Below are 144,179 nucleotides of genomic sequence, written 5' to 3' on the forward strand. Positions count from 1 at the left end.
GTTCAAGGTTAGATTTTGAGAGTTACTGGCAGTGCATGACATCGAGTGCAGTGCGAAAGATCGAAATGCAAATCACATTATCTAGTTTCATATTGATATACTGTAGAAAGAGTAAATGATTCAAGAGTTTAAAGGTGTTAATATTCAGACACCTTAGGGGACACATTAAATTTTCCCAGAGATCCTGACAATCCAAGGTTAATTATATAGTATAATTATTAATAATACAACTCTAAGATAAATTTCAATGACAGCAAGACATGCAAAATTAGATTATAATCCTACAGTTCCAAACTGATTATAACATTAGGCCTAAAAGGTTAACTAAGAAAAGAAGGAACACATTTCAACACTGCTTGATTGTCAAGGGCACTATTTGAAAGAAGAAGAAATGTACTGGAGAAATCTATTAGCAATATTTAAGTGGACAGAACTTAACTTGCATTAGACAAATATATTTTAAACATATATTCTACTATGTATAAATAGAAATAACAAACAGAGGCTACAGCAAATGTGAAAAGATGTGCTCACCCTGCAGTCTTGCACCACTGTCTTTGAAGAAGAGTTGTATTGTGTAAAGAAGGCTGTATGGGGACCAAATTCAGAACTTCAAAATACACAAAGAATTCACCGTCAGTCTTAATGTATTAACCTGGACCAGGTCCGTCCTAATGCATGGTCACGCTGGGCAGGTGCCCGGGGGTCCCACGAACATAGGGCCCCCATGCTAATCTATGTATGTTGTGACTTGCTGAGTGGTTGTGTAGGTGGGAGCCACAGTGCTCTGCTTTGCCTGGGGGCCTATAACGCTGTTAAGACGGCCTTGACCAGGACTATAGCTCATGTTAGCATGAACTACTGTATATTGGCCATGAAATTAATCATAATGTATGAATTGATGGTTTTTTTTCCCTAAAACTATTCCTTCCACTATACCGTTTCCCACCATCCACTACTAGATGTATGCACACCGTTATCCCTGAGTTTAGTTGTCTTCAGTGAACAGCAGATAACTATAGAGCGTCACTATTTGAACAGCATTTGTGGTGGTGTGAAAAGCTGAATATGATGTATTTGGACATGAAACACGTGAAGAAGAAAATAATTTATCCCGTGAGAATACTGACAGTGATTAGAAAAATAGGCAAGTTTCAATTTAGAGTTTTGCTAAACTGGCACTAAAATTGGTTTCCCTGGTGATTTTGCAAAAACGCAAAACTCAATAAAAAGACTTTTGATTGGTTTAAGAGGTTTTTGGGGTGGAAAAGAAAGGATAATGATTCCTAAAGCCTTGTTCGTACTTCCATTTTTACCTGTGTTCTTTTCTGCAGATGTATAACGCAGGTAGACCATTATACACTTGTCAAATTTATTTATTTCTCTTGAGCACATCACTGAGGAGGAGTGCAGTGTGCTTTTAAAAAACGTGACATGCTGCATATTCTCTTCAGGGAGGCATACCAAGGTGTTCCATAGTCCACATTACTTTATTGTCTCCACAGGAAAATCTCACTAAATGGGAATACACCCACCTCCCATTTTTTGATTCAGGCAGAAGATATGCATTCTCCTACGGCCACGGAGATTTTAATTTCTTTTTTGGCTCTAATGTATCTTTAGGTTTGTGACTGCCAAGATTGTCACCAAAACTGACAAAGTGGGACACATATGGCAGCTCAACAAAATATCCTCATTAGAGTCCTTTATTTAAATACTTAATGCCAGACAGATATATATGCAGAATTAATGCATGTAAACACTTCCACACAGGAACTAAACATCTTTCTTCTTGTGTCAAATGGCATGAATTTTGCAGAAAGCTGAATACAATTTATTTTGTGTATTTTGTAGCAAAGCAAAACACTGTGAATTGTTTCGCCCATTACTAATAGTGACAGTTCTTCAGAAATGGGCAGTGACTACATAAAAGACTAGTTCTACTGATAGCGAAGCATACAAGTGTAATGATTTTGCTCGAAAAGTAAACTAAGGCACCACTTCTGAATGCGGGTGGTGTGATGGCACTGCTGGTTAACTTGTCATTTACTGGGATCTCCAGGGCACCCCATAGATATATCAGATCATACAGATGACTCCTTGCAGGATTTTATTCTGTTTATAAGTGATGAAACGTTAGATGTACACTACAAGTCAACAGTTTTAGAACACCTCAGTTTTTCTTCAGATTTACTCAGTTGAAATAAGGAGAAATCAGAAATCTTAGTGATTGGCAAAAATTGATATAATGAGGGTATTAGAAATAAACTTGATCCATTAGGCTTAAAACTCAAGACGGAGATAAAGAATATTGGGGTAATTATTGACTCTGACCTAAATTTTAAATCACATATTAATCAGATTACTAGGACAGCATTTTTTCAGTTAAGGAATATAGCAAAAATCAGACCTCTTATCATTTTGCAAGATGCTGAAAAATTAGTTCACACTTTTGTTTTCAGATGGTTAGATTACTGTAACGCACTCCTTTCAGGACCACCCAAAAAAGACAACAAATTGATTACGAGTGCAGAATGCAGCTGCTAGAATCTTAACTAGGAAAAGAAAATCCGAGCAGATCTCTTCTGGTGTGATGTTACTATATTGGTTACCTGTGCCATTTAGAATTGACTTTAAAACACTGCTTATGGTTTAGAAATCCTTCAATAATCTGTTCCATCGTATATTTCAGAATGTCTTTCACCTTACACTCTAAATCATAACCTTAGATCTTCAAATGAGTGTCTGCTTAGAATTTCAAGAGCTAAACTTAAAAGTGGTGAGGCAGGCCTTCTGCTGTTATGCATCTAAAATCTGGAATAGCTTACCGGTTGAAATTTGCCAGGCTAATATGGTGGAGCACTTTAAAAAACTGCTAAAAACACATTATTTTAACAAGGATTTCTCATAGCTTCATTTTTGTATAATCCTGATACTCTGTATATGATTTATTTTATTTTTCATAGCTCCGTAGTAACCCCTACTTTCTCTGCTGTTCTTTTTCCATTTTTCTGTGGTCACAATCTGCACCACCACTACCACCACCTGATCAAAGCACCTTTATGTCCCTCCATTGATGGATTGAAGGCCAGATGTCCACATGACCATCATCATCTAATTCTTCCACGTGAAGCTTGAAAACCATGAGGACTGATTGAGATCATTGAATCATTAGGTAGAATACCTAGTGGGGGCTGGGTGGTCTCATGGCCTCAGAATCCCTGCAGATTTTCTTTTTTTTCTCCAGCCTTCTGGAGTTTTCTTTTTGTTTATTCTGTCCTCCCTGGTCATCAGACCTTACTTTATTCTTTGTTAATTAGTATTGCCTAATTGTATTTTTATATATTTATTCTTTCTTCATCTTGTAAAACACTTTGAGATACATTGTTTGTATGAAGACGTGATATATAATAATACATGTTGTTGTTGTTATTATTTAGGTTAGCAAAAACTGAAAAAAAGGAAATTTCAGAATATTAAAAATGGACCTTCTTCAGTGAACAACTAATAGGTTACAACCAACAAATTTTCTGCAGCAATTCAAATAAATTAAGCCTTGCAAGCTGAAGCAAACAATTTGCACAGTTGTTCCAGCTTCTGTTGATTACTTAAAACGGTAGTTTAAGTTTAGGGTACACTGATCACACGTCATAAAGCTGTGATACTACATTAATGTTGTTCCTATGTACTGTATATCATTCACATTGATTTATAAATGTCTTTTTTTTTAGGCTCTTCGGTAATGCCCTGATGGCGAGGTTTAATATGAAGGGGAAGGGGAAAAAGGGCAAGAAACCTTTGGAGAACACAAAGGTTTATAGAGCAATACAAGGTAAGCCCATATTTCATGTTGGCTAAGGGAAGAGCCCTTGCCAACCTGTAATAATTTGATTTATAACTTGATTTCCGCCTAATGTCTACTAGCTGTGACTATCTTTAACATTTGCAGACATGGTTTTGTATTAATCCAGTATTGGTAGTGGATGCGTAGGCAACCTATTTTTGCTTTCAAATATGGGGACTTGGTGTATGACTGCAGATTACCTTCATAATTCTAATCACTTGTCTTTTTCTACTCGTGCAGATGGAGTCATGAAATTTGACCCGGCAGCCACCGAGGGATGTGTGCTTCAGAGCATTTAAAGCATGCACCACAAAGATGTGGAGGTCGAGTGGACACACTCATCTCTCAACTCTCATCGATCATGACTGATTAACTTTTTAATTTTTTTTTTGTATTCAATATGGTGGATGGAATTAATAAAAATGGAAAGAAATGTGTGATGAGTGAATTGTGATTTTTTTTCTTATTTGAATAAGAATATGATGACTGGAAATGCATACAAATTGCATACAAAAGTGTAAAGCATTTCCAGTTCAAATCGGCTGATGAGCCAAACAAAGCTACAGGAAAATAAACTGGTACAGTAAACAGGTCCTCCACCTTCTGGAACTACAGTATGCCACCTTCTGAAATGGAACTACAGTGTACAGAGCATAGAAACAGTAGACCTGTAAAAACAATGTCTTAAATGAGTTTAAATATGTTTAAATTTTATGTCGAGATAACATTTTTATTAGAATTAGCATAACATGCTATGCTAATTCTAATCCAAACGTCCACATTTGGACCTCACAACGACCTCGTTTCGACTAGAATTAGTCCTTATGTGGAGGTCCTGGGGACATCAATACTTGACGTTCGGAAGACGTGGAAAAAAAGACGTCATCTGGCGTCACTATCTGCACCTTCAGAGGACCAAAATGGTACGTGCAAAAATGACGTAGAAAAGACGTCGCTTCAACGTGTCTCTGCGCAGTGGGTAGAACGAGGAATGATTAATTACAATTAGACCTTTTATCTTTGTTTTTTCAAGACTTTTGTTTCTTGTTTTGGCTGTTTGTAGTTATTTTTGACATTTATTGCAACCCACACCTTTTTTTTGACTCTTCTTTTGTTTAAGCCCCACTTGTCCATCATCTCCTGGTCGTAAGCCTTTTTTGTGCACTTTAGAGCTAGCCACAGGTCACCCTTGTTATAATATGTCCTACCCATAGCTAAACTTTGGTGCTCAAATGTTGATCTTTGATGGCTCATGAGACTTTAAAGACATTATCTTTTATGTTTCAATTAAGAATCAACTTTTTAAAATTCCTTAGGAAACATGACTGGACAAAAAAGGAGACGTGAGATACAACGTAGGGAAAAGGAGTCAAATTTGAAGAGCATGTTAGGTTTTCTAGTCTTGTTTTCATCTCTTTCAATACTTCATATTTTTTATTTATTTATTGAGTGATGCTTTTATCCATGGTGGCAACCAGTTCAAATTCTTTTGTTTTTCCATTTGGCGCATAAGCAGATGAAGTGACTTGCTCACTATGGTGTCAGTAGTGGGATTTGAACCCATAACTTCAGAGTTTGAAGTCCAAAGTCTTTAACCACTGTGCCACAGTGCCTGCCTGTTCTTTCAGAATGAGTATGATCTAATTGGACCACAGCAATATAAATCAGAGCAGCTAATATTATTATTCAGAAGCAAGTTCTATACTCTTGTAATCGTAGTAACGTGTTTTATTACCACAAACTACTGTCCAAACATGTCACCATATATTACTGAGCACACAATGCAAATACTTTCAAAGTGCAAAAACAATCTCAAGACATTACTTGGAAAATCTGAGCCTATTGTGTGACTTTGGTGAGATCTCTGCTGAAACTCAAGAGGAGACACTTGTGAGAATACCGGAGTGTTTTGTCTCAGGAGAAAAATCTGAGAAGCATGAGACGAAAGAACATGTCTCCATCTTATTTGTTTCTGATCTCTTTGTTGTCTAGGAGACACCAAAAAAATGATGCAGGGAAGGGGATTTGGGAACACACGCTGATTTTACAGCACGTTGCCGCACCCACCACATGACGAACCACCCGAGAGTAAGGAGAATTTTTATTTTATCTTCCCATATGTAGCTACATCATTACCCCTAACTTACACAGACTGTAATGGCTGTTCTTTGAATAAGAATCCAAAAGACGGTAGATTCAATAGTATACTGTCACACTTAATAGTAACATCCTGCAATTCAATGCTGTTCAATACCAAGTCTGTGTAGTATTAATGTTTGTTTATGTATGTATTTTTGTCTATTATGTGGTTTTTATTCATGAGCATGCTGCTCTTTTCACATTTTGCTTTTAAATTAAAAAATCAATTTTCAATAACACTAGTTTTCTTTATTTATGCAGTGCCATTTTGAATATCACCAGGCCTTGTTCACCGTGCAGATGACAGAATGGACTCAAACGGCTGCAATTGCATTTTACATTATCCCTCAAGGAATTTAAAAACCGTTTTGGCTTCACTTGTCTGCATAAAAAAAAAAAACTTCAGTCAAAGATTTGATTTGAGGGTCCTGAATCCAAATCTGGAGACAATTGCTTCATCATATCCAGCTTTTGTGAGATGAATGCTTAAAATAAATAAAAAAACCCAAAATTTTAGCAAAACATTTTTTACTTAGACTTATGTGTAATCTTTTTAGTTAGCCAATAAAAGGTATCATTTTGCTTGATTTCATAATGGCTAACACCCTAGTATTACTTAGACTTAAAAATTTCAAATATAATTGTTTAAAATGCAATTATTACTTAGAAAAAGTAGTCACTTTTATTGTTTTTCTTTTATAATCCTTCGAGGGTGTTTCATGGTGGAATGACCATCAGATGTCTGTTAACTACAATATTCAGTCTAACGTCTCTATATCTGAGTGATGTCCTGCCTGGGATCCACTGTCAAGTTTATCAGAGGCTGCTCCGTTGTTCTCGAGGAAACAATCCAACTGCGTTTATGAAATGGATTTTTAAAGACGTGTTGAATCCAAGTGCTAGGCAGGAAGAGAGAAGTTCCTCAGATAGTTTCTCATGGTTTTCTATCTTTGCTTTCTCAAGAACATTGTGGCACACACTTGTTTTTTTTTTAATAATTGAAGGCTGTATATTATTTTATCATTTACTTACCTATTACCAGGCCGAAATAGTGGATGGATCAACTCATCCTTGCATAATCATGAAGAAACCATTGCAAAACTAGCTTTCTCTTTTCTGTGTAATACAAAGTTATCTTTCTGACTTTGTAAATATAAATTCCTGGATATTTTCAAAATATAACAAAAAAATGCAGATTGAGAGCAAAAGTGTTTCCACCTCAACAAACATTAAGATTGAAGAAGATTGACGCTTTTGGGCACAAAATATACTTGAAATAATAATCTGAGCATAAAAAATACCTGTGCCATAAGACATACATTTTTTTTAATTGACATCGATTTTTTTTTTAAATATTAAAAAAAATAAATAAAAAATAATTTTTCAAAGGTATGTTTTCCACGTAATCTGATGTCTGACGGAAATGTTTTTGGGGGGTTTCAAAAATGGATTTGACATGCTAAAACCTATAAAGTAACTTAACTTCCTTTCCAAGTAGATGCTCATGTTAGGATTTTATGTTTTGATGATGACCCTCTTCTGGATCAGTTTTGTTTCTTGATTCTGGCTATTTAGTCTTGTTTTACTCTTGCTTGTCTGTTCACCACTGTTCTCAGTAATCCCCTGGTTGCTTTTGTGCTTACAGCATTCGTCTGCCCTTTTCATGTCATAACAGTACAGGATTGGACGGAGGACATCTACTGCGAAAAGGCTTTGTGATGATGTCTGTAGTTTCACTGCCAAAATTGCACAGCTACATTTACGTAGATCCTAGCATTGATATGATGCATAACACAACACAAACAAAAAATCAACAGTTCAGTTCAAAACTTCGGTGAAATTCAAAACAGAAACAGTTCACACAAAATGAACAGAAAAATACCATATTGTATTTGTCTGTTACATCAGAATGAAACCAAGCTGGCATAGGTGAGCCATTTGCCTTTAAAATTGCAGGAGATCAGGTATAGTCTTCTGTTATCTGTTTGAGTATTTTAGGTATCAACGCAAAATCATACCTTTTATCTTAAGGCAATGTCACATTATGCAAATTCGAGTGTTTGGGTATGTTACACTAATCGATGGCAGATGCTGATCTCGTAGCTGGACCAAATCAAATTTAGTGACTCTTCTGCTAACCTTCCGGCACATTCTTTCTTGCACTTTTGTCTGACAGCCAACAGCGTCCTGCCCAACTGAGCTGGATGTTGTAAGAAGGATTTGCATAGCAGGGCAAGTTCAGCTGCAATTTCTGCACTTCTTTATCTTTTTTCCATTTTATTGGAAAATGTAGAAAATTAATCAGATGAGCTTATCTTCTGCTCGTGAGCTTGACAACACCTGCCTACTGTATCCCTCATTATATGCATTGTACTTCTGGATGAGCATTCATTGGTTGTCTGCTCTCATGATCACAAGCCTGATCCTATGACTAAAGACAAGATTTTGTTGGGGAGAGTCACGTACTAATACCAGAGTCGCTCAGCATGTCAGACTACACAGCTGGTTTTTAGGGAGTGGGCCGCCAACTGCCTCTGACTTGCTAAGTTTATGTAAATGAAGGCAACACCTGAAAATCTTCATCTAATGTAATATGGTCCTAAGCTAAACCAACACTGTCTAAAGTTAACACTAACAGTGACTCAAACAGCATCACTGACATAAATTTAAACATTTCAAACAGCATCCAAAACAGTAAATCAGATGTAGAAAGATGAAAAGTAGTGCTCCAAAACTACAGATTACAATACTCTAAACTGGGTAGGGGCCTGAACCAATCAGCAATGAGGTCTGTGTAACCACTGTTATCTTCTTCAGTGGGGTTGTACCATGACAAATCACCACAAAGTTTTTAGAAATGTAACCATCGAATTTTAGATTTTGATTGAAATTGCTGTAGTAGTGAATTCCACTATATTATTATCATTTTTTAAAAACCCTTCCTATACAGCAGACACCGAACATTTTTAAGCAATGTGGACAAAAACTGCTCTTGGCCCCCCTCCCCAGGATTAGGGGCCCTGAAGCTTAAGCTTCATTTGTTTTATAGTAGATCTGCCCCGGGTAGATGTGTGTATTTTAAATGCTGGTTATGATTTTAAAGCATCTTAACTCTGTTTTAAAAATCTTGTATTGCTGAATGGACGATTTTGATGATTGTAATGTTTAAGCTTAAAATATATATATATATATATATTAACAAAAATATGAAATAAGTGCTGTGTTACATCATGATAACGTAACATTAAAACAAAACACTGTGAGCAGACATTAAAAGGAGCAAACAATAACTTGACCAAGCAGACACAATGAGGAGACTTTCTGAGTTGAGATATACTAAAGACCGCAAAAGGAACTGAATTGAGTGGCATTCTGGGTAATTTCAAAGAGTGTGAGGAGGTCCAAGTATGGAAGTAACAGGCAGCTTAACATAGATTGAAAGGCACTATAGATAGATAGATAGATAGACTGCGGTGAGCTGGTGACCTGCCCAGGGTTTGTTTCCTGCCTTGCGCCCTGTGTTGGCTGGGATTGGCTCCAGCAGACCCGTGTACATTGGATTTAGCAGGTTGGATAATAGATGGATGGATAGATAGATATGAAAGACACTATATGATAGATAGATAGATCGATAGATAGATAGATATGAAAGGCACTATGATAGATAGATAGATAGATAGATAGATAGATAGATAGATAGATAGATAGATAGATAGATAGATAGATAGATAGATAGATAGATAGACTGCGGTGAGCTGGTGACCTGCCCAGGGTTTGTTTCCTGCCTTGCGCCCTGTGTTGGCTGGGATTGGTTGGATAATAGATGGATGGATAGATAGATATGAAAGACACTATATGATAGATAGATAGATAGATAGATAGATAGATAGATAGATAGATAGATAGATAGATAGATAGATAGATAGATAGATAGATAGATAGATCCCAAGGGAATTCCAAAAAGACTACCTCACTAAAAGTCTCTTTTTGTCTTAGATGAATTGGGCACAGTGGAGGAAATATTGGTTCTGTTTTCTATGTTTCATTACCTATACTGCTATTTCTACTTTTGAAAATTGTGATTAGATGTAATGTAAAAATGATTAACTATTAAACAATTTTTACATTTTTCCATGTTTTAATGATATTTCTATATTTCACAGTGAACATAGACAGGCACTCTTTGGTTTGTTCCTCAGAACATGTGGTCTATTCTTCTCGGCTACTTCACAGAATCTGCTGTAAAAAATGAACAAATTGTGTTAAACCTTCCTGCCTTAAATATTTTTTTTCCCATTTCGGAAGGCCTTTCTTTACATTCAGCATCATCTCAAATTTTTATTTCATATTTATTTCAATGTCACATTATTTGCAGGCCAAAGAAAAGGCTTTCACATCAGCTTCAACAGATTGTGTTTTGTTGGTTAGCTTTGTTCCTGTCAGCTTTCTCATTTCAGATTGAACGTTACAACACCAAGAGCCATGTCAGTGCTCATATTCTGTCAAGGTTGGCATTTTTTTTATATATAATTCTGACAAGGCTGACAACTGTGCTCTGACTGACTTGTTTAACAAAGCACAAATTGAGTACTTGTTAAAATTCAGAAGAAATACTCTGACCACTGCTTTTAACATCGAATGTAAGAAAGCAAAAATGAGGTTATTGAAGGAGACATCTTTGGAATCATTTCCTCTGTATGAGTCCAGGAGATATAAGTCATAACATAACATTTTCAAACCTGAATAATCCAATTCAGGGTCAGGAGGGGCGACTGCAGCCTACCCTGGCAGCACTGGGTGAAAGGCAAGAAAGAGCTCTGGGCAAGGAGCCAGTCTATCACAGGGCTTAGTGTCACACTTAGCCAGACTGGGGGCAATTTGAAACTGCCAATTAATGTAAAATGCATGTGTTTAAGGATCTGGGATAAAAATGGAATACCTGAAGGAAAACCCATTGCAGACAATGGGAGAATTTGAAATTACCACGTGGACAACATCCAGATGCAGGGTTTGAATCCATGAAGGGGGGTCCATGATGCAGCAGCACTACACTATGCTGCTGTGAATAAATAAATTCTTATCTATATTTTTTTTAAACTGAAACAATATGAAGGAAAAGGCAAAAGATGAAAGAAAGATTAAAAAAAAAACAACAAAGACCTAATTCTGATGTATTCCTTTGTGTGGGTTATTACTTACCCTTAATTTGGCCATTTGCCCTTTGTTGGATAGTTGTCAAGTAAAACATAAAAATTAACACAATTTGAATACAATTGTTGTAATTATGAATATCCATCCATTCATTATCCAACACACTATCTACAGGGTCATGGGGGTCTGCTGGAGCCAATCCCAGGGTGCAAGGCAGGAAACAAACCCCGGGCAGGGCACCATCCCACCTCAGGGCACACACACCCACACACCAAGCACACACTAGGGACAATTTAGGATCACCAATTCACCTAACCTACATGTCTTTGGTCTCTGGGAGGAAACCAGAGCACCCGCAGGAAACCCCCGCAGACACGGGGAGAACATGCAAACTCCACGCAGGGAGGACCCGGGAAGCAAACCAGGGTCTCCCAACAGCGCTACCGCTGCGCCACCATGCTGCCCTAATTATCCATCCATGAATCCATAATCCAACCCGCTATATCCTAACTACATAATATTAACAAAATACACAATTTATTCATGTATACAATATTGTTCTTAATTAATTTAACCTGAAAATATTTAGTCAATCTAATATTTGAAAAAAATATGTAAAGAAAACAACAATGCATATTTATTGACTTACTGTACATATAATTCTTCTAGTTTTTGTCACTTCTTAGTGTTTTTTGATTAGTGGTCCATTGATTGCACACTTTTCCTGGGGCCTCATGTATAACGCCGTGCGTAGAACTCGCACTATAACATGGCGTAAGCACAAAAGCCGAAATGTGCTTGCACACAGAAAAATCCAGATGCTGGAATCTGTGCGTACTCCATCTTCCACGTTCTTCCGTTACATAAATCCCGATCATCGTGAAAACTAACGCTCGTGCACGCGCATTATGTAACGCCCCAACTCCCCCCAGAATTACGCCTATTTGAATATGCAAATCAATATAAATCGCCCTTAAGCGCAGCCTTCTGTGAAAAGACAATGGGAAAAGCACGGGGGAAAATATAAGAATTTCAGCGAATACCAAGTGGAGGCAAATGAAAAACATACTATTTGTTCAAATAAACCGTGGTATAATCAACAAAAGGAAGTTGATCGAGTGACATAGCGTGCTGGAGAAACTTGAAAGCTCACATTCACAAAATCGCACAGTGCCGGAAATAAAAAAGAAGTCACATATCAAAGTCGCCGTGAAAAGGCGAGTCGTAAGCCCACCGCCTGAGTGTCATATGAAAGCTTACTAGGGTACAGACAAAAAAAATAGGCACACAGTGGGAAAAAAGCACGAAATGTCAACTTCAATCTCAAAATTTCCACTTTAATCATGTAGTTTATTTTGTCATTAAAGTAGAACATCATAAACGTTATCTTAAAATCTTTTTCATTAACCAGTTTCTCAAATCACATCGTATTTAAAGTAGCACGTTAATTGCTTTGTTTTGTATTTGATCTTCTATGTGCCTATGTGTGTGAATCACTACTTGCTTCTTAAACCGGCTCTCTTCCTCCGACTGGACACAGAATCCATTATATTCGTGATATTACAGCTCTCTGAATAACTAAAATACTGAGATGTATACGTGATATCATTTTCATGAGGATAGGAGTTGTTAAACATGGGTTTCATGGCGCAGTGATTGTGTGCAACCTTCGATGAAATTATTTATTGCAGCAGTACTCATAGGCAGCTCTAGGCAGAGAAAGAATCGGTGGCCCCTTCGCCCGCCAATGTCAATATGGTATCTTATGCACGGTGGATGGCCACGTCCGTTGCGGACACTGCATAGCCGCCTCGATCTCATGACACAAGCGTTTAACTTTTGTCGAAATTTGCCGCTGCATTTTTAACTTTGTCATTATTTTCTCTTTCTGTTTTATATTGAATATATATTGGCATGGCTGCCCCTGCAGTCCTTGCTTTTCTTTCTCCAAGTAACCGATCACCACACAATCAACTCTCTAATAGATGTTAAGCCATCTGTAAGCTTAGAGCGCTGATTCTTCAAAACGTTTAAGGAACATTGAAATATCTTCGTAGTACATGTTTAATTATTCTATCCTTCACGCCAGTCCTAGTGAAGAATATGGATTATTTAAATGAAGTTAAAGTTTTACCTGTATAATATAATAAACATATTTTGCTGCATTTCATCTTAAAAATGATATCCTCATCATATGTAAATACGCACTTTATAAAGTGGCGACGGTTGTACAATATTATAACTGTAGTACAAGTTTACAGTGAGGCAGTTGTACTTATAAGTACAAACAGTTCTACAAGGAGCAATTGATTGAGTGTGTTTAAAGTTCTTGAGATGAAACTGTTTCTGAACCGCGAGGTCCGTACAGGAAAGGCTTTGAAACGTTTTGCAGTGGCTGAGACAGCGTGTGCTTGATACTGTATACCGATATTTCTCTTTCCTATCAGCTGCTGCTGTGATTCACACTCAGATACAGTGATATAAATACTCCAAGTGGTGCAGTGAGAGTAATATGGAAAAAGATGATCCGCTGTGGCAACCCTAACGGGAGCAGCTGAAAGAAGAAGAAGAAGGTGCAGTGAGAGTAACAACGCTAAAGCAGTTATGGTATTTGGAATACTATGGCTATTCCCTGGACCATTATATTGTTACAAGTTAATCATAATCAGATACATTACACTAATAAACAATATGCGGTTAGTTTCAGTGTATTTATAAATCCGCGTCAGGAAAATAAGGAATAACCACACAGGAACAGTAGCACTGCTTTGACGCTGGGTGCCGCCAGTCTGCAAAACCGAGCGGAGAACTTGCGTACGACAAGGTATGAGGTACCGTGGAAAAGTGCGTGACTTTACGCCAAGTGTAGGTTTTATACATCGTGATTTGAACGTGGAAAATTTCTTGCGCAACATTTCTGTGTGTACGCACTGTTTATACATGAGGCCCCAGGTGTGTCCCAATGTATCATCCAGCAGTAGTCCACCATTTCCCCAGTATTCCTATTACCTTCCTTTCCATGTTCCTGATATTTGCCACCCAGTTCCATAACCTTTCAGTAACTGGTACATTGTTTCACAATTTCTTTACAATTAGGATCTTCATTGTACCATCAAAGTTTGCATCATAACTCAGTTTTCTAATATCAGGGCCAGCAAAAATGCCCCCTTTCAATTTAGCCTCAGACGATCCAAGAAAGATTTGGCACAAATACATAACACAGGCTCCATCTTTTGATAAACCAAGCTTAACATGAAGCAGTGGCAGCAGCACTTTATCTGGATAATCCAGGCTGGGTCTGACGATGTTTTTGGCTCCAAGCTGTAGCTTATTCTAACTGGACATTCCTTCTAAACCCAAAGTTAATTCTTCGCTCTGCGGAATTGTGTATGCCATGACAGCCGATCCAATAAGATACGCAGATATTTCGTAATATATTTGGATATTATCATTGAATAAAATAACTGTTTTCCATTATACATAGATTTTAATATTAGAAAATATTACATTCAAACAAAATCGTTAAAATAAAATATTGATGTTAAACTAATTAAAGTTCAAACTCATTTCACGCAGCTAAAAAAATGTGTTTTGTAAAAAAAAATGTTACGTGATGGAGAAAATGTTTTTTTTTAAATTTAGTACAGAAAAATCTATAAGAATCACATAAAATAGTCAAATCATTTTTTAATGTAGATTTGTGAATTGCACTTTTTAGAGTCACAACCACACTGCTTCATATTTACAGTACACCACCTGAATCCACAAAGTTCTGAAGGGAAGGTGAAAAGGCTACTAGGGTGAGAATATCTGCCACCCGTCTATTCTGCAACAAGCTTAGCTTGGAAAATGCAAGTGGACTTGGGAAAGAAACTTATCTTTCCACAAGAGCTCAGAAACCAAAGCACAAAAACCATCCTGGTGGTTAAACTCATGGTGTCCTGGGAGGTCAGATTAGCCACATTCCTCAAAAAGAGATTTGGGAGTTGATCGGTGAAGTTCTTGTCAAATGAAGGCACACATCATTATTCGCCATCGAAGCTGGCTGCAGTGGATTCCCTGACATCAGTGCACTATTTCTAACAGAAGGTCGGTTTGAAACCTAAACAGCTGAAGGAAGCCAACAGAGAGATTGTAACAGCAGCTAAGACCAGCTCAAGATGGTTATAATTGACAAGAGCTGGTAGTTGAAACCCTCCTGCAAGTGAAAGCTAACTTCGTCTTAACCACCTTACTCAAACAAGGTGTTAAGGGGTAAGAAGCTAGGGATACTGAGGAACCTGCTGAGGATCTAGAAGGGTTTCCAAATCTTGAAGTGCTATCTAAAGTAGCTACTGCAGTTTGTGCTTGTAGCACAATTTAAGCGTTTTTCATTTTTTATTTACTTTATGCTGCATTGCTGTTTCTACAAGAGGCCCATTCAGGCATAAGCTACCAGCCTAAATGCACGGCTCCACTGCAATTTCCATAGCTTGGACTGAATACTGAGGTTCTGTTAGCCGACAGGAGTACCTGTCAGACATATTAAAGAGGTCAACAAGATATTGATTGTCTAGTAACGGATGGCATTATAACAGCACTGACCAGTTGCATCAACTTGGGTATGCACAAGGCAGGAACACACCTTGAATGAAGCGAGTGGCCTGCGGAGCCTACTGTCGCTCCATCCAATTAACGGCCCTTCAAAGTGATGCAATGTCACAGTGTCCAAAGTTAATTGCTCATTATGCTACTGGGGTAGGACTCCCACCTTCTTTAACCTTGCATTGTCATAAGATGGTTTGTTAAATGTTAAAACGTTTTAAACATAAAGTACTGAAGTTGTAACTTTTGATAGCATTACAGAAAAGGGGCAATTGTGACGTGTATTCAGTGCTTCTGTTTGGGTTATTACCACTCAGGAAAGTGTATGAATCAAAATGTGAATAAAGAAGATAGCTCTTCGAAAGAAATTCTTCAATAACGTTTTAGAATTACTATACACAAAATACAGTGCAAAATATTTTATTATAATAAACAGTGAATTTTGTACAAAATATAGCATATTAATGTTTGAGACACAAGATCATATTTATGCAATAAGATATTCACTTGTGCTAACATACATTGGCTTCAGTGGTAATTACTAACAAATTACTATCAAATAAATGCTTAATTATGCAGTCACCATTCTAAAGCGTTACCAAAACTTTTACAGTATTTAAATCATAATTTGTAAATGAACCTTTGTGATTTACAAATGTACAAACACACATAAGCTTTATGTTTTAATAATCATATTCATTGAGCTAACATATTAACAGACTACTTGAACCGAGGAAAATTACAACACAGGGAGATATTTTATGTGAAATTTCACTCACACATCATTTGTTAAAAGATGCGTAAATGTGTGTATATTGTATGCAGATAGAGCAGGTAGGAGGTATAGAATAGGAGACAATCAGATGATAAATTAACATCTTGAAAAGCGTTTTTAGTCCCTTAAGTATCGCACTACTGTTCAATGTAGTAAATGTCAGTCATATTACTTTCTGAAAATGCATATGCTGATTTGTCAATTAATCTATCCTCTCCACCCTTATAGTTGAGAATCGTAATCAGTCAATTTTAATCAAGGTATGTGCTGAAAAAAATATTTTGATTATTTCATGTGATTTGTGTATATATTTTTTGGGCATTGAATTCAATAATGAAAGCCATTTTCCTCCATCATGTAACATCCATCCATCCATTATCCAACCCGCTATATCCTAACTACAGGGTCATGGGGGTCTACTGGAGCCAATCCCAGCCAACACAGGGCGCAAGGCAGGAAACAAACCCTGGGCAGGGCGCCAGCCCACTACAGATCATGTAACATTTTTTCACAAAACACATTTTTTTTTAATTATAATTTGAAGGTTTATTTTTTTAATACCTATTGCTCATTTCTATCATTTGAAAGAAACCTATAAGAACTTTGAAAATCTTTTTTTAAAAAAATGAACTACAGTGAGTAGCATTGGGTACCTGAATATTCTATGCATCTTAATAGGTCAGCAGTCAGGGCATACAAAGACTACGTTGACATTACAAAGCCTCACTGTTCAATTCTGATTGGATTTGCCTCTTTTGATGGTCCACATTCTTAACTCCAAATGACCTGTATCTAACTGTAACGTGAATGCATCTTTCCTTCAAAACAGAATGCATCCACACATTGATACATTTGTGCAAGAGTCTGCATCACTAACAAGAAAAACCTTCACATTTGTGAAACGACTCAAGGTATAAATACCGACAAAAACTGACGCGCTGGTAGCTAGCATCACATTTTGCTCTGGAGGAGAGCAAGGAGGTCGTCAGCAGTGCATGATTACGCAGAGCAGGAGAAGAAAAGGCAGATTTATGCTTCTGCTGTTTTTGCAGCTCTTACTGGCCCTGCTACACCAAGAGATGTGTGGGTACAAGAAAGAAGCCTGCAATGGTGGGATTGTCACTGTTGTCATAGCTGTAGTTCTCCTCCATTGTTTTGCCATGTTGCTGGTGCTGGCTGATGACAACAGCACTCATCCCATAAGCACAGGCAAGAAAACCACATGAATTTTGAACTAACCATTCTCGTTCATGTAGCAGTGCCACAAATTCATCTAGAACCACATGTGAAAGTGACTGAAATCTGATTTGAAAAGACTAAAAAACATCAGATTTGTGTCACATGAAGGGAAAAAAATTGGATTTGAGTGACTTCAGCCTGGTAGTGTGAACGTGGCCAAAATTATATGAATGGGACACCAGAGCAAAGAACTAACATTGGGTTCAGAAGGAATAGACAGCTAAAAACATAATCAGACCTAACTTGGTGGATCCAGATAAAGTGTTGACACCACAGCTTGAAGCAGTCTGTCAAAACCCTATAAAAAAGATGGAGCCTGTTTTATGTTTTCATGCCAGACATTTTTGAGCTTGTCTGAGTGTAAATTAAGTAAAGAGCAATTTTTGCTGTTTGTTGGTGCAATGAAGAACTTGGAACAAGAGCCTTGGATGTCATTCAAAGAAGTAATTCCTAAGTCATTAGGTAACAATAATGATTGAAATTATAAAGAAACTGTGAGATAAATTAGTAATTTTAAGGAATTGGGTTGCAATATGAGTCTGAAAGTTCACTTTTTAGATTTGCAAGTGAAAGTTTTCCCTGAAAATCTTAGAGCAGTAAGTGAGGAGCAGAGAGACGGACTCCATCACGATATCAAGGACATGGAAAGAAGGTTATCAGGGACGTTGGGATTTCAGTATGATGGCAGACTACTGCTGGATGATTCATTGAGACTGTCTTGGCCTCCACACAGACTGTGTGCTTTGACAGGCAGATAAACACCTTTCTTTATCCGAAACTCTGTAGACCATTGTTTCTTTGTCTACAGGTTTACTGGAATTAAAAGGGTGAAACTAAAACAGAAAAAAGATACAAAGCTCTAAGTGGCTTTATATTAAACAACAAAGGTATCGTTCAAATGTAAATTAATGTCATTATGCACATATTATTAATAAACTTCTAAAGGAGTTACTTCTGTCTGCAAATATGTATAGAAGCAAAGGTAACTTTAAAGTTAAGTAATAGTTAAGGACAATGCTATCACAAGCATGACGATCAGGGTGGATGACAGTGGACCGCGACTGGTGCACTTCCTTGCACATCAACAGCAGCCTTCCTGATTCTAAGCTAACTTCCCTATTATCTCACATGACAGGAAGTAAGGGGGAGGCAGGGAAAATACCAGATATACCCACTAGATGGAGCTAAACTGCAATAAATGAACAGGTTTAATAAATTGTAACAGAACAGGGACACACCAGAAAAAGTGGACAAGCGATGAGCCACCAAACAACGTTTTCAGTCAAAAAAAAAAAAAGAAGTAAAAAAATCTACTTTAAGTTACATTATACAGTATGTAAGTCGATTAAAATATATTGTCATTTTTTTACATTTATGTTTAAACACATTAGATTGACTAAATATTTTCATGCTTAATTGATTTAGAACAATATTATATGAATAGGTAAATTGTGTGATTTGTTAAATTTTAATTAAATTTCTTTTCAGTTTTGCACTTAAATTCGACACATGTAAATACTGTAATTATATTTTTATTGTGTTTATGAATGCAAGCGAAAATAACAATTCCCAATGAAAACAATTTTTATGAGCTTAATTTTGGAGAATTACAGTTGTTCTTAAACATACAGTAGTTACCAACTGGTCTTACTTTCCTTTATTTTACTACTATTAGAGATCTTGTCGTAGAAAGACCATGAAATCTTAGATTATGCTGTTTGTACTAACAAATGTCTTATGTATTTTATATACATTAAATAATATTTATACAGTATGTTCAGATTGACGTGTAATTGTGAATCCTAGGGACACCGTGAAGTCAACTCCAAACCAACAATAAGAGGGAAATCGAGGAAAAAAAGACAAATATGTGTTAATTAATCATACAAGGGTAAATGAAGTAGAGGGGGCAACAAAGAAGCAAACCATAACACACTTTGAAAAGAGTGAATGGAGTCAGCAAATCTAATCTCTTTCGAGAGGCAATTCCCCAAAGGCAGGGTTGCAGTAGAGCTAATGGCACTGCCACCCACAGAGCACAGGTCAATTTGTTTCCCAGCCTCAAATCACCTCTGGAGTCAGGAAACTTCCGTAGAACTCCTGGGGCCACCTCAGAGGAACTACCTTAGTGGCGCCATGTGTCCCAGCCCAGTCTGTTATCCAATTATATATTACTAGCCCAGGATCTTAGAAACTATGTATTCTGGCACTTCAATCAATCAATCAATCGCATCGGTTGTGCATTAGCGGCTTAAGTGAAGTTCTCTTTTCTCTGCAGTTTCGTTTTGCCAACGTGATCACCTCTGTTGTCTGTCAGTGGCTAAGCAGTTTTCTCTCTCCTCGGAGGTTTCGTTTTGCTGATGTGCCTGCCTTGCTTGTGTATTAGTGGCTAAGCGAGTTTCTCCGTTGTTGGCAGTTTCACTTTGGCAACAGAGTCGATCTCTTTGAGCCTCATGTTGTACCGTCGCACTTCCGGACCGGATAGACAGACACACACACTTCCACGCATAGACGTTGATATATAAGATAAGATAAGTGCTGGAGGCCCAATCACCTAAAACAGAATACTATGCATGGATCCAGTATGCCTTATTCCTGGAATAACTTCTTCTAAGGCACTATCAGTTATTTATTATACTGGGAGCCCCACCAGGACATGTTAATACTGACATTCATTTCAGGAGGTGTCCAGCACATTGTAATAACAGCCCTGACCAGTCTAGTTCTATGGCACAAATAGATAGATACAGTAGCACTTAATTAGTTGCAAAGGGGAAATTTTGCTTTTTACGTAAGCTCAATAAACAAATATTATTATATTGTGACAAAAAAATGCTCAAGCTGATTGAAAAGAATGAAAACTTCTGACATGGCTAAAGATAATAAGAGTAGTCACAGTCACAGTTAGTCACTATGAAGGCATATTGCTGTAGTTATAAAGGAGCTCCATTATGCTTTTGTTGAAACACTTCTGTTGAATAATCCAAAGGCAAAAAGTTGTCAATGCTAGTGTGTCAGAGAGGCATAAAGATGATATACAGCATATGCTGAATATTTTGTCTTTTACATGTTTTTTAAATATATGAACACTTCAGAGACATCTTGCTGGCTTGTCAAATGGTAATTGCACCCCAAATCGAGGATTGGTATTGTCACTTAATGCCTCTTCTCTTTTTCTGCCTACAGATCCGGCGAGTGAAAGAACATTGGTGTCTGTGGTCACTTCCGGGTACCTGTCACCTAAGCCCGCCTGTTCCACCTCTGCCACCTTATAACTATCTCAACTGCCATCTTACCTCAGTCTTGTCTTGGATTTTCTATCTGAAAAGACGATCTCTAGATGATTTTTGCCAGTAAGCAGATACTTTTTATACATTTATCTTTGCTTCATTTATAACAGAGAACACAATGCAGAATAGAAATAAATGAAACCAAATTGAATATAAATATAATAGCACAGTGGATAGCATTGCTATCTCAACTCTAGGGACCCAGTGACTTTTTCTATCAAATGTCCACATTTTCTCCATGCGTGGAAGAAGGATTAGGTTAAACTCTAGAGCAAGTGAATGAGGGTGGATATGTTATTGTGTCCCTGTAACTTTCCTCCTACACCCATTAATCCTCCATATTAGATTCACTCTCATCTCTAAACTGGCCTGTGTAATTTACTGGCATGGATTCTGACTCCCTTTACTCTGAGGTGAGCTGAACAGGCTTTGAAAATGGATGGATGGAAGGAAACTGCACTACTCTAGTGAAACCATAGAAATGCCAATTTTGAAACTAATTATTTTTCATTTTATTTTCTTTGCTTTATAAATGTTGAAGAAACAAGCTTAAAAATATTACACACTCAAAAGAAACTCAATATGACAAGTATCAATTGTCGGGGAGCAGCTGTGAAAGTTGCAATAGTGCTTAAAATTTCCTTAATTGGCTTAATTGGCACTTGTCCCTAGAAGATGACAGTTAGGCCATTTAAGGTCATGTTAACAAATTCACAGCTGCACACTAACACAACTGAAAAGCACAATATGAATATTTATTATCGCACTTATTTTAGAAACTGCTATAATGAAGAACGGAGGCAAACAGCTTTCAACAAGAACAGTATTGGTCAGTGAAAAATCTTAGCAAAGCATATGAAAGAGAAAAATTGACAACAATGGAGTTTTGGTTTGTTTGGTATTGTAAGAGCCAATCCTAAAATAAAAAAGAGAATAAAATGATAATTCCATTTTATTTCTGAGTGGCTTGTTTTGCGATTTTCCTCTCACTTTCCTGAGACCTACTTATTGCATTTATTCTCTCTAAGCTCATTTACTGTGTGTATTTTTTTTTTTTGTTTTGCTTTTATTTGTTTTTTTAATTAATTATTATTTTTTTTAATCTTAAGTCTCCAAAATGTTTTGAAGATTTGGCTCAGAATGGGGACTGGTCTCCTGCAAAAAACAGAGGCTGGCACAGCTATTAGAGAAACAGCATTTCTGTGATATTTGAGTCAGTGTTTCTCTCCTGGCTTAAGTTTAAATTTCTTTTTATGTATTTTTTTGTTCAATTGTGATCCGTGATCAGTTATATTATTATCATTATCTATTTATTTGTCTAATTAAATATTTTTGTTATGTGCATAACTGAGTTCTCTGATGTTCTTGGTATTTTGTGTATGGGTCACCAAGATGGGAGGCAAGACACATTACTCATGTCACATAATCCACATGTCAAGTATCACGTTCTATGCTCAAAATGAGCAAAAGGCATGAACTTGTGGCTAAAATATTTATAAAACGATACACCCAGAAAAAATAGCAGATATTTATAATCAGGAAATGCAAGTCACATGGGATTCAGTTTTTGAATTGAAGTTAAGAGTTTTGACCAATGAGTTCCTCTTCAAATCCTCTGAGACCTCAGGGGCCAGTCATTTGCAGAATATTATAGTGCTGAGCAAGAAGCTCCTTAAAACTTTGTTTAATTACAATTAAAAATAGATTATTCTGTAACTATGGACAACAGTATTTTGATGAATGAGACATGGAGGATGATTAGATGGGCTTAAATTTTGGCAGAAATGCCTATACTGTCAATAAAAATTCTGTCCAAAACAAGAATTGTCATTTCTGTTTCACCCCCATTTTTGCTAAGATACCCCTGTGTTAAATGTCCCTAATTTTATTACAGATTTTGTAAACTGTAACTTAAATAAAACTTTTATGATTTATAATGTCAAAAGGGGTGACAGTTCTCAAAACAAAAGTCAGATCTGCACTTCAGCAAAGGTCTTCAACAAACCACTCAATAGCAACCTAGCTCGAACTCAAGAGGCAGGCTGCAGCCCAAAAATGGGGTAAAGGCTTTCTAATTAAAATATTCACAAATGAGACAGGAAAAATGAAAAAAAAATTGGTCTATAAAAACTAAGGAAGAAGTTATTTTAAATTTTCAAAGATGTATTCAAAAAGGCTAAAAAAGTTTGGGCTGGAGTTGTTTAGGACTAATCTTCTCCTTCTTCTTCTTTCGGCTGCTCCCGTTAGAGGTTGCCACAGAGGATCATCTTTTTCCATCCCTTCCTGTCCTCTGCATCTTGCTCTGTAGTTTAGGACTAATAACATGTTGAAATGACAAGATGATGTTAAACATGTCAGGCAATGTTCTGGTATATAAGGAGCCTCTAAAAAAAGGTCAAGTGCTTCGAGAGCACAAATGGGTCAAGGCTCACCAATTTGCCAAGAGATGTGTCAGCGAATAATCCAGCACTTCAACCCTTAACTACTCACCCCATTTCTCATCTCATAAGTACAATGGTGTGAAAAACTATTTGCCCCCTTCCTGATTTCTTATTCTTTTGCATGTTTGTCACACAAAATGTTTCTGATCATCAAACACAATTAACCATTAGTCAAATATAACACAAGTAAACACAAAATGCAGTTTTTAAATGATGGTTTTTATTATTTAGGGAGAAAAAAAAATCCAAAACTACATGGCCCTGTGTGAATTAGTAATTGCCCCCTGAACCTAATAACTGGTTGGGCCTCCCTTAGCAGCAATAACTGCAATCAAGCGTTTGCGATAACTTGCAATGAGTCTTTTACAGCGCTCTGGAGGAATTTTGGCCCACTCATCTCTGCAGAATTGTTGTAATTCAGCTTTATTTGAGGGTTTTCTAGCATGAACCGCCTTTTTAAGGTCATGCCATAGCATCTCAATTGGATTCAGGTCAGGACTTTGACTAGGCCACTCCAAAGTCTTCATTTTGTTTTTCTTCAGCCATTCAGAGGTGGATTTGCTGGTGTGTTTTGGGTCATTGTCCTGTTGCAGCACCCAAGATCGCTTTAGCTTGAGTTGACGAACAGATGGCCGGACATTCTCCTTCAGGATTTTTTGGTAGACAGTAGAATTCATGGTTCCATCTATCACAGCAAGCCTTCCAGGTCCTGAAGCAGCAAAACAACCCCAGACCATCACACTACCACCACCATATTTTACTGTTGGTATGATGTTCTTTTTCTGAAATGCTGTGTTCCTTTTACGCCAGATGTAACGGGACATTTGCCTTCCAAAAAGTTCAACTTTTGTCTCATCAGTCCACAAGGTATTTTCCCAAAAGTCTTGGCAATCATTGAGATGTTTCTTAGCAAAATTGAGACGAGCCCTAATGTTCTTTTGCTTAACAATGGATTGCGTCTTGGAAATCTGCCATGCAGGCCGTTTTGCCCAGTCTCTTTCTTATGGTGGAGTCGTAAACACTGACCTTAATTGAGGCAAGTGAGGCCTGCAGTTCTTTAGACATTGTCCTGGGGTCTTTTGTGACCTCTCGGATGAGTCGTCTCTGCGCTCTTGGGGTAATTTTGGTCCAGCGGCCACTCCTGGGAAGGTTCACCACTGTTCCATGTTTTTGCCATTTGTGGATAATGGCTCTCACTGTGGTTCGCTGGAGTCCCATAGCTTTAGAAATGGCTTTACAACCTTTACCAGACTGATAGATCTGAATTACTTCTGTTCTCATTTGTTCCTGAATTTCTTTGGATCTTGGCATGATGTCTAGCTTTTGAGGTGCTTTTGGTCTACTTCTCTGTGTCAGGCAGCTCCTATTTAAGTGATTTCTTGATTGAAACAGGTGTGGCAGTAATCAGGAAATTGAACTCAGGTGTGATACACCACAGTTAGGTTATTTTTAACAAGGGGGCAACTACTTTTTCACACAGCGCCATGTAGGTTTGGATTTTTTCTCCCTAAATAACAAAAACCATCATTTAAAAACTGCATTTTGTGTTTACTTGTGTTATATTTGACTAATGGTTAAATGTGTTTGGTGATCAGAAACATTTTGTGTGACAAACATGCAAAAGAATAAGAAATCAGGAAGGGGGAAAATAGTTTTTCACACCACTGTATTTGTGTGGTGTACTTTATGCACCAGTGTTTAACTGGCTATTTATAGGCATGCTGTGAGGTTTTAATATAAAATATTGCAATAATTTTGAATTGTACATGTTTTTAATGTAATTTAATACCATATTACTGAATAGTATGACACAGTCTAGGAGTATCTGAAAATAAACCTGATCCACTTCTCCAGTCACACTTTCATCCACTGCAGTATTTGCAAAGGTATCACATTTCACTTCAGTTGTTGAATGGTCTTTGTAGACAATGTCATTGCAAATAGAACATCTCATTGTTGTCATACATGCATAAGTACTCACAGTGTGCCAAATGCACCATATGGAACTTGCGACTGTGCATCCACTTATAAAACCAGCTGGGGACACACTGGAGGGAAACCACTGTGTGATATGGTACTTGTAGTACATCAATACAATACAATACAATACAGTTTATTTTTGTATAGCCCAAAATCACACAAGAAGTGCTGCAATGGGCTTTAACAGGCCCTGCCTCTTGATAACCCCCCAGCCTTGACTCTCTAAGAAGATGAGGAAAAACTCCCAAAAAAAACCCTTGTAGGGAAAAAATGGAAGAAACCTTGGGAAAGGCAGTTCAAAGAGAGACCCCTTTCTAGGTAGGTTGGGCGTGCAATGGGTGTCAAAAAGAAGGGGGTCAATACAATACAATACAATACAATACACAGAATAGAACAAATCCACAATACGGTATAAAAATAAAAGTTTTACAAGTATGGACCAGAATTTAACATTACAGTGATCCCTCCTTTATCGCAGGGGTTGCATTCCAGAACCCCCCGCGAAAGGTGAAAATCCGTAAAGTAAAAACCATATGTTCATAGGGTTGTTTTTATATATTTTAAGCCCTTATAAACTCTCCCACACTCTTACAAACATTTCCCGCACAGTTATACAGCATAAACCCATCTTTGCAATTATGTATGTAAACACACTGTTTATATACAGTAAAACCTAAATATTATTTTAAAGATATTGAGCATCTCCGATATCACATATGTTATAGCCATTACAATAAACAGATTGTTTTGGAGCCATAACGAAGGGCTTGACTATGCACAAACATAAACACAAAAGAGCTCTTTACACAGCGAAACACGTTGATGCTGAATGAGCAAGATGAGACTTCCTGGTTAATGCAGTGCAATCGAATTCACCGCTCCGTTGCTGAGCCAATCAGCACACAGGAACATAGCTGCGTGCTCTGATTGGGTAGCTTCTCAGCTATCCGCCAATAGCGTCCCTTGTATGAAATAAACTGGGCAAACCAACTGAGGAAGCATGTATCAGAAGAAAAAGACTCATTGTCCACAGAAACCCGCGAACCAGCGAAAAATCCGTGTTATATATTTAGATATGCTTACATATAAAATCCGCGATAGAGTAAAGCCGCAAAAGTCGAAGCGCGATATAGCAAGGGATTACTGTAGATGATATCACACAATATGATTTGGATTTGTTTAGAGTCCTGGAGACCTCAGCCATCAACCTGCCTCTCCCATTTGGCCATTCCACAGCTGAAACATTGCTTGGCCAGCCAATCCAATGAGTGGACCCCTCTACCCCATGATTCCTGTGATCCTCCATCAGGGATGACTTAACCTTAGGCAGTTAAAACAACTTGGCAGGTGGGCCATGGCACCAAGTGCCACATTTGAGTACTGAGAAGAGAAACAGAATAGGTGAGGGTTAGTAACAAATGATAACTATCATGTTACTTGTGTTTTAGTGCTAATGACTAACAACAGAGATGCAGTCTGCACAGTTAATCAGCAACTCTAGTCAGGATATGCTAAACTGAAGTAGCGAGTCTTCAGCTGGGATTTAAAAGCTGAGACCAAAGGGGCATCTCTTATAGTAGCAGGTAGACTATTCCACAGTTTAGGGGCCCTTTAACTAAAAGCTAGACCTCCCACTCTTATTTTATTAATCCTTGGAATCATAAGCAGACCGGCATCTTGAGATCTTAATGTGCGCCCTGGTTTGTAAGTCATGATAAGTTCAGACAAGTAAGCCAGACCATGGCAATTTAATGCTTTATATGTTAAAAGGAGGATTTTGAAATCTGCCCTAAACTTAACCGGGAGCCAGTGTAAGGATTTAAGAACTGGAGTTATATGTTCGTGTTTTCTTGTTCTTGTAATAATTCTTGCAGCAGCATTTTGGATTAACTGGAGGCTGTACAAAGAACAGTTTGAACATCCAGTGAACGCCGCAAAATCCAGTTTATTTAAGATTTAATTAAGAAAGCTCCTTAATTTCCCAACATTTTCAAGATGGAAGAAACATGATTTGGACAACTTTGTAATATGCTCTTTAAATGACAAGCTAGAGACAAAGATAACTCATAGATTGGGGGCTGATTCAAATGAATGATGATTCCAACTGCTGTGATCAGCGTCATTCCCTCCAACAATTAACATCTCTGTTTTATCTGTGTTTAAAGACAAGTAGTTCTCACCCATCCACTCCTTTAATTCACTAACACAACTAATTAAAGACAACATCGGATAAACTTCCTTTGATCTAAATGAAAGGAATAACTGGGTGTCAACTGCATATGAGTGAAAATTAACATGATGTTGCCTAATGATAGAACCCAGTGGAAGCATGTAAATTGAGAATAGTAAAGGTCCCAGTACTGAGCCCTGTGGGACACCATATCTCACTTCTGTGTATAATGATGGAGTACTGTCAGCACATTTCTGTACATATTGGAATTGATTTGATAAATAAGAACTAAACCAAGCGAGCACAGTGCCTGTAAGCCCAACATCATTTTCTAGCATGTGCAGTAAAATAGAATGGTCAATGGTGTCAAATGCTGCACTTAAGTCTAACAACATAATTACAGTGAAGTTTCCTTCATCAGAGGATATCAGAATGTCGTTTACAACCTGCATTAGTTCTGTACTATGACCAGTGCGGAAACCAGACTGGAATTTCTCAAATAAATTGTAATGCGTATGGTGTGACTGACGACTACTTTTTCTAGTACAGTAATCCCTCGCTATATCGCGCTTCGACTTTCACGGTTTCACTCTATCGCGGATTTTTAATTTAAGCACATCTAAATATATATCACAGATTTTTCGCTGGTTCGCGGATTTCTGCAGACAATGGGTCTTTTAATTTATGCTACACGCTTCCTCAGTTTGTTTGACCTGTTGATTTCATACAAGGGACGCTATTGGCGGATGGCTTAGAAGCTACCCAATCAGAGCATGTATTACATATTAACTAAAACTCCTCAATGCTATAAGATATGCATCCCGCGCGGAGCTTGATTGTTTGCTTGTCTCTGCCTCTCTCTCACCCTCTCTGACATTCTCTGCCTGACGGAGGGGCTGTTTGCTTAAAAGATACTGACGCTCCTCTAAAAAATGCCGCTTTATTGCGGTGCTCGGCATATTTAAAAGCACAAAAGTACACATATTGATTTTTTGATTGTTGCTTTAATCTCGCTCTCTCTCTCTGACGTTCTCTGCGCCTGACAGAGGAGATGTGAGCAGAGGGGTTGTTTGCACAGAGGCTGTTTGCTTAGAAGATACTGACGCTCCTCTAAAAGCGGCAAACTTAAAAGCACACGTATTGATTTTTTGATTGTTTGCTTTTCTTTGCAAGCGCTCTCTCTCTCTATCTCTCTCTCTCTCTCTCTCTCTCTCCCTCTGAAATTCTCTGCTCCTGAAGAGAAGAAGATCTATTTGCATTATTTTAATTGTGAGAAAGAACTGTCATCTCTGTCTTGTCATGGAGTACAGTTTAAACTTTTGACTAAGGGTGTTATTTCATGTCTAGAGGGCTCTAATAATGTTAACAGTGTGGGAGAGTTTATAAGGGCTTAAAATATATAAAAATAACTACACAAACATATGGTTTCTACTTCGCGGATTTTCGTCTATCGCGGGGGGTTCTGGAACGCAACCCCCGCGATCGAAGAGGGATTACTGTATTTTAGAGAGAAACAGTAAATTTGAAATAGGCCTATAATTATTTAGTATTTGTGGGTTTATGTCTGACTTTTTAAGTATTGATTTAATGACTGACACTTTTAGTGCATCAGGTACTGTGCCATGCAATAATGAACTATTGATAATGTTTAGAATAGGCTGCAAGAACATCCATTGCACTTTTACTAGTTTTGTTGGCACTGATCTAGGGAACAAGTAATGGGTTTCATTTTAGAAATTAAAATTAAGACTTCCTGCTTGCTTACAGGATTAAAATTACTAAAGTGCTGAATGCAATGTGAGGCAGGGTCTGCTAAGCTAGTATTTGGTTTGTACTGTGATGCTGAGATCTGGGATCTTATATTTTTAATTTTCTCATTGAAGAAGTTCATAAAGTCTGTACTGCTAATATCTGTTGGTATTTTGCACTGTTGATCTGAATTCCATTTGTTAATTTAGCCACTGTTCTAAAAGTACCCTAGGATTTTTATTATTGCTATCTATTAATGTAGAATAGTATTCTGAGCGAGCTTTAAAGAGGGCTTTTTATATTTTTAACACTCTCTGTCCATGCAATTTGAAAGACATGTAGCTTTGTTGTTCTCCATCTGCGCTCCAGTTTTCGACACTCTAATTTAAGAGCTTGAGTATTTTCATTAAACCAGGGAGAGTTTCTATGTGCTTTGATCACTTTTGTTTTAAGGGGAGCCACTGTGTCCAGAGCATCTCTCAAGGTCACATTATAATGTGATATTAGCTGATCTAAATTGTTTTACGTTTACATTTGATGTTAACTGATCTAAATGGTTTTCCACAATTACACTCGACTTACTCAAGGTATCTATAAATTTTGAAGCAGAATTACAATCTAGATGTCGCACTGTCTTTGTTTTAATCTGAGAGTGCGTTGGCATGGGCAGAACTAAATCAAATGTAATTAAGAAGTGATCGGAAATAACTTCATTTAATGGAGTAATATTTAAATTTTGAATTTCAACTTTGTAAGTTATAATTAAATCTAATGTGTGGTTATGATTATGAGTTGGACCTTTGACAATCTGACAAAATCCTACTGAATTTAACAAATAAGTAAAACATTTGCTAAAAGTGTCAGTTTCCACATCAATGTGTACATTAAAATCCCCATCAGAACTATGTGATCATAATTTATAGCCAAATCAGATAGAAGGTTGCTAAATTCAGTCATGAACAATGAATATGGCCCTGGTGGTCTGTAGACTAGCACTATAATTGTGTTGGAATCTGTTTTAATATTTAAAATGAATGCCTCAAAGGATGTAAAGTTGCCTAAATTTTTAGGGTGATTTGCATTTTGTTACAATGAATTATTCCAAGGCCTCCCCTCGACCAGAATCTCTAGACTTATGAAGGAACGAGTATCCATCTGGTGATGCCTCAGCTAGGGGAACAGTGTCATATTTACTAAGCCAGGTTTCAGTGAGAAGACACAGATCAGATTTTGTACTTAATATATATCATTTACCAAAACAGCTTTAGTGCCAAGAGAGCGAATGTTCAATAAACAGCATTTAAAACTGCATGGTTCTTTCTGAACTGCTGATATATTTTTTGTTTTAATTTGAATTAAATTTCTATTACAGATGCCCCTGGTGGAGGTCTGGTTTTATCCCTTGGTCTAATTATACACCTTATTTTTTGGTTTTAATTTAAGGTTTGTATCAAGACTAAATTTACTGGATGCCCCACAACAGGGATTATGGGTAACAGCTTCAGGAAAATAACAGGTGGGATAAACAACAGCCTGTGATTTAAGATCACATGACTGCGGCCTGGATGGTGCTCTAATCAGTCAACCAGGCAGTTTTGCTGCCATATTTTGGGATAATACATAAGATCCCCTCCAGTTAGGATGAAGACCATCTCTTTTGAAAAATCCAGGCCTTTCCCAAATATCATCCCAATTGTTCACAAACACTATGCTTTTATTTGCACACCAGGTTTCTAGCCAGCAGTGAAGGGAATGCAATCTGCTATAAATCACATCCCCTCGATATAATCTTGGTAAGGGGCCAGATACAACTAAATTCCAACATTTTCTTTTAGCTGTGGTGCATAGAGAGATGAAGTTCCTCTTTAATACCTCAGATTGCTGTCAATAAATATCATTAGTGCCGACATGCAGCAATAAGGTAGATACTTAATCGTCAGCGGCACGGTCCAATGCGGCCTCTATGTCAGAAATTTTGGCCCCTGCGAGGCATTTGACATTAACTCCTAGTTTAACATAGTTTGGAATTCTAACATGCCGTACTATGGAATCGCCAATTATGAGCACTTTCTTTTTCTCAGTTTTCACAGGCACACTGCGGAGTGCTGAGAATCTGTTCTGGGTCCGAATTAGTGACCTGGGTGCCGAAGGACTAAATTTTGTCTTCTTAGACCTCCATCTTTGTATTACCCACTCGCTCTGTGGCTGAATTGGTGCTGCTGACTTCGGCCATGCACTGACTACAGTGGGACCTGGAGAGACTGAAGCCGAATCAGAAGTAGCCGAATTGTCTAGACAAACCGAGTTGATCCAATTTTCAGTTTGCCTAATTGCTATCAGGTTAATAACACAGTCTCCAATTCATGTATTTTCCCCGACCAGCTCTAACTTAACTAAACACTTTTGACAGGTGAAGCTGTCTACACTGGAAAACCTGAACTGTACATGCTGCAGAACACACATACCCTATAAACATATAAACATGCCCTCAACGGGCAGAGAGCAGATAGAACTTACGTTTAGCACTGATATCATCTTCTATGTTTTTGTAGTAACTTCAGTTATTGTAGTAACTTTGATGCTTTGGCATTTTCCATATTCAGCTGAATCACTAAGAGACCAGCGGCTTTAAGTTTCCACCACCCACTGAGCGATTGACTTTGATTTCTCACTGCCAGTTATTTCACTTGGTTTGCTGTCGGCTTTACTTCAGTTGAACTTACTTGGGTGTTTGCGAAGGGCTACGTGCCTGTAGGAGACGCCACTGCTCCAAAGAGGTGTGGCCTGAAAGAGAGAAAGAGAGGATAGATGGTGGACACTACTGGTAGGTTCAAGTGAAAGGAGGTTTGGTGTACAAAATACACCAGAGCGAGAAGTTAAGAGTTAAGAATAAAAGTTCACCAAAAGAGAACTCAAAGGAAGTTTGACCATTTCACCCTCTACGGTGCAAAATATAATTAAAAGAGTGAAATTTTCGTGCTTAAATGGCCAGGCTGAAAACTGCTTCTGTATATGTGTGATCTTTGATCCCTCAGATATCATTATTTTAAAAACCATCGTGAGCTTGTATAGCAGGGATCCCCAACTTCAGTTCTGGAGGATCCCAGTGGCTGCAGGTTTTCATTCTAACCCTTTTCTTAATTAGTGAGCTATTTTTGCTGCTAATTAACTTCTTTTGAATTAATTTTAATTGACTAGCTCTTGAACACTCAGACCCCTTAATTCAGGATTTCTCAACCTTTAAGTATTTGCGACCTGAGTTTTCATAACAGTTTTAATCGCACCCCCCCCCCTAACTTTTTTTCAATCTGTTCTTTTATAATTAATGATATACTGTATCATAGGTGCATATTTTATTATACCTACTTAACTTTTATCGACATTTATCTAACTCTATATGTATTTTTCTATTATCAGAATGCAGTTTAAGTTATTTTGCTTTGGTTTCAATAGATGTATTTTTTCATATTTTTGATACTTGTTTTATTTTTTTCAAATCTTTTTGTTACTTCGCACCCCTCTAGGGGGGCCCGCCCCACAGGTTGAGAACCACTGCCTTAATTGTTTCTTTTTCCTTAATTAGCTGCCAAACAATGGTGAGATACAAAATGAGCCAAAACATGACTAGCAAACTGTGTCGATCATACAATATCTGAAAATAATGAAAGGTGAAGGTTTCAGGAATGCTGATCTTCTCAGGTCCCCAAAATATTTTAACAGTGTTCTTAGAAAAGAGAAAATCAACAATTTTGGAAATGTATGCCATTGCACAATGAGAGCTGCAACAAGCCATGGAATTAAAGAACGGGTTTATTTAACAACAAGAATCAGAAAAATTGGTTGGAGTTTCAGGCCCTGACTTAGTTCTGCTGGCTCACTCACTTCATATTTCATTTCTGTTTGGGTGCCGTTTAAGGAAAGAAATGAAGCAATTCAGAAGAACGGTGAAGACATTCAGGGGAAGAAATTCTAAAAAGCAAGTCAATTAAAGTTAATTCAAAAGAAGTTAATTAGCAGAAAAAACAGGTCACTAATTAAGAAAAGGGTTAGAATGAAAACCTGCAGTCACTAGGGCCCTCCAGTACCAGAGCTGTAGACCCATGCTGTAAAGAATATCATGATATGGGGCTTTTAATACTTTGGTAAATGTTTTTCAATCAAATCCAGTTGCTGTTGCATCCACAGATGCAAGTTAAGACTTTACTATGCGAAGCAGAAGCCATACATCAACACCGACCAGAAGCACCATTGGCTCCATCTCATCTGAGATGAAAAGTGACACAATGGAATTGTGTTTTGTGGTGTGGTGCAATGAGTTAACATTTCAAATAGTTTTTTGGAAAAAAACAGCCATTGTGTTCTCCTGGCCAATCAGCATCAGTATCAGGACCAAAAGCCAGCATCTTTCATGGTACCATAATGACACTGCCCATGGCCTAAGTAACTTCCACATCTCTGAGGGTACCATTAATGCAGAAAGATATGTCCAAATTTTAGAGTAACAAATGATGCCATATTTCTCAGGTACATCCCTGAATTTTCCATCAGGACAATAGCAAAAATACATTCTTCCGGGATTACAAGTGCATGGCTGTGTAGTGAATTGGCCTGCCCGCAGTCCTGACCTGGGAATGTGTGACAATGAAGACCCCGTGCATCTGCATCATAGATGAATGGGGCAAAATTCTGCTTGCTAAACTTAACCAAAGGGTGTCTTCAGTGCTCAAACCCGAGAGTGTTATTAAAAGAAATAGCGATGGTACACAGCACTCGACCGAGCATGTCGCAGTCATCAGATTTGACATAAGTGGATATTTTCAAAAACAATGCAGTTGATAAGGGTAAAACATTAAGTAATGTGTTGTAGTCTTTACAATATAGTACGGTGTGAATTTACAAATCGCTCCTTTCTGTTTGTATTTTTTCCATACTTTCCCAACTTTTTTGGAATTGAAGTTCTATTTGAAAAAGTACCCACATGTGGCACCTGTCCTAGTTTTATGTTGATTGCCCTGACACAAGGAAGAAATTTTAATTTTAAATGATGGCTTCAAGTTCAGATTTCATTTCAAAGCGCCTAAAGAATGTAATGCAAATTGTTCAAATAAAAATATTATGCAAATTAGTAGCAATGAATGTTTGAATGCATATAAGTTGTTCAGGAAACTCATAAAATAAATGAAACCCTTGAGTAAATGAGGGCTATACATTTTATTGAAAGGAGTTACATCTACACAGGTGTAGTAATTGAAATAATTAAGCGATTAACATTCCGTCATGCTTAAGGTCATGTATTGAAATGCTGAGAAGATGCTTTTGCTCGTTATGGCAGTGACTTTTAACTTTTTATTTTTTAATAAACTAAATTTCATTACAAAACACAATCTAATAAAAATTAGAATAAATTAATATGTCCCATAGAAAATCCATCAAACTCAACACTTAAAACTTACCTAAAAAAAAAAAAAAACTGAACACATCCTTACAAACAGAATTTGACTTTTTTTTTCTTAATTTCATGTACACTCACAGAGTAAATTATTTGGACCACTATACTAATAATAGGTGGCGCCTCATTCTGCTCTCAAATCAGCCTCCGATCTTCAAGGTATGGATTCTACAAGATGCTGGAAACATTCCTTTGACATTCTGGTCCATGCTAACTTGATTGCATCACAGCAGTTTCTGCAGATTTGTCAGCTGCACCTTCACGTTCCCGAAAGTGGAACTAATAAGCAACGCTATTGATTTAAAGCAAAGCATAATCAAAAATATGATTTAAAAAATGATATTCAAAAGCCAACAACATGAATAAATCAAAGGAAATGAGACTTGTTCCATAAGGAAAACTGCTCAGTGAGTTGTATTAGCAGTAGCATGACTTTAATTTATTGTAAAAGATGTTTTGCTGCAAAATTTGTTTTACTTTTGGTCAGGCCGGCCGCTTGTGTTAGTTAATACTCAAGTTAGCTTTACAGATCATTATTGCAACCCCGATTTCAGAAAAGCTGTAAAAGCATGGAAAATGCTAAAAAAAAGCAAAAATGAGTGGTTTGTAAATGTATTCATTTGTACTGAAATAAAAACAGTATAAAGACAAGGCACTTTATGCTTTGCCTCATCAACTGGATTGTTATTTGAAGACATATATTCATTTGTAAATTGATGGCTGTACAACACCTTCCAAAAAAGTTGAGAAGGAGTAGTTTAGGACTAATAACAATATGAAATAACAAGTAGAAGTAACAAGGTGATGTTAAAAACATGAGGAAATCGTGATCTAGTATATGATGAGGTTGTATTGTATTCAGATCCAGTGGCTGAACATTGAACCTATCGTCATGTTGATGAAACCAGTTTGAGATGACTTTTGTTTTTAGACAGTGCATTATCTTGCTGGAAGTAGCCATCAGAAGATCCATACATTGTCACCCTGACGGGATGTATATAGTCAGCAACAACATTCAAATAAGCTGTGGCCACCCACAAGGAACACAGTCATATTTTAAAGAACAGTCTCCTTATATAATACGCTACTGAGAATGTCCGTTTGTCTGTCCAGGATTTTAAATCACATGTAGCTCGCAAACCGTTTGAACTATTGACCTGAAATTTGGTATACATATACTACGTGACATCTACTGTTCGTTTTCAGGGTGATGATTGACCTCCAAGGTTATTCCTCTTTTTATTTTTTATTTTATTATAGGATCAACTCTCTGCAGCATCCAGGAGGGCGGCCTTGCACCGCATGTGTATGGCCGACGTTCTCATCCCTACCACCTTCGCCGTCACTTCCCCTACCTCTTCATATCTTAAATCATTCTTGAGGCAGATGGAAGACTTAAGTGTCAGCTTAAGTGAAAAATTAAGGAAAACGTACTAAGTAATTGCAACATGAACACTGACTTAATCACGAAAAGATGCCAACAGAAGAAGAGAAGAAGTAGGTCGCCTGGGTGGAGAAAAGAAGAGCTGCTCAGGAAGCAGCAAGCGCATTAACTTCTGAGCAAACAAATGCTAAACATACAGAGAAAGAGGATGCTCAAGTCAAGTGTATTCACTGTGCCATTACTGGTACATAACAATACTCATAATAGAAAATGAGCCACATAAATCAAAAAGAACAATAATATGCATGTATTTAGACTGATATACGGCAGACACATTAAAAATGAACCACACCAAACTTCAATTCCCAGCCTGCATTTTTTAGGACTGGGGATGGTCCCTTAACTGTGACGGATGGGTGGCCCCACTTCTTGGGGAATCCACCCACAAAATACACGAAACATAAGAAAACTGTAAAACAAACATAAGTTCTACATTAAAACTAAACTGAATAAAATGATCAGATAATACATAATTAGATAAATAATAAATGGACTGAACAATATTATGCAAAATAATTGAAAACAATGAACAATAATGAAAACTGAAAATAGAAGACAAAAAGAAGCAGGGGGCAATCCTGGATTGAGCATAACAACCAGAGTGTAAATAATTGTCCCATGTGTAAAACAGCACTCACCTGTACACATACACTCCTGCTAGAGCACTGCAAACATTGTGTGACTATCCTGAAATTATAATACTGTAAATAAGTCCAAAGTAAATAAAATCCAAAATAAATTAAATAACTCTAAAGACTAACCATTATTCATAGACAGATTTTGCTTGCTTCTGTTCTAAATTAATAAACACAAAGTCGAGAAACTCCCGTGAAACATCATTACCACTGCATCGTGCTGCTTCATTGGGCCTACATCTGTTCGATAGTGCAGCTGCAGTTCATTTGCATTTGGGCTACAGTTTACTTGCAAGGTAAAACCAGACAGAGTATTTTATACAGGTCTGAACTGGGTCTAACTGGAAGAATGTCACAGTTATTGTATAGGAAAAAAGGATGCTGCACCTGTTAAAATGTCTGCTAGCGCCTGCAGTGGGTTTAACAAAAATATTCATTAGTTATGTAATTAGGATGCAATGGTTGTCATTAGTTACATTTATGAAGTGACTTAAGTATTTGTAAACATTGTGACATGTGAGTCCCTGTCTTGCTCCCCAAAACATGAGGCTGAGTCTCAGTACTTTAGCAAAACCAACTTTTTCAGCTTGAAACAGGAACAGCATGGTTATTTATTGCAGCGGGATCTGCCACTCTCTTATACACAGACACCGCAGTCAGGCAGGGTCATGACCAGGTTAGTGGCCAAGTAATATTGTTTCCAGCATGTTGGTAACCACCCATACAATCAGATCGAGACTCACACTATGGATCCTATGAATGTAATTACTCCGATCTGCAGGCTGTCAAATAAACGAACCACATGCCGTGGAGCAGCGTAAAGGGACTTCGTCTCTGATGTCCGAGGTTCGATTCCCATGAGGGGTGCAGTGGAGTGTGTACGCCTGATGAGCCCAAATAAGGGCGAAACACGTGTCGTGTACACTTTGCATTATTTTTTTTATTTATTTGAAAAGCACTTTAAAAACAACATCAAGGCCGACCAAAGTGCTGTACAATAAAAAAAAGAAAACCCAACATATCAGACACACAAAACCAAACGGTAAATGAAACAGAAACACATAAGAATGGAAAAGATTCTTAATAAAAAGTACACAGATAGCCAACATATCATACTGGGTTGAAAGCCAGAGAGTAAAAATGTGTTTTTAGATAGGATTTAAAGACAGCTAGTGAAAGAGCCTGCCTAACGTGCAACAGCAAATCGTTCCAGAGTTTTTGGGGCTGCAACTGAAAAAGCTCGATCACCTCGGAGTTTGCATCGTGCCTTGGGAACACGTGAAAGCATCTGGTCTGCTGACCTGAGAGAGCGAGACGGTACGTAAGGGTGCAGCAGTTCCGACAAGTAAAGTGGGGCACCACCATTAAAAGATTTAAAAACAAATGCAAGGATCTTAAAATGGATTCGAAAATGAACTGGAAGCCAGTGAAGGGAAGCCAAAATCGGGGTAACATGCTCATGCTTTCTTGTGCCTGTTAAGAATTGAGGAGCAGCGTTTTGCACTAGCAATGGAGGAATGGAGGCCTGGCTAATTCCAAAAAGAAGCACATTGCAGTAATCTAGATGAGATGTTATAAGCATGTATCACTGTTTCAAGGTTGCGTTTAGACAAAACAGACTTGATTTTTGACAGCCACCTCAACACTCACCACTGCGTTCACATGGCTATCAAGTTTTAAAGTGGAATCCATTTTCACACCTAAATTTGTGATCATGGATTTCTCAAATTGGGCTACAGGGGGACCCTGTGTTATAGGGTCTAAATAGCATGACTTCTGTCTTGTTCTCATTACAATTTAGAAAATTTAATGCCATCCAACTCCTTATGTTAATAAGGCAATCAAGCAGGGGCTGGCTAGAACATGGACCTTGGCGCTTCAGAGGGAAATAAACCGGACAGTCATCTGCATAAAGATTAAAGGAAATATCATGTTATTTGACAGTAAACCATGTAACATTCTATAATCTTCCTTGCATAACCCATTGAAGATGGCCGCTAATAGCGCTACTGTGATTGGCTTGGATTTGCTTTGGTGGCGAGCTGCTTCCCAAAATACAGTGATCGCACTTAGGGACGCTGTTCGATGTGTCATCCCATTGGAGGGAGTCCCAAAAGAGTTTAGAAACCGAACAACATACAACAACAACAATTTATTTATTATTTAGCCCAAAATCACACAAGGAATTCCTCAATGGACTTTAACAGGCCGTGTTTTTTAACAGTTCCCCCAGCCTTGACTCTCTAAGCAGATAAAAAAACGTCTCATTAATAACCCATGAAGGGAAAGAAAAATGGAAGAAATCTTGGGAAAGGCAATTCAGAGAGAGACCCCTTGCAAGTTTGCTGGACATGTAATGGATGTCTACAAATGGGGTAAATACAATACACAAAACAAAAACACAAGTAATTCTCTTCACGGACCTTGATGGCCAATCTGTCACAGCCACCTCAGACTTACAACACAACAGTACAAACTACTTTGTTCTTGCCCCTCCTTAACAAGTGTAGGCACAGAGCGCAGTGACAACTCTAAAGGCAAAATGTAAGGATAGATGATACCACCCACTAAGTACAGAAGTAGCACAATTTAGGATACAGATTAATTAAAATAAATCAAAAACAAAGTAGAAAATAATTAACACAAATGAAAAAGAACAACATCCATTAGCTAATTGTACAGTCACGGCCAGATTTTAAAAAGGAGTCAGACGAGCCAGATGCAGTCAGAGTCCTGGAGACCTCAGCCAACAAGCCGCCTACCCCCATTGGCCATTCTAGAGCTGAGTCAGTGCTGGGCCATCCAATCAGATGAAAGAATGATAGGAATAGCAATATAAGCAAAGTAAAAATGCTGCTATATTTCGAACCAACTTCTTCCATTGCAGGATTTGGAGGCCTGGCAGAATCAGATCACCGATTAATCTTTGCAAAGTGGAAGAAAACTCATGTGAACGCAGGGAGAGTGTGAACATTTTGGCCAGAAACCAATCATAACTGAATGGGGAAATATGAAATAGAGTGCTGTCATTGTGCCACCATCCCACTAATTTATTTTTTTAAATTTTTTTTAATTTATTTATCTATTTTAAGTTTATTACGCACAAATCGAAATCCGAACAACACAAACTCTACCACTGGATCTGGAGACAGCCTCTAATGCAAGCTGACCTGATGTTATTTCAGAAAGAGGAAATTAAACGTAACGGCTGCCTCAGCGTTGTATAATTATATGTAATGCAAGTGCTTGTTAGCACTCTCAACTTGGGCTAAATATAAAACCTAACTCTTTGTAATTTCATTCTGTGCTTTTGTGCAGCTGCAGTGCCATAATGAATTCACTTTTTTTTTAAAAATTTGGTAAACACAAATATGCCCTAGGCCTTCAGAGTTAGCAGTTCATATATTTTTCAGGGTAAAAAAAATTCAAATTAGACTGCAGTCTTTTTGAAATCAGATATTTTTCTGACATGTGTGCAGGTAACCTTTGAGAAATGTATAAGCCAATATTAAATTATTACAAGTATTGTTTTGGATATGGAGAACTTGATACTTTCATCAATATAATAACCACAGTTGTCTTTGAAATGTTTCTAAATTTGAATCTTCTGTATCTGTGTGCATGTGAAACTGGAGCCTTTTTTCTAAAAATATGTGTAATCAGCATTCAAAATCCAAAATACTCAAGAAGACACAATTTATCTGAAGAAGGTACAAACCTGTAGTACTGCACATCACCCAGCTTATTTTTCTACCAATCAGCATGAGGTGAAGTCCAGAAGAAGACCTTTTTAAGTGGCTGTGGTACAAATATTTGACAGTGTCAATCACTACTTGACCATTAGTGGAATATTTGACAATAAAATAAGAAATGTGTTTCCACCTAAAGACAACTTCAGTGTTCAATGTTGACACTACTGGTAGCAAATGTCAGAGTGGCAAGTTCAGTTTGTTCACAGATAAAAATAACACTAGAAAATGAAGATTTTTGCTACTGGGAGTATAACATATGTTTTATATAATAAATTGAGCTTGCCAATTCCAGGCGGCACGGTGGTGCGGTGAGTAGCACTGCTGCCTCACAGTTAGGAGACCTGGGTTCGCTTCCTGGGTCCTCCCTGCGTGGAGTTTGTATGTTCTCCCCACGTCTGCATGGGTTTCCTCCCACAGTCCAAAGACATGCAGGTTAGGTGCATTGGCGATTCTAAATTGTCCCTAGTCTGTGTTGTGTGTGTATGTGCGCACCCTGTGGTGGGCTAGCGCTCTGCCCGGGGTTTGTTTCCTGCCTTGCGCCCTATGTTGGCTGGGATTGACCCTGTAGTTAAGATATAGCGGGTTGGATAATGGATGGATGGATGCCAATTCCAAATCTTAATGTAGAGTTTGTCCCTTGTGTCATTCAATATTTTTACATGCATACACAAAACCAGGATAGATAGACAGAACTTAGATCTTTAAATAAATAAATACATAATTATATAGACAAATACATAGAGATACACACACAGCATGGTCTGAACACACACCAAAATGACTAACAACAACGAAACGAAAAAAGAAAAAGGTTGTCATTGCCCACAGTGAGACATTATGCAAATGCATTGCTGTTGGTATAAAGGAGCCCCTGTCACATTTCTTGACACACTTCTGTTGAATTATTTGTTGACTGAAAGTCCTCAGTGTTAGTGTGTCAGAGAGAGGTGGTGCAGCATTGTTCATTATGGCACTCAGTTTTATTTTAATTCTCTCCAGGGGGTCCAGAATGTGTCCCATAAATGAGTGTGCCATTTTAATTATCTTGTTGAGTCGGTGGACCTCTTTTGGAGTGACGGTACAAGCCCAGCACACCAGAATATCGCACTGGCCATCATTACAGGAATTCAGTCTCCATAGATAAAAGCCCTTTCTTATATAGTTCTTCAGTGTTATGGGACTAGTCCAGCCTGTCATTGATGTGGACCCCCAAGTAGTTATAGGCGTGTACCACCTCAACATCCACTCCCTGAATAGTGACTGGACATAGAGGCTGTTTGGTGTGGCAAATGTCAATAAGCAGTTTCTTAGTTTTGCTAATGTTAAGATGCAAAGGACTGGCATACTGGTATACGTGCTTCTTACCTTACACCCAGTACTGCTGGGATAATAATAACACAGGCATATTGTACTTCAACATAAAAGCTATTGCATTTGTTTACTAGTTACTTTAGAAATGAATCATGCCACATGACGCATGTTATTTTAATGTGTCACCACCAACACTGCTGCCGACATTGAGCTGCTGAACTAGAGCTGTACGTTCAGCTCACCAACCTACATTTATTGATTTCTGAAATACTGACAACGATAATTTCAACAAGGAAGAAGAATAATTTGATCACCTGAGCATTTGTCTCAAGAAATTTATCTTGCGGACATTTCTATCGGTGGCTGCTGAAAGAGTGTGCCAAGTGAACAGAGTGCAGACTACAAAATCCTCAAGTGTAAACCCAGGTAAAGGATTACATGGTCATATAAACATGTGATTCATGAAGAAATCTGTTAAACTGGTTTCTCAGAGATCAATAAACTGGTTTCTCTAACCAGAACATAAGTGTTTACATGAGATTTTGGAAACCAGGATTCTATGAATAACTGGGTTATTAAAGTGCATGTAAACGCACTGAATGTATAACTGGAGAAAGGCCTGCCACTGTGTCCAGACACATGTGGGCACATCACTAAGCTAATGTCAGCAGCAATTATATAAGAAGAGAAGGACTGAGGAAATGGCTTGAGCTTGCTAAGGTTACACTGGTCAGTGTTTCTGTTTAAAACTTAAAATGAATAGGTACAGCTCTGTTATCCATCCTGGCAATTTCGGTTACAATTGTGGTAAATTTACTCTGCTTGATCAGTGCAAGAACATGGCGAAGACAGTGCACAATTGCTTACAAGTTATTATTTCGGATGTTAAATTGGAGATCATGAAAAAATTTTGCATGTTGTTCATTTTTGTTATTGGAACCAAAATCCAAGAACTGTTGCGTGAAACCACATTCAAAGCAAAACTCAAACCACTTGAACTTGCCGCTCAGGATGCATTTGTGCTGGTAGTGCAAAACATTTCCTGGGAACCAGTAAGGCTGTAAGCTATTCTGAATTAGTAAACAATATGCTGTCAGCTGGCAGATGTCACAGAAAATGCGTCCCTTACATTGGCATCTGGGTCTTTTTTCCAAAACCTTTGGGTGATGTTGAACATGGAGAAAACTTCAATTAAGATATCTTATTATGGAAACAAGATATCAAGGGCACTTCAACTCCAACATGATGGGTGACCACTGCTAATTTTTGCAATGAGCAACTATGACCATTCACAAGCACAAAAGGAAGTATTTAAAGTAATATGTTGAGCTTAAGATGACATTTTGAAACAAGTATTTTCATTTCAGTTTATTCTGTTTTGCTTTTATGAATACATCAGCATGGTGTCACACAGTTGTGGAGCAGAACTTAGTTCAGCATTATGCACAATTTAATTTTTGCACACTGTAGTCATCAGAGGAAATGATAGTCTGACAAATGAAGAATTTTTTGAGGTGCCAACCAGGCCGTCCCCATTTATTTTCAGTCTCTAACAAAACAAATGCACAATGGTGTTAAAGGAAATGAAAAAAAAAATCACCATGTAAAGTATGTGGCTACTGTTGTCTGGTTTAGCAGTATTCACAAAGCTCCTTAGCGCAGGTTGCAGCTCAGTTGTGCACAACGATCCCCAAACAGATGCATTGTAAATATTTTTTCTTTGAACTTTCCTCATACTGTTTTTTTTTTGCTGTTTTTGTTTTCTATGGTTTTCAGTAATACCTTTTGCTTATTGCTCGTCAACATTTGAAAAACGTCCATTGGAATTTTACTTATTCCTACAGAAATGGCAGACACGAAAAAATGATATAGTTCATATTAGAAAAAAATAACTTTACATTTTTGCATCTCTCGATTCCGGCAAAAAGAAAAAAGATGTTGCCAGTGAATTCAGAATTTCAATATCGACACTGTCAAATTTCTTGAAAGACCAAGAAAAAAAAGAAGAAAAATCTTGGGTTGCAAACATTTATGTGGTTCAGTGATGTTCATTCAAGAAACATTCCCATTAATGCGGCACTCATTCAAGAAAATGTGAGGTTTGTAAACTTTCTTGGTACCTCCCCCAACTGGACAACATGCCAAAGAGCATCCCGAAGTGCGATTACCGCATCTGTAAAAGACTGTTCATCGATTATCGGTGCAACAGCAGGTTCAATGCTCTGCTGCGGCTCACCACCGAAGCAAACAGAAAAAATGTTGATGGGTTATTCAAGGAACGTTATAATGCAGGGAACAGTATTACTTGGCCACCAACCTGGCCACGACCCTGCCTGACTGCTGTGTCTGTGTATAGGAGAGTGGCAGATCACGCTACAATAAATAAGTGTGCCGTTCCTGTTTCAAACTGAATAAAGCTGGTTTTGCTAAAGTACTGAGACTAAGCCTCGTGTTTTGGGGTGCAAGACAGGGACTTATAGCGTGACCCTGATCTTTTATGATTTGCTTCTGTGACACTTCACTGCGGCGCTGTGATCCTATTGTTGCCCTGCCCCGGCAACGGACAAACGATCTTTCACAGACACATCAATCGCACTTTGGGACGGACTTCGGCATGTCGCCCCATTGGGTGGTGGGGATCCCAAAAGAGTTCAGAGACCTCACAATATGAAAAAGAAGAAAAGGATGATTCGGCTTTTGATGCTGCCCACAACATGCTTCTACATTTATATAATGTTCACATTGAATTCCTCCCACCCAATTGCAGGCAGTGTTTCAGCCATTGGATTTGGGCATCGTTTGCACCTTGAAAGTGTATTATTGCAAGGAAATGCTGAGAAAAATTCTCGTCAGCATAATTTGTAGACAGGAGGAGATTAAAATTGACGTAAAAGAAGCTACTGAAATGATTGCAAACTCCTGGATGCAAGTTAAAGAAAGCACCATAGTGACAAATAGAGAATCTGATTACTACGAAATATTTTACCTGTATATCTCTTCTTATATAATACGCTACCGTGGCTGTCCAGGATTTGAAATCACCTGTAGCTCACAAACCATTTCACCTATTGACCTGAAATTTGGTAAACATATACTACATGACCTCTACTATACTCTTTCGGGGTGATGATTTTTATTACTCTTTTTATTTTTATTTTATTGTAGAATCAACTCACGCCATGCATATGGGCACTGCCACTTTCCCAACCTCTTCATATCTTATAAGTAGCAAGCACATCAACCTCTGAGCAAATGAATGCTAAACATACAGAGAAAGAGGATCAAAACTATGAATGCTCAAGTCAAGTGTATTCACTACACATTATTGTGCAGTACGCCGTTATTGGTATATATATATATATATATATATATATATATATATATATATATATATATATATATATATATATATATGTGAGCTGGAGGGCTGATTGCACCCCAAATAGAGACAGACGCCCCTGGGAACTCACAAACCCTGAAACACTGACTACCCTCACATTGCTCCTTATCCTTGCACTATAACGCTGTAATACAAGCCTCAAGCGTACTCCGCCGACTTATAAGCCTTAGCAGCGCCTGTCAGTTTTGGGAATTGATTGTTTGCTTTTATCTCTCTCTGCTCCTAGCGGAACTGTCATCTCTGACTTGTCATGGAGCACGTTTAAGCTCATGTATTTGCGGTGTTTGAATAAAAATCCTTCTTGTTTCTACGACCTCCTGTGTCTCTGTGCAAATCTGTGTCCCCAGCGTGACAAGTGGTACCAGGAGTGGTTGCACAGATGGATGCCGCCGAAGACATTTCAGAGTTCTAAAACTTATGCACTTAAAGACTGGAAACTAAACATAGATGACCCAATCCGTGCGCAAATTCAAGATTTGATACATAAAGTGCACTGCTGGTTTAAAGGAGACGTGATGGAAACAGTTGTCGTGAATATATTACTGGCATACCTGAAGTTCTTTGAGATGAATTTCTACGTCATGATATTAAATCATTAACGATTATGTCAAGACGATTAGAGGGTTCACAGTCCGCTTGGAGAAAGCTGCAGGACCTAAAAATCTAATGGGGTCAGGTAGGATCCCGGGAAATCCAGTCGTAGATGAGACCCCTGTTTCTGGGGAGACAGCGGCAACAGCGGGTCGAGGAAACCGTGGACACTACAGAGCACGTCGACGTGGACATCGCAGAGGATATTTCGGAAACGGAGCCAACTGTAGATGTTTCCGGTGTGATCAACTCGGCCATTTGGCAAGAGAATGTCGCTTCTCTCCAGCTCATTCAATGGAGATTAGACTGGCCGAGATTTGTTGCTCAACTATTACATATCCGGATGGAAAAGATGGCTTGTTGATCCCGGTGACATTGGGGGGCAGAGAAATCTCAGCATTGTTAGACTCGGGAAGTGACCTTTGTATTGTGAGACGAGACTGTCTTAATGAACAATGCCTTAGGAACTGTGAGACTGTAAAAATACGCTGTGTACATGGTGATGTTAAAGATTATCAGACTTTACTTCTTCCTTTAACTTATAGGGGGCGCCACTTTAAGGTTTGGTCTGCCGTTTCAGACTCGTGCCCTTGGCCATTACTCATAGGACGGAGAAATGCCCTTTTTCCGAAACTGATTAATAAATGTAAGGGACCAGTAGTCCAGTCCACTAATGAACTTAGTGGGGGAAAGAAGAAGAAAACCAAGACGAAGAACTGGTAGCGGCTGGGGAAAATCTAGAGCCCAACTTAGATATTGAACCTAATCTCTCCAGCGAGACGGAGGAGGTCACCCCCGACAATCTTCCAGAATGGGCTGGTCCTTCTACATCTTCCCAGATTGCAAACGTCTCAGATTTTGTGCGTTTGCAGCATACTGATAGCTCATTAGAATATGCATTTAAACAGGCTCGCTCTGCTAATGACTCTTATTACCAAGAGCGTAATTCTGGGGGTGTGAAAACCCCACACTTTATAGAAAAGGACGGTTGCCTTTTCAGAGTGATCTCAGATCATTTGGAGGTGGAATTTATTGAACAACTGGTGGTACCTGAAGCACATAGGGAAACTGTTTTGCATCTGGCACATTCACACATCTTGGGGGGACACCTCGGTGCCGACAAAACTAGAGACCGGTTATCAAAACGATTTTATTGGCTTAATATCGGAAAAGATGTTGAACGATTTTGTACTTCATGTCCAGACTGCCAGATCGTCTCTGCTTATAAGCCTCCTCGGGCTCTCCTTTGTCCTATGCCCATATTGGAAGTTCCCTTTCAGCGTGTGGGATTAGATATTGTGGGACCTTTACCTAAGACTAAGGATGGGTACCAATATTTGCTGGTGTTGGTTGATTATGCGACACGATATCCAGAAATGATTGCGCTAAAAAGGCCAACTCTTCGACTGTAGCCAAAGCACTATGTGAAACTTTTACTCGTATTGGTATCCCTAGAGAAATCTTAACTGATCAAGGCACACCTTTCACTTCTCGCGTGGTGAAACAATTGTGTGACAGCTTTGCTATTAAGAAATTGAGTACTACTGTTTACCATCCTCAAACGAATGGTTTAACCGGCGATTTAACAAAACATTGAAACAGATGATCAGGCGAGTTGCTCATAATGATCCCACAACATGGAACACTGTCCTACCTTTTGTTTTGTGCGCGTGCGAGAATCACCACAGGCGTCCACTGGCTTGAGTCCCTTCGAGTTGTTATTCGCAGGCGGCGAGGCATCCTGGATGTGGTACGTGAGGAATGGATAGGAAACGAGAGAGCAGCTCAAGGTCGAAGCTTTGCAGATCGACTAATTTCGTTGCAAGACAGAATTTCTATGCTTTCCTCTATTGCTGTGGAACACCAACAACGAGAACAGGAAACTCAGAAGCGTCTTTACGATAGGCGCAGCAAGCTCCGTGAGTTCAAACCTGGCGATCGTGTTTTGGTACTGGTTCCCTCGGATCCACACAAATTCTTAGCTAAATGGCAGGGGCCCCCCCTTATTTAGGAGCGTATGAGTCCGTAAATTACAAGGTTAGAATACCAGGCCGGCGCAAACCATTCCAGATTTTACACATTAACCTCTTGAAGGAATGGCACGACCGACAAGAGGTTAACACTTCCTTGGCTGCTGTTTCTCAGACCGATGTTACCATTGGTAACGATCTTACTGACACGCAAAAGACAGAACTGTTATCTTTGATAGAACGGAACACTGATGTCTTTTCAGATTTACCAGGCAAGACTAACATTACAAAACATAAAATTACCACTGAACCTGATGTTCGTACAGATGCGGCCGTTCGGATACGGAAGCGCGAAATATTGTGCGAAGAGGTAAAAAAGATGCTGACACTGGGTGTAATTCGTGAAAGTAGAAGTGACTGGTGCAGCCCAGTCGTATTAGTCCCAAAGCAAGACGGTTCGGTTCTGTATCGATTTCAGGCGCTTGAATAAGGTCTCTAAATTCGATGCTTATCCCATGCCCGTGTCGATGAACTGTTGGAAAAACTGGGTCAGGCGAGCTATATCTCCACGCTAGATCTCACGAAAGGCTATTGGCAGGTGCCTTTAGAGGCTAGCAGTTGTGAGAAAATGGCATTTGCGACTCCTGACGGACTCTATGAATTTACAAGACTCCCATTTGGTCTTCACGGGGCACCTCTAACTTTTCAGCGTATGATGGATCAGATCCTACGTCCTCATTCTGAATATTCCGGGGCATACCTTGACGATGTTTTGATTTTTAGCAATGATTGGAAAACACACTTAGAGCAGCTTCAAGCCGTTCTTGAAAGCTTGAGACAGGCTGGCCTTACTGCTAACCCTAAGAAATGTAAACTAGGCATGTCCGAGACTCATTACTTAGGCTATTCTATGGGCAAGGGTTTACTTAGACCACAGTTAAGGAAAATAGAAGAAATGCTTGTTTACCCGAGACCTGAGACACAGAAACAAGTACGCCCTTTTCTGGGGTTCGCTGGTTACTACAGAAAATTCATTCCAAATTTTGCACATAGAGCTGCTCCTCTTACAGAACTTACTAGAGGCAGAAAAACCCGACCTATCTTGTGGACAGAAAATTGCGAACGTTCTTTCAACGATTTAAAAAAAGCATTGTCTTGCAAACAGACGCAAGTGCATTTGGTGTGGGCGCAGTCCTGTCACAAATTTTTGATGGAGAAGAACATCCAATCACATATTTGAGTAGGAAATTACTTCCTAGGGAATGCAATTATTCTACAATTGAGAAAGAATGCTTGGCAATTAGGTGGGCTGTGGAAGCTTCGCTATTACTTGTGGGGACGAAACTTCACTTTGGTAACTGATCATGCTCCACTTCAGTGGTTGTACCGACAGAAAGATACAAACTCTCGTCTAATGAGATGGTTTCTGGGTTTACAACCTTACAGTTTCACAGTATAGCACCGACCAGGTTCTGAACACGTCAACGCAGACGTATTATCCCGACTACATGAACTTGGTACAGAGAGTCACTTGATTCACAGGAATGTGAATAAAGCTGAAGGGGAGGGTGTGAGCTGGAGGGCTGATCACACCCCAAATAGATACAGACGCCCCTGGGAAAACCACAAACCCTGAAACACTGACTACCCTCACATTGCTCCTTATCATTGTACTATAACGCGTAATACAAGCCTCGCGCTGTACTCTGCCGACTTATAAGCCTTGCGCAGCGCCTGTCAGTTTTGGAATTCATTGTTTGCTTTTATCTCTCTCTGCTCCTAGCAGAACTGTCATCTCTGACTTGTCATGGAGCACGTTTAAGCTCATGTGTTTGCAGTGTTTGAATAAAAAATCCTTCTTGTTTCTACGACCTCCTGTGTCTCTGTGCAAATCTGTGACCCAAGCGTGACTATATATATATTGTAGAAAGCCAGGACCCGGGCACAAACAGACAGACACCGTATGTCCAAAACACACACATTTTTATTAAACAATGTCCTGCTCACAACACAGTGCTCCAACACAGTACTCAGTTCTTCTCTTCCTCTCCTCTACGCCTTTCTTCCCAAGCTTCGTTCTCCTCCTCCTGACTCTGGCTTAGGAATGGAGTGAGATGGCCTCCTTTATAGTGCACCAGGTATCCCTTGATTTACATCTGGCAGCACTTCTGGGTGTGGCAGAAGTGCTGCATGTCCAGACTCTGGAGCTGTCCAGGTGCCCCCTGGCAGTGGCCATGGACATCCACCGGGTTGAGCTTCTAAGCTCCAATTCCGTGGCCCCAATGTTAACCAAGGGGGCTGCCCTCTCATGTCCTGGGGGAGGTATACCTCGTAGCATGCCCATTACACCGGTCTTCTCTCTCAGGATTCCTGGCCGTCAATCACAATAAATATATGTATATATACATATATACTGTATATATATATATATATATAGCACAGTACTGTATATATATATATATACAGTAATCCCTCCTCGATCACGGGGGTTGCGTTCCAGAACTCTCCACGATAGGTAAAAATCTGTGAAGTAGAAACCATATGTTTGTATGGTTATTTTTATATATTTTAAGCCCTTATAAACTCTCCCACACTGTTAACAATATTAGAGCCCTCTAGACATGAAATAACACCCTTTAGTCAAAAGTTTAAACTGTGCTCCATGACAAGACAGAGTTGACAATTCTTCCTCACGATTAAAAGAATGCAAACATATCTTCCTCTTCAAAGAATGCGTGTCAGGAGCAGAGAATGTCAAACAGAGAGAGAGAGAGTGAGAGAAAAGCAAACAATCAAAAAATCAATACGTGCTTTTGGGCTTTTAAGTATGCCGGAGCACCGCGATAAAGCGGCATTTTTTTGAGGAGCATCCATATCCTCTAGGCAAACAGCCTCTGTGCAAACAGCCCCTCTGCTCACACCCCCTCCGTCAGGCAGAGAGAGTGAGAGAGACAGAGAAAAGCAAACAATCAAGCACCGCGGGAAGCATATCGTATATCATTGAGGAGTTTTATTTAATACGTAATACATGCTCTGATTGGGTAGCTTCTAAGCCATCCGCCAATAGTGTCCCTTGTATGAAATCAACTGGAAAAACAAACTGAGGAAGCTTGTACCATAAAATAAAAGACCCATTGTCCGCAGAAATCCGTGAACCAGCGAAAAATCCGGGATATATATTTAGATATGCTTACATTTAAAATCCGCAATGGAGTGAAGCCGTGAAAGTCGAAGCGCGATATAGCGAGACATCACTGTATATATATATGTATGCATGTACACTTTACTTATTTGACTGATGCCTTTATACAAGGTGACTTACAACATTTATTATACAATTGGTTCCATTTATTTGTTTCCAGTTGGAGCACAGGCAGGTCAAGGGATTTGCTCATGGTCACAAAGTATCAGTAGCATGATTTGAACCCACAGCCTTGGGGTTTGAAGTCCAAAGATGCAACCACTATATCATATTGCCTGCTTATTTTGTACACATATAATTTCTCCTTGGAAGAATGAAATCACTAACAAGCTATATATCATAATTAAATACCAAGTTTCATTATCTGCCAGGCCTGGCTTCTAATTACAAAACTGGTTAGAATGAAAACCTGCAGCCACTGCAGACCTTAAGGACCAGAGTTGAGTACCCCCGCTTTTACACTTTTAAGCCTCCTCCACTGTGCTAAATGAGTTGTAAACAGCAAAATGTTAAACTCAACTAAATTGTCTCCAGTAAACGGCAGTCTAAACTAGCAGAAGAGCTACCTGGATAATGCCTCTTTGAAAACTCTTCTGCAACGTCCCTTGTTTGGCACTGGGCATTGCAACATTGCCATGTTTTTCAGATTTGCTTTTTTTGATGTTTTTTCCACTTTTTTCTGTTGGTCAGATGTGTGCTTTTTCAATGTTTAAATAGGTTACTCGTATTGCCATTGTGCTGCGCCTTCTTCTAACTTTGCATCAGGCTGTATTTTTTTCCATCTGGGAAAAGTATCACTATACAATGCTATACTTTTGGTCAGCCATTGTTGTACACAATTTTGCGAGGGCCAAGGGTTTATGGGATTCTGGTATGTGTGAGCATGAAGTTTGGCAGTACTGTACATTGTGTGTCTTAGCAAGACCTTACAGTATCTTACAGAACAAAATTTGCAATCGATATTTTTTTAATGGTACTCATAGCCAGATGGTACAGTTTGAGAATCAAAGTATTGATTAATGTGGTATTGATCTGCCCATCCTTACTAAATGTGCATGCATTGATTTTAGAGAATGTGAAAGAGTGTGCACAGCAGCTCAACTGGCACAGAAATGTCATCGGAAAATCACTTTGTGTCCGTGATGGCCACTCAGCCTTGCTGTGGTTATTGGTATGTTACACTCTTTAACAAATATTTTATTTGTCTTACATAGCAGGGAGCAACTAACAGGTGCACCACAGCAAAACCTTAATGCCTATAGCAGGAGTCTCCAGCGCCAGTCCTGTGGCTGCAGGTGTTCATTCTAACCCTTTTCTCAATAAGTGACTGTTTTTTGCTGCCAATTGACTTTTTTCCCTTTATTTTTATTGCCTTGCAGACAGACAGAACTGTTAATTGTTTGTTTTATCCTTAATTAGCAGCCAAACAACAATGAGATACAAATCGAATCCACACATGACCAGCAATCTGTGGTCACCATGCTTTATCTGAAAATAAAGAAAGACGAAGATCTGCTGAGGTCCACAAAACATTTGGATGGTGATCCTAGGACAAAGAAAATCAACAGTTTTGGAAATGTTGGCTGTGGCAAAATGGGAGCAGCAAACAAGACATGGAAGTTAATAATGGGTTTAATTAACAATAAGAATCTCCTTCTTATTAAGAAACTGTTTGGAATGGAATTGTTTGGAGTTTGAGACCCCAACTTAGATCTCATGAAGCAATTCAGAGGACTGAACTTTAAAAAAAGGTCAATTAAAATAAATGGAAAATAAGTTAATTAGCAGCAAAAGACTGTCACTAATTACGAAAAGGGTTAGAATGAAACCCTGCAGACACGGTGGCACTCCAGGAATTGGAGACCTCTGGCCTATAGTATATTCTAAAGTGTTACCACTTTATTTTCATAATAAGTATGTTAATTAAAACCTTGGACTATATAAGAGAAAGACACATTGGGACCAAAAACAGAGAAAGAGAGAAAGAAAGTGGGGACCTTCTGTGGAAATTTGGAGTTTATTCTAACAGATGCATGGTTGCCGGTTGTTATATATACAAGAGGATAAATGTGTCTGTCTTTTGCTTATAACCAATAAACAAAGACAGAAAGAGAAATAAAAATCTGTTTAGAATGTTTGTTTAATTTGTATGGAGCAGTGAAAGTTTATCTGAATAAGAAAACAAAACAAAAGTACAAAGTTGTGAGTGTGTCACCCCAAATGTAAAGGTTGAAATCTGAAAAACTTGAGAAGCCTGCGATGAAAGGAAGCCTGAAGCCTACCTGCAGATAAAAAGAAGCTCATCAAGATGGAGAAGACGACCACCTGCTGTTTTCACTCAGATGACTGCCAGAGACATTGGCTATAACACCATTCTATCCCTTTAGCTGTTCTTTAATTGCCTCTGCAGGCAGGAATCAAAAGAAAACAAGTGGATTGTTTTTATGTTTAGCCTTCTTTCAGGACAGTTTGGTTCAAGAAAATCTACCTTAATAAAAGGATAGGTTTCTGCGTATCTGTGGGACCATCTGGTTGTTATGTCAATCTGAAAGATGGCGTATCACAAACATTTTAGTAATAAAAAAACTTTGCGTTTGTCATTCCAACAGGTGGTCATCATAAACATTAACACTGTTTTTACGAATTCCAAACCAAGTACCATATAACAGAGACATGGTGAACTGCAAACTGTAACACAAGGTCTACTTTAGATTTCAACCCATCATAGATGGGTTGCACAGCTAGTTTTGATTATAACAGAACACAATCACAGTAAAGGGTGGAATGGAGCACAGCGGTAGGTGCTGCAGCTTCATGGATCCATAGTCCTAGGTTACATGTGAGTTTCTCCACATCTTTGTTGGGTTTTCTTCTGGTCTTCCAACATAAAAAGAGAAGTGCAGGTTAAGTCAGTTGGCAGCTATAAAATCCCCCGGTGTAAGTTTTAATATGGATGAGTTCACGACACCCATGAAACTGAGCCTTCTCCTTTATTGTCCTTAGTGTATCTAGATAGGCTCTGGCCATCTACTACACACAACTGGATTTAGCCCATTTCCAATTCAAAGTGAATTTCCAAGAAAGTGCATGTGCACCTATTGCTACCTACTGCTACACACTGGAGGTCATCCGTTTTTCTTTTTTTTACGTGGAATAATTTGTTGCATTATATAATCCAACCCATCATGATAAATTAACTAGTCATGTTTATCACATTCCATACATCTAACTTACTTTTACTCTCACTCTACAATACAGTGTTTTAACTTACACAAGAAACATTTAAAACTCTTGAGTAAATTTTACTAGAACTGTGATGTAGCTTGTGGTGACATGTGAGTGTTAACATGCTGAACTGGATCAGACAAGACACAGAAATAATATTTTGATTTCTATTGATGTCTCCCAAGATGCTAGAGGGCAATATGTGCTAACCACACTAGAGGAAAGCCAGACTGGCTCTTCCTTTTATATCTTCATTATTTGTGGAACATAAGTGAGTACCTGGTGTCACTAGGGGGACATCACCCTATACAACACCAGGACGTTAGCTTTAAAGTTCCCTCCCAGACAGTCTCAGTTGGGCTTGGACTTGAAAGGTAATGACAGACAAAGATATAACTAGGCATAAAATATGGAGAATGATGTTATTTGGAGGGTAAGCAGGAGGTGCTTATCTCACAGGGAGTAAATGGACCAGATGCTCCACAGGATAGTTAGGGAGCACCCTGATACAGGATGGTCTTAAGGCTTTGACTTTTCTTGTTTTGTTCTCTTTTGTACTGTGACTGCTTTGACTATTGTTTCTGCTTGTCAAACTCTTTTCTCGTTTTCTTACTTTTTGGTTCTCATATGTCTAACCTTTGATCTGTGGTTGAATTACAAGTGCCCCCGTCCACCATTATACAGTATGTATAAAAAAAAATACTTTTGACAAAGTGGTTAGTAATGTTGTTTCACACTATTACTGGCCTTCATATTATTCATGTGATGTTTGCACATTATCCATAATACAGTATATATATATATATATATATATATATATATATATATATATATATATATATATATATATACAGGGTGGATCCAACTTCAATAGGAAGAGGGTCATGTGACACATGGTGTACTTTGTTTTACGTAACTTTATTCTTTCATGAGTTATTTATAAGTTTCTGACCACTTATAAAATGTGTTCAATGTGCTGCCCATTGTGTTGGATTGTCAATGCAACCCTCTTCTCCCACTCTTCACACACTGATAGCAACACCGCAGGAGAAATGATAGCACAGGCTTCCAGTATCCGTAGTTTCAGGTGCTGCACATCTCGTATCTTCACAGCATAGACAATTGCCTTCAGATGACCCCAAAGATAAAAGTCTGAGGGGGTCATATCGGGTGACCTTGGGGGCCATTCAACTGGCCCACGACGACCAATCCACTTTCCAGAAAACTGTTCATCTAGGAATGCTCGGACCTGACACCCATAATGTGGTGATGCACCATCTTGCTGGAAAAACTCAGGGAACGTGCCAGCTTCAGTGCATAAAGAGGGAAACACATCATCATGTAGCAATTTCGCATATCCAGTGGCCTTGAGGTTTCCATTGATGAAGAATGGCCCCACTATCTTTGTACCCCATATACTACACCATACCATTGATTTTTTTGTTCCAACAGTCTTGGAGGGATCTATCCAATGTGGGTTAGTGTCAGACCAATAGTGGTGGTTTTGTTTGTTAACTTCACCATTCACATAAAAGTTTGCCTCATCACTGAACAAAATCTTCTGCGTAACCTGAGGGTCCTGTTCCAATTTTTGTTTTGCCCATTCTGCAAATTCAGTGCGCCGATCTGGGTCATCCTCGTTGAGATGCTGCAGTAGCTGGAGTTTGTAAGGGTGCCATTTGTGAGTAGCTAATATCCGCCGAAGGGATGTTCGACTAATGCCACTCTCCAGGGACATGCAGCGAGTGCTACGCTGTGGGCTCTTGCTGAATGAAGCTAGGACAGCCACTGATGTTTCTTCATTAGTGACAGTTTTCATGAGTCCACATTTTGGCAAATCCAACACTGAACCAGTTTAACTAAACTTAGCAAGCAGTTTGCTAACTGTAGCATGGGAGATGGGTGGTCTCGTAGGGTGTCTTGCATTGAAATCTGCTGCAATGACCCGGTTACTGCGTTCACCAGACATCAACACAATTTCTATCCGCTCCTCACGTGCTAACCTCTGCAACATGTCAATGGCTGTAAACAAAGAGAAACTTGTAAATAACTCATGAAAGAATAAAGTTACGTTAAAACCAAGCACACCATTGTTTTTCTTGTGAAATTCCCAATAAGTTTGATGTGTCACATGACCCTCTTCCTATTGAAAAAACAAAAGTTGGATACAAAATGGCCAACTTCAAAATGGCCACCATGGTCACCACCCATCTTGAAAAGTTTCCCCTCTCACATATACTAATGTGCCACAAACAGGAAGTTAATATCACCAACCATTCCCATTTTATTAAGGTGTATCCATATAAATGGCCCACCCTTGTATATATCCTCTTTAATTAAACCCCTGTGTGCGTCCAGGTGTCTGTGTGTGTGTCTTTAGGTGAAGTGCACATGCGCGAGGCTCGGTGCGACACGCACAACCGGCATCGTTGACGCACACACACTGGAAGCTTGGCACACAGTGAATGCCGTAGCCGCGTATGATAAGCAAATAAAGGACAGCATTGCTGGGGAGAGTGCTGATTGGGTAGTCGCAGCCGCACACATAAAATCCATTGCTGGGGAGACGCCACACATACTGCCCCGTGCATGTTTACTAACTAACTATCTACTAACATCATGCCACCCAAAAAAAAAAGGACACGTCAAGTAGAACAAAAGACACAGACACTCAAATCGTATATAAGCAACATCTCCTGGAAGAACGGTCAGCTCAGCAAGTAAACATCAACAAAAGAAAGGCTGAAAGACAAAGAAAAATACGAGCAAATCGATCGATTGTAAAAAAGAAAATGAACTTCAAAATATTCCCTGTATTGATTTGGCTCCATCCTCTACTAATTTACCCTTTACCATAAGAAGGCAACAATTTCCAGTTACATTAGCCTTTGCCATAACAATTAATAAAGCTCAAGGGCAAACCTTAGAAAAAGTTGCCATTTACTTGCCAGAACCAGTATTCAGCCACGGTCAGTTATATGTTGCATTATCAAGAGTTAGAAGTTTTACAGATGTTGTTGTCAACGTAAATGGTCCTGAACAAGAGTGTTTACAAAAAATGTTGTCTATAATGAAATTTTATTGAAAAATTTCTTGAGGTAAAAAATAAAAACATTTTCCTAAATATCTCCTTCAGATATTGTGTATTACAGATTGTTATAAAGTTTTACACTAAGGCAATATTAATTATACTTACTGTATTGTCATATACGTTTCTATTTTATTTTTAATATTATTTTACTTTAGACTTCTTGCAAAAATATTTTTAACAAAAAATTAAGACATTTATTGTAACGGGCTTATATGTATATATATATATATATATATATATATATATATATATACTGTAAATGCTTGTGTGTATGTTTGTGAATGTGTGTGTATGGAGCAGTCCACTCTGCTCACCACAGCCACTGGAGTTGGTGTGAATTATATAGAAGATGGAGAAGCTTATACAAGTGTGACTTGCACTTTGTGAGATGGCACATGCATACACCTCATTTTACATTCAAACCAAGCAGACAAACTCAGCTTTGTGGTACATGTGTGTTGTACGTTCACACAACAAGCTACTGTAAATTTGCCTGAGACAGGTTCCAGCCTGCCCCGCTCAGTTTGTGCCACAGCTGCAATCGACTACATGTCCATCCTGGACAAGATACGACCTGTCCCGGCCTGCTTAGTTGACGCCACTGCAAGTTCACCAATATAGTAAAACTGCTTTATAATATATTGTACATTTAATATTGAAGTATAGTACGCTAGCATTTCAACAAAGGATTTTGGAGTTTTTTTTTCTGTGACATATGCTTTGATCTTGAGATTTAAGATGCCTTGTAAATTAAATGTTCCTGTTATTCTAATAATATTATTTTTCCCTAATACATTTTCTAATATTGGTTTTGTGAAATGTTTCCCACTTTACATGCCTGAGTTCAGAGTGCTTACCCAGGTGTGAAAAAAGCCTGATTGATTAATATGGCTTCCAAAATCAAGTATGAAACAGAATTATTTCCACAGTTACTGCTGATTCTAATAGATCCTTACCAGCTGCAATAATTCTTCATGCCACATTTCAACTGTAGAAGACAAATTCTGCAATTATTTGTACATCTTGGATGCTGCAAACCTGTTTAAAACCATTTGTCTTAAACTTTACTGAGATGTTAGTCTCATTAATGATCTGCCTTCCTGATGAAATAATTTTAGGTCTCTTCATATGCATAACCAATATCATTTCACTTACTTGAATGGCATGTCTTTTAAACAGTATCACATTAAATTGCAACCAAGCTTCAGAATGATACATTTGAACCGTTACAATCTCTTTGATCATAGTTGTCACACTGATGTAATAAGGCATTACTATATATTCATTTTTCAGCCTTTGGTCTTGTCAGCTACCATGAACCTAGTATATAATAATTATGTTCTGTGTGATAAATATGTGACAGGGGAAAAATGAGAAAAATGTGTCTTTGCATGCCCCTGACTAAAACTTACATATGAAATCCTTGTGTGGAAGTTTCAAATTATTTAACTAAAAGTCAACCCTGAAAGTGGATATTTGGACATAAAGAATAACTCATTTTTTAGAGAAGAAAACAAGCAATCATACAATAATAATTGCTTTCTCATCAAAACGAAAATAAAATCAAGTTTCACTTAAGAAACCTGGAAATCCACTAAATCCAACAAATATTCAAAAACAATTACAAAACTTATAATGTAATCATCAAACACAACACAAGAGACACCCTTGGACAGGGGGATGTTCAGATTCAAATTCAGCTTCCTTTTATTGTCATTGCACTCAGTACAATGAAACTGCAGCAGTCCTAAAGGTGCATTCACATGCCTTCTTCTTCTTCTTTTGACTACTCCTGTTAGGGGTTACCACAGTGGATCATCTTCTTCCATATCTTCCTGTCTTCTGCATCTTTTTCTGTTACACCCATCACCTGCATGTCTTCTCTCACCACATCCATTAACCTTCTCTTAGGCCTTCTTCTTTTCCTCTTGCCTGGCAGCTCTATCATTAACACCCTTCTCCCAATATACCCAGCATCTCTCCTCTGCACATGTCCAAACCAACACAATCTCGCCTCCCTGACTTTGTCTCCAACCGTCCAACTGGCCCTCTAATGTACTCATTTCTAATCCTGTCCATCCTCATCACACCCAATGCAAATTTTAACATCTTTAACTCTGCCACCTCCAGCTCTGTCTCCCGCTTTTTGCTCAGTGCCATCGTCTCCAACCCATATAACATAGCTGGTCTCACTACCATCCTGTAGACCTTCCCTTTCACTCGTCTGTTACAAATCACTTCTGACACTCTTCTCCACCCACCCATTCCACCCTGTCTGCACTCTCTTTTTCACCTTTCTTCTACAATCCCCATTACTCTGTACTGTTGATTCCAAGTATTTAAACTCATCCACCTTTGCCAATTCTACTTCCTGTATCCTCACCTTTCCACTGACCTTCCTCTCATTCACACACATGTATTCTGTCTTGTTCCTACTGACTTTCATTCCTCTCCTCTCCAGAGTATATCTCCACCTCTTCAGGGTCTCCTCAACCTGTTCTGTACTCTCGCTACAGATCACAATGTTATCAGCAAACATAGTCCACGGGGGCTCCTGTCTAATCTCGTCTGCCAACCTGTCCATCAACATTGCAAATAAGAAAGGGCTCAGAGCTGATCCCTGATGTTTTCCCACCTCCATGTTGAATGCATCCATCACTCCTATTGCAGATCTCACCACTGTCACAATTCCCTCTTACATATCCTGTACAACTCCTATGTACTTCTCTGCCATTTCCGACTTCCTCACACAATACCACAACTCCTCTCGAGGAAACCCTGTCATTTGCTTTCTCCAGGTCCACAAAGACACAGTGCAACTCCTTCTGGCTTTCTCTATACTTCTCCACCAACACCCTCAGAGCAAACATCACATCTGTTGTGCTCTTTTTTGGCATGAAACCATACTGCTGCTCACTAATCATCGCCTCCCTTCTTAACCTAGCTTCCTCTACTCTTTCCCATAACTTCATGCTGTGTTTCATCAATTTTATCCCACTGTAGTTACTACAGCTCTGCACATTCCCCTTATTCTTAAATATCGGCACCAGTACACTTCTTCTCCACTCCTCAGGCATCCTCTCACTTTCCAATATTCCATTAAACAATCTGGTTAAAAACTACCATCTCTCCTAAACACCTCCATGCTTCCACAGGTATGTCATCTGGACCAATGGCCTTTCAATTCTTCATCCTCTTCATAGCTGTCTTTACTTCCTCCTTGCTAATCTGTTGTACTTCCTGATTTACTATCTCCATATCATCCAACATTCTCTCTGTCTCATTCTCTTCATTCTTCAGCCTCGCAAAGTACTCTTTCCATCTTCTCAACACACTCTCCTCGCTTGTGAGTATGTTTCGGTATTTATCCTTTATGACCCTAACCTGCTTCTCATATAACTCATTATACGCCTTTTCTTTAGCCTTTGCCACCTCTCTCTTCACCTTGTGAAAGGTACATTCACATATAATGGACATAATTATATTATAATACAATATAGTAGAATAACTAAACATTGCACTTAGGTATATTGAGTGTAATAGTAGAAATAGATAAATACTAGCAAAATACCCGCGCTTCGCAGCGGAGAAGTAGTGTGTTAAAGAAGTTATGAAAAAGAAAAGGAAACATTTTAAAAATAATGTAAGATGATTGTTAATGTAATTGTTTTGTCACTGATATGAGTGTTGCTGTCATATATATAGACACAGACACACACACACACATATATATATATATATATACACTAGCAAAATACCAAGCTTCGAGGAGAAGTAGTGTGTTAAAGAAGCAATGAAAAAGAAAAGGAAACATTTTGAAAATAACGTAACATGATTGTCAATGTAATTGTTTTGTCACTGTTGTGAGTGATGAGTGTTGTTGTCATATATATATATATATATATATATATATATATATATATATATATATACATGTCTATACATATACACATATATACATACATATATATATATATCTACATATATACACATACATATACCCACACATAAATACATACACACATACATACACACACATATATACACACAAATACATATATATATATATACATACACACACACATATATAAACATATATATACATATACATACATATCTACATATATACACACACAGCTATTTCAGATCAGTGCAATACGCTGCTTGTTAAAACGGATGACTCCGCTCTTACGTGCAAGTCTGCGTGGATATTATGAACTATCGATTTGTTCAAGTTCTATTTAAATTTTAAATAGAAGGAATTTTTATTTAGTCGACAGAAATATCTTTGGTAGGAATGGTAAAACAGACAGGAATATTATTCGTGAATAAATCAACTCAAACCTTAAACAACTTATAATATTTTGCTCTCCATAAAAATATATCCTGTCTAAATTATACAAGTTAGAAATAAAGTAAACGTGAAAAGAACAAACATTCAAATTTCTTTACTCTTATGTAATTTTATATAAAAATAAACTTAGATTTTAAATATCCTAAAAGATTTTGCTCTCCATAAAAATATATCCTGTCAAAATTATACAAATTCAAATATGAACATGCTGCATAACAAAACCTGAAAATATAAATAAAATGTGTTCCTTTCAGCAATAACAAATCAAATCATTCAGTTGTCTTTGCTCATATGTCATTTTAGAGCTGGACGCCTGGCATCTTTTTGGCAAGAAGTTCGTTTATGTTTGGTGTGAGGTTCTGTGTTGTGGAGATTCTCAGGATGGATTGCAGGTGCTCATCAGTGAGGCGACTCCTGTGTGCTGTTTTGTTAGTCTTTATCACTGAGAAGAGCTTCTCACACAGATATGTGCTACCAAACATGCACAAGGTTCGAGCCGCATGTAGACGGACTTTTTGTTCTTCAAAGTCACCAAAGCGCCGTGCAAACTCAGTGCGCAGTCAGTTTATCAGCAAAGTGCGATTTGGGAACACCGTAGTGACGACTTGGTTTAACATTACTTGGCAACAGGGAAAGTGGGGCAAGTTGCACTGGTGCATTTGTGTCTCCCATAAAAGCAGCTTCACTTGAAATCACTTTGTGATTGTGCACGGGTAAAACGTCCGCTGAAGTGTCAGATTCTTATTTAATTATGCTGCTTTCTGTATCTTCTGCATTGCATTCAGGTTACCCTGATGTTTTGTCTCATAGTGCCGTCTTAGATTAAATTCTGTAATTACAGCCACATTAGCTCCACAAATGAGACACACGGGTTCAGTAAACATATACTCAGCCTCCCATCGGTTTTTAAAGGCTCTATTTTCAGAATCAACTTTTCTCTTCAGCATCGTGTGAGCTAGCTTCGCAATAACTTGCAGCATCATAAGGTAGACTTGATTAACGCGGTAAGTGTTCGGCAAGGCAGCTGAAGCGCTGCATTATGGGATCTGTAGTTTATTGTGTTACCAGCGCTTCATATACCCGGGCTTTAATAACAATAATACAGTATATAAAATGATCTCGGGGCGGATATAATTACACGCCGGGCGGATGTGGCCCGCCCTTGAGTTTGACACATATGGACTAAATAGAACTTGAAAAGATATATTTTTCAAATGTGATCGCGCAATTCAGATAGAGTTGACGCGACTACAGCCTGCATGCCTCAATAAGTCATCCTCCCTCGCTCTTACTTTTTTACCGTTCATCTAATGAATACACTGAGTATGGCTTTACCAAAACAATCATTGATGGCGAATAAAGTATCCATTATTCGAGTATGTAGATCGGGATATATATATATATACATATATATATATATACCCGCGTATCGCAGCGGAGAAGTAGTGTGTTAAAAAAGCTAGAAAAAGAAAAGGGAACATTTTAAAAATAACGTAACATGACTGTCAATATACAGTATTTGTTTTGTGAGTGTTACTGAGTGTTGCTGTCATCAAGGATTTGATTATCATTATTTCTTTCAATCAGGTTCGTATTTGTAGGATGTGTTGTGTTCAAGTTACATTCCGTGTTTGTCAATCGTTGTAAAGATGACAGGTTTCATTCATCGATTCGTTTCTTACTGCATCAATAAACAGCTCGTCTTCTTCTTTATCTGAGACCTGACACACTGCATGCACGGGTTTTTTTACACTGTCTTCCTTTAGCGGGACATTGACTTTTTCCAACGTGTGCTTTGTTTCCGCAGTAGTTGGATTTATGAATATGCTTGTATGTATCAGACGCTTCATATTTTTTGCTGCCTTTTCAATTGTGTAATTCGGTTTTGTTCAGCCTCTTTGGAACTTTTGCTTTTATCTGTGCACTGCGTCAGTTCACGTGAGCCACTCGGTGTACATGCATCGAAGGTTCCCAGCTGTGCTGGTGCCATCTCGTGCTATGTCCATGGCTGTATTTAATGTTACCTTAGTCCTGGCACTTAAAACTTTCTCTCGCAGTTTCGCTGAGTTTGTGTCAAACACCACCCTGACCATCTCATCTTCCTCTCCATAAGCACAGTCCTTCACCCGTGAATATTTACCCGTGGCAGTTTGCTATTGGATTGCCGCTGACGGACGGCCTTATATGGGCAGGCACTAAATTACAAACGCCAGCGGCAGCCTGTCTATGAACTTAATTTAAAGTGTAGGTTTACATCGTGCTTTGTTTCCGAAGTAGCAGAACTCATGAATATGGTTGTATATGTCACTTTCGCCGCTTCTTATTGTTTCGCTGCCTTCTCAATTATATAATGCATGTTTTCTTCAGCGCTTTTTTGAGGTCTTCCTGGTTTTCTATGTACTGCGTGATTACGTGGGAGGCGTGATGATGTCACACGAAACTCCGCCCCCACGGCGTATTTCGATATAAAACCTGCCCAACTTTTGTAAGGAAGCTGTAAGGAATGAACCTGCCAAATTTCAGCCTTCCACCCACACGGGAAGTTGGAGAATTAGTGATGAGTCAGTGAGTGAGTGAGTGAGTGAGTGAGTGAGGGCTTTGCCTTTAATTAGTATAGATTATAAAGTGCAAAGAATGTAAACATGTACTTGTAGTGCAAGAATGACAGTTGTTATGTTGGTCAAGTGGCTGCTCTGTTGAGACTGTGAGAGCTAAAAAGTTAGGGTTAGGGGTAGGGTTTGCTGCAATTTGCAGCCAATCATTTTTTGAGCAGAGCTTATGAACCTCTGAGAGGCTGTCCTGTTTGAACCCTTTCCACACAGTCTCCATTGATGTATATTGAGTTGTGGTTTGTATTATGCCTCTATTGTAAATTCTTCGGGGCGAGGTTGATTGCAAGATTGCAGATTGCAAAAGTCCTAAGCCAGTGACTTTTGCGACCAGTCCATCCAGGATAACTGTACTAAAAGCCAAGCTGAAGTCTATAAAGAACATCCTCACATAGCCACCCTGCTGCTCAAGATGGGAAAGTGCAGTATGCAAGGCTGGGGAAACGGCATCTTCTGTGAACCTTTTTGCAGTAGAAACATACTGGTGAGGATCCACGGTGACTGGGAGGGTGGCTTTGATATGTCGTAGGACCAGTTGTTCAAAGCATTGCATAATAACTAGAGTGAGTGCCAATGGACAGTAATCATTGAGAATGCTGAGTGTGTATAAGCACTGATTATCCTTTCATCCATTTTCTGAGGAAACCCAGGCTGGTCAACTTGGCAGTTCCACTGCACATGGAGCACCTCGGTCACTTTACTGCAAGGTAACAGTGTTACCACTGTGCTGCTGTATCACTCCCTCATTTTACAGATGCTAGTTATCTTAACAATTACTTGGGATTTTGCAGTAAACACTTTGCAGAGAGAGGGACTGGGATGTAAAACCTAAGACTCTAGAATTGTAAGTTAGTGGTGCTAAACAGTGCAATAATTGCATAATTTACAATCAATTTCAATTTTTTTTGATACCTTTTCAGTTAAGGTTATAAAATATAGTGATGGATGAAAAATAACAACGTTCTGACCATTGATTCCTGTGACTTTTCAGCTCACAAAATTGAATTAAAGATCTTCACACCACACCACTAAGCAGCTTGTAGTTTGATAAACTTTCATAATATATCACATTATTAAAGATTTTAAGTCAGTCTTTAATGGTAATGATTTTTTTTTTCAGTTCAGTTTATTTTTACACAGCGCTCTTCAGTGATCACAGACTCAGTGCGCTTGAACAAGTTTACAGCTATAATGCAATGACATTAAATTGCTAAACCTTATAACATTAATATAGATGAACTCTCAAACTGCATTTAAACAAACAGCAAAACAGAGAGTTTTCAATTGCATTTGCATAAACAAATCACAGCAATATAAAGTCAATTATGAATGACATGTGGGATCTGGCAGTCCCACAGCCCTTAAACTCTAGCATGTTAGTAAAAGAGGATCTCCAACACAGTGAGTTTAGACCCCCAACACAGCAATAGTGATCAGCAGTCATTCTGTCTTGTCCTTTTAATTACCAGGGTCAGCACAGTCTCATTTGTATAAAATATAATACCATAACATTACCTGTTCTGTTCATACTTTCTCATCTTTTGGTAAATCTTCTGTTAATCCTCCAAGAAAGATATTGTCCATTTAATAATAATAGTAATAATAATAAATGTTATTTATATAGCACCTTTCCTATGCTCAAGGCACTTCACAGAATCACAGAAACAATAGCAGGGTATATGTAACATTCAATACCAATATTTTCTGCACAGAACACAAGAACAGATAAATACAAGATATACAAAGCAAATAAACAGGAGAAAAAAATAAACTAGTGTAAAATATTAAATTCAATACTAAAAGAATGCCTGAACAAGTGACACACATTGTGATATAAAACACACACACACTCAAATTACCCTGAGCATCTGGACTGAGAAGTAACCTGAAAGAAGGGTCATAATGTTCGGATGAACAGATGAGTCTAAAGTTGCTTTTTAAAAGAATGAATGGAGTCGGCTGATCTCATTAATTTTGGGAGGTCATTCCAAAGTCTGGGTGCTATACAGCTGAAGGCCCTGTCAGCCACAGAGTGCAGGTATGTGTGGGGTACAACAAGATGGCAAAGAATAAGAGCACCTTCGTGAGCGAATAGGGGCATAGTGATGGAGAAGGTCACTGATATAGTCCAGTGCAAGGTCATTTAAAGCTTTGTAGGTAATTAATAGAATTTTATATTCAATCTTGTAAGACACAGGGAGCCAGTGAAGGTGAAGCAGGACGGGTGTGACGTGCTCGCTCTTGCAGCAGAGTTTTGAATTAACCAGGAACTGTGATATAAGATTTGAAGGGGCACCAGCCAGTAGGAAGTTACAATAATCAATGCGGGATGTGATAAAATAATTTCTGGTGATATTTGAGAGCAATACTCTTTAAATCTTTGTGCCACATAATACTCTACAATATCTAAATACGTTCCTATAAATTGATTATTTCCTGCAATTATTGCCATATTGCTTAACCTTTCATTTTTGAAAAAGTGTGAAAGTTAAATTAAATCACTTCAATTCTCAAAATAAATGTACAAACTTTAAGGGCTTTGCATATAGTAAAATATGCCACTTAATGTATAAAACATACATGTCAAAAAAACTTATGGAATATCTACTATTATTCTTCAATAAAAACACGTGCCCAACACATAAATCATAACTGATGAAGCAGAATGTACTTCTTTCTCCAAAGAATTTGAGAAAGGCTGTCTCATCGCATCTCCTATCAAATGAAAATGGCTATGAACTGATTTCAGAAGGCTTACTAATAGCAAACACACTCTGTTTCTTTATAAAGAACAGAGTAGGCAATACACTAAAGCTCCTGAATTTTAAGTAGCAAAACTTGATATGTGTCACGATGATATTACCATATAACCTGATCTAAGAAGAAGACGAAGAAGAAAACTCTCAACACTAGTGTCATTTGTGTTTTGTTTGAGTCAGAATAAAGCACAGATATGATCTGACGATTTCAAAAAGATCAGCCTGATATAAAACAAGTGCTTACACTGGAGAACAGCCTACTAACTAATGCCAGAGCAGTATATTCATTCCATCTCACACAATAGCCAAAGGTGAAGTAGTCAATACTAATGTAATGATTGAAAAAAAATCACAACATTGACTGACATAATCTCCTTTTCAAATAACCAAAACTGAGAACAGAGGACTCTGTTTTTAGTAAAAGCAAATGTTATCTGCAGTTACCTTATCTGCCGGCTTCTTACAATTTATCACCATTAGAGGCTTACAATGCAATCATTTTTCCAATCATAAGTGTGCGGCTGATAGAAAACAAACCATTTGTTTGCTTACGTCTTCTAAAACTGATATATGCTTGCTTTTTAATGCTAAAAAAATACCAGAATGTCATAGCACTCAAAAGGCTTTTCTTATAACAAATGATCCTATCTGAATCAAGGATTTCATGAAGGGCTGCTGTCGTGAAGGCTGCAATTCCGGGAGGACATGGCTATAATTCTGTCATCTAGCAGAATGCTCACTTGCCAATTGATAATTACATTTAAGACATAAACCTCACATTATGCCAAAACGGAAAAGCTGAAGCATGTAAAACTGTCAAGGAAATAAGGATTTAGCATCTATGTATTTCACATCAGTTATATGTTTAAAGATTATATTTTGTTACACAGGCCACACTTTCATTTTCGTATCATACTCACTTTTGTTAATAATGGCTTTCATTACAGAAAGAGATACAGAATATCTGAGATTCTGCAACACACATCTGTTAATGGGGCAGCACAGCTTCTTGGTGTCTGAGGTTTCCTCTGGATGCTCTGTTTTACCCCCACTGTCCAAACAAAGGCATACAGGTTAAGTGATTTGGCACTGCTGAATTGGCCCCAGAGTGTGTTTGATGTTTGTGTGTTTGCCCTACGATGTGCTGGCAGCCTTTCCAGGGTTTGTTCCTGCCTTGTGTTCCATGTTAGCTGCAACCCTGGTCAGGGTTAAGCAGGTTACAAAATGACATGACATCTATTAATGGATGGGGTAGTGGTGTAGAAGTCAGCTGCAGCCTTAGGGATCAGAGTTCAAGTCATTGCCTAATCGCTGTCTCTGTGCTGTCTGCATGTTCTCCCTACTGTCGAAGTCCAACTAGTAAATGTGCTCGACCATGACTAATTCATGGTTTGTTCTTAACTTATCCCTGATGCTGCCTGGTTGACTTTAACTACCTGTAATAAAGTAAAATGCAGAGGACAACCTTTCTTATCGGAGGAATCGGCTTTCTCCCCTCGATTCCTCTATAACGCTATAACGGTTTGAGTCTGCCTATGGGAAAGGTTCAGACCCTGTCCGGTTTGCGTCCCTATAGAGCGATGGGAGACTGTTGCAGGCTTGGGGCTTAGGGCGCTAAGACTCAGGGCACTTATCAGCCCGCGTCCTGCCAACCCTCTCGCTGTTTCTCCCCTCCACTCGCACACAGAACTTACCATCGCATGCAGAGTCAGACTCCCTACTTGATACCGTTCATTTGGATCACGGCCGAGTTTGGTGAGTTCTCCTTTATGCTGTACGGAGTCAGCTCTACTCACCGTCTCCGCGGTACCAGTCCATCTAAAGATTCCAGCATCACACCGTTGTGACGTCACGGGCGTGCCCGCCTTCTCCTTCAGTTTCTGCAGTTCTGCACGGATGGCACCTAGCACCTGCATCATGGACAAGCACAGAAAGTCAGTCGACGATTGACCTACCTGGCTGTCAGTCATCTTTGCCGACTGGTTTCTGTGAGGCTCCTCCAGCACAATCGGGTCTCTTCCTGGCACGAGATGGACATTCCTTGGTCCCGCCTCTATACAGTCATTGGCGGGCACAAAAGACACACCGTCTAATCCCGTGCCTGTCTCAGGTAGGAACTTCCGTTCCGCGGCCATCTTGGCTCCTCTCCTCCAGGTGCGATGCCATTCTAGCTCTTCCGGCAGCTTTCCCCGCCGCTGCCATGTTTTTAAAGCACCACAGTTCAGCGTGCAGTTGCCTTCTGTATGGACACGGGCAGTAAAACATAAAACAAACCCAGCCCGGCAGGGATCGGAGTTGCTGGATCCCGTTTGCTTGAAGCACCACACCGCCCTGGACGCCTTCAGCAGCAGCACACTCAGAGGAGCCCGCTGCACTCATCCAACGCCCGTCCGGATTTTCCCCCACCTGGTAGGTCTCAGACCGCATTCCGATGGCAGTCTGGGGTTTTTTCCCTTTTCTCAGGGCCGTGAGCACTCCGCACCCTCGCAACGTGTGCAAGGGTGCCGGCTGCTCCGGGCTGTCCACAAAATATTTATTTTGGGGTCCCCGTCTTGGAACAGATGGAGTGCCCCACGTTGGGCGCCATTGTGAACATTGCCCCGGACACAGACAGGCTGACACGCTCATGTCACCAAGCACACTTTTATTTTTCCTTATTTGTACAGTTCCATGCTCACCAATCCCCAATACCCCTCAGTCCTGGCCAATACAATGTCTTTTCTCATTTTCTTCTTCTTCAGACCGCCTCCTGCCTCCTCCGTAGACCTTGTCCCAATCTTCCACCCGACTCTTGTTCCATCTGAAGGGAGGCGGCACTTTTAAATAAGAGCCCGGAAGTGCTCCAGGTGTGTTTCCGGCAATCTCCCAAAGCCACGCCCCAGTGTGGCAGAAGTGCCGGCTGTCTCTCCAGAAGCATTCCGGGTGTCCCTATTTTTTCTTCCCCCAGCATTTCCTGGTGTGGCGGAAGTGCTGAGGTCTAGGGTCTTCCTGGTATTGGGGTCCCCCTGGTGGTAACCCCGGGTCCCTACAGGGTCAAGCTTCCCAGCTGTTTACCCGAGGCCTCCGGGGCGGTCGCCCCCGCGAGGTCTGGAGGAGGCACCAGCCCTCCTCCTGTCTTCTCAGGCATCCCGGCTGGGTACCACCTCCATCCAGGTATGACACATGTCTGGACTACAGTAAATGTCAGCTGGTAGCAGTACAAGGATGTGTCACCAAACCACTGCAGAGGATGCAAAATGCTGTGGCATGTCTGATGCTCAACCAGCCGAGATGGGTACATGTCACTCCTCGTTTCAGATCACTAAATTGTGTCATGTAGTAATCTGCATTAAGGTCAGATCTTTGATGCTTGCCAATGGGTCAGCATCTCTATATATGGAGACACTTGTGGGGTCCTGTGCTCCTTGTGACAAAAATTTACTTTACTTCTTTTATTTTGTATACATCCCTATGTATGTACAGAAACCGACCAACTACATCTGGTCAAAGCTGCAATGACAAGATGCACGAAGAAGTAAATAATTTCTTACAAACACCCCAAATTAGGGCAGCTTAAGCTAATTCTCACTTTTTCCAATTAGAGCACAGGCAGTTGAAGTGACTTGCTTGAGGTCTCACAGGGGTGCCAGCCCTTAACCACTACATCACTTTGCCTGGTAACCTGTACTCATTTTTTCCTCTACATTATCACAAAATGTTAACATTTGAATGGGATAAAATTTTATAATAGTTTCCATCAAACAAGTCCTCTCAACCGCCCAAAGTCTCCAGTGTATTAATGGATTTTAAAATTTAATTTAGGGAGGGACTTTAAAAGCAATAGAATCATTAATAGTTTCTAAAATAATGTAATTTACTGTATTTTGTTTAAGGAGAAATGCATGCAAAAATAAATATTTTAATTTTATTTCATTTTTACCGCTGTTCAATGCTAGGTTGGTTCCTGCCTTATGTCAGGTGTACTGGAATAGGCCCTCTCTCCCTATAACCTGGTAACAAATCAAGTTCATAAAAACAATAGATGGATGGATAAATATTTTTCTTTTTCATACTGAATTCCCAATAAATTATAAGATAAGGAGTCACTCAACTGTCTTTCCGAGGCCAAACTGTATTCTTTCCATGTTTCAATGTCACCTTCTTACACATAGAATTTCACTTTGGCATTTTTCACTTATGATAGAATATTATCTGTGCTGCTAACTGCTTTTCTGGTCAAGTACTTATCAAAAGACATCCAAAATATTTTAATTCTTTACAGTTTACTTAAAATGTCACATAACCGGATTGGTCTATTGAGATATAAAAGTTATCAGTAATACAATGGGTCTCAACACTAATAGGGCAATTTGTTGCTCTTGTTAATATACATAAACAATCTGAACAAGAATATAATCAATAAGCTATTTAAGTTTGCAGATGATACCAAAACAGTTGGAAGGCCAGATAGTGGAGAATCAGCTAATTTATTAGAGGGACTTGGACAGATTTGTAGCAGTGTGATATGCTGAGTGCACAGACAATTTAAAAGTAGCATTTATTATATAGATATTTATAGCTTATCATATTCAAATAAATAGTTCGGGAGGTAATAGTTATTTTAGAGCTCCGGCCAGAGATAATATGGTGCTGTAAAACCGGCCTGAGTGATGATGTGAGTCACCCCACATTGATTTGAAGGGTTGATGCAGCACTACGAGGCACGTGTCCAATGCCGCTATATTAACTACAGGTGTGCTTTCAAATTGAAGCGGCCTGATGGCAAAGCGCATGCCTGAAGATCAGAGCACTGAGTTTAGGAGGTTGCCAGCAGAAAAAGAAAAGACTGAATGAAACCAGGAGAAAGTTCACTTTGTATCTTTCCTAAGAGGTGAATGAGCAGCTGGCATGACATGGTTGCAAACATGTGTACACCCGCAGGGAAATTCGGCAGTTAAAAATAGGGGCACTGAACCTGATCAGAGTGCATGGGGTGCAGTACACCACACCCCTGTAAGGCCTATATTGAATTAAATGGTGGCCTTGCACACACGCATGAGCACAGCCACAACGTCATTCATCTGGCCCTTTTACTGATCTTTTATAATTTTAACTCGGGATCCCCTTCTCTGAAATAATACATGCATCAACCAAACACTCAACGCTTATTACTCCACAGTGGCAGGTGGCTATGAGGGTGGTCACGTTTTGACTGGGCACACGTGAAGTCCGGTAGGCCTTTCCTGAACCCTTGTATTTCCCACCGCCAGCATCACACAGTGTGGTCCTGCCGGAATAAAGTGAAAATTTTTGCAGAAGGGTACATTTGCATTTCAATTGTTTAAAAAGGTAAGTGCCTTTATTTTTCTCAGTATAAGTTGTTATACACTAGTCTTAGAATTTCAATTTTATTTCATTAACCTGGTAATGCCTGGCAGAAACACCACAATTGCCTAATCTAGCACCACCTCAGTCTCCTGATCACCTTCTGCCTGTCACTGAGATATCAAGAAAGATCTCTTGGTTGTACTTTATTGGGAAGAAGGAAGACTTCTGCGATAATTATCTTCTTTTCCCTTCACTTACATTGCATGTTGGCTACCAGATAATACAATAAATTGGCCATCTGCTGATCCTTTTAGTAACATGTTATCAATGTCAGGGTCTTGGAGAGCCATTTCTTATTAAGGTAGCACTAGACACAAGCTGGAAACAAAATTTTGGATGGAATGCGTGACAATGGTAGAGCTCACTCACAAATGCATCGGCCCTCATTCACACTGGCTCAGTTTAAAATCACCAAACAACCATCTTGAGATGTTTGAGAATGGAGACACAAGGAAAGGGAAACCTGCAAACACCAGAGAGGCAGTGGTCAGGCTTGGAATCTATAAACTGGGATGCAAAACCATGAGGAAGCCATTGTAACAACTGCATCACAATATATTGTATTTTACATTAATTGTATGGCTTTTATCTCGAATCTGAGAGTTTCTTTTGATATAAAAATATATCACATAGCAAATATAGTATACTGAGTACCAGGAAAACAATTAAGGTCTAGAAAGTCTTGGAGCAATTGTACCCAAATTCATGGAGTGGATACTCTCCTTGATTGGAGCAGAGAGTGGTTGTGTCTGGCAGACGATGAGCTACTTAAAGTGAGCAAGTGCAATAAACTGTACAAAACACATTATTTTACCTCCTTCTGATTGTAGTGTAAAGATATTTCCACAGGTATTTATGGGGATATGACCCTAGAAGTGCACAGGAGTTAAGAGGTATAAAATATAAAGTGTCACTGGATTATGTAAGTAATGCCTATTTGTATAACACTTGTCCACGTGGGGCTTTAAAGGCTGATTAAAAGCCTCACTCATTTAGACGTCACAGTTGTTAAGTTGCCACGATAAGCAAAAGTCTTAAAAAGCTTTTCTGTTATGCACCTCTCAGAGCTCTTCATTGTTTATAGTACTTGGTTGGTTACTCATTTAATGTGTCATTATGAGTTATTTTACAACCTCTCAGTCCAAAGGAAGATGAATTTAAATAGATGGTAAGAAATGCCATTTACTTTTGTGGAGAATATAAAAGTTATTAAAATGAATAGCCACCATTAAGTTTTAGGCTTGCTCTAATCTTTACCTATTTTCCTTTGCCTGGTCTTTTCATAGGCACTTAATAAATCAATACCATAATTTATATGACATTGTAAATCTGGAAGAACTGGCCTCTCATAATAAAAGGGAGAGATAAGGCTCCCTATATTTAAAAAATGATTTTTGAAAGGCATTTACTTGGTTGGTTGGTTCAGGAAGAACCAAATTTTAAAAAGTCTGCAGATCTTGAGTATATAAACTTACGTTTTTGATAATGATCAGGCTGGAGATTCAGAGGGCCATGTAGCTGAACAGCTACTGAGCACTGCGTGATGGAAAATTAACATCTCAGCAAAAGAGTGGAAGGAGAGTGAGAGACCGGGTTGAGGATGAAAGGCGCTGGAATGGCATTGTTCTCGTTTTGAGCTGGTGACAGAAAGCGGGAGAACATGTTGTGCAGTTGGCGGATGAAAATGAGCAGCACGGTGTGCTGAAACAGCGTGGAGTGAAAGAGTGAGTCGAGGGGAACAAGAGTGAAAGGGCAGAGTGCTTCTGGGCTGCAACACTTAAGCGGAAGACCGTGCAGTGAAGTTAAACGAGGCTGAGAGCAATTAAAAAGTTAGGCCGTCCCCCATGGCTAGAACAGTGGGAGTGCAGTTGGAAGGCAATTAATAAAGGTTCATCAGTGATTAAAATTCATGAAACATGTACTGGGGTTGTTAACTTAATTTCTTATGTTGAATTTCTAAAATGAAACATACTATTTTTTCCTTTGATCCAGTGCCAACAAAGCTAGTAAAAAGGGCAATGGATATTCTTGCAGTGCCTATTCTTAGCATTATCAATAGCTCATTATTGCATGGCACAATACCTGATGCACTAAAAGTGTCAGGTATCAAACCATTACTTAAAAAGTCAGACTTAGACCTACTTATACTTAATAATTATAGACTTAACAGAAGGACTAGAGAAATGATAAAGGTTTGGGGATTCACCCCGTATATTGCAAGGTACAAAAAAAATAGCAACCGAGTAGTCAAAAAAGACCCCAAAGTAGACTGACTAAGGAAAGAAAGGTACAGGCTTTTATAGTTGCTGTGCAGGAAGAGGCGGGGCCATGTGGGAGATGGTGGAAGGGAGATCAGTTGGAGGGCGTGGTCTGGACAGGAGAGCGGAAGTTGGTGCTGATTTACATAGGTTTCTCTTCTGTGAATCAGAAGAAGTTAGGTTAGTTCATGTTATCAACCATCGAGCTGACAATTTGCGAGTGTGTGACAAGATGCCTTTCAAATTTACCCTAGCTATCTAAAATACTTGAAAAAGTAGTCACCAATTAGTTTCAGTCTCACGTTACACATTGCAATTTATTTGAAAATATCCAGCCTGCACTGATCATAGTACAGAAACTGTATTAACATGTGTTGTAAACGACATTCTGATATCCGCCGATGAAGTAAATTCCAGTGTGATTATGTTAATCACCACTGACCATTCTACTTTAATACACAGACTGGAAACTGACATTGGGCTTACAGGCAATGTCTTTGCCTGGTTTAGTTCTTATTTATCAAATGAATTTCAGTACGTACAGAAATGGCCATTATACACAGAAGTGAGATATGGTGTCCCGCAGGGCTCAGCACCAGGACCTCCACCATTTTCACTTTACATTCTTCCACTGGAGAATCTATCATTAGAAATATAACGTTAAAATCATTCATTCGCAGATGACATCCAGTTATGCCTTTCTTTTAGATCAAATGATGTTTCTCCGATGATCCTTAATTAGATGTGTTAGTAAATTAAAGGAGTGGACGGACTGACAAAGCAGAAATGTTAAATATTGGATGGATACTGACCACAACAATATTTTGTCATTATTTAACATTTAATTTAACCATTAGTTTTACTGAATAAGTCAACAATGTAGGCATTACTTTTGACTCTAGCACATCATTTAAAGTGCACAATACAAAACTGTCCAAAACATGTTTTATTTTCTGTCTTAAAAAAGTTGGAAAATTAAGGCATTTTCTAAATATGCGGGATACTGAGAAATTAATTCAAGCATCTGTTTCTAATAGGATTGACAAATGCAACGTGGTTTTTACTGGCATTTCAAATCGCTCTTTATACAGCTTTCAGTTAACTCAAAATGCTACTGCAAGAATTATTACAAGAACAAGAAAATACAAGCATATAACTCCAGTTCTCAAGTCCTTACACTGGCTCCCGGTTAAGTTTAGGGCAGATTTCAAAATCCTCCTTTTAACATATAAAGCTTTAAATGGCCAAGGCCCTGTTTACTTGTCTGAACCTTTCATTACTTACAAACCTAAGTGCATTAAGATCCAAAGATGCCAGTCTGCTTATGATTCCAAGGATTAACAAAATAACAGTGGGAGGTGAACTTTAAGCTACAGGGCCCTGAAGCTGTGGAATGGTCTGCCTGCTATGATAAGAGGTTCCCCTTCACTCTCAGCTTTTAAATCCCACTTGAAGACTCACTTCTTCAGTTTAGCATACCCAGAATAGCGCTGCTGTTTAGCTGTCCATGCTACATCTCTATGGTTAGTACTAAAATATCAGTAATATGGTAGTTATAATTTGTTACTAACCCTCACCTGTTCTGTTTCTCTTTCTCAGTACTCACATGTGGCCCTTGGCACCACTGCTGTACTGCCCAGTTGTTTGCCTGCCTATGAAACCATCATCTCTGATAAAGGAGCACTGGAATCATTAGGTAGAGGGGTCTTTTCATTTGATTGGTCAGCCCAGCACTGCCTCAGTTGTAGAATGACCAGTAGAGGGGAGGCAGCTTGTGAGCTAAGGTCTGTATGTAGTGAGTGCTACAATCCACTGTTGCATTTTACTTTGTAGTTTTACTATTTCTATTGTAGTATTGTAAAGTACTATTGTATTTTATTCCTGAGGTGGCAATGACAGATTACCCATCTAGCTATGTGAGGAGGATTACATGTGTTCTGGTTTGTGTATTTACCCCATTTGTTTGACACCCATTGCATGCACAACCTGCAACCTCTTTGAATTGCCTTTCCCAAGATTTCTTCAATTTTTTTTCTGTACAAGCGACTTTTTTGGCCATTTTATTCTTGTCTTCTTAGGGATTCAAGGCTGGAGGGCTGTCAAAAATAGGACCCATTAATGCCCATTGTGGCACTCTTTTTATAATTTTGGGCTATACAAGAAAAAATTGTTGTTGTTGTTGTTCCGTGCCTGGTTGTGGGTGTTACAATATATGCAGAGCTTTAAAAAGCTGTTCTCCCCCTTTGACAGTTTCACATTTCCTTTTTATATGACTTTATATTACAGTAGAAATAATTTGGCTTTTATGACACTGAGCAACAGAAAAAAAACATTATTTAAGATAAAAAGAAAATAAATCTCTGCAAAATGGTCTAAATTAATGGCAAATATGAAACATAACAGAATCTGTTGCATAAGTGTTTAATATTCAAAAGACTGCATACCTCCCAAGCCCCTCTCTACTGAGGAGGTTGTCCCCTTAAATTATATGTCAGTGATACGCCTAGTTTCTATGGTTAAGGTTAGGGTTGGGGGAGGGTTATCTGACTCAAGTCTAGTAAACTAGGTCACAATAACCTGCAATCCAATTGGCTCTCCAGCAGGGCTATTGAATTGCGGAGCTGCGGAGGTCAACAACTGGACCCATCTCTTAATATGAAAAACCTAAATCATCACTTGTGCAGCCCACTGGGGTTAGAAGTTATAGAATTATTTCAATGGAGATCAGCTCTGGAGTTTCAGTTGTAGTCTAAATGCACCTTATCTGGACGGGTAAATTTGTAATGGTGGCCTAGTTTACACAGTGAAGACAAAACAAAAGTCCAAACATCTCTGTAAAAAGTATATTGAAAAGCACAAGTCAGGGGATGGGGACAAGAAAATATCCAAGTCACTGAATATCCTTTGGAATCCAGTTAGATCAGTCATTAACAAATGGAAAGAGCATGGGAGAGCTTTAAGTCTGCCTGGAACAGGCCATCCACAAAAACTGAAGAAGACAAGTGATGGAGGCCATCAAGAGACCAGTGAGGAGTCTGAAGGAGTTACAAATGGTTGGACAGACTGTGTAGACAGAAACATTTGCTTCAGCAGTCACAGTTTTGAATATGAAGGTGAAGTGGTGGCTCTGAGGGTAGGGATCTCTGCTGGTAATCGGAAGGTTGACAGTTCGAACCCCATAAAAGCTAGAAGTCATTCCACTCCATTGGGCCCTTCAGCAAGACCCTTAACCTGCAACTGTTCCATCCTATTTATGTTGTTAATCTGCATCCAGCCCTGCAAGCAGGTCACCAAACTTGCAAAGGAAATTTTAGATGTTGGTGGCAGGACTGGCACTCCAGCCACTATAAAACACCTCACACTGTTCCATTCCATTCAAACTTGTGTGGTGCTGAGTCCCTAATTTGGGACTAAAGTGGTGCTGTTTTAGTGCATACTGCTAACCTCTACTTTTCCTCTTTGAACATGCAACCTCCAAACATGGGTACAATGTGTTTGCTAGGAAACTAGGAAATAAAACATGGTTACTGCTGAGGTTGCTTGCTTGGGAAACCTTGAAATAGCTGTCGACCCTGGCCATAATATTGATCATGACCCGCACTTCAGTATTGTAACACGACTCATCTCATCTCTCTGTCAGATTCACCCCGTCAGTTGGATTCTCATTGTAAATAAAATAATGTGAATGAATAATTCTCACAGATCATAGCGGCAGACTTAAAACCTTTGCCTACATTGCCATGTTAAACTGTGTGTTATCAAAAAAATGCCATCCTCACCATGAAGCATGATGGTGGCAACATCATGCTATGGGGATGCTTCTCAGCGGGAGGGCCAAGATGGCTCGTGAGGGTAAAATGAATGCAGTAAAATGCAGGGAAACCTGATGCAGTCTGCAAGAAACTTGCACCTTTTAACAAGGTTTCTTCTTCCATAACGCAACAACCCCAAGCATGAAGCCAAAACTACACAGGAATAGGTTAAGAACAACAATCTTAATGGTCTGGAGTGGCTGAGTCAGAGTTCAGATCTCAGTCCATTTAAGAATTTCAACTTGGTCTTGAAAAAGTCTCAGGATCCTCATGCAATCTGACAGCAGAGAATGAGGAAAAATGGAGGTGTCCAAATGTGCCATGCTGACAAAGAGAGACCTGTGCACACAGACTGAATACTGTCATGGCTACCAAAGGTGCGAATACTAAATACTGACTTGAAGGGGCTGAATAATTACAGAATCAGTTCTTTTGTGTTTTATATTTGTATTCATTTAGACCACTTTGCAGAGATCTGTTTTTACATTGGCATTAAAAAAGGTTTTTTCTGTTGATCAAAAACAGAAAACCCAAATTAATTCTACTGTTATTTAATGTCGTATAACAATGAAATGTGAAAACTTCCAAGGAGTGAATACTTTTTACCGGTCCTGTGTTTTGTGGCAAATGTTCATTATGGGAGCCCCTGCAAAGCACTGAACAGGTTGGCGCTACCTCATTAGAGGGTGGAAAAGTGCAGTCAGTAACCATTCTTTCATTTTCCCTCCCAGAGAGGAGGAGGATTTCAGGGACAGGTGATCCACCTGAAGCTAAGCATGTTTGGCTCTGACAGTGTGACCAACAAGAGAAGGTTGGGTTGCTGCTAGAATAAGTATTGGGGACACTGTGCTAAAAAAATGGGGCTTTCCTTCAGATGAGTTGTAAATCGGGGTCCTGACTCTCTGTGGTGGAAAAAAAAATCCCTGGACATCCTTCAGAAAGAGATGGTTGTCCCCAGATGTCTTGGGTAAATTGCCCATCACGGCCTCATCCATTCTAGCCCCCTAATCATCCCCTTTCTCTAATTGGCTAACTATCTCTCTCACTCCTCCATCACCTGTGGAGCGCAGTGGCCTAAAAACTGCTGCCTTCAGGGATGCTGTACATTGGTGGTGATTGAAGTGGCTCCCCATCATCTATGTAAAGAACTTTGTTTAATTAGAAAAGCACTGACTAAATGTAATTAATCATCATCTATTAATAGAGAGGGGATGCCTGGTGTCACTTCCTGCCCTGATTTGGAAGCTCCGCCCCTTTCCACTGTAGGCACTCTTTAAAGATCTTGGCAGTCAGCTTTCATTATCTCATTGACTCAAAATTAATTTTTTGCTTTTTGTTTTGCTTATGCTCATTAGTATATGGACCTAAGGTTTGGACCCCATAACTTAAAGCTGTTTTGCTGTACTTCATTTCAGAATATACATACATTCACCAACATACATATACAGTATAGGGACAGTATATTCCATTGTATAGTATGCTCATATTTGTATGGTAATTTTGTGTGTTAAACCATTTTAGTTTGTGTTTAATATAACTATAAAATATTTATAAATGTTTTAAACACTCTAGTCTTTGTGAAGGGTATGTCTGTTCTAAGGGGGCTGTTGAAAGTGCCATAGAAGTTATGTTTCCTTTACAGCTCTGATTCACTGACCCGGAAGAAGAGCCTGGACCACCATCTGAATCATCCACCTTGCTGTCTACTGTCATTCACCCATCTGGCTCTCAAATGACCTTTGCACCAATTAAGTCTCATCTTACATGACAAGATGAAAGGACACAAAGCTATTCCGGTAGTGAACTTGTGCTGGATTTTATATTGCTCGAGTTGTCTTATTCCTGGAACTACATTAAAGTGGTTTGTACCAGTACACAGAGTGCACTAAAAGGCAAGAAGACATCAGAAATGAGGAAGGTGTCTCTGACCTTCAAAACCTGACCTATGGTGCAAACATCTAAGACAGTAGAAGCAAGTTTAACCTCTTTGGTGTCAACCCTGAGCATGACTCAGGCTTTTAATTCTATGGAATTACAATTAAGCCCGAGTCAGACCCTTGGTGATGTTTCATGATCTGTTTTACATTTTAAAGCCTGAATAACTCTCAGGACAGTTTTCTGCAGCCATCTAATCGATAAAATATCAATATGTTGCAAATGAATATTTCTATGTGTATTCCCATTCCATGGTAACTCATCAATATTCATGAGTGCACCATAACCTTCAACCAAAACATAAAAGCATGTAAACGAGAACCCGTAGCCAGGATTTAGTTCAGACTGAAACTGAGCCAACAGCTGAATCATGCGATAGTGATGACAATGTAACTGGTCATCAGAAACTGATGTATACAGCAATGTATGACCAAACTGCCACGATATGCCTGGTGAATTTTGTTGCCTGAAGGTTCCCTGTGGTGTAAGTAGGACAGTGCTAAAAAGGCAAATATGACTGTGATCAAGTAGAAAAACAAGAAAGACGTTAGACCTCAAATGCCATTCATTTCAAGGGAAATGTGGAAGTCACCAAGCCTATTGTTGTGGTAGCCTACAATAACACAAGGAACACGTTGATCATGCAGGTCAGGCACTGAAATTCTACTCTCTCATGCACAAGCAACAGGTAAAATATAACAAACGTGTGCAGAGAAATGAGTTTCTACTGTCCCAACTGTAACATCAGGTTGACTGCTTCAAAATATTTCACACAAAGTATACTGTATGTACTAAATCTGCATCAGTACAGCAGTAGACACTAGACATACCTTTCCGACTTTATTATTAGCGACACTTTGATATCTACATGTTTCAGTTACGCCTAATTATATTTTTTCCTGTTTAATCGTGTTTCAGGAAGTGCTATGGGAGGAGTGCTGTTAGGGGGAGTAAACATAACGCTAAGGGGGCTACGGACCAAGGAAACTAAACCCTGTCAAAGACCATTAAACCAGCAAAGCAAGTCATGTAGTTTTGTTTATATACAATGAAAATTAAAACCATATGAAAAACTTGAAAAACTATGAAAAACAAATACAGCTTTGCTTTACTTGCTCATGTGGGATCCCCATTTATAACATAACCTTCTCTGAACTGCTTGAATGTATTTAGGGTTTTCTGAGGCCTGTCCCAGCAGCATTGGGCATTAGGCTGGAAAAGTGCAATGTGCTACAGGAACATCTATTATAAATACAAGATTGGAGACACTGAGCTTGTGGACGAAACTCAGACCTGACAGCAGGTGCGGTTATAAAGCAGCTTTATTTTCAGAGTCACGGTGAGAAGAGTTTCAGAAAAGCAGACAATCAAATATACATGACAGCGTCAGGGCTCTTCTGAACCCCGTCTGTTGGGTGGGGTCCAGTTTTATACCCCTAGAATGCGTAATTTAATATCATTATAAAATGTAACAGTCAACACATTTATTATACACAAACCTTTAGCCCCTTCAACGCCCCTTGTGCAACTTGATTTCTTGGCTCCTTTTGTTATGGCGTTCAGATGTAAGCTAAGGGAAAACGTGATAAGGCAGACTCATGTGTGGAATGCTCAGACCTTGAGTCCTTTGCACAAACATTTTTCTGTTTGCTAAAACTAAGCATGCTATTACATGGTTTTGTAAAGATTACTTCTCAGACATGAATTAGTACAAGGGAACGAAGAAAACATTCGTCTTCCACAAACTACAGGAAGCGACATCTGAAAACGATTGAGGGGTTTATGTTGACACATTTTCATTAGCTAACCAATGGGCAGAAACGATTGAAAAGGTAAATAAATTATGTTAGGTTATATCATAAAAACTGTTGAATGTAAATCAATGAACATTATGATCAGACTCTATAATGCACTAGTGAGATCGCAGCTGGAGTAGAAACACATAGCAGTTTTCAAGCTGTGCAATGAAGAGCAACCAGATCCATCTGAGGACTTAAGGACATGTCCTACTCTGACAGACTCAGAGAATTAAATCTGAGAGTAGACTGGGTGAGGACCTAATTCAGGTCTTCACAATTCTCAAAGGCATTGATAAAGTAAATTCAGTAGAAGTCTTTTACATAAGCATTAATCACATGCTCAAGGACATCAACGGAAATTAAGGCAAAGTGTATTTTGGACTGAAACCAGGAAGCACTTCTTTATACAAAGAGTTGTGGGAATGTGGAACAAACTACAAAGGCATGGAGTTGAAATAGAAGCCTTGACAACTTTATCTGGATGAGATATTGGGACAGCTTAGCTATTAGCTAAACAAACATGTTTGATGGACTGAATGGCCTCCTCTCATTTGTCAAATTTCTTATGTTCTTGTTGTATCTCTATTATTTTGCAGATCATACAGTTGGTTGGGCCACAAGCCATGTGATCAAATAGAGAAAGGCAGAGTTTTACCTCAAGAAGAAAGAAATTGTTAAATTTGTAAGCAAATTCTATAATAAAAATGGGGTTGGAATTATTTTCAGAGTCTTCCAGACTAGACTGCACATTACAAGAATGTATTTATCTCTGTCCTACTCCTACAGACTTCCAGTCACACAGTTCAGCCATATAATTTGGGTGATAAATAAAGGCATTTAAAGACTACCTTTGTCTATGCACTACACTCACAAATTCACCAGAAAGATAAAGATGGACATAACCAGAATCCCTTTTTAATACTTATTAATGGTTCATTCAGTATTTTTTAAAAGAGTGACAAAAAAAGATATTTCGGAGAGTCTTCTAATTTGAATATTTAAATAAGGGTAAGTTCACCATCCTATTATGCATTAATGAAGTACACTAAAGGGCATCACAAAAGGCATCCAGATTTAAACATTTTAGCTCAAATATCCTCTTTGAAAGGAACAAGAAACAACACCTGTTTGGGTGAAGAGGTGCATTGTGATGGTCGTGAGGCCCTCTGAAGAAAAACACATCATGGCTGGATGTAGGTTTCACTTTAAAGGATAGAAGAAAGAGATTTGATGAACCTGGAATAACCCAGAAATTGGCCCAATGACTTCTACCTTAATTAGTTGCTCCTATTTATTTCGCACTTCTTGATTGTTAATGCTAAAGCTTTGTGCCTGTGGACTTAAAACTTGTGCCAGAAGAACGCTCTTGCAATTATAAAAATCATTTTCATTAGGTCACTTCTTTCATCCAGTTTCTCTGTGAGTTTTTCTCCTCGTCCCGCTCAATGCATGAGTGTTGTAGGTAAACGTTCGATGAAAATAATTAACATTGGAAGAAGATAGAGGAATTTGTCTTACTACTGTGGAGCATTAAAAAAAGGTTTGCAGCAATAGACTTAATTGTTAAACACTAAAAAAATAGGATTTCTGCTTTTAACAGAAAAAAATAATAAACATAGCAGATGTGCCATTTGGGAATAGATTAAGGTAAGATATACTAATCTTCATATAGTCTTTCATGTGTCCATTCATTTTCCCAATTTTCTTATTCTAGTACATGGCTGTGACTTGCTGGGGTCTACCCCAGCATCCTATAGTAGTCATGAAGACTCTCAGATTCTCACTGTTTTCTAAATTTGATGATTTGTTAATTTTATTTCGGGGACTCCAGGAACCCACCCAGCCTTGAACCAATTTGCACTCTCCCACACAGAACTATTACATAAAGTGGCTCAAAACGAATGGATAAAGAATATGTTAATTAACTGAAGAAAGCAAAATAAATAAATAAATAAACAAACAAATAACACATATGCAAAATCCCTGAAGCCAGAAAATAAATCAATAAACAAAGAACATGTATACAAAATCCCTGGTGGCGACAACTATTCACAAACACTGCACAAATGAAACTGAATGAATCTCTGAGCACTAGTTGATAAACAATCAGCACTAATGAAGCAGTCCGAAATGCAGTCCAGTATGGTAGGTGTGGATGATGATGGTGAGTCGAATGAAAAACCCTCTGAATGAAATGTACAATTTTGTCCTACCAGGTTCCCAATGATGTGTAAAGATTTGTCATGACTGGGAGCACTCCCTACACAAAGACATATCAAACTAAGACAAAATTACATAGACAAGCAGGCACAGCACAAGCACATAAATTCAGCAAGAGCAGCAATCCACGATGGCTGATTTGTAATCCAATAGAGTGTGAAGAGTAAAAATAGTCATTGTGATTCTTTTTTGGGTCTTTTTTAAAGAGGAAAGAAGGGGAAGTTTAGGAGCAGGTACTGATACAGTGCATTGCCACACCCAACACATGGCAAATCACCCCAGGATCCCAAATTAGGACCTAGCACACAAGAATGCCTAACTGTTCTTCTTCCCAGCAAAACCTGGACCATTCTGAAGCTGCCTGATGGTGAAATACGTCTGGGGCTTCTGGGAGTTGTAGGCCAGTTAAGCTATAATTCTTAGGCAGAAGACAGGAACCAATTTTGAGTGGGATGCCCACATAATAAATTTCAACTTGCCAATCCATTTAACATGCAGATGTTTGGGACCAGGAAGAAATTCAAGTACCCAGAGAAAATACATGTAGCACAGGGGAGAACTCACTAAACAACACTGAATATAGACCAAGATTTCAACCCTATAGGCTGGAGTTCTGAGAGAAGTATAGCCACCATGCTTCTCAAATGTGCAATTTGTACCATATTGGTGCCCCTTACACTTGGGATTAACATATTGTAGATGCCACATGGGCTGGACGGATATCCCAGCCAGGAGAGTGGATAGTTCCTCACCTTGATGGGAGGACCAAAAGGGATGGACGGACAGCTCACTAGGAATAAAAGACGTCACTGGAGGGTTTTTATTCCCCCAAAGTCCCGGGTTCAAATAAAGGCAGGTTTATTAACCTTATCACTTCCAAAATGTTACACAAGCACAAAACACAGAAAATTCTTTCTCCCGACCGCACTGCCCTCCTCCACTCAAGTGTTACTCCACTACCTCCCAGCTCCAAGTCGCCTATATCATGGAGTGTGGTCCCTTTTACTTCAGACCTGGGAGTACTTCCGGTGTCAGGGTGATTGCCCAATGGAAGCACATCCGGGTACACATGGAAGTCCATTATAACAGGGAGATTGTCTCTCTTGAACACCCTCTCGTGGCCCCCAGTGACTCCAGAAGGTCTGCTCTGTTGAACTACATCTCCTGGCATGCCATGCTGGTTTCCTAGGGGACAAAAACATCCGGGGCTGCTGCCATCTAGTGTGCTGGGGGAATAAAAAGCTACCGGTGATGCATTTCTTTGCTAGTTAGCTGTTCGTCTATCTCTTTTGGTCCTCCCGTCTGGGTAAGGTACCATCCACTCTCCTGGCAGGGATATCCATCCAGCCCATGTGGCACCTAGAATATCTTTTTAGTAATGACAGTCATATTGACATATCATTATATGTATAAGTTTGTTTATTTGATGTTTTTTCCCTAATGATTCCTTTATCCTTGGTTAATTTTTATGCTGGTGTAAGCTGATAATGTTTATCTTGGCTCACGTCTTGTTTTATTTATTTTTCGCATAGCGTCTAGAACTAACATGTGACTATAAATGTTGTGTGGATGACATGACATCACGTCCTGCAGCCTTGTTAATTTCTAAATTCAAATATGATCTAGCACTAGGTTTGCGTTTTTGGTTTCAGGTCCTTTTTGCTCCTGACTTTTGATTTGCATCTTGACCCCTTTTGATTTTGGTACAGTCTCATGGCTTTGACATTTGCCTGGTTTCTTCATGTATCTCGTCATTCTAGTCATCTCCTGATTAACTGAAATCTCAACAACAATCCTCTTGCATGTTCAGTGCACCAACAACCCCAACCTCATTGGACCTGACCAGGTCAATAATCAGATGATGAGATTCTGATTAATTACTTAGCTCATATCAGAAGGTTTTCAGAAACGGATATGGAGCACAATTAACGTAAATGTAAAATTACACGAGTTTTCAATCTGAATAGCTGAAGCAGATTTAAATGTTGTGCAATGGAAGGCGATGTCAAGTCACTATCCAGACACAATGCAAACACTGGAGACACATTTTAATGTGTAAATTTAGGGTGTAAATATAATCCAGCTAAATCATATTTTAAGGTAATCTAGATACAAAATGCATGTTAATACAGGGTTTAAAGGAGTCCATAATGTAAAGTACTGTACTGTAGATGGTATGTGTGAATAACAAGAATACATTACATGCTGACAAGTTCATATTTTGTCACCTGTCACTCATTATTATGTGAAAACAGCTCACTGCAGTTACTGTTGAGCCACATTGATGACTTCACGTTGCTTTTGTTTTCAGCTGCCATTGAATAACAGATAATAATAAGAAAACACCCTGCTGCTTGAATGCTTTAAAACATCTGCATACTTCCTCACATATTTTTAAATAGCACTTTTTCATGTTCTTCATAAAGCCATTATATGGACAAGCACATTGAAATAAAAGATTCCAAATTGAATGTGTCATCTGATGTGGCCCTAAAAACTGTGTGATATTTCTGATAACAATGATCTAATGCAGGCGTCCAATATCTACTGAAGACAATTTGGAAATTATCCCTGTGCCAACCTAAAAGCCAATCAGGGATGGCAGGTGACATATTCTTAGAACTGCATCAGTTCACACAGCAGCTTGTATCCTAAAAGGCTTTAAACCAATGTTTGATGGATTTCTAGCCCTCTCTGCTATTCAACATTATTCTGACCATAATTAAATAAATCCAACTTGATAATGACATTGTAATGCAATACTTACACAACTGGGACATTTGATTTTACTGATTCAACCAAACAATTGATTACTTTTTACTACATTATGCAATTTTATTGTCAGCTTAAAATAAAACACAGAAGTGTATTGTATTTTAATTCATGTTCATAGGTCATATGTCATTACTAAAATAAAAGTAGATAGCGACTGGGAGCCCGATCGAATCGGGCTACAAATTCTACGTTTGTGAAACCCATACTTTCTCTGCAAAGAATTATTAGTTTTTTAAGTCCTTGAAATGATGTTGTTATCATGACACTGATTTGTGATTAAAGTAGACCTTTTCAGCCGATGTAATGAGGAGCTTCCTGTTTAAACGAGGCTGCAAGACGTGAACTCAGCTCTTCGGCGCACATCATTTGATTTTTTTGTATTTTATGACTCTAATCACAGTCGGAGTAATAATTATGTTGCCGTGGTCATTTTAGATTTGAGATCCGCTAAAATGTAAACAATGACCGTTGTTAATACCCAGCCATCATTACTCAGTTTTCCAATAGATGTCAGAAGGACGGATGCCAAAACCGAGCTGCCCGAAAATAGATTTCGACGTACCAAGCAAATGGTGATATGTTCTAAATATTACTTAGGGTTCTGGAGCTGTCGAAGGGTTTAAGTCAGTCGACGGTGTTAGTCCTGGAAAGTACGCCCCACCAAACCAACATTCTAGAAACCAACCGAAGTTACTGTTATCTGCTCGAACCAACACTGACGTACTATACTCGGCCGTCCAGTGGCGTCACTGAAGCATTCGAACATTCTTAGCCAATCATGCAATACTGCGTCCGCATTTGCCATGTTATGTTCTAACTACAGACCATTGCATGGTTCTAACTTGTATTGACGCAAACACCATACATACGGGGTATTGACGCGAACACCATACCTATGGATAGTATCAAATTATATATAAGGATTATATAAGGATTATAAAACTAGAAGTAATCAAAAGTCCAATCAGCATCAAAAGGGGCAGCAAGGAGCATCAACAATTGAGGAAAGTGGCGTTCCACTTCTAAATGTTTCTGTATTCTGCTGATGAGCATAAGTTAGACCAGGGGTCCCCAACTCCAGTCCTGGAGGGCCCCAGTGGCTGCAGGCTTTGATTCTAACCCTTTTCCTAATTAGTGACCTGTTTTGCTGCTAATTATATGAAGTATAAACTTACTTCAAGATATCTGAATAACGTTTTCAGATGCCTACCAAAATAGACCGGAAGTCCCAATGAATGAATAGGAAGGTGACTTCAAGACACCTCAAAATGCAGTTCAGATGTTCTAAAATGCGTTCAGGGTATTGAAAAAATTTTTAAGGTATCTTGAAATGCATCTCAGATGTCTCGAGATGTATTTCAGATATCTTAAAATTTAAAGGAATATACAGTGGTGTGAAAAACTATTTGCCCCCTTCCTGATTTCTTATTCTTTTGCATGTTTGTCACACAAAATGTTTCTGATCATCAAAGACATTTAACCATTAGTCAAATATAACACAAGTAAACACAAAATGCAGTTTTTAAATGATGGTTTTTATTATTTAGGGAGAAAAAAATCCAAACCTACATGGCCCTGTGTGAAAAAGTAATTGCCCCCTTGTTAAAAATAACCTAACTGTGGTGTATCACACCTGAGTTCAATTTCCGTAGCCACCTCCAGGCCTGATTACTGCCACACCTGTTTCAATCAAGAAATCACTTAAATAGGAGCTGCCTGACACAGAGAAGTAGACCAAAAGCACCTCAAAAGCTAGACATCATGCCAAGATCCAAAGAAATTCAGGAACAAATGAGAACAGAAGTAATTGAGATCTATCAGTCTGGTAAAGGTTATAAAGCCATTTCTAAAGCTTTGGGACTCCAGCAAACCACAGTGACAGCCATTATCCACAAATGGCAAAAACATGGAACAGTGGTGAACCTTCCCAGGAGTGGCCGGCCGACCAAAATTACCCCAAGAGCGCAGAGACGACTCATCTGTGAGGTCACAAAAGACCCCAGGACAACATCTAAAGAACTGCAGGCCTCACTTGCCTCAATTAAGGTCAGTGTTCACGACTCCACCATAAGAAAGAGACTGGGCAAAACGGCCTGCATGGCAGATTTCCAAGACGCAAACCACTGTTAAGCAAAAAGAACATTAGGGCTCGTCTCAATTTTGCTAAGAAACATCTCAATGATTGCCAAGACTTTTGGGAAAATACCTTGTGGACTGATGAGACAAAAGTTGAACTTTTTGGAAGGCAAATGTCCCGTTACATCTGGCGTAAAAGGAACACAGCATTTCAGAAAAAGAACATAATACCAACAGTAAAATATGGTGGTGGTAGTGTGATGGTCTGGGGTTGTTTTGCTGCTTCAGGACCTGGAAGGCTTGCTGTGATAGATGGAACCATGAATTCTACTGTCTACCAAAAAATCCTGAAGGAGAATGTCCGGCCATCTGTTCGTCAACTCAAGCTGAAGCGATCTTGGTTGCTGCAACAGGACAATGACCCAAAACACACCAGCAAATCCACCTCTGAATGGCTGAAGAAAAACAAAATGAAGACTTTGGAGTGGCCTAGTCAAAGTCCTGACCTGAATCCAATTGAGATGCTATGGCATGACCTTAAAAAGGCGGTTCATGCTAGAAAACCCTCAAATAAAGCTGAATTACAACAATTCTGCAAAGATGAGTGGGCCAAAATTCCTCCAGAGCGCTGTAAAAGACTCATTGCAAGTTATCACAAACGCTTGATTGCAGTTATTGCTGCTAAGGGTGGCCCAACCAGTTATTAGGTTCAGGGGGCAATTACTTTTTCACACAGGGCCATGTAGGTTTGGATCTTTTTTCTCCCTAAATAATAAAAACCATCATTTAAAAACTGCATTTTGTGTTTACTTGTGTTATATTTGACTAATGGTTAAATGTCTTTGATGATCAGAAACATTTTGTGTGACAAACATGCAAAAGAATAAGAAATCAGGAAGGGGGAAAATAGTTTTTCACATTTTGTATAAATTTCAAATATGTAGAAGGTGAACTGCATTTTAAGATATCCGAAATTTGTTTTGAGATAACTCTAAATGTTATTTCAGCTTGCCATAGGCACAGGATTTCAACCTAGAGCAGTGAATTCATGAGGTGGCAGTACTAGCCACTCCACCGCCCACCACAGAGAATTACACCACAAAAAATAGTTTTAAAAATGAAAGCAACATACTTAAACTTTGTTGAAATGAAAGCCATATAATTTACACTTTGTTGAAAATCAGCACTTAATACACAATTAACTTTTTTTGACGTGGGAAATATGTGATGAGAATGTTTCATAACCATGGATGTTTCTTAATTTGAATTATTTTTACAAATGAAATCTATGTTTACTGGTTAGAAAATTTTACAAGCATTAGCTAAGTTCTGTACTAATGCCAAATACATTACAAGACAATGTCCTATTGTCTTACTTTGTGCAGGGTTTTTGGAAAACAGCTGATAAATGTGAAGTGATAAATCTTTAAAAAAGTGTAATAAAACCTCACATTATATAAAAAAGTATAGAAAACTGCAACAACAACCTTTACTGCATATACTATAAGACAAACATAAGAAGTAAAGCCCAGCCTTTTTTATAGCCACAAAACTCAAATAAGGAGGAAATTGTGGAACTGAAGTCACCCACTATTCTTGTATAGCAACCCCCCTGACAACCATAAACAAACTGAGCCACTAAATAGATACTGTCACATGTGAGTGCTTGGGGAGCATCTGAATGACTTTAATGAGATAGATAGATAGATAGATAGATAGATAGATAGATAGATAGATAGATAGATAGATAGATAGATAGATAGAAATGTAGCTTTTTATAGAAGCTCTTAAAATAAATAAATACGGTATATAAATATAGTAGGTGGATAAGTAAATAAGTAAATTAAGTAAATAAATAAATAAATATACATACACACTTTGGTCTGAACACATACCAGAATGACTAAAAAGCAAGACAATTAAAAAGGAAGAAAACTTCTGACTTGTCAGTCACACTCCCATTATGCAGACGTATTGCTGTTGGTATAAAGGAGCCCCTGTTATGTTTCTTGACACACTTCTGCTGAATGATGTGATGGCTGAAAGTACTCAGTGTTAGTGTGTCACACAGAGGATGTGCAGCATTGTTCATAATGCAACTCTGTTACTCAGATTTTGCTGTAATTCCCTCCTTTGCTACAACCCCCATGAGGTCCAGAGTGTGTCTAATAAATGACCCTGCCCTTTTAATTAGCCTGCTGATTTGGTGGGCTTCTCTTCAAGTGATGTTACCAACCCAGCCCACCACAGCATAGCAAATCGCACTGGCCATCACAGAATTATACAAGATGTGAAGGATGTCTCTTCCCACCTTAAAGGAACAGAGTCTCCTAAGTGAAATGAACCTGCTCTGCCCTTTCTTATATAGTTCCTCTGTGTTCCAGGACCAGTCCAACTTGTCACTGACGTAGCCCCCACGTCCCACATACTAGTAGGAATGGACCACCTCTACATCTACTCCGTGAATAGTGACCGAACGTTGAGATTCTTTGGTGCAGTGAAAATCAATAACCAGTTTCTTGGTTTTGCTGATGTTAAGATGCAGACAATTCTCCTTGCACCAAGAAACGTCTCCACCTGACTCCTCTCCTCTGTCTCATCCCCCTTACCAATACACCCCATAAGTGCAGAATCATCTGAGAATTTCTGCAAGCGACATGACCTGTTGTTATTTTTATAGTTGGAGGTGTACAGAGTGAAAGGAAACGGAGACAGGCCTGCTCCTGGTGGTACTCCAGTGTTGCTCACACAGTTCTTGAGTCTCAAAAACTGGGGTCTGCCCGCTAGATAGTCCATTATCCAGGACAACATGAGCTCATCCATATCTGCATATCTCTGAGTTTATCCCTTAACAAGGATGGCTGGATGCTACCGAAGGAGCTGGAGAAATCAAAAACCAGAGTCCTCACAGTGCTGCTAGCTTTGTCCAGGTGAGGATAAGTCTTGTGGAGCAGATAGATCATTGCATCCTCCACTCCAATCTGCAGTGGGTCCAGGTGGTCTACTATGACAGGACTCATATAGTACAGGGTGAAGACAATCGCTAACCCCAAAGGTCCCACATCTTCTACCCTGAGAGTTTTCTAAAGAGCAAAAGCATCTGAGGTTTGGTTACATTCAAACCATATTCGCTTAGTGAATGGAACTACTCAATGGGGAAGCTTGTTTCCTGACAGAAAGCAATCAAGATGTAAGATGTCATTTCTTTTAAACCCTTTACATTAAATTTTTACCCCTGTTGAGTTAAGTGAGGTGTCCGGCTGGTCCCCACCCCTTTATGAATTTCTGTTCTCATTTTTTGGTAGAGTTACACATACTGAATGGTACTCCAGCCACCATAAAAAACTTCACACTAGTTCCACTCCATCTGACATAGTGTGATGCTGAGGTGTCACCCGCTGCATGGCTAAACTCGGGTCCTAAGCTGGGATCCTGAGTTGGTTTGTTGTGTGGTGGGTGCGGTAATTCACTGTGTCTGCGCCTGCTGCTTACCTCCTCCTCCTCCTACACTGCAAAAATGAAATCTAAGCAAGTGCAAAGTATTTACACCATGACATTAAATCTTATTTTCCTTATTGCAAGAATTATTGTCTCATCAAAAAATTATTATTTACGATTTCTTAGCTTACTTTAAGAAATACTGTCAATTGTATTTTGCTTACCCCATTAGCAGATATTTTTGCTAAGTAAACTGAAAACAACAGCAATTTAAATTTTTTTTGTCTAGTTGTTGCATATGCATCTTTTGCAGTGTACTAGCTGTAAAAAAATACATTTTTAATTTTTAACTTTGTGAAAACATTCTACATCTACAAACAAATGTTAGATTTGTGTTCTCTAAAGTCACTGTTGATATCATTGTTTCCAAACTATATAATATGCAAAGTTTTGATAAGAAACTCTTAAATGAAGTGACTAGAAAATTAAAGAATCCTGCCACTTTCCAAGCTGCTAAACAAGTCTCTGAATGTGAGGCCATGCATACATTTTCTTATTTGTTTTCGCTTTTGTCTATTTGCAGAAGTCAAAGCTCTTTAAGAACATGCTGAAGTGACATTACTATGACCTCTAGTGGGTGAAACAATCATATCAGTTCGCTTTAAGGGTTCTCTTAAAACTAATAAAAAAAAGTAAAATAAAAGCTGTCCATATTTTTAGAATGAAGAGATATATCTAATACACACAATATTTAGAAGATTTTGAAAGCTTTCCTAATCATCTTCATAGATCCACATCTTTTGAGCTGCTGGTTCCTTCATTAATTTTAAATAAAAATTATTAAGTGCATTACTGTATAGCAATAGAAAAAAGTATACTCTTCCCTTTAAATTCTTTTATCCTTTCATTTTCTGAACCTGTGCCAGAGTTGGAAGATATCCAAGCAACACCTGGTACAAAACAGGACCCACGAAGAGGCAGCAGCCCATCACTGAGCACACAAATGAATGCATGTACACTGACTCACTCTGAGCCATTATGACTCATGAACTAATCAAACTGTCACTGCCACTGGAGTACCTGGAGAAAACGCATCTGTGAAATATGCAAACTCACTGCAGACACGGGCCAGGCCAGAAGTAAGCAAAATATCTCCGGAGCGGGAAAGCCCTCCCATCAAGCACTGGGCCACCCCGAGAGTCTGTGTTGCGGATTATACTAAACCTAAGCTAGTGTCCATCTTTTTGAGACAATCTTTCTGGAAGTCTACCATATGTAACATTATTTTTTATGCTACATTTCAGAAATCTGCAAAACATAACATGCAAATGAGCAGAATATTATTGTCATGTTTAAGCAATTTTAAAGTCTCTCCACAGAGTTAAACAAAGCTGCCAAAGGGTCAGTAAAGAAAAGTTTTAAGTAAGTCGGAGAGTTCCTTATATTTCAGCTGTTGATTTGCTTTCTCAATCTTGTGTATGGGAGTGGTGGGATCTATTAAACATTCCTGCATTTACCTGGTAACACCGCAATCACCGCCAACTAAAGAATCCTGATATGACCTATCAGAAGAGCTGCTCCTCCAAAAATGAAATTGGCAAATATCTGGAGCAAGAATCAAAGTTACAAGCTCATCTGGAGATGAAAGAGGCAGCGATGTGATGCAAGGATAAAAGTAAGGTGGAAAGGAGTTAGACCTGGCCTGACTTCATATAATGAGAAATTCACTTGCATTGGGCATTCAAGCAGCTGTGAGCAAAAAAGAGAAAAATATACAAAGCCTATAAGTTCAAGCAACCGCTTTCATGGTAAAATTAAAATAGTAAACTAATTTGTAGTTGAACCACACTAAATGTTTCTTAGTTTTAAGATAGACGAGTTCACAAATTCACCAATTGTTTTCATTGGAATATTTTAAAATGTCAATACTTTGTACAGTGTGATCTGTTTGAGATATATCAACAATAATTGAATTGTCTCAACACATTTCCTTGAATAATACAAATTTTGGTCCACTGTTGTCCAAGTTGTCTCATGTGGACAGACAGTCTAACATAGCTATCACAGTACAAATGCACCTAAAAAGAGTTCATCCATCATACTATATCCTAACTACAGGGTCATAGGGGTCTGCTGTAGCCAATCCCAGGGCGCAGAAAACAAACCCCGGGCAGGGTGCCAGCCCACCCACACTAGGGGCAAATTAGGATCACCAATGCACCTAACCTGTAGGTCTTTGGGAGGAAATCAGAGCACCCGGAGGAAACCCATGCAGACACGGGGAGAACATGCAAACTCCACACAGGGAGGACCTGGGAAGCGAACCCGGATCTCCTAACTGCGAGACAGAAGCGCTACCCATTGCGCCACCGTGCCACCCTGAAAAGAGTTTAGTTCTTGCTTATTCTACAAACACATGCAAAGCAAGAAAAGACAAAGTTACTGGAACTCAAACTTATAAGAAATTATTACCTTGTAATGATCCTTCAAGCAGACTAATGTCTTTTAATGAATATCACAGGTGTCTTTAATCTTCTTAATCACTCAGGCAGTTTCAATGGAGAGATGAACTCATTCAACTGTTTTGTGTTACACTGGGCATGAGAAAGAGAAGGAAAAGCAGGGAGTTTTCTCAGGAGGCAAAAAAGACAGTAGCAGCCAAGCATGAAAAGCACACGACCATTTTCAAAGAGGCTGACGTTTCTGTGGCCATTGTTGTCAATGTTATCAAGAAGTTTAAGGTACATGTATAACTGTAGCTGACGTCTCTGAATGTGGCTGCAAGAGGAAAATTAACCCAAGACCGAAGAGACAAAACTGTTAAAATAGTGGAGAAAGAAATGAGGAAAATTTGAAAGAGGTTCAAGGTGCTGTTCAAGTTTAAGGTGTAACAGATTCAAGTCGAAACCATTCGTTGCTGTCCTGATGAAAATGAACTGCAAGGTTGGAGATCGAGAAAGACCCCACTTCTAAGAGAAGAGCACAAAGAACCTCTGGAGTTTGTCACAGTCCTTCGAAGAGAATGCCCTTTGCTCAGATGAAACAATGCAACACGGTTTTGGTAAAACACACCAACTTTATGATCATAGAAAGAAAAACACGCCATCCTCAACATGAAACCTGGAAGAAGCTCTGTGATATCTGAGGCTGCTTTGCAGCCTTTTTTAATCTGTACAGAGCACAATAAAATCACAACGTCATCTGGATATTTTGGGGTGAAGTGTAATTCCCAATATCAGAAAGCTGCATCTCAGTTGCAGGTCATGAGTTCTCCAGCTGGATAATGATTTGAAATATATCTCAAAAAGCACCCAACAATGGAGGAAAGAAACTATGCACAGTTCTGGAGTGGCCTGCTATGATCTGAATCCCATTCAACCTCTGTGGAAAGAACTTAAAGTTGTAATTGGGGGAAGGCAACCTGTGAGAATGGAAGAAAAGTGGGCCAAACGACAAGTAGGGAAGTCTAGAGATCCCATTCAGAATGATAGAAATCGCTTGATGGCAGTTATTGCCTCCAAAGGCTGTACAATGTAATATCAGATTAAGGATACCAATCTTTTTGTCCATGTTATTTTCATTTGTTTAATTTCTTTAAAATAATATTTTCAATCTTAAATCAAAATTTCTGTTCTGTTAAATGTGATATAAAGCATTGTGGGTACCAAATGAGTTTGTCAAAGAAAACTGTTAGGAAACAAACCAGGACAGATGTATAGAGAGGTCCCATCAAAGGGCACAGTCACAACAGGATAATTAACAGTGGGCAATGAACTGTCATTCATATTCTTGGATAACTGCATGGAAATTGAAGAATGTGAAGAAAATCTTATACAAAGACAGGGAAAAATATCCAAACTACAGTCTGGTGGCTGAGCCAGGTTTTAAGCCCAGTCTCTGTCTGTATTTGAGAACAGTGCATTTTGCAAGTGTGCTTAAGATTGCAAGCATACATGGTAAGTCTACCAAGCTCACATAGGAGATAATAAGTGCAAGCATAACATTTTAAAATGCAAGCAATATGATTTACAAAATCACAAAGCACAGGTTGCCCTCACACAATTCAATTTTTAGTCGTGTGGCTTTTGGCAAAGTACTTGTTCCACACTACTGTCATGTCTGTGTGGGAGCATGACACACTTTGGCAAAATAACCACAAGATCCCTTGCAAAATGATTAAAGAAGAATGGTTAACCCCTTTCACACTCTACTATCCAAGCCTTGTAATTCAGCCTCTCCTCAAAGGCTACAGTGTTTACTATGTATACTGTCAGAAGGAAGACTCAGTAAAGACATTAAGATAGGTAGGTTTATAATTGGTTTATAATTGGTACAATCTTCAGTGGTCATTAGGCCCAGTAAGTGTACACATCGTATTCAATGATTTTTTACAAAACAACATCAGTATGAGTTTTGAAGGTCCCTAATGTTCTTCTCTTTAAAACACCACTTAGTAATTTTATCCATTATGTGCCCAGGTTTCTCTGCTTAAATAATAACTTTACTAGCGATTGGGCAAAATCTGCCATTATCAAGTTTTCATCTGTGTCCTTGTGTTTGTGTTAAAGAAATTATTTTAAAGGAACAGCCCGGATCCAAGTTACTATTTTCCTTCATAATTTTAAACAATGCAATCATGTCACCACTGAACCTCTGTTTTCTGTTTTCAGCCTTTGTTCATGTTTCGCACCTTGCAGTACTTGCAGAACCAGCCTAGTGTTACAATCTAAAGAAGTCCCAAGCATGAAAGTCACAAAAATACTCTAAATGCCCACCAGAGAGGGAAATGGTATCAATAATTATATATATAATTATTTATGTATTTTGGGGAACAAATATCTATCTATCTAAAAGATTTATTTTCAGAAAAGAGCTATGGTAAGCAGTGAAGCCCTGAATAGCTCAATGGCATAGTGGGGAATGCCTGAAAAAGCAAAACAATCCAAAACAAAGAAGTCTCAATCACATATTCAACAAATAAAGTCAAAAACAGAGCATAAGGTCAGAAATCCAGTAACTCACAAAATAATCCAAAAGCAAACCACACAGGAGAACTCACCAGTACCTCATTCACAATGAACCTCAAGAGACTGCGGGTTGTCCCCACATTTATAGGGCTGGAGACAGTCCCTTGAGGGTGATGAGCAGGTAGCCCCACCTTTTGGGGAACCACCCACAACACACACACAGAACACAACAGAATACACATGGATGTAAAGAAACTAAATAATACTGTTAATGCAGAATATGAACAAAATATGGAATGTCACTTTAATAAATTTCATAAAATGTTACATTTTTTTAAAGGAGAATAGGAACAAAATAAACATAACATTATTTAAACCCTTGCTGAAGCATGACACCTAGTTGCTCTTACCTGTACTTTTTCTAGTGTTGCTATATCATTTCTTGTAATATAGAGACCAAACCTGCGCACAGTACACTTGGTGAGTCCTCACTAGTGCGTTATATAAGATTAGTGTAACTTCCCTTGATTTCTATTGTACACATCATGCTGTATACTGTTCAGTGGCAACTGGGCGACAGACAACTGGGCGAAAAGACAACTCGGCGAAAGACAATTCGGCGAAAAGAGAACTGGGCGACAGACAACTCGACGAAAAACTATTCGGTGAAAAGACAACTCAGTGACATCCCTTACCAGTTAGGTAATAGTTAGGTTCAAATAGAATTTTTAATGATATTTAAATGACAACGTAGGGCGCCGGAAAATCCAAAGAATCACCTGCGTTATGTGAGTCCCAATACATTGAGAGTAAAGATATTCCTTAAGCCGTACTCACAGGTCACCTTTTGTATTCTAAATAATGTTATCATACAAATACAATCAATGCAATTTATATAAAGGATTAGCAATTTTGGTTGAAGAAGTTAATGGAAGATAGTTTGTTCCATCTGAAGAATAAAGTTTGTTCGTCAATTATATAAATTTATTTTCAACATTGTAAATCATGTTGTCATCTAAATAAAATTAAAAAATCTCTTTGAACCTAACTATTACCTAACTGGTAAGGGATGTCACTGAGTAGTATTTCGCCGGGTTGCTCCTTCTCAGGGTGTACATTGACATTTACTTACTTACTTCAAGAATGTAATACTTTAGATTTACTTACATTAAATTTTATTCACTATAAATCTGCTCAAGTCTGACTTTTGTCCAGGACCCTCTGTAATGATGTGGGTGATTAGATGTAATCTGCAATTCCGCCTAGCTTAGTACCATTACCAAACTTAACTAGCTTGTCACTTATATTCTCATTAAGATTATGTATTTATATTAAAGCGAGCAGCGACCCCAGCGTCAATGCCTGAAGGACACCACTTTTAACACCAAAAACATTCATAACAAGTTCAGCACACCTCAACCTGTTGCTTTTGGTGTTTAAGCCAATTTTACACCCACCTACACCCTGCGGTGTGAATTCCCAGTACTTCTTTTTTGATCACTTGCCTCTCTGTTCCTGCCTTTTGTATTTATTAAGTGCTTTGTATATGATACCACTGAGGTTCATCTTAAATTTCTGTTCCGTCTACAGGACCTATCCTTGTTTTCAAATTGGCAATGTGCTATTATGCGTCTTTCTATGCTTCTCTTTTCCCCTTTCTCTTTCATCTGCTGTTTATTGAATTAAATTAAACTAACTGAAGCAATTTGAAAATACAGTTGCTTTATATGTAACACTAAACAAAATATACTGAGTAATTGTAGTCACATATAATATTACAAAAGCATTTTCATTCATCTACTCAACCTAAACATCTCCGTTAAGGTCCAAGTGTTTAGCCCATAAATATCAAAACCTGCTCTGAATGTTATGTGTATAGGAAAAAAAAATGTTGTAGAAACAGATGCCTTGATGAACTGCACATAACTTATAAATACATACTATAATAATATTAAAATTGTATTTAAGAAAAATAATTCAAGATTATTCTCACATTGGATGAAGCAAGTTTGAAAATGCTATGAAATAATGCAGTATAATTCAAGCTGTTAGAAAGGTAAAGATGCAATTTTGTTAATGAACAGCAGTGGGCGATATTTTACAAAAGAAATACAAAAAAAAAAGACCATTCAAACTGATTGTTGTCATTTTTATTGATTTTTATATGCAATTATATGTGAAAATGTTGGATTGTCAAGATATTATAGCATTGATTGTTTAATTAGTTCCACTGAAAGAAGAATACAGTAAATGATTACAATGATTGACTTTAACCTTGCATTCTCATGTAGTTTTTGTTGCAAAGCAGGAAAGCTTGACAATTGGGGCAGTTTTACCTAACACTCACCACATAACAAGTTCCACGAGTTCCCTCTTAAACAATGGCAGGCAGAATGGGCGTTGTCTTAGTTCAATCTTTATTTTATCCTCCGCATATACTCATCTAGCACAAATTTTTCAATTAAATAGCCACGTCTCACCTGAAAAATCAGACTACAAAATGTAATCAACCATATTAAACAACTTTACGTTGTTACAGTTTAGACCTTACAGCCAAATATTGCGAAACGCCACCACAGTATCTTTTGTTTGCCGTTAATTCCACCAGAATGAGTCAGACTAAGAGTTTCTGCAGATCTGCTAAGATAACACCAACTGTCACACAAACAGACAGAAATGGCAAAGTGGTTAGGTGCACAGTTTTTCCAAACACAGCATTCCTTGAATTTTTATTTAGCAGTGAGGCAGAACAGCCGTCTTTTTAATATTAAGTTGGGAGAGTGCCCAGGAGAACCAGAAAAAAAAAAACAAAAACGCCTATAATGTGTGTATAAAATATGTTATAGGACATGACATGACATGACAAATGGTCTTATTTCACAACAAAGAAAGAAACTCATGGACAGCTCAAGCTCAAAAGAGTGGTCAGATAGGGGCAGCATGGCTGTTGGCACTGCTGCTCCAATGCTCCGGCTTCCCTCACATTCTTGCCTGAACATTGTCTGCGTGGTTTAAACACAATGTCTCCATCATGTCTATGCAGGTTTTCCTCTAGGTGCTCTGTTTTTTCTTCTTTGCAGGTTTTCCTCTAGGTGCTCTGTTTTTTCTCCAACGTGCATGTTCGTTTAGTTGGTAATTTTAAACTGGCTTCATACAAGTAAACTGTGTGTATGAACGTGCTTTGCAATGGATTGGTACCTTGAACATGGCTTGTTCCAAGCTTGTCCAAAGTCCTGACAGGGAAGACACCATCTTCCTTCGATCCCGAGTTGAATTAATGGGGTAAAACACAGATACATGGGTGTGTTTGAAATGTGATATCTATTCTCTTATTTTCCATGCCTTACTTTTCCACTACATGGTGCAGGCAGCCACGTACTATCTTATTATAAAATTATTAACATTACAAGAGCTTACAATAAACTTGTAGTGACATGCCTTATAAAACACAGCAAGAAGAAACAATCTGCCCTAATAAATATTCAGTGAAATCTGCGACAGGAATGAGGCCTGATATTAGTTACTTTAAACAATTGCACTGAAAAAAATGCCCAAAGGCCTGTTTATTCATTACAGTGTGTGCTACTATGGGTATTCCCAGGAATCTCACCTCCTGTGTACTTTAGTTAATCCAGATGAATTTTTAAACAAGAATTTGAATGATTACAGCTTAAATTTACATGAAGCAAGTCTCTGGACAGAAAGTCACCTCACAGGTAGATTTGAGGCCCTGTCTGTTTGGACTTTGCACATTTTCCCTACGTCCATTTGGATTTTCTTCATGTACTCTGATTTTCTACCACAAGCAATAGATGAGCAAAATAGAACATTAAAGAATATTATATACAGTATATATCACCACTTTTTTCCACTTGCGTCCAGGCGTTTGCAATCATTTCAATAGCTTCTTTCACATTAATTTTCATCTCCTCCTGTCTACAAGCTATGTTGACAACAATTTTTCTCAGCATTTCCTTGTGATAATACATTTTTAGGATGCAAATGATGCCCAAATCCAGTGTCTGAAGCACTGCCGTACAATTGGGTGGGAGAAATTCAATGTAAACATTATCTAAATGTAGAACCATGTTGTGGGCAGCACATTCATCAATAAGAAGGCAAATCATCCTTTTCTTTTTCTTCATATTGTGAGGTATCTGAACTCTCGGGGCGACACGCCGAAGTGCGTCCCAAAGCGTGATTGCCATGTCTGTGGAAGATTGTCTGTTGCTGGGGCTGGGCAACTGCAGGCTCACAGTGGTGCAGTGAAGCACCACAGAAGTAAATCATAAAAGATCGGGGTCACGCTATAAGTCCCTGTCTTGCACCCCAAAACACGAGGCATAGTCTCAGTACTTTAGCAAAACCAGCTTTATTCAGCTTGAAACAGGAACAGCACAGTTATTTATTGTAGTGTGATCTGCCACTCTCCTATACACAGACACAGCAATCAGGCATGGTCGTGGCCCGGTTAGTAGCCAAGTAATCCTTTGCCCTGCATTTACAATATTCCTTGAATCACCTACCAAGATCTTTTCTGTTTGCTTTGGCGGAGAGACACAGCATAGCAGTGAGCCTGCTTTTACTCCGGCAACAGATAAACAGTCTTCCACAAACTCGGTGATCGCACTCCGGGACCCTGTTTGGCGTGCTGTCTAGTTGGGGGAGGTCACAAGAGAGTTTACAAACCTCACATTTTCTTGAATGAGTGCCACATTAATAGGAATGTTTCTTGAACAAGCATCACTGAACCACATAAAAAACGGCTTTTTCAACTTCTTCAAATGCAGCAGTTCGCATATGTTTGCAACCCGAGATTTTTCTTCTTTTTTTGCTCGGTCTTTGAAGAAGGTTGTCAGTGTTGATGGCAAAATTCCGAATTCACTGGCGAAGACTTTTTTCTTTTTGCCACAATCGAGAGCTGTAAAAATTTAAAAGATTTTTTCTTTTTTCTATGAGCTGTAATCGTTTTTTCGTGTCTGCTGTTTCTATAGGAGGGTGACAATGAGTTAAATTCCAATGGATGTTTTTCAAATGTTGACAAGCAATAAGCAAAAGGTATCACTGAAAACAAAAACAGCAAAAAAAAAAACAAAAAAAAACAGCATGAGGAAACTTCAAAGAAAGAAACAAAAATTACAGTGTTTCTGTTTGGGATTGTTGTGCACACCTGAGCTGTGACCACAGAACTAACTGCTTTGTGGATGACTCATTCAGGCATTTCAAGGTCTTTTGGGCACTTCGGTGAAATGAAAGTATCTGCTGAATGTACTTTGTAGTAACGAGATTTCTATAGATTCGTGTCATATGGAAAAACTGTCGGGACCATAAAAATACTTCATTGTAATGAAAATTTCGTTGTAAAGATATTCATTGTAACGAAATGTTACCTGTATATTTAGATATTATATATATATAGTCACAAACGTGTGAGTAGGAGACAGCTAATGGGCCTGAATAACGGTAATTCATAACTGACCAGAGGGCGGAGGGGTGCACTACCTGTCTCTCTCAATCCCTTGCAGACACTTCTCAGGAAATCCTGCCAGGTTCCAATGCCTCTGATGATGTCAGTTCCAATTCCAGCACCTCCGATGACGTCACTTCTGGTTCCTGTGCCTCCGATGATGTCACTTCAAGTGCTGGCATATAAAGATGCCATCCTTACTGTCAAGATTCAGTTCAGTTGTGGACTCCTAGCTGTAAAGATCTGTGCTAAAACTTAACCTTTTGCAGCGAGGACATAATATACGGGTGGCTGCTCCAAACCTTCATGATATCTTTGTGTGCTCTTTGAGACAATATATATATATATATATATATATATATATATATATATATATATATATATATATATATATATATATACTGTATATACACATATAGGGATAGTCAAAATAATGTTAACATTTGCAGAAACAATTTATTCACAAAACATTCTTCATATGTGCAAGATGATTAAGAGGAATGTCTCAACCTGTTCGCCATCATGTTCAACACATGCACCATATATGGCCCATAAAGTGTCCACAAAAATTGTATATAAGTATGTACATGGCAGTAGTATTAGTATTAACATGTTTTTGACTCACCCTGTATATATATATATATATATATATATAGGTTTAGGGCAGCCAACTGTATATTATTCTCTGGCTGCAAAATGGAGTCAATAATCATAAGGGATGTGAATAAGTTGGAGTCCAGTACAGAACTGCCTTGCTGCCAAACAGATGGTGGTTATAAGGCTGACCGGAGGAAGTGACATCATCTCTGGAACTGGAAACGGAAGTGATGTCGTTAACCCCGTGACCAGAAGTGGCATCACCCCTGGGACCAGACATGAAAGTTGATGTCATTGTGCCCAGGAACAGAAGTGGCGTCATCGAGGCCACAACTGGAAGTGATATCATCAGGGCCAGGCAGAATTTCCAGTAACTGGTCTGCAGAGGAGTGAGAGAAAGAGTTAGTGCACTCCGCCACCCCCTGGTTTGGAGTGGAATTACTCTCATTCAGGCCCTTTAGCTGCCTCCCATGAGCATGTGTGTGACAATATATACAGGATATATAAATTCAGGATTCCAAAGGGCTAAGCCCTATAAAATTCAGTTTCACATTTATTGTCATGTGTATTTGGTACACAGTATACCTATAACAATGAGAAGTTACAATAAATACAATAAAACAAAAAACACACACAACAGGTATATATAGAATGCAGCATATACATAGAGATTGAATTCATATTTATCAAAAATCTGAAACCTCTCATTCATATAAGTATTCAAACCCTTTCCTATGTCACTCCAAATTTTGGTCAAGTTTATCCTTTTTGCTTTAATTCTCTTTGGGATGTATCTAGATTGACAGATCCATCTGTGGCATGATGAATTACCTTCTATGTATGTAAAGGCCCACAATTCACAGAGAGTGACAAATGTGGTCAAATTGTTATGAGGGTTAGGGGTGTCCACACTCAACTACTTCAGTCTACTCATGATGACGTTGGTTCCGTGGCCCCGCCTTCAATCGTCACTTCCTGCCAACCATTTCCTCTCCCATCATACAATCTGTTATTTAAACACCATTTTGTTGCAGTAAATCATTCATTCTGTACTGGAAAGTCATTTTGAATCACTCTATTTCATTTTGTCTGGACGACAATATATGGGGACGATCCCCAAATCTTTTTCTATTTTGAAAGACTCTTTATTTATTACAGGGGATAAAACCATTTCAACATCTTTGATTGTTCAAGTGGCTTCAATAGTTGTGAAATGGAAGGCGTTTGGGACCACTGGGTCTTTTCCTAGAGTTGGCTGTTTGATCAAACTGAATAACCAGGCAAGAAGGCCTTGATTAGAGACGGAACCAAGTACTCAATAGTCACTCTAATAGGGCTTCAGAAGTCCTCTGGTGAGAGGAGAGAACCATTCAAAAGAATGACCATCTCAGCATTACTCCAACAACCAGGCAGCTATTGTAGAGTAGCTAACTCCCATTTGGGCATTCAAAGAACTCTGAGAAGAAGAGGAAAAAGATTTTCTGGTCTGATGAGACAAAAATTGAACTCTTTGGGTAGTGCAGAACTCCAAATGTCATGCCTGGAGAAGTCCATGTGCTGCTTCTCACCTGACTAGTACCATCCCTATGGTGAAGCTTGGTGGTAGAAGCATCTTGCTATGGAGCTGTTTCATAGTGGACAGGAAGACTGGTCAGAATTGAAGGAGAAGATGAATGCAACTAAATACAGAGAGGTCCTTGAAGAAAACCTGCTCTAGAGTGCAAGCAACCTCAGACAAAGGTGATAGTTCACCTTTCAACATTAAAATGACCTGACACATAAACACAAGATCATGCAGGAGCAGCTCCTAAACAAATCTTTGGCAGTCCTTGAGTGTCCCTGTCAAATCCCAGACTTAAACCCTATAGAGCATGTGTGGAGTGACCTGAAGATGGCAGTTTACAGATGCTGCCCATCTAATCTAATGGAGCTTGAGAGGATCTGCCAGGAAGAATGGGATAAACTGTGCAAATCTGGGTGAAAAGCTTGTGGAGACTAAATGAGGAAGACCCAAAGCCATAATTACTGCTTAAGGGGCTTCTACACTGAATTAAGGGTCTAAATATTTACATGAAGGAGAGATTTAAAGATTTTTAATAAATTTGTAAGCCTTTCTGAAAACATGTTTTCATTTTGTCTTTTTGGATTATTGAGCATAGATTGATAATTAATTAGAGAATTAAATCTACAATAAATGTGCAGAAAGTGAAAGGGGTCTGAATAATTTCTGAATCTACTACTGTACATATACTGCATACAATTATACAAGGTGAGACACAAAAATAACCAGATTGGTTAAAAAAAAAAAATGATGCTGAATTACAGCATTTGAAATATTCTTCTCTATACTCCCCCTCCCGATCTCTACATCGCTCCATACATGTCTTCCATTGATTGAAACAGTGCTGGAAATCTTGCTTGATGTTCTTCAACAGACTTGCTGTTTCTGTTTTTACTTTATCCATTGAAGCAAAATGTGTTCCCTTCAGGTCATTTTTGATTTTTGGGAACAAGTAAAAATCACAGGGCGCTAAATCGAGCGAAAAGGCAGGACGATCAAGGACAGGAATGTTTTTGTCATTCAAAAACTGCTTTAGGGAAAAAGCATTGTGCACGGGAGCATTGTCTTGTCTTTTCTCACTGTTCGATTCTTTTCAGCCAACTTTATCGCGGCAACTTGTGTAGCGATTGATGTGCAAATACTGACTGGGCTAGTCACAGGATATACCTAGCCTGTCGGCGGTTTAAGAGGGCGTGTAGAAGGGGACATAGTTCTATAATTCACATCCAGGAATGCCCCGAGCCCAGTCCGGTTATTTTTGTGTCTCACCTTGTATAGTATTTGTTTTTAATTACAGTGTCACACACGTGCTATTGGGAGGCAGCTAAAGGGACTGAATAATAGTAGTACCATGCCAGACCAGTGAGTGGCAAGCTGCACTGACTTTCTCTCTCAATTCCCTGCAGACCATCCACATGGATTTCCCACTAGATCCCGCCGCCATTCATGACATCACTTCCGGTACTGGTGCCATTGATGGCATCTCTTCTGGTACTGGCACCATTGATAAAGTCACATCCGGTACCGGGCGCCGATGATGACATCACATCTGGTCCCGAAGATGTCACTTCTGGTTCCGGCACTATTGATGGCATCACTTCCAGTCCCGATGGCATCACTTCCGGTTCCAGGCCCAATGACTTCACTTCCTGCACTGGCCTTTAAAGCCACCATATTTTCACCATCAAATCAGTTCTATTTTGGACTCAAACTTGTGACCATCTGAGCAAAATTACCCATTTGCTGCCATATTATAAAGATGGCTGCCCCAAACCTCTTTGATGTCTGGTGATTGTTTTTGTGACAGCAGTTACATATATAATGAATTTGGACATGCAGTACATAATATTATGAATTTGTAATGTCTTCCTTAAGTGGGAGTATGCAAATTTATAACTGTAGCTTTTATCCATCCATCCATCCATCCTCTTCCGCTTATCCAAGGTCGGGTCGCGGGGGCAGCAGCTTAAGCAGGGAGGCCCAGACTTCCCTCTCCCCGGCCACTTCTTCCAGCTCTTCCGGGAGAATCCCAAGGAGACATAGTCCCTCCAGCGTGTCCTGGGTCTTCCCCGGGGCCTCCTCCCGTTGGACGTGCCCGGAACACCTCACCAGGGAGGCGTCCAGGAGGCATCCTGATCAGATGCCCGAGCCACCTCATCTGACTCCTCTCGATGCGGAGGAGCAGCGGCTCAACTCTGAGCCCCTCCCGGATGACTGAGCTTCTCACCCTATCTTTAAGGGAAAGCCCAGACACCCTGCGGAGGAAACTCATTTCAGCCGCTTGTATTCGCGATCTCGTTCTTTCGGTCACTACCCATAGCTCATGACCATAGGTGAGGGTAGGAAGGTAGATCGACTGGTAAATTGAGAGCTTTGCCTTACGGCTCAGCTCCTTTTTTACCACGACAGACCGATGCAGAGCCCGCATCACTGCGGACACCGCACAGATCCGCCTGTCGACCTCACGCTCCATTCTTCCCTCACTCGTGAACAAGACCCCGAGATACTTGAACTCCTCCACTTGGGGCAGGATCTCTCCCCCAACCCTGAGAGGGCACTCCACCCTTTTCCGGCTGAGGACCATGCTCTCGGATTTGGAGGTGCTGATTCTCATCCCAGCCGCTTCACACTCAGCTGCGAACCGATCCAGAGAGAACTGAAGATCACGGCCTGATGAAGCAAACAGGACAACATCATCTGCAAAAAGCAGTGACCCAATCCTGAGTCCACCAAACCGGACCCCTTCAACACCCTGGCTGCGCCTAGAAATTCTATCCAAAACTGTAGCTTTTATTTGTGCACTAAAACAGGGTTCATAATTTTGTACACCACCAAGGTTATACAAAGAAGAATAACATTGGTTAAGAAATAGAATTTAAATATTGTTTTGCGTTCCTACAGTACACAAAAGTCCACAGTTTTATTGTAATCTAGTCCTAGAAGGTTAGAATACATGGAAGCTTGGAGTTTACTAAAAGTATAGAAAAATCAACTGAAGAATCATTGCCTATAGCAATGTCAAAATGAATGTCACTTGCATAAATGTAAAACTGCAAACCTGATTTATTAGTATACTGTAATTACATGAGGAAAATAATTATATAATATAAAAAACAAAATAGAGCCTAAAACTGAGCCTTGGGGAGCACCAGAACAAAGAGAAACAGTTGCAAATTTGAAACTATTTAGAGAGACGTATGACAATTATCAGAACGGGGCGGAGGTGTCCCTTAGATCTGTCAATCATCAGACCAGAGTACAATTAAAGAGCCTTCTATGACCCAAAGTGATACACTTCAGAAACCATAAACGACCGTTTCCTGTATAATACAACCGTGATTTGTGACCCAAAGGCACCAACTCATAGTTTAAGAAACTCTGATTTACGGCAATAAACTGTCCATAGTTTGACTGGAAGGAACAAAAATCGTTTGGGGACAGTACTTGACAAAGCTGTTTCTCAGAGTTTTTCCCACAATATTTCAGGTAATGGGAGCATAGAAACACCAGTTGGTCAGACATGTACGTAACTGTACTCTGTATGTGTGACAATACACAAAAGTGTTCTGTAAATTACAATATTTGTTATAATATTTGTTAATATGAGTGGCTGTACAGTAACGTTACAACATGTGGACAGAAACTGGACTAGAACTGACTAATGTGAGGACCAATGGTCCTGGACTTTTTGCCAGAAGATAGGAGTGAAAAAGACGACTGTGCAGAATGGCTGATGTCTTTACTTACCCTGCTTGCCTTTCTAAGAGAGTGAGTGTTGCACACATCCTGAAATGAAGGAAGTTCATTGCTAGTAATATTCTGTGCCACCTTCACCAATCTCTTGTGGCCTGCATGGGGCACACAGCTCCCCACACCCAACACAAACAGATGTAGGACACAAGTTCAGCCACACATGGTTTTTTCTTGTGGGAAATGCTTTTCCACCATTTCCCACCCACCCAGCACAGTGCACAGACCAAAGCACAATAAAACACCAGGCACTTTGCCTTCTCTCTTTTTTTCTCTCTCTCTTTCCACCATTGCTCCTCCTTTGGCAAGTGTTATTCTCTCCATCCTGACTCTGACTCCCCAAATGGAGCACTCAGAAGTACTCCAGGTGTTCCATTGCCTCCTTCCAGCAGCACCTCCGAGTGTGGCAGAAGTCCTGCAATAAAGGGCTCCCTAGTGCCTGCAGCACCCCCTTGGCAGCACCCACAGGGTTGTACCAAACTCCAACTTCCATGAAGCCCTGTGGGAGTCCATGGTGTCGCAGCAACCCAGTGGGGCTGTCCTCTAGCATTCAGGGTCAGATAATGTACTGTCCATGCTCTCACCCCTGGTACTTCCATTGTGGAGGCGTCTTGGCTAGACAATGACCTCGCCAGCTGCCACATTCTGCAGTGCTTTATGATCTGCAGCTGAGCAGGTGTTGTACCAGAACGTGATGCAGCCAGTGAAAATGAAACTAAAACAGAAATAAGTATGTTTAAGCTGGGGTCCTGGAGGATGCCCAGTGTAATTCAGATGTCCAAAGGACATAAACACCAGTGTGCCCAGTAAGGTTTGGCATAATGCCGTTAGGTAAAGAGGTTTTTCAGAGGTGAGGAGCTTCGTGCTTCTCCGAAGTTGGTCCAAAAGTAAACACCAAATTTGGTGGAGGCTTTGTTAATATGGTGTCAAGCCCATAAGGGGTGCAGGAAGTGATCTCATCGGTCTTCCAGTGATTTCTTTTTTTCCATTCTAGGGAAACAGAAAGCTAGAGGTGGCTCCATACTTTTTTACTTCTGAGTATTACTCCAGGGTATGCCCATAAAATTCTGTTTTTTCCAAGTACACCTACCATAGATCCCGTTATATAAGCCGAGAATTTCGTCCTAGATTTTTGGCTTGGAGTTTGGGGGTCGGTTTATACAACGAGTATCGTTTCAGATTCAAGATTTCCAGCGCAATGCCGGTTTTGCCGTTGAATTCGGAAGTAAATAATGATGAAACCACAGAGCCTTCTTTCAGATGAAGAAGTAACTTTACATGCCGGTACTTTAAATTAAATAAAGAATTTATTCAAAAAAGTGTTTTAGTTGTTGATTTTATTAATAAAATTTATAATAAATTATCGGAAGTTTAAAATGAAATTTTTGTTTTGATTTACGATCAACATCTTGTGTTACGAAACGGATGCGGTCACATGTATGCGTTGCGCGATTGTAAACAAACAACCGAGAGCATTAGTAGCGTCAGTCGGAGCCCAGATACATGTGTTTGTGGATGTAATTTCCATCATTGCAGTGATTTACCTATATATATAATTCATTAAGACCATGCAAGCAAGAAATTGCTAAGGAAGGAAGAGAAGGTAAAAGTAAGCGATCGCAATCGAAACGAAGATGGACATTGTATGGAAATATCTCCTCCCTTCCTGCAGCCCAAAGATGTCAAATTAAATGGTGAGTACAGTATGAAATTGTTTCTAGAATAGAATGCCTTTTATTGTCACTATACGCATCTACAATCAGATTAAAAGCAGCTCCTTCAGTGCAGAAAAAAGCTCTGTATAGGGCTTGTATGGTTGTTTTTTAGCTTTAGCATAACGCCGGATCTGCGGCCCCGCTTCTGCTTTCTTTCCCTCCTCCGTCTGTGTTGTCTCCTAGACCCGACAACAATCCACGGAGAGCCCGCTGGTCTCGCTATGTTGTCTGGGATGTTGTGCGTGTGATGAAAAACACTCGAAACAGATGTCTGGCTCTCGACATCGATGTCTATAAGGTTCTGAATGGTGTAGCGGATGTTCACCGAACCGATCGTGCACAAACAAGGACAAAAAAGTACAAAAACAACAAAAAAGTGCACTGAAAAGGAGAGCCCTGAGCTGCTGTGACCATGCGTGCCACCATGCTCCTAGCTTAATCGAAGTAGGCTAGGCACTTTTTATAACTTTTTGGTTAGTACATTAGAAAAATGATTGGTGTTTTGGTAAATTATGCACATTATATTATATATCAAAAATGCCGGCAGTCTCAAATTCTCGGGGATAAACATTATAAATATACCTGAAGAGACACTTTTAAGGAAATTTAGAAAATTTTGCTTGGAGAAGGGGGTCGGCTTAAATACCAGTCATCGGCAAATACAGTACATGTAATTTAGTAGGTAGAGAAGGGGTTCGGCTAATATACCGGGTCGGCCTGTATTCCGGGATCTACGGTATTCCTAAGGACAATAACTGGTGACAATAAAGTAGCCCAGTCATTGTGCAGGTGATGATGTTCTGGAGTAAACATGTCCTCCATTTTTCCTCCATGTCCTCCACATATAAGTGTTGTGTCCATTTCTGCGGAGATGGTTTCCAGCATCAAATGGCCATTTATTCATTTATTACAACACAATATTTCTGGGGACCAGATAAGTTTGCTTAGTAGAAATAGTTGAAAAAAATTCACAATGAAATATCTAAAATAAATGAAATTTAACTGACCATTTTGATTTAGTGTAATAGGTGCACTTACCCAAAACAATATTTGCATTCCAATATATAACAGTGCCCTGATGCTCCCAGACCATACATGCATACAGTGATTGAGAAAGGGCTGTAAAGAGCTTTGTTGTGAACTGGCATTAGGCATTATACAACATTCGTAAACCCTCTTAATAGGGGGTCTGGTAGCATTAAGCTCATGGCGGGAACCAAACTTAAATGGATCACCATTCAATCATAGGGTCTATTAGGGTACACACTCTCATCCACACTCACAAGGCAAATTTAGAATTCCAAACTAACCTTGGAAATGTTGGAGGATAATTGGGATACCTGCACATGTAAATGTAAACTCAGAAGAACATACATTAAAAGTTGACGAACAAATGAACACATTCAGTCCAACAAGCTTGTTTGTTCAGCTAGTAGCTGAGCATTCCCAATACCAGGTACTTTTGAAAGGTTGTCAAGTTCATGTCTCAGTAATTTGATCCAGAATCCCACATTTTGTTGAATAAAGAAGTGCTTCCAGGCTTTAGTCCTAGGTGCATTTCCCTTTAATTTCTACTGGTGTCCTCAAATATGTGACTCACTGTTCAATAGAAAGAATTCTACTGGGTGACATTTATCAATGCCTTTGAGAATTTTAAGGATTAGGTACCCATGCAGTCTCCTCTGCTCGAGACTAAACAGGTGTAATTCTCTGAGCCTGTCCCAGAAGACCATGTCATTAAGAACTTGATTCACTGTTAATTTTAAAGAATTCTAGTGGATCAACTTTATTGATTCCTTTATCAAAAAACTTCACGCAAATGCACAGTAACTGGACCTCAGGTCATGGTGTCCGTGAGACAGCACTCCTAACCACTTTCACTTAAAGTTTTTAATGATGTGTTGCTAACTGTTAACTCTGGGGTTTCTTTTGCAAATTGGTCTCCTTGGTTTAACTGCTGCTTTTGATACAATAGATGTCAGATAGATAGATAGATAGATAGATAGATAGATAGATAGATAGATAGATAGATAGATAGATAGATAGATATTTTATTAATCCCAAGTGGAACTTCACATACTCCAGCAGCAGTATACTGATAAAAATGCAGGTATAACAGACAATAACTTTGTATAATGTTAACGTTTACCCCCCCAGGTGGAATTGAAGAGTCACATAGTGTGGGGGAGGAACGATCTCCTCAGTCTGTCAGTGGACAGGATGGTGACAGCAGTCTGTCGCTGAAGCTGCTCCTCTGTCTGGAGATGATCCTGTTCAGTGGATGCAGTGGATTCTCCATGATTGACAGAAGCCTGCTCAGCACCCGTCACTCTGCCACGGATATCAAACTGTCCAGCACCGTGCCTACAATACAGCCTGCCTTCATCACCAGTTTGTCCAGGCGTGAGGTGTCCCTCTTCCTTATGCTGCCTCCCCAGCACACCACCGCGTAGAAGAGGGCGCTCGCCACAACCGTCTGATTGAACATCTGCAGCATCTTATTGCAGTTGTTGAAAGATGCCAGCCTTCTAAGGAAGTATAGTCGGCTTGTGTAGAGGCTCAGTGCCTAACTGGTTTAAATCTTATCTTAATAATAGGACCTTTTCTGTTTGTATTGGCAAATTTTCGCCCTCCATGGTCATTTTTAATTGTGGGGTTTCACAGGGGTCCATCCTTGGTCCTATGTTATTTTCCACCTATATACTTCCTTTAGGTTCTATGTTTAAAAAGCATAGTCCGTCTTACCACTGCTATGCCGATGACACCCACTTTTATATACCACTTAAAAACAACACAGTACGGTCTCTATTGCAATATCATCATGGATGACGTCAAGAGATGGATGTCTTCAAACTTCTGGATGTTAGCCCAAAGAAAACTGATGTTTTGATTTTTGGCCCTTCTGAGATTTCTTTTATGACCGCTACTATTCCACTGGAACAGTATTGTACATAATCAGCTTGGAATTTGGGTGGCATTGTTGACAGCAGTCTTAAACTGGATACACAGATAAATACTGCTGTTCAAAACTGTTTTTTCCAGTTGAGACTGTTGGCAAAGGTGAAACCTTTTCTTTGTTTTTATGACTTTCAGAATATCATACATGCTTTTATTTCATCCTGTCTGGATTACTGTAATTCTCTGTACACAGGGGTCAGGCAGTTACTTCTGTCTTGCCTACAGCTCACTCAAAATGCAGCTGCTAAGTCTAGACAAAAACTCGGAAGCAAGGACACCGATGTTGGCCTCTCTTCACTGGCTACCTGTTAGTTTTAGAATCGGTTTTAAGCTTTTATTGTTTGTTTATAAGCATTTAAATGGTTTAGCCCCAATATATCTCACTAGTCTTCTTAAACCATATGCTCCATCACCGTCTTTAAGATCATCTGACCAGTTGCTACTGATGGTACCACGGACAAGGCTGAAGCATAGGGGTGATTGTGTATTTGTGGTGGCTGCTCCATGGTTATAGAACAAACTGACAGCGCAGATTACATCTGCTCCGAATCTGAACATTTTAAAATCCTGATTGAAAATGTATCTTTTTCCCCTGGCTTTTCAAATTCAAATTAAAAAGTTTGCAGGTTTGTATTTTATGTATTGGATAGCCACAGTACTTTACATATTTTGACTTCAATTATGGAATGTTTCTCTGTTATGCTATGTTATTTATTGTCTTTCTATTATTTTACTGTACAGCTTTTTGGTAAACACTGTTGCATTTTTTTATATAGGTGCTTTATAAATAAAATTGACTTATACTGTAGCGACCCGTGGTGGAGTCTTTAAAGATTTTAGAGCCGAACTCTGCCGTGCACCTCTCCCAAGCTGTCGGCTAGCGGATTGCCAACGTTATGCACGCAGCTGCACCCAGCTCTTTAGATAACGAGCACTCGTGTCCCATACACCGCACGACTCCGAGTGTCTCGGCAATAATTGCTTAGATAGAATCTTAGCAATGATACAGCTCTGTCCTGTTGTATCTTTTTATTAACAGATAGCCAGTAAAACAAAGCTTAAAACTCATTGTTTAGCCATGGTCAAGGTCATTTACAGAGCCATCTTTCTCATTGATGGTGACTATTTACAATAACAACAACCCCAGACGGTGTGGCCCCCGGCCGGGGCGGGAGCCCGGCCGGGACGCCTAGGAGGACATGAGGAGGGCTTGTGCTCCTCCAGACCGCGAGGGGGGCCCGTCCTGGTTCTGTTGGGGGCCACGGGTTGAGGGCATGGAAGCCCTTCCCTGTAGGGGCCCGTGGTCACCGCCAGGCGGCGCCCCGATGCCGGGTTTATCCCGTCGCGGTTGCCGGTTGGGGCTGGAGCCCGGCCGGGACGCCTTGGAGGACCGGAGGAGGGCGAGTGCCTCCTCCAGACGGAGTGGGGGCGTCCGTCCTGGTTAGGCAGGGGGCTCGGTACAGGGCTTTGAAGCCCAGCCCTGTGAGGGACCTCGGCCACCGCCAGGCGGCGCCCGTGCCTAATTATCCGGGAGCCCGCACTCCGCCACACCAGGAAGTGCCGGGGAAGACTTTGTGTGGCGCCCGGAGAGCTGCCAGGAAGGCAGCCGACACTTCCGCCACGCTGGGGCGTGGCCAAGGAGCAGATGGCGGAAGCACCTGGGGCTCATCCGGGAGCCTTATTTAAGGGGCCGCCTCCCTCCAGTCATTGGTGGAAGTCGGGAGGAAGCGGACTGAGCTGGAGAGCGAGGACAGGAGGCGGCCAGGACAAAGGCACAGAGACTGTGGGCCCCTGGACTTTGGGGGATTCAGTGCCAAGGGCGCTGGGGTTGCGTGAGTGCACGTGAGGACTTGTAAATAATATTAGGGTAAATAAAAGTGTGTTGGGTGCAAAAATGTTGTCCGTCTGTCTGTGCCGGGCCAGCGCTCACAGTGGCGTAGGTCGGCAGGATGCTCCGCCTGGGACAAGGCGGGACCTGTTCAATCAATCTATTTCTGTGAACGGCCCGCAGCAGCGGACTCCACACACTGGCCGGAGCGGCCTGCACTAACCGCGGAGCGTTCGCCTTCAGAAACCGCCACCGACAGCGGAATGGCTTTCCCGGTGTGCGGAGGAGGACCCGACATCGCCGGAGCGCAGCGGGCTCGAAGTCGCGCTGCCGGACGGACAGCCAGGCCTCGCGTTGCCGCAAGGCCACGCCGAGGCATGACGGGATTCGGGAGGTGAGTGCCCTGCCCTGCAATCATCGGCCCTTCGGGGTCGGACTTACCTTTGTTTCGACAGGGAGGGACGAACCGGATCCGCAAGGCCTGCGGCCGAGGCACGCCGGCCACGGGCTGTCGGCAGCGCTGGCGACGGAGGCAGCGAAGAGGGCTGCGGATTCGAGCCGCTGCGGCTCAAGGAATCGCCGCACAACGCTGCTTGGCGAAGAGGCACGTCTCCGCGCACTCGGAGCAGGGAGGCAAGATGGCCGCGGGCGGATGTCCCGCCCGCTGACAGGCACGTGGATTGGCGGTGTGTCGTGTGCCGCCGATGATTGGATAGAGGCGGGCCCAAGGAATGCCAGTCTCGTGCCAAACCCGAGACCGATTAGCCAGAGGGAGTGGCCCAGAGGAGGCAGGCGTCGTGTGAGCTGATGGACAGGTAAGCCCACCGACGCTCGTCTCTCTCCACCAGCGGCTCGGCGTGCGTCCGGAGGAGTCCCTGCCGCCCGCCAAGCCATCCTTAGAGGAGCTGTTACGTGTTCTCGCCGCTCAGTGTGAGCAGCTGAGGAAAAGGCGGTCGCGTCGGGAGAGACGCCGCGTGACCTGTGGGGATCGGGCGCGGCGCTGGAACCGGAGGCCGGCAGAACACGGCGGGGTGGTGAGTATTACCGTCCCGTAAAGCAAGTGGGGAGTTTGCGAACATGGCTGTGACCTTTTGGGGACGATCAGCTCAGTAGGCAACTCCCCGACAGCGGACGCGGGCGGCAGACGGCTGAAGAGGCTGGGAGATCAACACGCAGGGGCTGGTAGGATCGGGGCTGCTGAGTGCCCTGGGTCCTAGCGCCCTGCGCTTCAAGCCCGCAGCTGTCTCCTGCGTTGCTCTGCCTGGACGCCGAGCGGGGCTGGATTTGAGCTTTGCTGTGCTCAGACCCAGACGTGGGCGTCCAAGAGAAGAAGGAGGAACCGAAGGGTGAATGCGGTTCCTCCGATAGGAAGGCGCTGGCGCTGAGTGTGCAGCGTCGAGAAGGGCCGTCCTCTGTACGGGCAGAGGAGATCCCACTGGGCTGGGCGAGCACCTGCGAGGCTGTGCAGCGGGACGGCTGAGGATCCAGGCATGGAACCTGCGGCGGCGAGGACTTCAGCAGGCAAGTTGAGGGGCTGTCCGGAGGGGCAGGAGCACGGTCGACACGGAGACGGCCAGGCGCGGGATGAGTGTCCTGGCTGTGCTTCTGGCCCTCTTTCCTTCATTTTACAGGCTCGAAGCCCGGCGGCGCTGAGGCCGGCGTCGGCGGGGACCTGCCCGCCTGGAGCGGGCGCTCGCGGAGTGCTCCACGCCGGGAGGCCTACAGTGACCCGCTGGGGAGCAGCGGCGCGGCGGCGCAGACCACAGGGGCGTTTGCGCGCCGAGGGTGCCGAAGACAGATGTCCCAGGGTGCGTGTTGGACCCTGGGGACATAGAGGACCCTCGCTGGGGACGTGCTGCCCTTCGGGTTGTGCCGTTCGGACCCGTGTCCTCGCTAGCGGTGGGGCACTGTGGCCCCGGCGGGCGGAGCCCGGCGGGCATGGGAGGACATGAGGAGGGCTTGTGCCTCCTCCAGACCGCTTGAGGCGTCCGTCCTGGATTCTGTTGGGGGCCACGGGTTGAGGCATGGAAGCCCTTCCCTGTAGGGGCCCATGGTCACCGCCAGGCGGCGCCCGATGCAGTTTATCCCGTGCGGTTGCCGGTTGGGGCTGGAGCCCGGCGGGGCGCTTGGAGGACCGGAGGAGGGCGAGTGCCTCCTCCAGACGGAGTGGGGGCGTCCGTCCTGGTTAGGCAGGGGGCCTCGGGTACAGGGCTTTGAAGCCCAGCCCTGTAGGGACCGTGGCCACCGCCAAGCGCGCCCGGTGCCTAATTATCCGGGAGCCCGGCACTTCCGCCACACCAGGAAGTGCCGGGGGACTTTGTGTGGCGCCGGAGCTGCCAGGAAGGCAGCCGACACTTCCGCCCGCTGGGGCGTGGCCAGGGGCAGATGGCGGAAGCACCTGGGGCTCATCCGGGAGCCTTATTTGAGGGCCGCCTCCCTCCAGTCATTGGTGGAAGTCGGGAGGAAGCGGACTGAGCTGGAGAGCGAGGACAGGAGGCGCCAGGACAAAGGCACAGAGACTGTGGGCCCCTGGACTTTGGGGATTCAGTGCCAAGGGCGCTGGGGTTGCGTGAGTGCACGTGAGGACTTGTAAATAATATTAGGGTAAATAAAAGTGTGTTGGGTGCAAAAATGTTGTCCGTCTGTCTGTGCCGGGGCCAGGTTTCACAACGGCGATAACCCAACCCACCCCACTGATTGAGCACAAACACATACAACACTTACAACAAGAAAGACAATTAGGTTACTAAGTTAATTTCGACACAACAATAAGCTTTACATAAATTACCCATAAATTCCCCACAAACTATTTACATAAATTACCCATACGTCACTCCGCCAGCACTTGCTGCCGGGTCATTACAAAGCCCCCTCCCAAGAGGGTTAGTGTCCCCACAACCCTACTCATCACAAACAAAATCGAGCAAGTGTCCTGGCGCGCACGGACACGCCGGCCTGCCGGAGGTGCCATTATTCGGTCAGGCTCAGTCCTGAGACTGTCAATGTCCGTCTCTGCGCCGGGGGTGGAGGTTGGAGAGCCGCTTGTATCCTTGAGTCGTTCTTTCTCCGGGGCCAGTGGGTGGTATGGTGCCAACCGGTCCTTGTGCAGCACCACCCGTCTGCCCCGTCCAGGCATTCGGACTCGGAAAACTACCTCCGAAATTTTGTCCAAAATTTCTCCAGGTCCCTGCCAATGATGAGTTAATTTTGGAGACAGTGCCTGTTTCCGTTGCGGGCAAAATACACACACTTTGTCCCCTGGTTTCAGTGTCGGGCCATGAGCCCGTGTGTCAGCCCGTTTCTGGCGAGCTCCAGCTCCCTCCAAGGCCTCCCTGGCCAGTCGATGAACGGTGTCCAGCCGCTCTTTCAACCGTCTAAAATAATCCATTTCGGGCCCACCAATAATCTCAGGCTCAGGGGGCGAGCCAAACACCAAATCCACTGGCGTGCAAGTTCCCTCCCAAACATCAGCCCCGCTGGTGTGCATTGGCTCGATTCTTGCACTGCTGTCCGATATGCCCACAGGACCAGAGGCAAATGTTGGTCCCAGTCTCGCTGGTGTTGACTGGTCAGGATTGCCAGTTGAGTGGCCAGGGTGCGATTAAATCGCTCGACTAATCCATCACTTTGCGGGTGAAGGGGGTGGTCCTGGTCTTTTCACCCCAGTCGCTGACACACCTCCCTGAACAAGCGGCTCTCGTTCCGCCCCTGATCGCTGTGGAGCTCGTCCGAACTCCAAATCGAGTGAACATTTCATCCACTAGTTTTGAGCGCTGTGGAGGCACTCTGATCCGAACTGCATACGCCTCTGGCCATTTGGTGAAGTAATCCATTGCTACCAAAACGAAACGATTTCCGGCTTCCGTTACAGGAAAAGGACCCAGTACGTCCACTCCAATTCTCTCCATGGGTGCCCCGACAAGGTATTGCTGCAATGGCGCGTGAGAACGTTGACCAGGTCCTTTTTGCGCAGTGCAGATGTCACAGCAGTGGGCGTGCAGCTCGCGTCTTGCCGACACCGGGCCAATAAAACCGCTGCCGTAGTCGGCGCACTGTCTTAGCGTTTCCGTAGTGTCGGATCCAGCTGCTCCGTGGACCCATCGGAGGACCTCGGCATGCAAAGCCTGGGGAACCAGCAGTTGTAGTCGGTCAATTCCCCGGTGCTTGCCACCGCCTGTAGATTACGCCATCGTGCAACTCCAAGTTGCCCCACTGGGAGTGTAGTAGTTTGAGTTCAGGCCCCTGTGAAGACACGGTTTGCCAGTCGGGACGTTCTTGTGTCTCCAACCAGCCCTTTACCTTTTCTAGCGCTTGGTCGTCGCCTGTAATTGCCTCAATTGGTCAATAGTGAACGGCTCCCCTACTCCAACAGTGTCATCTATCCTTGCGGATGCTGACGATGGCCCCAGACCCCTTTCTTCCTGTCGGCGGCAATATCGACATTCATTGCTGAGGCATGGACGCCTGGAGAGGGCATCAGCGTTGGCATGCTGCCGTCCGGTCGGTGCTGTATCTCGAAATCATATTCCTGTAGAATCTCCATCCACCTTGCCACCTGGCCCTCTGGTTGCCGGAAATTCAACATCCAGGTGAGGCTAGCATGGTCAGTCCGCGGCGTGAACCTAGTGCCCAATAGGTAGGGCCGAAAGTGCCGTACCGCTAGGATCACTGCCAACAGTTCCCGCCGAGTGCCACAGTAATTCTCTCCGTCGACTGAGGCTGCAGCTGTAATAAGCTACCACTCTCTCTCAGCCTCCCCTTCTGTGAGAGTACGGCCCCAATCCCCACATTGCTAGCGTCAGTGTCCACCACAAAAGGTTGGTTGGGGTCAGGGTACGCCAGGACAGGCGCGCTGACGAGGGCAGCCTTTAATTGTTGGAAAGTGGCTGTGCAGTCCTCCGTCCACCCAAACTGTTGGCCCTTACTCGTCAGTCGGTGCAAGGGGCTGGCAATGGTTGCAAAGTTTTTTACAAACCTCCTGTAATATGAGGCTAAACCCAGGAAGCTCCGCAGTTCAGTGATGTTGGCTGGTGGGGGCCAGTTGCTCACGGCAGCCACCTTTGCTGGGTCTGTAGCCACCCCACTCGCTGATTACGTGCCCTAGAAACTGGGTCTGTCGGGCGAGAAGATTGCATTTTCAGGGTTCAACCGCAACCCGGCGCTACGAATGGCGGTCAGGACCTCCCTTAAATTGTGCACAGCCTGGTCAAAGTCTCTGGCATGAATCAACAGGTCATCTAAATAGACCACACAACGGGTTCGGGGAATGTCTTTTAGGACCCGCTCCATTAGTCTTTCAAAAGTGGCGGTGCATTACAAAGTCCAAACGGCATTACCTTAAACTGCCACAGCCCTTGTCCGATGGTGAATGCAGTTTTGGGTCGGTCCTCTGCTGCCAGTTCTACCTGCCAATATCCACTGCGCAAGTCCAAGGTGCTGAACCAACGGGATCCAGCCACATAGTCCAATGCATCATCGATGCGGGGCAGTGGGTAAGAGTCTTTTTGAGTGACTGCATTTAATTTACGAAAGTCCACACAAGGGCGCCAACCCCCCGTTTTCTTCGGGTGCAGCCCAGGGACTGTCCGAAGGCTCAATAATGTCGTTGGTTACCATCTCGCGAATCAATTCTTCGGCAGCTTGGCGTTTTGCAAGAGGCAATCGGTGGGGGCGCAAACGAATGGGAGCGGCGTGGCCAGTGTCAATGTGGTGTTTTACTAACGAGGTTCTGGTGCAGTCCTCCTCTCGAGCCGCAAAATGTCCACAAAGTCGTTCAGTAATTTCTGGAGTTGCTCCTGCTGTGGCGTGCTCAGATGTTCACCACTTCGATGGCCCAATTCCTCCACAGCGGCAACCGTCTCAGCTGATGGGGGGTCGTGCGATGAATTTGACTGTCCAGCAATACTCTCCTGGGGGTTCTCTTGAACCCTTGCCACTTCCAAACAATGGTTGGGAGCGGTGAGCAGTGGTGTCCAGGTGAATCCACTCTGGCAGTCCTTCCAGGACGGTTCCAGCCCGACTGGAGCGGCACAGTCTCATTACCCAAACAAAGGACGGCCCTTGACACATCAACACGTGCTCCCCAGTGGGCCAACAAGTCCAACCCAATAATGCACTGGTCTTTAATGTCCGCAAGCCAGAATTCGTGGTTGGTCTGGCTCGTCCCTACCAACACAGATAACAGTTTCTTTCCGGGCATTACTGTCCGTTCACCCGTAACAGTCGTAGTTCGCTATTTGTGGGGTCCAGCCCTCTGGAAGAAGACCAGCGGTTTCGGCAACACTCCTTTTCGTAGCAAACAAATAGTGGACCCGTGTCCACTAAAGCACTGCATGGCCGTCCGTCAATAGTGCAGTCTAGGTATAGTCCAGTGGAAAATCCACAGCGCCCAACTTTAAAGCAGTCATTGTGGAGGGTGCTGAAAACGGAGCAGGGTCCCCTCACGGCCTCACCCCGATGTCGTTTCCCTGTGGTGATGCTGTACGAGGCAAAGGACTTGGGGCAGGGCAATCCCTGGCAAAGTGCCCTGGTTCTCCACATCGGAAACAGCAGTCTGCTCGTTGTTTCTGTCGGGGGGTTGATGTTGGTTGGGCGCGACTGATCTCCACTACCTCAGACGGGTCCCCTTCTGCCCTTCGTTCAACTGCTCTTGTTAGTCGACTCGGGCGTGGCGTTCGTCTTGTCGGTGACTCAGCCTGTAGTACTTCTTCAGCCCGCTCAGCCTCTCGTAGTGCCTCGCTCAAATCTCGGGGTGACGATAGACAGACATGCTGGCGAAGACGTTCTGGTGTGAGGCCCCGCAGGAAAGCATGAAGACTGAGTTCCTCCCTTGCTGCTGTCGAGAAAGTAGGGTAACCTTTTCGTGTGTATACCCTGATGTCAGCGGCAAAGGCTCCTACACTCTCACCGTCATGCCGAAGTCGGCTAGTCAGCTTTTCTCTGCTGCATTCTGCTGAAGTTCTTTGTCCAAAGCGACGGGTGAGAGCAGCGGTGAGAGCCTGAAGATCACGGCACTCTTCCAATGGCAGATCAATGAGTACCTGAAGTGCGGAACCCTCCAAGGCAAGGGCCAAGTGTGTCGCAGCTTCCCGAGGTTCCCCTCATTGTGTATCGCGCCAGATCCACTTGTGCAAGGTATGGCTCTAAGGGCGTCAATCCGCTGTATCGCGGCAGCTTAGCAGGTGACCGTGAGAAGAGGACCGGCCGACTGGTAACCTGGGGTATTGCTGCGGCAGCTGACGGCCCACTCTGGCCGTGCTTAGAAGATCGCAACACTGTCCGGGGAACACTGGCACCATCAGGCGGTCTGCCTCTTTTCTCCGCACAGCTCCGCTGATCAGGCGCTCTAACGTAACGCTGTTCTCTAAGATGGCACGCTCTAATTCTTCAAGACTCTGTTCCATAACGGCGTCTTCTAAACAGCCTGGTCTCCCACTTCTGACACCAATGTAGCGACCCGTGGTGGAGTCTTTAAAGATTTTAGAGCCGAACTCTGCCGTGCACCTCTCCCAAGCTGTCGGCTAGCGGATTGCCAGCGTTATGCGCAGCTGCACCCAGCTCTTTAGATAACGAGCACTCGTGTCCCATACACCGCACGACTCCGAGTGTCTCGGCAATAATTGCTTAGATAGAATCTTAGCAATGATACAGCTCTGTCCTGTTGTATCTTTTTATTAACAGATAGCCAGTAAAACAAAGCTTAAAACCCATTGTATAGCCATGGTCAAGGTCATTTACAGAGCCATCTTTCTCATTGATGGTGACTATTTACAATAACAACAACCCCGGACGGCGATAACCCAACCCACCCCACTGATTGAGCACAAACACATACAACACTTACAACAAGAAAGACAATTAGGTTACTAAGTTAATTTCGACACAACAATAAGCTTTACATAAATTACCCACAAAATATTTACATAAATTACCATTACGGCGTCACTCCGCCAGCGCTTGCTGCCGGGTCGTTACAATACAGTATATCAATCATACCAATCATACAGCTGCTATCTAGTTATTGCATATTACCTCTGACATTTCATTATTCAGTTGTTACATAAAATCCACATCAAAATAAAAATAGATCATTGGAATATATATATTAATGCAGAGATTTTGGATTATTTACACATCTCAGTGCAAATAATTTTATTTTGGCCAATCCCAAAAAGTACTAGTTTGAATTTATCCTGGCAAATCCCAAAAAGTATTAGTATGAAAATTCAGAACACACATAATGAAATGCAGAATAAAGGTGAAGATTTCTAAACATGAAACAACAACAAGAGACTTGCACTTATAACCACAAATCCTTTAAAAAATGCACTCATCTGATGCCAAAAGTTCATAAAGAAGACAAAAATTTTGGAACACAGTAATGAAAATGTCTGCATCCCCTTTTCTCACCTAATTGGCCCTTGTAGCAGGAAATAAAAAATGAATAAAAAAAATCAAACGTGACTTTTTATATAGTAATTCCTAGCTGTCTGAGTTTGAAAGATGTTCTTAAGTACCTCTGTCATGTTCTTTTTTCTGTTCTGTTTGTAGAGTGGAGGCACTTCACTGATAATGATGTTCATGTTGGTTCAGAAATCGTGGGCGGCCTTAGGCGATACTGAGCATGGATGGATGACACTGTTGGACAATTTGACATTTTATGTTAAAGCTGAGGAGGGAGACAGAACATTGATATATTTAGCAGTCCCAAGTGACCAGTAAAAATGATAACAACTCCAGCACTTAGCACTTAGAATAAATAAACTGCTACTGTATAGAGAAGCACTTTTATGAAATCATTCCATATTGCAATAAAGGCAAGGAGGTTTTTTTGTTGTTGTTGCTGTTGTTTTTGACATATAAAACTGAACTAATTTCAGCACATAATATTCCTGGCAGCACGAAACTGGAAAAATTAGTCAAAGAATTGAATGGCTGGGTGAATGGACAGATGTTTTCTTTTGATGTGCCTTCTTCTTGAACCTGATGTTTTGCAACCACAGCTTTCCACTTCCCCTTATCTGCTGCCATTCTTTTAGCTCTCCCCCATTCTTTCAACGCTGACCATTGCTTTATATCAGCACCACATGTTCAGATAAAATATTAAAAAAAGCTTTAAGTCAAATTCCCATTTTGCTGATGACTTATCAACTACTTCCTACAATTTCCACTAAAGATTAACATTTTTCATCATTCATTGATGCCATCACTATGACAGTACATAAATGATTGTGATTGAAACCAGACTGTTCATTTGAATTTTATTAGCTTTGGACCAAAGACAAACCACAGCTGAGTTATTGGGCAGATCAAAACAAAACACACAAGGCCAGTTAACTGTAGTACATGCTTGAGATGAGACAATTCTATATCACGAGGCTTGTTGTTAATAAAAATCCTTAAAAAATAAAACATTACTCCTACATACAACCAACCTGCTTACTTTTCTTTGGAGTCTAATGGAAAGATCAGTTTTTTGGACATTATTTTGAGGTAGGGAGAGTACAGAGGCACCTTTTGTTCTTTTAACAATCATTTCATTGTTTGGGTTTCTTTTTTTTATTAAGAAGCAAAACATAAACAATTACACACAATTTGATCAAAAATAAAATTGTTCAACTGAAGCAGTAGTTGAGAGATTATGGTGGTGGCAACATTTACCTGCATTCTCTGGAAGGCTTGTGAGGGTGAAACGAAGACAGCAAATCAAAGAGAAATCCTGGAGGAAAACCTGATGTAGTCTGCAAGAAACCTGCACCTTTGGAGAAGATTTGTTTTCCAGCAGACAAGGACACCAAGCCTAAAGTCTAAGCTACACTGGAATGTGAATGTCCTGGCGTGGCCAAGTCAGAGTCCAGATCTCAGTCCAACTGAAAATGTATGTCTGGACATGAAAATGTTTGTTCACTCGCAATCCTTCTCTTGATCCTCATCCAGAGCTTCAGCAGTTTTACATATATGGGGGGATTTTGGTGGGAATGGCAGTGCCCAGATGTGGATAGCTTATAGAAAGAGAGAGATGTGGGGACACAGACTCAAGCCTGTCATGGCTGCCAAAAGTGCATCTACTAAATACTGACTTGAAGGGGTAAATACTTACAGTATATGATTATTTTGTGCTTTACATTTGTAACAAGTTTAGATCACTTTGCAGAGATCATCTTATTTTTTGTGCTGATCACTATTAAAGAAGCTAAATTAAATCCACTGTGATTTAATTTTGTATAACAATAAAATGTGAAAACGTTGAAAGGGGTGAAGTGCTTATCTTATATATTTTTTAAATCTTGTCCCACATGTGTGCCTTGAAAACAACTTCAGGGCTTTTCAGCTTGTAACTCTAACCCAAGCCAAAGGTTGGCACTGCCTCGTAGTGACTCTCCTCCGCTTCCCACTGCATATCCAGAGACTAACATCTTGAGGGAATGTGACATCACTTCCAGTTCCAGGGCTCCTGGGCCTGCCCATTCTGCCTTGCCAATCTTATAACTGGCACCACCATCATGTTTCTACTCATAGACTCACATCTGAAGGGACTTCTTTCTCTCAAATGTTAACTCTCATCATGAATGAATACTTTCATGTATTCACTTTCACTTTTCAAAACAGAGATCTCCTTAATATATTTTTGGCTTATCCTATACAACAATGAGATCAGAAAGAAATAAAATGGAGACATTTTCTTTTGTATCATGTTTCTCATCTTTTTCTCCCGAGACAAAATACCTCTGTAGTGTATCCTCTGTTACATGATGGGCTGACATTTTCAAAGTAGTTTCCTGAGCTTTTTTGCCATTTAAAACTGTTTGCATTGTGTGCTCAGTAATATATGGTGAAATGTATGGATAGTTGCTTGTGGTGATAAAACATTTCTGTGATTGTAAAATTATTGTCCTTGCTTCTGAATAATACTATTATTTCCTCTCATTTTCATTGCTGTGCTACAATTAGATCATACTCATTCTGGAAAAAAGACAGGCAGTGTGGCATAGTGGTTAAGGCTTTGAGCTTCAAACCCTGAGGTTGTGAGTTCAATCCCACTACTGACACCACTGTGTGACGTTGAGCAAGTCACTTCACCTGCTTCTGCTCCAACTGGAAAAACAAAAGAAATGCAGCTGATTGTATCTCAGATGCGATAAGTTTAAAATATAAAGTCTTAAAAGAGATTGAAAAAAAAGACTAAAAACAAATTACAACTTGCTAATCAAATTCTCAATTTTTGACTCCTGTGGCGGACGGCAAGGACTCATGCCCGGCTGGGACGCCTAGAAGGACCAGCAGAGGGATTATACCTCCCCTGGGCCACGGGAGGGCAGCCACCCTGGTCTGTATGGGGACCATGGGATCGGAGAATGGTAGCTCAACCCCACTGGGGCCTGTGGCCACCTCAGGGGGGCACCCGGAGGATTGTGGAGCCCTGGGTGGCAGCACTTCCACCACACCCGGAAGTGCTAGCGGAAGAGATTCCAGGGACACCCGGAGTTCATGCGGGCGCTCATGTGGCACTTCCGCCACACCAGGAAGTGCGACCGGAAAATCATCAGAGAGAACCTGGAGCACATCTGGGTGATTATAAAAGAAGCAGCCTCCTCCAAGTGAGAGATCCGAGGCGGGAGAAAGAAGGCAACGCTTGGGAGGAGAGTCTGGAAAGGTTCAGGAGAAGTCCGGAAGGGAAAGAAAAGGACAAGAAAGGTTTGGTGCAGGGGCACTGTGTTGTGTGCTGGACTTTTATAAATTAAAGAGTGTGTTTTTGGATCATTGTGTCCAGGTCTGTCTGTGCTGAGGCTGAACTACCACACTCCCTTTACCTCAGCTGTACCTCTTTTTTGTCTAAAGCTATTACTTCTGAAGAATTTAATGGGAAATATCTGTAGCAAAGTTGATTCTTAAATGAAACATAAATGAGAATCTCTTTTAACTCTCAAGAGCCATCAAAGATCAACCTTTAAGCAGTAATGTTTTCCTATGTGACAGGGATCAGCTTGGTGCTCCAACCCTTTATAATCTATCGTTGTCTTTTGTTTCAGTATACATATAGTGTATATTCAAAGATGACATGATAACTGACTGTAATGAAGGGAGTGATCTGATTGGCAGTGATTTTTAGATATACTGCATACTAAGGTGTGAAAGTACTGTGGAGCATAATGCCATAACCCCTGTTCACCATTTTGTACTACGCAGGATAGATTTACAGGTCGAGCTCTTTGGTCTGTCAGCATATCATAGTCCATTAACAGGTTACAAGTTTCTGCATACCAATCAAAATGTATTCCGTTATCCAGGGAGTACAAATACAACAAGAAATCACATGTATCTTTAAAAGTAGGAGTAGTTTGTGGTTGAAAGTCATTTCTAAGAGGGTTGAAGTGCAAGATGCACAAAATGGCACCTAGGTAGGGTAGAGAGAAGACATTGAGTGCCAACAGGTAACCAGAACACTTCTTTACTTATAGGGAGCAACGCATCGTCTAAAGGCCATCAAACTAAGAGCCATTGTAAAACAGAGCATGAGATAGATAGATAGATAGATAGATAGATAGATAGATAGATAGATAGATAGATAGATAGATAGATAGATAGATAGATAGATAGATAGATAGATAGATAAGGCACTACACACCACTCTGTATAAAACGCAGTAAACACAAAGTGAAAAATATTACAGATATTCAAGACCCAGAACTATACAAAGAACACAATGATAACATTAATAATATAAAGACATTTCTCTATTCCAGGGTGTCTGTTATAAAAAACTAAGGTGTGCAGAATGGGAGGAAGCATAACAGTCTGATGACTATTGGCAAGGAAGAACTCCAGCAGCGCTTCTTAGCACATTGAGGTGGAATAAGCCAGTGGCTAGTGGTGTTATAGGACAACATGTCATGGAGAGGATGGGCAGCATTATTTACAGAGACATCTGCCTCTGTCTCCAATACATCCAAGGTCATGCCTGCAGCACAACTGAATTTCTAGATCCTTATATTCAGGCATTTTCTGTTACTGTAACTTACCAGCACTGGCTGCTATGGGCTTGTAAAAAATTCCCAAGACATTAAAGGACTTGAGTCTTCTCGGAAACAAGAATATGCTATTGCTCTTTTTGAACAGCATGCCTGAGTTTTTCATCAAGTATGGATATTCACACAGACCTCCACATATTTATGCACCTCCTGTTCATTCATCATTGTGGTGACTAGCACAACACAATCCACCACCAGCTCTTATGTCGTGGTAATTTTCAGTTGCAGGTGCCTGTCCCAACTCTGTATTCCTCCTCAACTTTATTGCAATGCAGTCACCTTAGCAGGAGTTCTGTACTTTCCTTCCAAAACATTAAGTGTTCAGACATGGATGTTGACTGGCAGGGGTAGGACTGTGTTGCCCCATTAAAACAAACAGTCCAGAAATAGCAATTCTGCTTTACTATAGTATTTAATATAACTGCGTTTACAGGATATAATGTTGTGATGGAGTCATGTATTGTATATTGCATTCTTTAATTCTTTGTACATTTTATGTGTTTGGATGTAACACCAAAAGAACAACCTAGAGAATATGTTGTCTGGCAATAAAGTTCAAAGTTCAAAGACCCAGTTCTTCATGGTGCAGGGCAATTATGGGACACAAGAAAGGAGGCAAAGACAGACACTCTTGATCACTAATTGGACTTCCGTAGCTTGTTCTGGAAGTGGTTATGAGACGTGTTTAATGTTACATCAGACCAGACGCCTCAGCAATATGGAGGTAAAAGTAAAGTACAAAGTTAGGTCTTAATGGCAAGGAATAAATGTAGACTACACATAGAGGAAAGCAGGAGGCTAATACAGGATTTTAGATAGACTTTTGATATGCAGGTGGAAAAGCCACATCACTTAGAAGACAGCGTGACTACCAGTGAAGGCAAAATGTTTACTAAACCCTTTCCAGGCTGTGCTAATAAATGGTGATCCGCTGTATCATTACATTGATACCTATGCCAAACAGTAGGACATGTTTCTAACAGCCAAGAATTTCTTGCCTTTTTGTTGCAGTAGATAGGATGCAATATTTTAAAGTGGGAGACTACCATGACCAAGTATCTCTTATGTTGATATTCACAAATTTTCCAACCTTCTGTTGTGGTGTGTCAGGGAGAGGGGTTGGAGTTTGCCATTTTCCTCTTTGTGTTGTGCCCCTCAAGATGGTACCTATGTGAATGAATGAAATGACTTTGATGTTAATAAGAAGTGCATGGTCCAATCATCATATGATGTGTGGCTGTTTCTGTACTTTTTCAGAGTCCTTCCAAAATAAAGAATTTTGTTGACTTGCAAATTAAAGGAATATCTACAGAAATATGATATTGTCTTTATATGTGACTTACCCCATATTGTTTGCAGTGATGGCTGAGAATTTTTTTTTTATCTCATATTTTCATGGGCAGCACGTTGGTGCCTTGTAGCATGGAGACCTAGGTTTGTGTACCACGGCCTCCCTGCATGGAGTTTGCCAGTTCTCCCTGTGTCTCCTATGTGCTCCATTTTCCTCCCACTGTCCAAAGACATGCAAATGAATTAAGTGAACTGGTGATGCTAAATTTGTCCTAGTGTGTGTTTCCTGTGAAGAAATGTGTGTGTTCACACTGCGATGGACTGTCTTATGATATAATGGAACGTAATGGCGACCCATCCTGTACAATGGGAAATGATGTGAAAAACATCCATGGAAAAAGGAAAAAAAAATCTAAAGTTACTCAAAGTGTATAATCCACGTATAATACATTAACAATAATGTAACAAATAAATGCAAGCCAGGTGGAAACTCTTGGCTGTAACACAACAGACAGAAGCAAACAGAAGGTTGTGACCAGGAGATGAACGACATAGAGCATAGCATGGCCAAAACCAAGTCTATTAACAGGTCATATACCCTGTGAAACCATCACAAATACACAAAATCAGAGATGTAAACTGGTACTAGTAAGTCAACGAATGTGGCCAAAAAGTCCGAACCTAACCTTGTTTTAAATTCCCCTTACAAGCTCTGACAAAGAGGTCGATTTCAAACTGAATACAATACACAAATGCCACACTCTTAAAAATAATGATTTTTAATGGCACTTTACTGAGTTGTGTGGTTCCTTGCAGAATCTTTGCTTTACAAAGCAGAAATTCATTCTGTGAAGTTAAAACAAAATTAGTTGTTTGGACTATGAAATGTTTCTTAACATGTGCACAAACAGAAATCTTTAATGTAAAGTAGGTTACCTAGCAGGAAACTAAAAGATCGAGGAAACTTGAGGTTAGCTAGAGTTATTATTTGCAGCAAGAGTCCTTTTAGAATCATAAAACCATTTCACAAATCTGGTATTATATAACAATAATAATAATAGATTTTATTTATAACGCATTTTTCATTGACAAAATCTCAAAGTGCTACAACAAGAGCAATAAGCACAAAGTTTAAAAGTTTAAAAGACTAGATTAGATTTACAATCTCAGCAGTTATATGCTTTCCTAAATAAAAAAGTTTTCAAATTTGCTTTAAAAGTGTCCAGGTTTTGTGTAGTTCTCAGTTCAACAGGGAGCTGATTCCAGAGCTGTGGGGCAGCAGAGCAAAAAGCTCGACCCCCCATAGTACGGAGCTTAGTAAGGGGAGTCTGAAGCTGCATGCTGCCAGATGATCTGAGGATCCGATTGGAAGTTTGTAAGTGAATCAAGTCTTGAAGGTAAGAAGGTGCCTGGCCATAGATACATTTATGGGTTAATAGAAGAATTTTGTACTCAATCCGGGAGGAAACAGGGAGCCAATGAAGTGATTTGAGGATGGGAGTAATATGTTCGAATTTCCTTACTCTTAGTAGGATTCTTGCAGTACTATTTTGGATATGTTGAAGCTTTTGTATGTCCTTGGTATGAATACCCGCAAAAAGCCCACTGCAGTAGTCCAGCCTTGAGGAGATAAAGGCATGGACAAGTTTCTCTGCATCTGGGAGGGTTAAGAGGGGGCGGAGTTTGGAGATTTTTCGTAGATGGTAAAACGATACCTTACACACATGTTTTATGTGGTTACTAAAGGTCAACTGTGGATCAAACCGAACTCCCAGATTAGTGACTGAGGAAGAAAGAGTAATTACCTGGCTGTCAAAAGTGAACTGGAGTATTGGAAAAGAACGAATCTGGTGGGGGTGCCGACAAGGAGTCCCTCAGTTTTATTGCTATTCAGCTGTAGAAAATTGCTGTTCATCCAAGCCTTTATCTCCTCCAGGCATGTAGTAAGATGTAATGTGGCCTCTGAAGGGTTTGGGGCAGTTTTAATGTATAGCTGCATGTCGTCGGCATAACAATGAAAAAATAGTCCGTGTCTGGCAATGACATGCCCAAGAGGTAACATATAAATGGTGAAAAGGATAGGACCGAGAACTGACCCCTGCGGGACCCCACATAAGACGGTGGACAATCTGGAGGAGCAATCTCCCAACGAGACCTGTTCAGTCCTGCCAGACAGGTAGGACTGGAACCAACGTAATGCAGTTCCCGAGAGTACAGCTGTGTGATGAAGACGATCCAGGAGGATGGAATGATCGACTGTATCGAAGGCCGCTGACAAGTCCAGAAGAATAAGCAGGGATTTTGAGCCTGCATCAGCTTCCATCAGTAGATCGTTTGTCACCCTGAGCAGTGCTGTTTCCATGCTGTGGGCTGAACGAAAACCTGACTGGAACTTTTCAAACAGGTTATTACATGTAAGATGACTCTGGAGTTGAAGGGCAACTGTGTTTTCTATAATCTTTGACAAAAACATCAGGTTTGAGATGGGCCTGTAGTTTGCAAGAACCTCAGGATCTAATGAGGGCTTCTTCAGCAGTGGGCGAATGACAGCTGCTTTGAGAGATGGTGGCATATGGCCTGTTTGTAGCGAGAGGTTGACTAACTTTGTAATAGTTGGACTGACAATGTGGATAAATGACTTAAGCAGAACTGTCGGAATAGGATCCAATGTGCAGGATGATGGTTTCATTCCTTGCACAATTCCACCAATGTAGCTGCTGGAAACCTCCGTGAAATGTGGGAAAGATGGCATATTCCCAGTTGATGGATATGAAGCAGGCAAAGGTGGAGCATATGGTCTAGGCATTAAGGAGCAAATATTATACATTTTTGATCTAAAAAAGTCAATAAAGCTGTTACAATGCTCCTTAGTAACTGGCGTTGTGAAAGATGGCTGCTGTGGTTCCATAAGTTGATTTATTGTAGCAAACAACTGCTTTGAGTTTCCTATATTTTTATTTATCTGATTTGAATAAAATTGGCCTTGCGCATCTTTTAGGGACTTGGAATAGGCCTTTTGATGGTCACGAAATGCAAGCTTATGGACAGTGAGTCCAGTTTTCCTATAGTTGCGCTCCAAAGCTCCTGCCATCTTGATTTGGTGTAATTCTGGTGTATACCAAGGAGAAGAGCGTACAAACATAACTTCACGTGTCCTGATAGGGGCATGGAGGTCAAACACACTGCTCAAAGATGTATTATAATGATCAACCAGCTCATCTACCGTTGTAACGGCTGGACAGGGAATTTGTTTGAGGTCTGCAGCCATAGAGGTTAAGTCAATTTGTTTCCAATTCCAGAAAGATATTTGCCGTTTAGGTCTTGCGACAGGCAGTAAAAATGTGAAGGCCATAGAGATCACCTTGTGGTCAGACACACCCAGATCATAGACTTCTAAGCTTTTCAAAAGAGCTGATTGAATGATGACAAGATGTAGCGTGTGCTCCCTAGTGTGTGTTGGGGCCTTTACATGCTGCTGGAGACCTAGACAATCAAGCACATTCAGAAATTCTGTTGAGAGATGGCAAGAGGGATTGTCCACATGAATATTAACATCACCAACAATAACAATGTTAGATGACAATGAACAGAGTGATGTAAGTAAGTCATGAATTTCCGGAAGAAATGAGGAGTGTGGTTTGGGAGGACGATATATAAGCAGCACTGTCATTGAGAGGGGGGGTTTGCATTTAAAGGCTAAGCATTCCATGGAGAGAAAATCAGGTAGTGGAAGAGGAGAAAATTGCAGATCAGCCAGATGGATAACAGCCAAACCTCCCCCCCGCCCAGAGCCACGGGCTTTCTCCAGGTAACAATATCCCTGGGGACAGGCTTCATTTAGTACTGAATAATCCCCAGGTTTGTGCCAAGTTTCAACCAGGCACATAAAATCCAGCTTTTTGTCCAGAATATGATCACAAATAAGAAGGGATTTATTAGTGAGAGATTGAGTATTAAGTAGTTCCATTGTAGCGGAGGGCAGTTCTTTAGATGCGAGTCTCTTTGAACTCCTCAAGACACTGTGATCCACTCCGTGATTTCCATTTCACCCAGCACTAGAGGCTCTTAGAGGAAGGAGGTGTGAGTAGCTGCTACGTAGTCCAGGTGCGCCAGTGCTCAGATGACGTCCTGCAGGTGCACGATGTACAGCCGACGACCAGACGGAGGGAATCGAAGTGGCATCACGCTGGCGGTAGAAAAACTTTCTGCGGGAACTTCTATGGACATAGCGTGGCCGACGTAGAAGTCCGAGCTTTTTAATGGTTGGGAGACAAGGCGGAGGTAGCCACTGATTGAAGCTCAGCAGCTGAGAGATGGAGTATTTTAAAATGCTCCCGGACGCCATTTCACAGCTCCAGCAATGGCTATCCAGCTGATATTTGCCATCTCGGCCCAGACCGATTGTGTGGCAAGATGGTAAGGTTAACCAGCCAGTCGAACACCGAAACACAGCCGCGGATTTAAAGCAATTTTACGACAAATACTAATTCAGCAATACTAGCAGATACTACTAAATCAGAGGTAGAGAAGCGGCGAACAAGCAATGCCTGCGTCCTCTCCGTGCCTCCGCCACCTTAATCTTAATCTTATATGCAAGGTTATACAATTACTGAGAAGTTTCTTAGGACCCCTATACTGATACCAGGTAGAGCCTCCTTTCACTCTCAGAACAGCCTCAGTTCTTTGTGTCATGGATTCCAGAAAATGCTGGAAACATTCCTTTGAACCTCTGGTCCATGTTGTTGCAGTGGTCTCAGTTTCAGCAGATTTGTCAGCTACACAATCAAGCTGTGAATCTCCCATTATGCCACGTTCCTAAGGGGTTCTATTGGACTCAGATCCAGTGACTGGGAAGGCAACCGAAGAACGCTGAACACATTGTCATGCTCATGGAACTAGTTTAAGATGACATTTGTTTTGTGACATTGTGTATTATCATGTTATTAGTAACCATTTGTAGATGGGTAAATTGTGGCAATGAAGGGAGACACATGGCCAGCAACAATACTCAAATGGACCATGGCATTCAAGCAATGATTGATATTAATTGGCCCAAACTGTGCCAAGAAAACATTCCCCACACCATTACAAAAACACCATCCTGGACTTTGGCACAAGACAGGTTGGGTGCATGAATACAAATTCTGACCCTACCATCTACCTTGGCAGAAACTGAGATTCAATAGGTAGGATATGTTTTTTAGTTGTCCAGTTTTGGTGAGCCTGTGTCCACTGCATTCTCAGCTTTTTGTTCTTTACTGAGAACAGTGGAACCCAACTGGTTCTTCTGTTGTGTAATTCATCTCCCTCAAGGTTTGATGAGATTATTTTCTGGTCACCACAGATGTACAGAGTGGTTATCGGAGTTACTGTAGCCTTTCTGTCAGCTTGAACCAGTCTGGCCAATCTCCAGTGACCTTTCTCATCAACAAGGTGTTTCCATGTGCAGAACTGTCACTCACTGGATGCTTTTTGCTTTTCACACCTTTCTGAGTAAACTCTATAGATTGTTGTACATGGAAAGTACTGGAGATCAACAGTTACAGAGATACTCAATCCAACCTGTCTGGCACCAACTCCAGTTGAAATGGCTGAGATCATATTTTTCCCAGTTCTGGTAACTTTGCAGATGATAAAAAATATAGGTTGATTGACAGATAATTTGGAATCTGTTAAATCATTACAGTAGAACTTGGACAGATTTATGGCAGATTAAAAGTTAATGTCAGCAAAGGTAAAGTATTACACATATACAAATGTTAGGTTTGAATATACAATGGGAAGTCTGAAAATCGAAAGTACACCTTATAAAAAGGATTTAGGAGTCTTAGTGGACTCGACTATCAACTACCAGACTGTGTTCAGAAGCCTAACAGAATGTTAGATTATATAGCGCCCTGATGTGCAAAGTGCAAGTCCAAGGAGGGTCTGCTGAAGCTTTATAACACACTGGAGTACTGCATACAGTTTGGGTCTCCAGGCTACAGAAAGGACATAGCAGCCCTAGGAAAGGTCTAGAGAAGAGCAATTAGGCTGATTGCAGGGCTACAGGGGATGAATTATGAAGAGATATTAAACTGAGCTGAGCGTGAAGCAAAAGAAGATTAAGAGGAGACGTAATTAAAGTGTTTAAAATTATGAACAGAATTAGTATAGTGGATCAAAACGGTGACTTTAAAATAAGTTTATCAAGAACACAGGGACACAGCTGGAGACCTGTTAAGGGTAAATTTCGTACAAACATTGGGAAGTTTTTCTTTACACAGAGAACCATAGATACTTGGAATAAGCTACCAAGTAATGTGGTAGACAGTAAGACTTTCAAAACTACACTTGATGTTTTTGTAGAAGAATTAAGCGGATAGGAATGGCAAGCTTTGATGGGCTGAATGGCCTGTTCTCATCTTGATTGTTCTAATGGTGTTTGATGTGCACCTCATGACCTGTACCTGCATGATTTTATACATTATGTTGCTGCCATATATTTGGTTGAATTGACAGTTACATGGATAAGCAGGTGAATGAGTGTTACTAATAATTTGTACAGTGTGGTCATATGGAACCCAATACAGATATAAATAAATGAGCCATCATCTGGATGGTTCTTTTGGAGCATAAAAAGGGTTCCACTATGGCATCACTCTGAAGAACAACTCAGGTGCCTTTATATTTAAGAGTGCAGAATCTGTGCACAGCCATCTGACAAAGGCAGTGTCGTGTGACTGGCAACAGTAAACAATACGGTAGTAACCAAAGTTCTGTGTCCATGAGGAGGAGGAGGTTAGTAGCACGCACTGATACAGCACATTGCCGCACCCACCACATTACAAACCAACTCAGGACCCCATGTCCATGAAGAAAAACAATTCTAAGATGACATGAACCATTAAAACAAATAGAAATAGTTCAAACATTAAAGAGACAGAAAATTGAATGCCAAATTCCAGATATATTAATGCAAGTGAACAAAACATTCTATGGGATAGGCAGGTGATCAAAACCTGTCTTCCCCTCCTTCTTTTTACTTACTGTATGTTCAGCAGTAAGGACACTATTCACTTTTACCTTTGGCCTCCTCGGACTTCTAAGCATGCAGGTCTGACACAATGCTACCACAATGATCTTAACAGTGGGAACTGTGGTAAGCTATAAATGTTCATGGTATACCACAGTGTATTCTGCTATTTTGACCATTTTATCATTTTTTTGGAAAATAATCATCTCTCTTGCAGACTTTAGCGTAAATTGCAGTAAAATATTTATTGCTGTTCCAAGTAAATCACTACAGTTTATCTGGATAATTAAGTGCTTACAATCTGTTATTATTTTGAATAAGCCTGTCTGAGCCAAGGTTTTTCTTTAAAAAAAAAAAAAAAACACTTGCATGCCCATACAGTTTCCAAGCATTTTTCCCTAATTCTGGATAGGTTTCTGGACGTTTCCTTGAACAGAACGTCAGAAATTTACAATTCACTTGCAGTTCTTAGACAGAACAATCCTGAATCTCCATGCTCCTCATTTGTAATAGTAGTAGTACAGCGTACTGAGAATCTGTTACTCACATGGGTAACGAAAATACAACATGGCACCTTTCTGTGGAACCAATATAAACAAGAATGTATTATGTTAAATCTAGTATGACTTTGAAATGGTGTTCCTACTCCAAGTACAGTACCACTCTTCATGGACTTACTACTCTGAGACTTGACTACTGTCCAGCATATTTGACCTGTGAAGCTTCTCTCAGCTGCCTCTGTTGCTCAACCTCCTCTCATTCCAGCATGCTTGCTGTTTTGGAGGTGCCGGCAGCCTCTTCTCCCTACTGAGCAATTTACTGTGTAACTTCCTCTATTTCTCACACCATCTGTTCCATAATCTCCAAGACGCATGCTTCTTCAGTATTTCAGACAGCTCTTTATCCCATATTCCTTTTGAAAAATTGTTTATAAGCTTATAGAAATAAGCAGTTTCTTGAATCATAGTGTTCTTCTGCACATGCAAGGCCTTCAGAAAGTATTCAGATCCCTTCTTTTTTCACTTTTTGCCACACTGCGGCCTTATGCTAAAATTATTTAAATACATTTTTTCCCTCACCAAACAACATTCAAAACTTCAGAATGACAAGGCAAAAACAGGATTTTAAGAACTTTGGCAAATTATTAAAAATGTATTAAAAATAAAAAAACTGAAATATCATGTTGTATTATCGTTGTATTTCCCTCTACTTGCCCTTTACCTGTTTCCTCAAGGGTAAGTGTTCTCGTCAAGTTCGTTATCGGGTTGGTCTACTGTTGCACTTTAAGATGAACACACACATACACAGACCCTAACCACAACAGTGCCCCATGAATGACACACACACGCTGATTAACCTCTGGCACTTTAAACCACGCAAGTGCTTTAGGAATAACACAGCCTGTCACTCAGCACCTCAAGAGACTTACTTATTATCGGCTCGAACAACATACGATGTTTTAGTGATATCTCAGACCTAAATATTACTTTTGGTCTACAAGAATATATTTAAACATACAAAGACTCAGCATTCTTGACTATAGGCCATTTATCAGCCAAGAATACCTTGTTTTTGTACTGTTCCAACTATTGAGTGGCGCTCCTCACTCTCAGCCTTATAAACCTCACAGCACAGACATAATGGCAAAAAAATCTGGCTACACCAGGTGCTTGAAGAAATCTAACTTATCAATTCAATCACTCTAGACATTAAGACAAAGCATAGAAATTTAAAAGCAGCATGGTATTTATTACAAGAATAATAATAATACCACCGGAACAAACAATAGTAGAAAATAGGTACTGATAGGAAAGTCTGAATATATATAATCTTTAGAAAAAGCTTACGAAAAAGTTACAGATGAAAAGGATGAATGTCCCAGGGAGGCGTTTGATTTAGCAATTGATGTTCATGACGACCAGTACCATCTTCGTCCATTCCTCTTCTTCTGTACTTTCTTCTTTTCCCTCTTCTGACGTTGCTTTCAAAATGAGGCATATTTATTATGAAATGTCATGCCATGGTTTCACAACAAATGCGCCTGATTTGTTGGCTGTCAACATGATTGATGAATTTTGCTCAAACTCTTTAATCTATCTTTTCCCAGATAATAAAGTTCTTTGATTGTGCCTTATGTCCATCTTTCCCAGGCTGTTAACCAAATTGTTGTCCCAGATATCCATATCAATAGCCTGAGATGTCTACTCAGTCTTCCTTTCCCAGGTTATAAAGTAACTGAGCCACCAGCATGTCTCCCTTTCAATGTTGAAACAGCTGTTTTAAAAATGAGCTGTAAGAAAACCTGCTTTGATTTGTCTTAAACGTAGTTCATCTGTTGTTTTATCTTGACCAAAATATAATGGAAAATTAAACCAAAATGTAAAGATTTTATACACCATAAGACATGTTGACCTATTCCTTTAAGTACTGTTAAGATGTTTCTACACCTTATTTGGAGTCCACCCGTGGTCAATTGAATTGATTGCACATAATAAGGAAGGTCCGCCAGCTGACAATGTGTAAAGAGCGAAAAACAATCTGTGAGATCAAAGGAATGGTCTGTAGAAAATGGAGACAAGATTGTTTTGAGGTTTAGATCTGGGGAAGGTAACTAAAAATGTATGCAGCATTGAAGGCTCCCAATAGCACCTTGGCCCCCATAATTTTTAAATGGAAGAAGTCTGGAAGAACCATGACTCTTCCAAGAGCTGGCCACCCAGACAAAGTGAGCAATCAGAGGGCTAATGCCTTGGTAAGAGAGGTGACCAAGAACTCACTGGTCACTCTGGCTGAGGTCCATTGAAACTGTGTGGTGATGGTGTCACTGGTCACCACGGTAGGACGTACTTAACACTTAGATGTAAAGTTGACCCCCTAGTAGTTCAATATTGTGAGGATGGGCCACTGGAAAGTCAGTGACTGGAGAATCAAGTGCAAAGGGAACAATATTTATTTTAGACTATGCGTCAAAGTGTAGAATAATTTGCAGTTCATAAATAGTTAATAAAAAACAGTGCATTTCAAATAGTTAATAATAGTGTGATAAATCCATAAATTCCATAAAAAACAATTGAAAGGTTCACAGTTACATTCTTTGAGCAGCAATCAAAATACATTCCCTCATTGATGTACCTTGTTGCATAAACCTAAAATAAATCTGCAGAGTACAGTGGTAGAAAATTCTCAAATTTAGTTGTTGCGTCATACCCAAGAAGAATCGAAGGTGTAATCACAGCCAAAAGGGCATTTATACATATATATATATATATATATATATATATATATATATATATATATATATATATATATATACTGTATATATAACCCAAAATCTGTCTGTCTGTTTTTCACGAGAGAACTACTTAACCGATTTAGATCAGATTTTTTTCTATTATTTGCTTGAACATTACGGTTGATTCTGCGACTTCTCTCATTGCGCTAAGTATCAATAGTTCGCTTGCTGCAGAGATTTATTTGAGCGAGTCCGAGAGAGACGCAGTGGGTTGAGGGGAGGGGGCAGGGCCTTCCTCACTCATGTGACAGCCTCGGACTGTAATTTACATCCTCTTAGCTAGCAAACAAGAGACCTGCTTAACAGATTTAGGTCAGGTATTTTTCTAGAATTTGCTTGAACATTCCGGTTGATTTTGCGATTTCTCTCAATGCACTAAGAATCATAGTTCGTTTGCATGGGCAATACATTTGCACTAATCCGAGACAGAGGCTGTGGGCCAAGGGGAGGAGGATGTGTGACATCAGGAGTGGAGAGTCGGTCTACCTCTGCATTGTGGAGTGTACCTTGCCTCCACTTAGCTAGCAATACCTTTTGCTTATTGATTTTTAAAGTTTGTCCTGTTTCACTACTATGCACTTTACCGCATCAATCAGCACCCAGCTATCAGTCTGCCGTGGTGTACTCTGCCCTCCCTCAAACGCACCTAACAGTCACTTAAAACAAAAAAGGCTTCAGCTTGGCTGGGACGCTAAAATACTTTCGACTGTAACTGCTTTCATATTCTGTACATTTCTCTGCATACAGTATGTATCTCTTTTCTCCACACTGCTCTTTCTCCTTTGCTGAGAGCACAAGCTCTGTGTGTGCCACGTAACTTTACGTGACTGAATGTTTTGTTTGTGGTCCGTGCTCTTAATTGATAAGCAGGGCGTGTCTTGCAAGACTCTTATGTTCCACGTCCCAGCGAGACTGCCCTGGGACAATCTCTTGGCACCAAGTCTCATGTTAACGGTCCCCGCGAGATGCTCCGTGGCCCGTCTTTGTTGTCTCGCGGGCCTTTAATATGTCTTTCGAGAACTTCCAAGACGATCACGTCTTGTCGCCTGGCTTTTACATTCCAGGATTTATATATATATATATATATATATATATATATATATATATATATATATATATATATATATATATATATATATATATACAGTGGTGTGAAAAACTATTTACCCCTTCCTGATTTCTTATTCTTTTGCATGTTTGTCACACAAAATGTTTCTGATCATCAAACACATTTTACCATTAGTCAAATATAACACAAAATGCAGTTTTAAATGATGGTTTTATTATTTAGGAAGAAAAAAATCCAAACCTACATGGCCCTGTGTGAAAAAGTAATTGCCCCTGAACCTAATAACTGGTTGGGCCACCCTTAGCAGCAATAACTGCAATCAAGTGTTTGCGATAACTTGCAATGAGTCTTTTACAGCTCTGGAGGAATTTTGGCCCACTCATCTTTGCAGAATTGTTGTAATTCAGCTTTATTTGAGGGTTTTCTAGCATGAACCGCCTTTTTAAGGTCATGCCATAGCATCTCAATTGGATTCAGGTCAGGACTTTGACTAGGCCACTCCAAAGTCTTCATTTTGTTTTTCTTCAGCCATTCAGAGGTGGATTTGCTGGTGTGTTTTGGGTCATTGTCCTGTTGCAGCACCCAAGATCGCTTCAGCTTGAGTTGACGAACAGATGGCGGACATTCTCCTTCAGGATTTTTTGGTAGACAGTAGAATTCTTGGTTCCATCTATCACAGCAAGCCTTCCAGGTCCTGAAGCAGCAAAACAACCCCAGACCATCACACTACCACCACCATATTTTACTGTTGGTATGATGTTCTTTTCTGAAATGCTGTGTTCCTTTTACGCCAGATGTAACGGACATTTGCCTTCCAAAAGTTCAACTTTTGTCTCATCAGTCCACAAGGTATTTTCCCAAAAGTCTTGGCAATCATTGAGATGTTTCTTAGCAAAATTGAGACGAGCCCTAATGTTCTTTTGCTTAACAGTGGTTTGTGTCTTGTAAATCTGCCATGCAGGCCGTTTTTGCCCAGTCTCTTTCTTATGGTGAAGTCGTGAACACTGACCTTAATTGAGGCAAGTGAGGCCTACAGTTCTTTAGACGTTGTCCTGGGGTCTTTTGTGACCTCTCAGATGAGTCGCTCTCTGCTCTTGGGGTAATTTTGGTCGGCCGGCCACTCCTGGGAAGGTTCACCACTGTTCCATGTTTTTGCCATTTGTGGATAATGGCTCTCACTGTGGTTCGCTGGAGTCCTAAAGCTTTAGAAATGGCTTTATAACCTTTACCAGACTGATAGATCTCAATTACTTCTGTTCTCATTTGTTCCTGAATTTCTTTGGATCTTGGCATGATGTCTAGCTTTTGAGGTGCTTTTGGTCTACTTCTCTGTATCAGGCAGCTCCTATTTAAGTGATTTCTTGATTGAAACAGGTGTGGCAGTAATCAGGCCTGGGGGGGCTACGGAAATTGAACTCAGGTGTGATACACCACAGTTAGGTTAGTTTTTAACAAGGGGCAATTACTTTTTCACACAGGGCCATGTAGGTTTGGATTTTTTCTCCCTAAATAATAAAACCATCATTTAAAAACTGCATTTTGTGTTTACTTGTGTTATATTTGACTAATGGTTAAATGTGTTTGATGATCAGAAACATTTTGTGTGACAAACATGCAAAAGAATAAGAAATCAGGAAGGGGGCAAATAGTTTTTCAAACCACTGTATATATATATATATATATATATATATATATATATATATATATATATATATTATAAGGCATTTTGATATATATTTGGACATTTATTTTTGAACTTTTTGTGTAGGTCCAAACTCATTTTGAGTAGACTGAATCATAACAGTTTCTCCTCCATTGTAAGGGAGAAGATGGAGTACAAGTCACTGATGTAATATCTGTTTCATTCCCCCACGCTCCATGTGAGAATCATCAAGCCCAATAGTAAAACTAGTGCGACTGATGAATTAATTTGGTCTTTGAAAGAGTGACAATCCTGTCACCAAAATCTCATGTATCTAGTAAGTGAATTGAGAATGAGAGAATGGAAGCAGGATGGTCAGCATACTGAAAATGAGTGATGATGGCTGTCAGAACATGAAAAGTTTGACAAATGAGTGGTGATCATTCAGTCCATCAATCTTGTTTGGTTGCTTCATGTAGCTGTACTGATGGAGTTAGCAAGCCAGTAATGTATGTTTTTCAGACACTCTTACAGCCTTGGTCTGTCAGGCAGAAGCAAACCTTGCAAGACAGTAAAAAGTTTTAGAGCCCAGATTTACAGTATACGTCTCCCTGGAACCAACACAATGAAAAGACAACAGAGTTGGTGACATAAATCTAGACAATATTTTATTTCTGGCTTCTCGGCATATACTAGTTTGTTGTTGCATCATGTAGAGTATAGCTGCTCCTACCAATATTACTTGATAGCTGTGTAAATATAGGGTTGATAGGAAAGGTACCATAATATGAAACAATCTCTTTCTGTAATATAGCAGCTTCTGCTTTAGCTTCAGTCTCTCAAGGCTACAAAGTGGCTGGTAGGAAGTCTAAAACTTGCAGCAATAATTTGACCTTAAAAAATGTGTTTCACTGATGCTTTTTATAGTTAATACCATAAGAATTACAAATAGTAAAGCTCTAACACCTCACTTGAGCCAGTGCATCAGACACTGTTAAATAGCAGTTTGACTGGAAAAGGAGGGGCTAGTGACATCAAAGAGAATGTGATGTCAGACATCTTCTGGATGCTTCTCTTCCAGTCTAAGGTCAAAAACAGAACAGCGGTTATTAGATGTGTCACCCCCTCAGTCTTCCCAAATTGTGCTTACTACATTACCAAGACTG

The sequence above is a fragment of the Polypterus senegalus genome, chromosome 5 (genome assembly GCF_016835505.1).
Source record: "Polypterus senegalus isolate Bchr_013 chromosome 5, ASM1683550v1, whole genome shotgun sequence".
Classification (NCBI taxonomy): Eukaryota; Metazoa; Chordata; class Cladistia; order Polypteriformes; family Polypteridae; genus Polypterus; species Polypterus senegalus.